The following is a 140,555-nucleotide window of genomic DNA, read 5'->3' as shown; positions in this document are numbered from 1 at the left end:
AGGACCCAGCTCTCGCCTTCCTCCCAGTCCCTTCTGCTGCTGGGCCCATGAGGGGCAGAGCACAGGGCCCGGGAAACCCCACTGAATGCTGGATGCCTTCCACCGCCCCGTCAGCTCTGAACTAACACTTGACGTTCGTTTGCTCTCACACCCATCCCACACACAGGCAGGATTTCCATTTTACAGATCTGAAAACCAAGGTTCAGACAGACTCAATAACCTGCCCCAGGACACGGAGTTGGCATAGCTTCCTCCAAGGCCTGGCTCCTAGAAACTTCCGGGCCTCGTCTGACTGAATGTCACACACGAGTGCAGTAAGAATTCCCACTACAGGCCCCTTCCCTAAGCCCGGTCACTAGCTTCTGCCTTGTGAGTTTCCACGTCCCAAAAGACAAGTCCCCGTGGGGGCCTGGCAGTCTCCAGTGCCCCGTCCCCTTCTTCGGCCTCACCCACACCCTCCGCCTTCCCGGTGGAGGTCCAGGTGGCCCAGGGCTACCCCGAGGCCCGGCTCCCAGCGGCTCACTTGAGTGCATCCAATGTCCCAAACACCTGCATGAAGCGCTCCCTGTCGAGCACGCGGCCGTAGCGCAGCGTGAGGTAGAAGGTCTGCTTCCCGCTGTACTGCTGGATACGCACGAACAGCTCCTGGGGCCGGTCCTGGGTTTCCGTTATGGGGACCACGTCGGCCACGGGGCAGTAGGTGTCCTGTCGCCAGCCCCAGAAGGTCAGGTGGGCCACCCGCAGCACGGTGCCGGACTCGTTCACGTACAGGATGCCCACCAGCCTCCGGAAGAAGTGGCTCATCCAGCACAGCATGGCCAGGGCAAAGCCAGCGATCCCGCCCACGAGGCACAGGGAGTCGAGGGTCATGAGGCCCTGCGAGTACCAGTAGAAGCCGGGCGGCAGGGCCACCACCGTCAGGGCCGTCTGCGCCACCTTCAGCTGCGACAAGTACCCGAAGGCTCTGATGGCATCAAATCGGTAGACCATCTGGAATTTCTCTGTCTCTGTGCCTGGCGGTTTCTCCTGGGAGGTGGGTGGCCTGCTCCCCAGCCATCTCCTAGGATCCTGCCCAGGGCAGCACCACAGCCGGGAGAGAGGCCCTCCCCGGGCGGCCGGCCCTGGCATCCGCGGCACAGCTCGGAGAAGGGCAGCCTGGAGGGGAGACAGGAGACCATTTCTCTCTGAGGGGACTCAACCACGCTAACCGCACAACCAACGTTGGCAAAGCATCTTACATGGGGTTCCCCCCCATCCTATGAGGTCGCCATTACTGCCAGAGACAGAGAGAAAGGTAAAGCCAGATGCCTTACCTCGTGGGGTCTTCACGCAAGATGCGCAAGACAGGGACCACTACTTCCACTTTACCACTGAGAAGCCCAGAGAAGGTAAGACATTCACCCAAAGACACACAGCCAGTGAGTGGGGCAGGGTCTGACTCAAACTGGTCCTCTTTCCTCCAGGAGGTTCAAGGAGGTGTAGGAAAGGAGGCACAGCCTTCATTCATTGAACAAGTACCCAGGGCGGGCCAACTCTGGGCTCGGCGCTGGACCCATAAGGCTGTGCGAACATCTCCCCGAACAGGACACCGAACAATCAACGTCCTAGTGGAGAACAAATCCGCGAGATCCGTCTAACACCTTTCCAAGTGGCCGCCAGGTTACCGCGTCACCTCGGGTGCTGAAGGGGAACACTGTGTTCTTAGCCTAGTCATGGGGAGGGGGCAGGGATGGAGGCGCCAACCCGCAGCCCAAGGATTTTATGAGCTGCACAGTTCTACACCTTGAGAAGTGCAGTGAAAGATGCCTTGGGGCCAGATCTGGGTTCCAATCCTGGCTCCTGCAGTCACTAGCTGTGGGTCCTCGGGCAAGTTACTCCACCTCTCTGCACCTCAGTTTCTCCATCTTTCAAAACGAGGACTCAGAACGCACCGACTGAGATAATGGCTCTAAAGCCCTCAAGGGCACTTGATGGCTTGCACGGTGAGCGCTCAGTGACACTTAGTTATCCCTGTTGATGGCCCACGTGAGCTGAGCGCAGACGAAGCTGGGCTACTGCAAATCGCGACCCACGCCGGAGGTCCCTCCCGCAGATTCTCCGAATCAGAACCCCAGGCGTCTGCCTGCCTGCCCCAGCCCTGACTCCCAAACCACGTCACCTCCCTCGGTACCCGTTACTCGCCTTCTTACCATGGCCCCGCTGCCTGCTGCCGGAAGTGAAACCCACCTGCCCCCGGAACCTCTAAGAGCGCATGCTCGATAGTAGGCCGGCGTAACGGCGCGTTGCATTCTGGGGTGTGTGGTCCAGAGAGACTAGCTGACACTCTTCCCGGGTATTATGAGAGCGGATGCTCCTCCTTCCGGCGTGCCTTGCGGACGGGGGCTGAACCCGGAAGTTCCGGGTCGAGTTCCGGGTGCCAACGAGTCGTGCCAGGTGTGCGAGAAAGCCAGGGACATGGCGGCGCCCGGCCCAGCGCTGTGCCTTTTCGACGTGGACGGGACCCTGACGCCCCCGCGGCAGGTAGGCGGCGCCCGGCGGGCTGGCGGCAGCCGGTGCAGAGCCCACTGCTGCTCTCAGGCGAGGCCCACGGCCGCCCGGGGTGGGCGTCGAGGGGCTGCCGAAGACCGCCTCCCTCCCCTGGCGGGGCTGAACTCTCTTCTGGGTGTCCGGGAGGGATGAGACGGAGCCCTCAGCGGCTCCTCGAGACCTCAGGGTGCTCGGAGAGATGGGACGGGGGCCGAAAAACTCTTGAGAGCAAGAGGCTCGTGTTGGGTTGGGAAGTGCCGCTCTGGACCCTCACCGCAAGCCTGGGTCAACTCTGGGCTGTGCCTTGTAGCCTGAGATGGAAAACACAGGTTTCCAAGTCAGACAGACCCAGTAGAGGCTCAGCTTTACCTCTTGACAGCTGTGTGACCTTGAGCAAGTCACTTAACCCCAGAGCCTCAGCATCTGCAGCTTTAAATGGGGACATTACGTGTTCCATACGGTGTTTGCAAAGATCGAATGTAGTCGAATGAGTTCATGAAAGTATCTTGCATACAGTAGGCTGTGTTCAGTGATATTAAATAAATGTCATCCGCCGCCACCACCCCCCTTCTCCGGTCCCCGCAGTGGACTGGTGACAGAGAAGACCTAGGTTGTTACAGGCTGCCTGCCGACCTTCCTCGGACTCCTGGAATCGTGCTTCCCACTTCCAGATTTTGCTGCTAGGGGCACAGATAGGTTTCAGTTAAGATCAACATTTGTGTTCAAGCTCGCTCTGGCCTGCCCCTTGCACAAGTTGGTCACTGAATGCCAGCCATTCGAACTTGAGACTGGGCCCAAATGCCCCCACTGTCTTCAGGTTCTATCCCCACCCCTCCTAGTTTTGGCTGGGTGGTGGCAGCGGTGGGCTCCAGAATTCCGCATCCACTGTACATGACCCTGGACGTGTCACTCACCTTTCTGAGCCACAGGGTTGATGTATCTAGTGATGATACTCAACTGTAAGTTCTCCAAAGGTCCTTTCTGACTCTGAGGTTCGGTGATCAACACACACTTGGGGCTTGTTAAAAGCCCATAGCGGTCTAGAGCCAAGGTCCGCAGCCGAGATCAGCGCTTCATTATTTGTAAAGAGCCAGATGGCAAATACGTTTGTCTTTGCTGACCGGGCGGTCTGTAGTAACTAGTGCAACTTTAATGCAAAAGTAGCCGGAGACCACATGTAGACGCAGCGGGCTGTGTTCCAGTAAAATTTAATTTTATTTATTTATTACCAAAACAAACGGCTGCTCGTATTGGCCTATTGGCCGTAATGGTCTAGGGTGTACAGTCCAAGCCTTTTTACATGATAGCATTGGACCCTCTCAGCCTTTCTCCCTCTTTCGTCCCTGGTAGGATGGTTGTTATTACCGTTTGAACATAAGGCAACTGAGACTCAGTGAAAGCATGATCTTATTGATTTCACACAGCAGATCTGGTGCAAGTCTCTTGGGCCTCCGGGCATTGTTATTTGCTAAGTTTGCCATTTTCTGCCACTTTTCTAAGGTGGGAGCTGTTCTGGTTGCTGGGTATGGCATTCAGGAAAGTGCTTCTGATTCCCAGAAGGAATCCGGGTATATAAGCATCAAGTATGAACTAGTAAAGAAACCAGGCAACCCATTAAACCCCATTATTCCCTTAAAACACTTGAAACAGTATTCTTTGCCCTGAACATAAATAATTTTTACGCTAAAAAATCTGTAGTTAAAAAGAGGATTGTTTCTGTGTGCTGGGTGCTCTAGATAAAAAATGAAAATATTTTAGCAACAGATCTATTCATTATACAACCTTTCCCTTCCTCAAAACATGCATTCTCCAACATTGATAAGCACAGTACAATCCAGAAGCGGGAGAGTAAGTTCTCTTTCCTTGCAGCTGCTGAAACAGGATGTGACCTAAACAGGTAAAATCTAATTAAAATCTTCGCACATTTCACTGGGTTAGTAGAATTTTGTTGTGCTGAGTACTTTCCTAAGAAACGCCATTCCTTCTAAAAGCACATGAGACTTTGAACAAAAGCCTGCAAAAAGAAGAGGGGCTTCCAGGTGACTGATTTCCCAGCTTTTTATCATGAAATATTTCAGACATACAGAATCACTGGAAAAACAGTACGGCCATATCCCCACCACTTAAATTCAGCAATGATTGGTGTTAACTTTCTCTCTCTTTTCTTTGGTCTTTGCTGTACCTCTTTCTAAGCTGCAGTCATCACAGTACTTCACCCCTGAATATTTGAGCCTGCATCTCTCGAGGACAAGGACATCTGTCGTAATCACAGTGTCGTCATCACACCTTAGAAAATTATCATCAATTCTCTAATTCTCTACCCTAGTCCAGGGATCGGCAAACTCTTTTCTGTAAAAGACGGGATAGTAACTGGGACCCGCCCCATGGCCGAGTGGTTGAGTTCGTGCGCTCCGCTTCTGCCACCCAGGGTTTCGCCAGTTCAAATCCTGGGTGCGGACATGGCACCGCTCATCAAGCCATGCTGAGCTGGCATCCCACATGCGACAACTAGGGCCCACGACTAAAAATACGTAACTATGTACTGCGGGGCTTTGGGGAGAAAAAGGAAAAAAAGCCGGATAGTAAATAGTTGAGGCTTCGCAGGCCATGTGGTCTCTGTCACAACTGCGCAACTCTGTTGTTGTAGCCACAGACGCTTCATAAATGAGTGGATGCGGCTGCGCTCCAGTTGTCCTTTACGGAAACAGGCAGGAGGCTGATCCTGGTGCACGGGCCCTACAGTGCTGACTCGTCCTCTGCTTCAGTCAATTCTTAACCGTCCCCAAAAAACCTGTTATATATATATTTTTTTTTTTTGGAAGGCGAATTTTTAACATTTTGTCACACTAATTTCAATCTTTGGGTCTTTCTCTGTGTTTTATTTTGTCTGGGTGATTTATAAAGAATTCCTTGTAATTATCAGCACAAGAGATATTTGGGAAATCACAACAGTTTTGCTATGTGGTTATTTTTATTTAATTTTTTTTTTTTGAGGAAGATTAGCCCTGAGCTAACTGCTGCCAATCCTCCTCTTTTTGCTGAGGAAGCCTGGCCCTGAGCTAACATCCATGCCCATCTTCCTCTGCTTTCTATGTGGGACACCTACCACAGCATGGCTTGCCAAGCAGTGCCATGTCCGCACCCAGGATCCGAACCGGCGAACCCTGGGCCGCCAAGAAGTGGAACGTGCGAACTTAACCGCTGTGCCACCGGGCCGGCCCCTATGTGGTTATTTGTAAAGCTCTCTCCTGCAGTGGGGTATAGTTCAGATGCTCTGTTGTGCTCACAAGCAGCTGGGTCTTATTTCCCGTCCAAAAGTATTTGCTGCCACTTGGAAGTGACAAGTTGTGTTCTGTAACCCATTCACATTGCAGAACAGGTCTGATGGCTGCCCACAATACCATCTAGCTCACCAGTGTGCACACGGGCTAATGTTACGCGTAGGCTTCTGTTTGAAGCTGGAGGTATTGCTTTTGTTGTTGTTATTGTTAGTATGGGATTTTTAATGTTTTGCAATCAAAGGAGTTTGCCCTACTTCCTCCCACTTTGACGTCAGGTCTGAGTCAACCACTTGGAGGACTCTGGGTCCCATTTTCACAGTCACTGACTCGTAGAGGCCGCTAATGCAGTTCCAGATTTTGTCTACTAGGTCGAGATCCCACTGGAAGACGTAGAAAAGATTGCACTCTCTTATAAGCCTTTCTGTCCAATTTTATTTAATTAATCACAAGTATATGTATTACTGTAAAAAAAATGTTTCTAAGAAAAAGAGAAGGTTGAACTCTAGATGTTTATTTATTGAAGTTAAGTGAGTTTTTTGGTTTTAATTTCTGGTAACTTTATTTGTAAAGTTACTCCATCTAAGTGTATAATTAAAATTGCTAAAAGTAATAAAATAAGGCTTTAAAGTTCATTGTGATTTGTCTTAATACAGGGGTATCTTTTCATCTTAGTTTATAATTTCTTTTGAATTAGCACACAGTTTGGAATTTAACTGGCATAAAATTATACCTTTGAGACCCTTGTTTATAGATAGGAACTTGCCTTTGGGGAGAGGCTGAAACATCTAGTGATCTTATTTTTGTACTTTTTTTTTGGTTTTGTATAATTATACTAAATCAGTTCTGAATTTGCTGTTTAATCTCATTATGTTAAATCTATAAATGGAGTACAGCGTAGCATTTGAAAGGAATGTGCTAGATCTGTGTGTCTGGGCCTGGAAAGATCACCACAACTTCGTACAGAAAAAGCAAGTTACTGCACAGGGCAAAGACTGAGTGTGTAAATGCATCGAAAAATACCTGGAACAGACACAACAGCTGTTAATATGTTACTGGCATGTTTTAAACTAAGTAAAATTCAGCAAGTTTTTTCCAGTAAAAAGTCAATGTCCCAAAATCACAACTAAAATATATGGACTTGTCTACAGACCTAGAAACTGAATTGGCGTGTATGAAAGCAAGGGTAGTGTCACTCTTGCAATTTTCATCTCCTGATTACTTTCTGGCTCATGACTTTTATTTTCCTTTTTGAAATGTAGAAAATTACCAAAGAAATGGATGACTTTCTACAAAAATTGAGGCAGAAGATCAAAATCGGAGTAGTAGGCGGGTCAGACTTCGAGAAAGTGCAGGAACAACTGGGAAATGATGGTAAACTATACATTGCTAATTACATTTTGGTAAAAGATTAACTCCTCTTCACCACCACCCCCCCACCCGAGGAAGATTAGCCCTGAGCTAACGTCAACCGCCAGTCCTCCTCTTTTTGCTGAGGAAGACTGGCCCTGAGCTAACATCTGTGCCCATCTTCCTCTGCTTTATATGTGGGACGCCTACCACAGCATGGCTTGATAAGTGGTGCACAGGTCTGTGCCTGGGAACCATCGAACCGGCGAACCCTGGGCCACCAAATCGGAGTGAGCAAATTTAACCGCTCGCCACCAGGTGGGCCCCAAAGATTAACTTTTATGAGCATATTGGGACCTGTAGCCATTAAGTATCATAGATAGCCTGAGCCCTCATCTCCATATGACAGACTTCCTGCTTCCTTGTTTGGGGAAACATTTTTTCTGCCTTTATTTTTTCTCTGTTTTTAATCCTCTAAATAAATTTCTGGAGTTGCTGATGGAGCACGAGGCACTCAGATCCATTGGTAGATTCACCTAGAAGGGTGAGTGTCTGTGTCTTTGCCTGGCATACTTCTCGTTGTCCTCGTCTGCTGCCCTTCTAGCCTCAGCTCAGGCTCCATCTCCTGGTCATCCTCCTCGGCCCGGGGCTGAGGTGCGCTCCAGGTCTCTGTGCCTAACACAGGTTTCCCAGAGTTCCCAGTCATGAGGCACCCTCCCCCACCTCCTGAACCTGAGTCCCTAGCACAGGACCCTGGGAAGGTGGGCTTCTTATTGGCCCCTTCGTTGGAGATTCTGACTCAACAGGTCTTCTCTAGGGCCTGGGAATTATATTTTAGCAACTCCCCTCAAGAAACTCTGACGCACAGCCTGCTAGCGTGGCGCTCTCAGATGGTTGGGAACTGTCTGCTTATGTGTTCGTCTTGAAGACTGGGACTATGGCTTATTCATCTCGTGGCCCAGGGCCTCCAGGGTGCCCAGCCTATAAGAAATAGTGGGTGGAGAAACATGAATTGATCATTCTCTTCAGCACTGTTGACACTTTGGACCAAATAATTTTCTGTTGTGGGGGACTGGCCCGTGCACCGTAGGACGTTCAGCAGCATCCCTGGCCTCTACCCACCAGATGCCGGTAGCCCCACTTGCAGTATGACAACCAAAAATGTCTCCAGACGTTGCCAGGTGTCCTCTAGGGGGCAGAATCACCCCGGCTGAGAACCGCTGTTGAAGATGTAACGTCTTAAAGTCCCATCTGTGTGGACTGTCCTTAGTGGGTCAGTTACTGAAAGAGTAGTCTGTGCTGCCCGTTGAAAACTCTGTTCTGCTTACGCTTAATCTTCCGTGTAGGTGCTCTGCCCAGACACGCTGTAAACAGCGTAATGGGCACAGTAGGGCCGGAAATCCTGTCACTGGTCCTGAGTCCCCTTTCTGTGTCTGCTCATGTCTTTAACCACAGGCTCCCCGAGGTTGTGTGTCAGGGTAGGACAGTGTCTGTACCTTTCAGAGAGTGTGAGTCAAAACGACAGAATCGAAACATTCACAAGCTAGAGGAAAGTTGAAGACCCACCTGTATCAGAATCACGTGGGGAGCTTGTTAAGATACAGATATGGGGGCCCCCCCGTCCAACACACGGTGCCTGGAGTCTGCAGTTTGACAAGCGCCTGAAGTTTGAGCATCCGTTAAGATTTATGTGGGTGGCCTCCAAATCTGCATGAATACAAGAATCACCTAAAGAGCTTTTTTTTAAAAAAATGTGATTTTTAGTCTGGCCCCTGCAGATTCTGATTCAGAAAGCCTGAGAGCAGAGCCTAGAAACCTGCATGTTTTTGTTGCTGCCCTGGCAATGCTGACTCACAGAGAGGCTTGGGAGCCGTCGGTGGTCCCTGTCTTTACAGATGGGCAGGCTGAAGGCAGAGGCGTGAAATGGCCCCTCCCAAGTCTCCGATCTCCAGCCCAGACATCAGATTTTAAACTAAGAATGAAGAGCCTTTTAAAAAAAATTTTAAGGAGCTTCTTTCCACTCTCCCGGTCTGTTAAGATGGGATAGCCTTTCATAGTCATTACTGGAGTTTAGCAGTCTTATTGGCGATAGGTGTTAATTAAGAAATAGAAACACAGGTTTCGATTCATCGCATTCTAAGTTTTCTTTTGTTTTGGTTGCAGTGGTTGAAAAATACGATTATGTGTTTCCAGAAAATGGCTTGGTAGCGTACAAGGACGGGAAACTCGTGTGTAAACAGGTAGGTTCTTGACTATCCAAACTGGTGTCTGCTTCTAGAAAAATGCTTTCTAAAAGGGTACTTGGCATTGAGTGCCTCTGGGAGGTATTTAGGGACCTGAGGAACATGGGTGGGAATGACTCTTCGCCCTGTATTTTCCATTTTGAGTGTTGAACCATGTGACTGTTACATATTCCAGACTGTTAACTCAATTTTTATAATTGTTTTTGAGGATACTAATCTAATATTTCTGTTATGATAGCAGCGACTAAGGCAGGCTGCCTCGCTACAGCTGTTTGAAGAGGTACCATGTAGCTCTTATGAGTAGTGCGATCATTCTGTTCAGACATAAGAGAAAGCCGAAGTGCACCGAATACATTTTCTATCAGTGTCTGTAGATGTTTTCATTGAATAAAAGCTGCATCAGTAAACTCTGGGCCTCCCGTGAAGCCTTTGGAAGAGAACGAATACAGAAATCCTAAGTAACGAGGCAGGAAATGGTTTTGACTAAAGCCCTTTCTGGTTTGCCTAATGTTTTCAACCAGAGAAAGAAGGGAAAGAGGGAGAAAGGCAGTGGGGCTTGTCGCCCTCCCCGCTGTGTCAGCCAAGTGACCCCTGACAGATAGTGGCCGGAGCCGTGGGTTTGCCGGAAGGCCGTTTTGAAAATGCCTCCCGCTGAATCAAGTAACCCCTTCATTTTCTTTATGCAGAGTATTCAAGGTCACCTGGGTGAGGCCCTCATCCAAGATTTAATCAACTACTGTCTGAGCTACATTTCGAAAATTAAACTCCCAAAGAAGAGGTGGGTTTGCTTTTAGTAAAGAGGCTTGGCTGGAATATGAAGTAATGTCTGGGGCGTGTGTTTCCACACTCCTCAGGAAGTGATGACTGCTCTTGAGGAGCTGGTAATCACTGTCATAGCTCTTTATGAACTATAACCTTCTCTGCCCAACGGAAATATAATGTGAGCCATGCATGCAATTTTAAGTTTTCTGTAGCCACGTTTAAAAAAAAAGCAGAAGGAACAGGTGAAATTAATTTTAATAGTATATTTTATTTAACCCATTATATCCAAGATAGAATCATTTCAACAGTCAATATAAAACCTTATCAATGATGATTATATTCCTTTTTCGTACTAATTCTTTGAAATCTAATCTCAGTTCAGATTAGCCACGTGTGGCTCGTGGCTACCATGTGGTCCCGCACAGCTCTGAGAAATGTTGATCACACCAGCCTCTGCTTTTGAGAACTGCCCAACTTTTTACCTGTTTACCCATCTATATTGTTACCCACATGAGTAACGTCTCTCTCCAACCTCTGTTGCCTTCTCCTCCCCAGGGGCACTTTCATTGAATTCCGAAACGGGATGTTAAATGTGTCCCCTATTGGGAGAAGCTGCAGCCAGGAAGAACGCATTGAGTTCCATGAACTGGATAAAGTGAGTCTTTCTGAAATACCCCGGGTTTATGAAGATAAGATGTGCCACTTTGTGGCCAGTAGTTAAAGTGTGCTTTCTGAACTGCAGTACAATAGACAATTGCTATCTTTTTGTTTTCCTCAGAAAGAAAATATAAGACAAAAATTTGTAGCGGATCTGCAGAGAGAGTTCGCAGGAAAAGGCCTCACGTTTTCCATAGGTATTGTATATTCAAATGCGTTTCAAGCTTTGCTGTCGGTTTGCCAGGAGGTTGCTGTGGGCCAGTGAGCTGAAAGTGGACTCTGCCCACTGTTCTGGGGGGAAGAGGATTTAACCAGCAGTCCGTCTGCAGGGCAAAACCACTCGCTTGCATAATCAGCCCCAGCAGAGGTTTGCCCGGTGAGGATATGACTTCCAGGCTGCCGGGGCTGCTTCGAAATTCCCACCCAGCAGGCTTCTTCCTGCCTGCACTTCTCCTGGTCAAAAATCAGAGTGTCTTGCTTAATGAAGAGTCAGAACTATCCTCACACCTTTGAGCAGAAGGCAAGCAGATGATGAACTGTACAGGGGAGAGATGGGATGGGAGCCCGTTGGATAAATTAGGCTGAAGGTGTCATACAGTGGTTGAACGGCAAGGGACCTTAGCAGTCCTTTGGGTTGGTTTTACAAATCAAGAAACCAAGGGCCAGAATGGAAAAGGGGCTGTCTGAGTTCACATGGCTTTTGTTTGCAATGGCAGACTGAGGCATGAACGTTTCTGCTGGCTGGTGCTGAGTTCTTCCTGCAGCGCTGACGTCTCAGGCTTGTTTTTGGTCGAATATGCCTGTCAAATGCTTTAAGCACACTGACTTCTCCTGTCAGTGCTGATGAGTGATTACTCAAAGCTGTCTCATTTTACAAGCCCTGATAAATGTACGGGCTGCAGGGAAACTGGGGTTGCAAAGAATTATGTATAATAGATGAATGGGTGGATCTTTAAGTATCTTGAACTGTGAGATGAACATCTTTCTGACAAAGCTTTGAAAGGGTCTTTGTTGCCGATGAAAGCTGCCTGTAAATCACCTTCGGTGTGATTTTCATTTTGCCTGCAAGATGAGCTGGATGCAGCCCGCTTCCAGACGTTTTCCACTGAGCGTGTTAAAACCCCCGGTGAGCACAGCTGACTGAGGCTGCTGTCAGATTGTTACCAGTGTGCATCGTTTAAACGCGCTCGCCTCACGGAGCGCTCCCGTGCAAAAGCATTCCTCACTCCCGGTTGGCACTCTAGGTCTCAGTTTTAGATTTTAAATTTTTAGATTTTAGGTGAAATAATGTTGGGAGAAAAACATAACGTAGAATTCATTTCTAGAACCTCCCAAAAGTAGTGTAAGGAGTAAACGAGGGCCTTGAAAACCAGCCGTGGCTGTTGAGCCGCTGGCAGGAGTGACCTGCTCCCTGGTTTCAGTGACTCAGAGCAGCCCCCTTTTCACCCCTGGCCTCTGTGCTTCCCCTCCCCGCCCGGCAGGAGGCCAGATCAGCTTCGATGTCTTTCCTGAGGGATGGGACAAGAGGTATTGCCTGCGACATGTGGAGAAGGACGGCTATAAGACCATTTATTTCTTTGGAGACAAAACTATGCCAGTAAGTATAGAAGAGGTTTTGCAGTTTCATTGCAAGTTGGGCCTGAAGGTGGGGAAGTGGACAGACGGACGTTTTTTGCCCTCACCCACCCTTTACCCATTGGCCCCGCTCAAACAGAGTGGTGGCTTCTGTTCCATGGCAGGGTGTGGATAAACCACCCTCCCCTCCGTGGACACCCGATGCCTCACTGGAGGCGAGAATCGAGCCTTTTCAGCTCGTCTTTTGAATTAAATATTGCCCACCTCCAGTGCCTTCTGGAACTCCAGTCCCAGGGTGTTGTCAGCTCCTCTTTCCATTTCAGAGCCCTTGCTGGTTTTATTTTATTATTCTGTATTTTCTTCCCCAGGGGAGTTCATTACAAGTGGGCACTAGGAGTTCTAAACGATAGGAGGACAGGGACTCTCACGGGTCTGAAACTCAGGAGAGGGCACCACGGACAGTTAAGAGCTAGGGGTCAGTCCCACGCGGGGTATGGAGAGCTGTCCCAGGGGCTCGGAAATCCCAAGTCTGGGACTAAATCTAAATCGGGAGCTGAGAGCTGAGCCCAGTGTTCAAAGCTAGCCCCAGCAGGAGGAGTAGGTAGAAGAAATGCCCCAGAGCCGCCATCGCAGCAGAGCGAGGCTGCCCCTGCACGGAGGGGCCCCAAGGAGGTCGGGGAGGTGTTGCTGCCGTTGAGGTTCCCAAGAGGAAACTCGGGCCCAGCTGCTTCCCACCCAGCCTTGGGCTCAACATCTCTGGGCTGTCTCCCTTGAAATTCTTCTTGCGCTCTGTGCCCTCTGTGCTTCTGTCTCATGTGCTGCCCCGTGGTGGTAGTTACCTTATGAGCAGGTGTCCCATTTCAGGCTTTGTGGCCATCCTGCACCCAGCAGGCACCTCATAAATGCTGCATGTATGGAGTTTTTATCCCTCTGATCTCTGATCCATTCCGAAATACTTGCTCCTCCGCTGAGGTCTATCCAGGATCGACCTGCCCTTCAGCAAGGTCTTCACATTGTAGTCTTCTGGCGTGAAAGGGACTTCTGGATAGTATAGTCTCACGTCCTCCTTTCAAAATGATAAGACTGGGACTCAGAAAGAGTAAGTGACTTGCCCAAGGTCACACAGCTGGTGACAGAGCTGGTGGCACCAGAACAAACTAGCGTGTGGAAAAGATTCTGTTCTCATTCCCAAATTGATGTGGACCTCTTCAGGAGGCGTACCCTTCAGCCTTATTCTTGATAACAGAGAAATGGTTTCTCACCACATCCTTTTGGTGAAATGCTTTAGATGCAGAGATGTCTTGAAGGCAGGCTTTGAAAAAAGTCACCATCTGTCTTGATGTCTTTAGAAAAAGTAAGCTCATGAAATGACACCCAAGATCACAGGAATGGCCAGAAGCTCCTTCGGTCCTTCCAACTTGGTGCCACTTCTTACAGGCTGAGAAGAGAGCTATTCAGACAGACCAAAACAGATTTTTCTGTAGTGATGACATTCTTGCTGTCTGTAAACAGCCATCTGAAGCCTCGATTGAGAGACTCAGAAAATGTCTTCCTTTGAGGAATTCTTGGTTTAGGAATTAGAGTTTTCTATGCTGTTTAGCCATTGCATTATCACACATCAGTTCTGTTTTTTTTTTTTTTTATCTTACCTACTTTTAAAAAATGGCTCCTATATAGTGGAGGCTTTTATCCCCCCTGATTCTTGAGTAATATTCCTTCATTGTGGAAAGTTAGAGAAAGTATGAAGTAGACAGTATCTGCCACTTGTGACCCCAGCTGCATCCTCCAGCCTTGCTCTCTGCATGGGTGTGACCTCAGCTGTGGGACCCCTGCGTGTTCATTGTTTTATTTTCTGCTTTTCTTCTCCGAACATATTTTAGTGCCCTCGAGTTAGTGAACGTCCTTTGAAACAAAGTTTTAACAGCTGTGTAACACCCTGTCATTTAGGCGTCCTTTACCCGTCTCCTGGTAGAGGCACTTTTGGATTGTGGGTTTCTGGTGTTGTAACTAACACTGTTATAAACATTCTTGCATCATTCTCTGCTCTCATCTCTGATCCCTTTTGTCAGTGGTTTCCTGGAAGTGAGAGTTAACAGCCCGGCCATCTAAACCTTTTAGCAGCCTATCAGTTCTTGAAACTCAGGCACAGAGCCGTCCAAACACTAGCTTTAGACTTCTTTTCATGTCCAGTGACAGGAATTTTGAAAGCTGTTTGCTTTCTTTGTATCAAGGTGAATGTTTTTGCTGGCTTCCAGGGAAATGGCACCTGAGCTAAGAGCTGTCGGTAGAAAGCCATTCCCCTGCCAGCACCACAGGCCTGGAAGCCTGCCTGACAGCCTGCCCTTGCCCGGCAGCACAGCCTCTATCTGACGGGGTCTGCTCCGACACAAGGGGCGCCCCCTGCCTGGAGCACCTCCAGAGAGCAGTGAAGAAATAGGACATCGGCTCCCCCTTTTCTAAAGCCTTATCCGCCCTGGAAGCCCCTCATCCTTCCTGTCAGCCACAACCACTGCTGTCTGTTAAAATCCAGCTCTGAGTTCAGCTTGGAGGCCCTGGGCCCAGCCTGGGGGACCTTGGTTTGCCCGGGGAAGGAGATGGCCGGGTACGGAAGGACACACCCCAACTGTTCTGCATGGCTTTGCAGGGGCTGTGCCAGCCGAAGCACCCTCAGCCTTTCTGAGTTCCCAGGCGAGAGAGCTGCTGCTTATTTGATGCTTTTTGTGGAAAACATCTTGGCTTTAAGGCAGTTGCAACATGAAACATCCTAACATTTCGTGAACATTAACTGCTGACGGCCTCTGACTCAGCAGCCCCACTTTGGGTAATGTAGCTCTTGGTTCCCTCCTGCCTGTGTGGGAGGGTGCACACAGAGGGGCGCGATGAGAGACAGCCCTGCCCTTCCGCAGGAGGACGCTGATTACATGAACAGCGGTCCAGCTCCACAGCCAAATGCCAGGGGGCTGCAAAAGCAGCTGATGCAGGCCGAGCTCTGGGGCGTTAACGTTAGCTGAGCGAAGCAAGGCGCAGAACAGTGTAAGTGACATGCTCCATTTTGTCTAAAGAGGGAGAAGCACTCTCTTGATGTTTGCTTGCAAATGCACAGAGGGACTCTGAAAGGATACCCAAAAACAATTACAGAGTTACTGTGGGGGTAGGGATGAGGACGGGAGAGACTGACCACTTCGACAGTATCCTGTTTTTAAATTTTGAACTAAGCAAATGTGCTATCTATTGAAAAGTAAGTTTTTTAAGTATCAGATTGGGAAAAGGAAGGAACGTGATATTTTCAAGCACTTACTCAGTGTCAGACCGTGAGCTGGACACTGACACGTTATCCCCTGCAGTCCTTCCCGCAGCCTCGGCGGCCGGCAGCAGCGGCGTCTGAGAAGGCGGGGGCCTCAGGGAGTCAGCGACTGAGCGCTGAGCGGGATCTGAAAGCTGCTGCTCGTCTTAATCTCCCACGTCACTTCCAAAATACCAAGGCTGCCCTCTCATTTCAAATTATGCAACATTTTTTCTCCACAAATGTTAAAAAGGAAACTCTGCCTTTAAAATAAGCTTAAAAGAGGTCCCTACCAGCATCATGGGAGGAGGCAGTGGGCTTTGAAACCAAGAGGACCCAAATCTGGCCCCACACTGCCCAGCATGGTGACCACACGCAAGTCTCTGTCTCTCCGTGAGCCTGGGTGTCCTGGTTAGTCCACTGGGGACACAGTTCCTCTTCTGAAGGAATGAGAATGCAGTGAGGTCTGACAAGGACGGTGGCTACCCCAGGGCCAGGCTCAGGGAAGGCAGTGGGACGAGCATCCTTCCCAGCAGGGGCCTGCCCTGCCAGCAGACTCTGCCACTTCTAAGGACATTGTGAAAAGAGTCACCTGTCCCTGAGATTGTTCTCAGAGATTGGGGGCCTGCAGGGTGGGTGGGGGGTTGCCCTTGCAAGTGCATGATCTAAGTGTTAACTAGCGAACCTCACGTTCCTGGTTAGGCTTCACACAGGAGTTGGCCAAAATCTGGACTTCCTCACCATGCCTGGCATCTCCAATGCTCTCAAGACTCCTGGGGGCTAATGAGGGCGCAGACTATGTCTTGTGGACAGGCCTGTCCTACTGCTCGTGGTTCTGTGGCAGAATCTGAGCCCCAGGTCTTGTGTGGCTAGTGGCAGGCTTAGGTTAGCATGGCTCAGGGAGTCCTTTGTCCCTGAAGGGACACTGAGTGAATTACTGCTCCCCAAGGTCTAAGCCTGCTGGAGGAGGTAGGACCAGATTAAAGGTTCTCAACCTGGCTGAGGAGACCCCACTGGGTCCCCTGTGGGAGTACGGGAAGCAGGCTCCCATGGAGGGGAACACAGGCTGCAGGTGTTTGCTGGAGTCCCTGATGGTGTGCCTGCCTTCTGGACACCAGCATCCATGGCCTCATTGGTTCTGAGAACAGGATGGTAGCTGCCTGGACAAGTCCTGAGGGAGGAGCATCCCCTGTTGTAACTCTTCTGTTCAGGTAGACACAGGCTTCAGGCCCCCTGGAGTGTGGCTGGCCTTCCAGAGTCCCCTGGTATGGTCACTTATGTGCACAGAAGCAGCATCTGGATGCTGTAGGGGAGGAAGACAGCTCCTCTATCCTCTCGGTCCTTCTGGCTGGTCTAAGAATGAAATTGACATGAGGCAGAATAGCAGGAGAAAATCAAGCAAAGCTTTATAACATATATACATGGAAGGAACTCAGGAAAACTGAGCAACTCGCCAGAATGGCCAAAGCTGCAACCTCAAATATCATCTTCCACTAAAAACAAAGGATGATGTTGGGGGTAGTGGTTTGGGGCTTCAGATGAAGGGGGCAATTTACATAGAGATGGAAATGAAAATTTTGTTAACAAGTGTTTTCTGGGCCATCTACAGACAATGTGACCCGAGAGACAAAACTTTGATAAAAACAGGCTTGTTGGTGCCTTTCTATCACAGCTATTTTACATTATACTATACTTATCTTATGGTGTTAGGTCCTTCCTGGAATAGGCCTTCTATCTTAAATTCTTTTAGGCAGTTAGTGGAAAGGTCAAAGTTCCTTTCAGAATCATTTGTTCTTAAAATAATCAAGCCAGGAGCCCGCCCAGTGGAGTAGTGGTTAAGTTCACATGCTCTGCTTTGGTGGTCCTGGGTTCATGGGTTCAGATCCTGGGTGTGGACCTGCACACTGCTCATCAAGCCACACTGTGGTGGCATCCCTCATGCAGAAGACAGGAAGATGGGCACAGATGTTAGCTCAGGGACAATCTTCCTCAAGCAAAGAGAGGGAGTTTGGCAACAGATGTTAGCTCAGGGCCGATCTTCCTCACAAGAAAAATAAAGCCAAAGAGATGCATTTTGGGGTGGCCAGTTCTGATCCCCCATTGTCCTGCCTTTGAAATTTGAAGAAGTTTCACAGCCCAGAAGCTGAGTTGGTAGATTGTTCCATCTCGCTAAACATGTCTCTTAGTCCTGATAATAGATCAGTCCAGTTAAATTCATTTCAGGAGGCAGTGATGCAAGTGAGCTCCCAAAGCTAGGCCTACATTGTATAAGCAAGCAGTCAGCTATTTAATAAGAAGCTCTTCTATGGAACAAAAAGAAAAACAAGATTAATGATTGGAGTAAATTATAAACCAGTTTCTCAGTCCAGGGGCGCAGCCAGTCAAGAAGATGTTTAAATGTCAGGGTCAAAGCATCTTTTGTAGGTATTCAGATATCTTTGTTCCTCAAAATCTGTTTGGCCACATCTGAGTCTATTTTTTTTCCCCAAATATGACATTCCAGTCAAAGCTTTGGTAAACACCAATGTTTCCAGTTGGGTCCTGTTATAAGAACAGATTCTTATTGAACTTATGCAGGTAACTATGTTGCCATGAAAATAAGAATATTCACTCACTCAGAATTTCCAAACTCTGAAGGGATCAGGTAAGGAGAAAAAGATAAATGTTTCGATTCTGCTTACAAAAGTATAATTTATCAAATTACTATAAGTTATAGTTAGCATAAGAGAAAAAGATTTCCTTAAATCTGAAAAAACAAAACGTTTGAAAGATCAGCAATATTTCAAATGAAAAGTCATAAAAATTATATCATCCTCATCAGTTTATTCAGTCCCAAATAATCAGCTCTTGGTCTTGATCTTTTGTTAGCGGTTTCGTGAAGTCATCAGTTTCTCTGTTAGAGTTCTGTAATTTTTACCCAGTTCAGTTATATGACCTAAAATTTATCAGAAACCTGTATTCTGGAGTGTCAGAGTCCTTTCCATGAATCTCTGAAGATGAAACATATTTGCAAAAGCAGAGTAAAAAATTAACTCTGTAAATGACAAAAGACTTAAAATGGCAATTGACAAAGAAACTTGTTTATTCCTGACATATAACACTTTAATAAACTAGAATTATGACTGATAACCAGGGCAGATTGGAATTTTAGGAATGTTGTATAATTTTTAAAACACTTATTACAATGGAATACTACTCAGCTGCAAAACAGAACAAAATCATTCCATTTGCAATAACATGGATGGACCTTGAGAGAATTATGTTAAGTGAAATAAGCCAGCAAGAGAAAGATAATCTGTGTATGACTCCACTCATATGAGGAATTTAAAACACTTATATCAGTAACGCTTACCAACATAATATTATAGGCCCTAATGAGACAATGCTTAGTTATCCATTTAACTATAGTGACAAAGATTTTTAGGTGAATGCAGAGAATTAAATAGCTGTAAGAAAAACCTTAGCACCTGTGACTAAAGATCTGATAAAAACAATACAGGGAATTAATTTTAATAAAACGTAAAATCCCTACCCTTCTGGTGGACTACTCAAAGGGAAAGCCTTTCATAATCTCTTTACCAAGAGCAGACTAAAAGTTCAAGAAAATTATCCTTTTAAGAGAGGGGAAAAAAACAGATTCTGATTTTGCACTAGCTTTCTTTTGATATTAAAACTCATTTACTTAATTAGATTTATTCCAGTCTTAGCCAATTTGACCATGTACAGAACTCTTCTCAGAGTTCTTTTTTACAAACCTTTTACAACTTTTTTAACCAAAACATACATCTTACTTTCCTTGTTTCCCTTATTAATTTTTAGTAGCTTTAATCATATATATTAATTTCTAACCCTTAATTTTTGGGTAAAAACTAAGCAATTATAAACAAAAAAATTTTTTTCATTAGCATTCGCTGGCTTGGCAAATTTATAAATACTTTTTATAATTTCTAGAAACATGTTACTTCATAATACAATCTTGTAATAAAACACAAGACACGTTTACTAATAGACAAAACACCTTTTAGTTTCTCTCTAATAGGAAGCCAAAAGTAGATAAACTTATATTTAGTAATTAATGTAATATTTTATCTTATTTGAAAATGATCTAGATATTCAGTGAATTTTTTACCATTTAATTTCACCCAGCAAAACTTAAAAGTTTCAAGTTACCAGAGAGATTTTGGAAGCTCTTTTAAGTATACATCATAAACTATAATTATTGCTGAAAGTTTATGAACTCTTATCTCACATCTAAATTATTTGCTCCCAACAGTTATGTCTAGATTATCCAGGAAAACTTCATGAGACATTAGACAAAATTAGCTATCATTTTAAGCGATTTTCCTGACAGATTTGTAACAGGGAGCATATTTGTAACATGAGCATATTTGAAAAGTAAACCCAGGCTCTGTGTCTGCATCATATCCAATGCTGATAAGTCTGAGGACATGCCTATTTTAATCAAACTAAGAAACTTAAGCTCTTGTTTACCAAAGATTATTTCATATCATGTTAACAAAGACCGGTTGCTTCCAGTTCCCCAAAGAACTGAATTGCAGTCTGAGTGTCGAAAGAGGTTGACCCATCCTTCCAGAAGCGTTTTTCCAATTGCTTCTTTATATCAGGGAAATTTTTTAACTTAAAAGGTGAATCAAAAGATTTTTATGTTCTAAAACTTCAGGACGGTGCGTCACACCTTTAAAAGTCTGCACAAAGCATTTAATAAAGGCCCCTTTCTAAGCGCACAATTTAACCCTAGACCACTTGACCCTGGTGGGGGCTTGTATTACTGTTTTCATTAGCACCTGATAACAGCCTCTAGTTTTATCCCATGGGATGAGGGCTCAGGCAACCTGTTGACTTCCCTTTAGTGCATTTAATTAGCATTGTCTGAAGGGCAAGTTTATATGCTGGCTTACAGTCAGGCAGGGGAAATGTTCCCCAGTGAGACACAACGTCTGTCCCCACGATACAACCTGTAATACAGTCAGGCAGAAAGATGCAGTCATTTCACATAAAGCCCATAAATATGTCAATTTTCCTACAAAGTTTTATCTGAATGAATCAACTCTTAGACCTCTAATCATAGCTTCCTTTAGGACTTTATCAGTTGGTCTCGGTCTTAGAATGTTGGATGGGGAAGCATTCCCACCACACATTTTGAAAACAGACTCAGGCAAGCTTGATATAACCTCTTTCTATAAAATTATTCAAACATTCCAACCTTTGTAATTTTATCAACACTTATACTTTGACATTTTCTCAATTGTAACCTGAGTCAGGGTCTTAAGGCCAGTCGACTGTTTTTTGGGGTTTTTTGGTATTTCTTTTTTAATTTGGCCTTTTCATCGGTACCAATAAAACAATTATGAGAGCTCCAAAAAAATTTTTTTTAACTTAAAAGTTTTGCCAATTTAAATGATCCATCATCTGGTCACGTTGACAAGTAGGATCTTAATAGCGACTCATACCAATAAGCCTTTTGCAGCTTTACCATGGACATAAGGGGCGTCCCCAAAAGAGAGTGTGAAAGAAGCAGCCCTCACAAGATCTGGAAAGTTCTCTCCCAAAAATAGTCTATGAAAGCAAAGGCCTGCATTGCACAGGCAGTACAAGCAATGACGGTTGAGATGACAAAGGCCCCTTATGAAAGCAACTGGGACCCTTATGACAAACTCCCCTGAGAGCTGACACAGCTGGACAGCTGGACAAAGAGAGTGTGTCTCAGAACCCCAGTCTATCCAACTGGCTACCAAGATGCACACCAGGATGTGCATCCGGACAACAGAGACCTAAAGGTCACAAAGCCAATCTCTCAAGACATAGAACAGGACAAAAGAAGAAAACCTCGTCTTATATGCACATTAACAGCTTAGCTAAGCTTCGGGTCTCTTGGAGCCAAACTAGTACTGAATTGGGAGGTGCTGCAGGGTTGGGGACTGTGTGTTTGTTTTACAGAGTACCTCCTTTCGGGGACATTTTCTTGACGTTGACCTGTCATTTTCCGCATTCTGTGACCAACATATCCTATCACAGCAGTCTTCTTGAGGTGGTGAGCACCCTAATGGCTCTGTACTGCTCAACCCAAGTCCACCAAATTTGCAGCCTTTTGCCCAGCCAGTTAAGTTTTATCCTATCCTCGTCGCCAAACTAAGGGGAGGAAGATCATTCCTCTACCCTCTAGGTCCTTCTGGCTGGTCTGAGAATTAAATTGACATGAGACAGAAGAACAGGAGAAAATCAAAGTTTGATAACACGTATACATGGGAGAAACCCAAGAAAACTGAGTAACTTGCTAAAATGGTCAAAGCTGCCACCTTAAATACCATCTTCAGCTAAAGACAAAGGAGGATGTTGGGGGTAGTGGTTTGGGGCTCAAACGGGTTGGGGGGCAATTTACATGGAGGTGGAAATGCAAATGTTTTATAAGCAAATGTTTGCTGGGAGATCTATAGACAGTGGGGGCCCAAAAGAGATCTTTGGATAAAATCGCCCTTGCTAGATGCCTTCCTGTCCACCACCCCTAGAATTCCCTGTGGTGACAGCTCCATCCTGGGACAGGCCTTCTGTCTTAAGTTCTTTTGGGCAGTTAGAGGCAAGGTCACAGTTTCTTTCGGAGTCTTTTGTTCTTAAAAATAGTCAAGGCAAAGAAATACATCTTGGGATGGCCAATTCTGATCCCCCACAACCCTCTTCACATCAGCTCAGTGACAGTGCGGGCGGGGGGCAGGGGAGGGGGGGTGAGGGTTCTCCTGAGCCCCTGTGTCTGCATGGCAAGCTCTCTGCCTCCTGTTGCACCTGTGGCCCTGGCCTGGTAGGGTTTCCATATTAATGGGCCTTTGCACTGAGCTCTGGCCTCTCCTGTGGGCCTGGCAGGCACACCCTAACAGGACTGTGATCCGTGTTTCATGCCTTCACCCTTCCTGCCCTGTATCTTCTCTCAGGAAGCAGGTTTGATTTTGGAGCTTGCGGGAGGCTGAGCTTGCCAGATCTGGAATCAAGAAACCTTTGGTGCATATGCAAATCCGGTGTTTGCAATGTCTGGTTCTCTGATGCCTCGTTATTCTAGAGGGTGGTCCCCTCCCTACCTCAGTGTTTCTGCCTCTCCTGACCTCACTCCCAGTCTGATCTGAAAGCCCCGGGCAGCCCCAGGAAGGAGCCTGTGCGCTTTGAGTCACAAAGGAGGAGGCTGGAGAGAAAGGATGGTCCGAGGTTGGTGGTGTCTGTGGTGCAGACGCTCCTGCCAGCTTTGCTGCTCTCTGGAAACAAGCAGAGCTGAGAAAGGACCCGGAGAGCCGGCCCGGCCGGGCTGGGGAGGTCCCGCCTTCCTGGGCGTGAGTTGATTCTCCGGACTGGCTTTGTTAAGTGTCAGCGAGTTGCACAGCAGCGGAGAAGACACATCTGATGAAGGAATGCATTTTCGCAGAGCTCAGAGGGCCCCTTGGATTCCACAGACAGCTCCCCACCGCAGCCCTAGCAGGACCATGGGAGGAGAGTCACGTCCAGTTAGGCATCTGTTGGGTGCACCTCTGCCCCGACACGTGACGTCACCTCCAGGGCAGGGCAGGCGTGGCAGCTGTAAACCCTCCCTTTGTGCCTCAGAGGTCGCCCTCTCCGGGCAATGGCCCTGTCCTTATAGCTTCCGCTTTTGCATTCTCATCCCCCATCCATTCTCCAGAAAGACCCTGTTGAAGGTACGTCTGATTGAGGGGAGCCTGGCCTGCGGCTTCCTTCCGGTGGCTCATAAAACCCCCAGCCCTGCTTGCTCCCTCCCCAGCAGCTTCTCGGCCAGGCCCACTGAGCTGCCCTCTCAGATAGCCAGTCATGTGGCTTGTCCCCTCACTTCCTCCAGGTCTCTGCTCAGAGGCCCCTCCCTTGTCACTCTGGGTCCCTTCCCCCTGCTGTTTGCAGACAGCCTTACAGAGTTGTTTGTTTACCGTCAGCCCCGCCCCCACGGCAGCTGGGAAGGCCGCCCTTGCCTTGATTGTTTGCCACTGTGTCTCCAGCTTCTAGAACCGTGCCTGGCGGGGAGGAGGTGCCCTCCGTGGTTTGTTGGGTTCACGCAGGAGTACTGACTCCCCTCCCGAGTCGGGAGTGCCCGGGGAGTGCCGGGTCCCTGATAGCTGGCCGCTTTTTGTGGAGAGTGTGATAGTTTGCTTCTCCTTTGTTCTGTTCTCTGTGGTGGATTTCACCTACCACGCCATTCCTAACAGAAAGCCGACTGGTTTTAATCATATGAATTATGAGGACTGGTTTCACGTCTACTTGCCCAGGTAGCAGCTGCTGGCCCTGAAGCTCAGGGCCCTCCGAGAGACCACAGCCCTTGACAGCAGGAGACTGTGAGGCCCCCGCAGGCTTCTGAGTCGGCGCCAGGGAGGGACATTGCCCGAAAGTGGCTCCAAGTTCATGCCTCCTAATGTGCGTCCTGCACCCCGAGTCCCGTGGGCCCTGGCAGCGGTCCCTCCTGAACGCAAGGACTTCCCCTCCACCTGGGGGCCGTCTGTTGGGGGTGGGTGACTCTTACAAATGAGACAGTAGTAATTGCAGTGGCAGGTAATCCTTTCAGAGGACGTCAGATTTTCCTACAGAATCCCTAGGAGAAAAATTCATTTTCTCAGCAGTTACTTTCGTTTTCTTATAAACTAAGTGGTTTTTTCAATTTTATGAGGAAAATATAGGAAATTTCATGAGAAGACCCAGGACTTTCCTGCAGCGCTTGGGATCTTGGGACGTTCCCCCGAGAGCAGTGGGGCTGGGGCTGCCTCACAGGCTGGGGGCCCACCGTCTTGGGACCCCCCAGCAGCACGGCCGGGTCCTCCCAGGCACAGGCCCTTACAGAAGCCTTGCCCCCGGCCCCAGGAGACACACCGTGCGAAACACTGAAAACTGGGAAGCCGAAGTAGGTGCTGGTGCTGGCCCGGCAGCTGCTTCCCGGGGGGCCTCACCTGGATGCCATCACCTCAGTGGCCAGTCCCTGCGGCGCTGTGGGCAGGGTCCCCCGTTGCCCCATCTTACAGGAGGGAAGTTGCGGCAGCACACCCCCAGCTGGTGGTGGAACCAGGGTCTCAACCAGGCCCCCGCCTCAGACACCAGCCGCGTGGGGCAGTTTAAATCTAGATGAATCAGAATGAAACTCGGGTCATGTCAGCACTAGCCACACAGCCCATGTGGCCAGCGGCTTCTGTCACCTCAGAGACAGACGTGTCCGTGGTCACAGGTCCAAGGGCGGTGCTGCAGTAGACTGCCTGCCCCACCACACTCTCCTGTGACTTGGAGAAGTTTGGGCACAGTTCAAACAAATTGATGGCAGAGAGAATGCTGTCGCCTGCTGTGCTTGCTTGCTTTGTATCATAAGCCTCAGATCTTCACAAGAACATCGTGATTTCTTTCCTAGGTGTAATTACATGTTCCAAGCTAAATTGCAGGTCAAGAGAAGGTGATAAACCCTTTCTTAGTGATGACTGTGCTTGTCTTTCCTCTCCTGGAAGCTAAGAAAAAGGGGGCTGAGAAATCCTCCCACCCAGTCAACTCGCGAGGTCCTCCTTTCTCCAGCAACCTCGGCTCAGGGCAGAAACGAGGTGGCCCCTACATCTGCTTCGTGTCTTTGCAGGGTGGGAATGACCATGAGATCTTCACAGACCCGAGGACCGTGGGCTACACGGTGACAGCGCCCGAGGACACGCGCAGGATCTGTGAGGAGCTCTTCTCCTGACGGTCCCTTCCCGGGGCAGCGGGGGAGGCCCGGCCAACAAGCCTGACAGGGTCATTCGGTGGCCAAAGCCAGGACCACCCTCTCCCCCCCGCATCCCGCTGCCCCCGGCCCACCCCAGGCTCTCGGCGTTCAGTCCAGTCCTCACACCGGGCTGAACAGCCATGTTGTCACTCGCCACTCAGCAGGGAATCACCCTCCACCCCCACTGCCAGAACAGCCCCAGGGAGCGGGCAGGACTAGTCAGGAATGGCTCAAAGGAATACCTCGGTGAAGGAACTTGTCCCCCACCCTGCATCTCACACCCCCGATACTGCAATCACAGGACACATGGTTTTCTGGGAAACTTCCCCAGCATTCTAGAATGATGCAGAAAGGACGAAGGTGCCTGGACCCTCCCTCTTCAAGGGTCTTGTGAAAAATGTAACAGGTGGTAATGTTTGGACTTCCCGCTTCAATGCGAGAGGGGATTTGGTGATGGGACTTGACAGCGATCGAGCCCCGGGACAGAAGCTCAGAAACCCCTCCTGGAAAGTGCCAGCTGGGGGGGCTTGATGGCGGCGCTGTGGTCGTGGTCGTGGGGCGGGTTGAGAGCGAAGTGACTGCGTGCACTCTGTTCTCCCACCTGCTTCCTGTTTGTGACACACAGACCTCAGCGGGGCCTGTGGCTGGACTGCTGGCCAAGCGCCAGCCGACCCCAAGGAGCTTGTGCCTTGGCTGGCCTCGGAAGCAGGTAGCTCTGCATTCACCACCCTGAAAAGCCCCTGCTGGTTCTGTAACCGTGGAGATGGGGAAACAGCCAACAGCCGTCTCAAGCACTGGCACACAGCCCTCCCCGGATTCCAGCTCTGCGCCCAGGTCCCGAGACACGAGGTTCGGTATGACGCTTCACCAAAAGACCCTTCCCCATCTGGGGCTGGACGGGGCTCCCCGAGGCCGCCTTCGCCTCTGGTTTCTCAGGGATCGTGTAAGAGCCCAGATGATTAACAGAATGGGAGCTGCTCCGTTTCTCTGCGGCTCTTTAATAACTGAGCGTGCCCACCCAGGCCTGGACCTGAGGGCTGGGGGCGGCTGTGGTTGGGCCGGCCACCCGCAAGTTCCTTGCGAAACTGGAAGGCAGCTCCAGGCCCTTGTCGAGAACATGCTGGAAGATCTTTCCAAGGAAATGTCACTTTTCAGCATCTGGAAATGTCAGGACCCACAGACCCTCCATAGACCGGTGCTGGGGCCGGCTTCCATCCACAGCGTGGCCTCTGCTGGGGGCCAGCTGGCCTGACCCCTGGCCCAGGGAGCCTGTGCTCTGTACCCTCGCCCCCGCCCCCAACCCCACCGGGCACTTTGGTCACAGAGGAACCTGGCTCCCTCCAAACCTGGCCCTGGGCTGTTCTGAGCTGGGGGCCAGGTTGGGTGCAGTCCGCCCCTCGCCCGCCCATTCACCACACACAGGATGGTCGTTTCTCCCTGGTCCCTAGGACACGCCATCCGGTGGCTTCTTTCCTTGTTGAATTTTGCAAATGGTACTGTAATGATCTTTCAAAGTGAAAAGTATCAAATTAAAGTGATTTTATTGTTTCCTACTCTTCGTTCTGAGTACTTTTTCCTCCTTGTTAAATGAGTGGTGAAGTGAAAGATTAGCTATGATATCGTCTCGCGTTCTGGAAGGAAATCCCAGCCCTTCTGATCTGCGAGCCACTCTCTGAGGCTCTGGGGTTTCTGTCCGGTTAGGGTGCCGCCCTTCCTGGCTGGCACAGACCCTGCCTCTTCGCTTTTCTGCCCACTGGGCAAGGATCCCCGATTCCCCAGAAGTCTCCGTATTGTGCTGAAGCGTCTCACTCCAGCTGGGCCTCATCTTTATACTAGGAGATAGAGGGCTGCCCCGGGCGGTGCCCTGAGGCTGGCAGGCCGGGCCTTCTGCTGATTCCCACAGTGGCTGCTGCTCTCTCCGTTCCGTTCCATCCCTCTGCATCCTCAGAGTGGCCTCAACCTGCTCTCCCCTCCAGACCACTTTGGACTTCCCCCCACCCCACCTTCCCCTGCTTCTGTCATCTTATCACCTCATCCCATCCCAGTCCCACCTTCCCCAGTCGTTGATTCCACCTGTCTCTAGCCATTCCATACCCACCTCCCTCCCCAACCAGGACCTCCCCAGGCTCAAGTAGTAACAGCTAAAAGACGTGTGACTGGCGGCAGCTGGAGTCGGCAGGTAAGAGCAGGGCTGCCAGGATTTAGATCCCCATTCTGCTGCTGGCCAGCTGTGTGGCAGGCCGAGCTCCTCCAGCACGTTATGTAACTTAGATGAGGGAATTCTGGCAAAGCACTTGGAACCAAGTGTGTGAGCCACTGCTGACTCAGGTGAGCCCCTGGGAGCCCCATCGCCGTGCTTTCCAGATGAGCAGGAGGGCAGTCCTGCGCCCAGCCTCCTGGAGGTCACCGGATGAAGACACGACCACAAAAGACTGAGACACAGCAGCTAAGTGTTGTGTAAGAGGGACGCCCAGATTGCCGCAGGCCAGCCTGGGGCTGTTAAGAAAGCCAAGTGAGCCCCCCGAACCCAGCACTACAGAAGCTGCCCAGGTATTTGGCCCTGGACTCAAGGTCACCCAGGGCTTCAGAAGCCTCAGGGGAAAGGCCCATGTGGATGGCACGTGGGTGGAGGGGACAGGGGACATGGGGCGGCAGCTGGAGGGAGAGGCCCCCAGGGAGGGGAGCCGGGGAGGCTCAGCTTCTGCGTGACACTTTGCAAAGTCTCTCCAGCCTGCGGGTGGGGAGTGACCGGAGGAGGGGCCGGGGAGGAGCGAGTTGGGCAGAGGTTGCGGTAATCAGGCAGAGGTTGCAGCAGTAGTCGAGTCGGGTGGGCGGGCGGGTGGGCCCGGGCGGCCTTGAATCACTTCCTCTCCAAGACCTGCTTCCTGTTCCTCCTCCTCCGACAGCTCCTTGATCTTGGCCCGGGCAGGCCACCTGGGCCAGGCAGGGCCTCCAGGCTCCCTTCCACCTCGGCCCCGCCCTCCGCAGCACCCAGAGGCACGTTGGGGAAGTCCTTCTAGCCCTACACTCAGCCTGTCTCCCCACAGCAGTCCTCCTGGCACACCTGCAGTTTCTGCCGAGCCCTCCCTCCCAGCCCGTGTCACACTCGCTCAGGGCACGTCGACAGCTCTCGCTGTTTTGAGCTAAACGCCTGCTGTGCCCCCTCCCTAAACAGGTCTGATGGGCTAGTTATAATTGTTCCTAAAACACTTTGAAAATCAGTATTTTATTAGAGTAGAAATGTTCATCTCAGCGCTACCAAAAGTCCCTTCCTCCCTCCCTTGGGAAACGCTGGCCCGGGAAGGCCTTCCCAGCCAGACAGTCCCTCCCAGAGCTGCCCTGCCTCGGTCCCAGCCTCTCCGCCCCCGCAGAACCAACAGGGGGCCTTCCCACCGCCCGCTCTGACCTCCCCTCTGCGTTGCCCCGACCCCGTGCTCCACCAGCACACCCGTCCTCCTCAGGGTGGGTTCAGACAGCCCTCCGGGAAGCCCTCTCCGCCCCAACTGGCCTGGTGGCTTCCTCTCAAGGCCCCTGTGGCACCTAGCACACCCCCACCTAATGCCAGATCGCATCAGCCTGGGGGCCCTGGCATCCTCGATGGCGGGGACGGCCGCGTTGATCTCCTGCCCCGACCTAGCACCCGGAGAGCAGCATGCGTTCCTCGGCCGTCTGTGGTGTGCACAAGGGACGGACTAAGAGCGAGCTCAGCGTTCGGGTTCAGTCCAGGCGGCACTGCGACCCCCGCCTCTCCCACAGGTGTGCCCTGGGACGAGGTCACTCACACTGACCCGATCAAAGTCTAAATGCACCGGCAGGGCCCGTGTCCACAACTGACCGAGTAAGTGGCGCTTTCTGTTGTCACGAAGCCACATTCTACGGCTCAGCTTTCTTATGCTTGAGTGATGATCCAGGAAAAAGGGACCATCCCATCATCTTATCCATCCCCCGAATAACCAGACTCGGAGCAGGATAACTGTGTCAGCCTGGTCGGACAGAGACGCCCTGACCTGCCAGCCTCCACATTGACAAGCCACACACAGCCTTGCAGAAAACAAACTTTATTGAGAGAATGGTGGCCGGCGGGAGGAAAGATGTGGAGTTAGGAATCCTGGATTCTGTTCCCAGCTCTGCCCCCAACACCATCCATCCTCCCAGAGCCTCGAGAAGTTTCTATAAATGGAGACTCTGCTTGAGTGAGGAGGGGGTGTCCCTTCCAGCTCTGACATCCTGCAGTTCTAGAATACCCATCGACTGGAGAAGACGTGGTCCCACCGACAGAGCAAGCCGCTGGGTTCTACCCAGCGAGACTCCAAAGGTCACCTCTGACAGCGGATCCGACTGCCAGGGCACTGTCGGGCAGGGCCTAGGGGGTCACACAAAGCCGAGACTGTGTCCGAAGGTGAGGACAAGGCCTAGGAGACACCTGGAGGGGGGCAGGAGTGAAGATGCAGGCTCTCGACTTCCAGGAGCCCACACGGGTCTTGGCAGAAGCAGCTTGGGAAGTGTGGTCTGCAGCCGACAGACAGAGGCCTCCAGGGGCCCCCTCGGCAACATCCGAGGCTGGAGGGGAAAAAGCCACCCTGGACCAGCAGATGGCGGAGGTGGGAAGCAGGGGACCCTTCAAGAGGCCTGAGAGGCCAGGACAGGCGGATCCACTTAACCGCGTTTCACTGTACACACATCCTCAAAACACTTTTTTGCCTGTTTGAAAACAGCTCCACCAGCATCAGTAAAATAGGTCTAGCCTTCCACCGCCTTTCAAATGAAGCAGGTCCTGGGATGAGACAAACCCGTCCACAGAAGGAAGACCCAATGAGGCCGCTACTGCCTCCCGCGCCATCATCGCCCTCTTCGTCTGGAACATCCTCATCTGCCCAAAAGCCCGCTTTGAAGAGTTCACTTTCCTGTGTTGACAAATGGATCCTCGGCTACAAACAGGCCACATATTTCCAAATATATTACCCAGCTATTTCTATTTTTAAGTCACAACTAAAGCCAAACCAAACCACAGCAAAGAAAATCCTAAGGATTGGTTTACTGGAAGTATCTAGAAAAGTTTGCAATGTCGCCCAAAGTACAAACAGGGCTGGCTCTGGGTGAGAGCTTTAGTTATTTTTTTTTAAGAAAAGAAAGAAATCCTGAGCATTTCTTCACACCAGTTTTAAAGGGACCCCTTCACCAAAGGTGTATTTCTCCTTCCACTTCTGACTTGGCCAGGTTCTCTGGAAACAAGCTACCCACTCTTTTCCGGATGGAGCGGGAGAAAGGTCTGTTTTTAAGCAGAGACCCTCCCCTCTCCACGCTCCCTTCTCCCACTGCCTCCCCACCCCGACCCCTCGCCTAGATGAAGGCAATGGGCACTCAGCTTGCAGACGGACAGAAAAGACCAGGCTCTGAAAGAGAGAATTCAGCTCTAAGCACAGCACTGCCAGGCGGAGGGCTCGGGGCTCCCCTGACACGCAGCTGTGACACCTCCCACGGCAAAGGCACCAAACACCCCCGTGTCCCCACCCCTGACCCCCTGAAATGCGCTCCCCTAGAGCCCACCAAGCCGAAGATCAGAACAAACTGCCCTACCCAGGGCCCAGGGCAGACTCAAGGGCGGGCGCTCGGTGGGAATTAATCGCAGGGAAACGCTCGGGGCCCATGTCACCCCCCAGTGGGCCGGATCTTGGACTTTGAGCCTCCAGGGAACAAAGGAACACCCCCTGACCCATCCCCTGGGCTGGACTTGGACCCTCCACTCAGCCACCAGCCGGCACCTCTCCTTTTGCAATGCTTTTAATGCTTTTCAGATGGTGAGAAGTCGTGATGGTCAGAGCCGTGCTGGTGGCCGAGAGCACCCGCGTGCCTGCCCCACACCCCTTCTTGCAGGAGAGACTTGAAAGGGCCCGTGCTCCCCCCTTTGAAGCCCCATCTCAAGCAGTGGAAAGTCCTCTCCAGGTTGGTCCTGCCGCCTCCTCCCCCCAGAGTCTCCAGCAAGCCGGGAGGAGGGGTGCTCCGGCCCCTCCTAGGAGCTGACGACGTGGCCCGACCAGGTCTCGTGCTTGGTGCCCGGCGCCAGGTGGGTGATGACCACCTCCACGGCCTGCAGCTTCTCGTTCTTGGGCGGGATGGAGCACATCTTATAGGTGACCTCGTCGCCTTCCACCGGCACGTACTCGCCTTCCACGCTGCGGGGTGGGGAGAGAGCACTGAGGGCCCAGCACTCAGAAAAGCCACACACAACGCCACGACCAGGACCCCAGGCCCCTGCTGGTGCAGAGAAGCGGCCCCCACCCCATCCTGCCACCAGGGGGGCCATCAGGCGTCAGTGGCGCCACGCCACCCCAGCCTCCGGTTGTGGCTGAGGAGCCCCTGACCCCATCGGCTCCTTCCCTGGGGCCTCTGGTACTGAGACAAGAGCACAGCCCCCTGGGGGAGCTCAGGCTGTAAGTTAGACGTGAATGCCATGGGCCTGTGGATGGAAGAGCAGGCAGGGCCGGTCTGAGCCAGAGAGAGAGAAGGAGAACCGCAGCTAGAGACGGCCCACAGGGTGTCCTGGGCCAGGAGCCCCGAACCCAGGCTGAACCTCGGCTCTTCCACCCCCAGAACCCAGTGAGCTTTCGAGAAAGTCCTTTTTGTGCTTAAACCTACTTCCAGGAAGGGTCCTCTCCCTTGTGACCACTCAGGAAGATCCTCTTACTTTCCGTAGGACACAAGTCACAGCTCACCCATGCTGGCCAGGTGCCCATCTCGATGCCCCCTGATGAGGCCCCAGGAGCAAAATCCCCTTCAGACTCTGAAGGCCAGGGCCAGCCAGCTCCCCGGGATCTGGTCTGTCTGGATTAAAGGATCGCACAGCAAATGGGGCTTCCCTCTTTGATTTGGCCACCAGGAAGCTCAGGGATAAATGTGCAGCCCACTTCTAGCTGTGGAACCAGACATCACAGTCTCTCCATCTTCCTTGTTTGCCCACCACCACCTTGTTTTCCTTACGAACTTATTTTCCATGTTGCACTGTGAATATCCTTGTAAACCACTAGAGGCTTTCTGGAAAGATGCAATATGGAAATACACTTAACCATCCCTGTATGCGTTCCTACAGACAGAAAACGCATTGTTAGGAACTTTCTCGTGTCCATGCAGATTAGGGACGTACGGACAGATTTGGGACAGATTATTTGAGATCTGATGCGTAAGAATGTTGGGGAGGGTGAGGAAGGGATAACTCGCGTCACAGCAGAGATGAGCAACAGGACCCTATTTTCTATATATTGCCAGGTCTGCTGTGCGGGGCAGGACTTTGCCGGCCACGGACGGAAATGAAAGACTGGAGGTGCTGAGGCCAAAGAATGGGGTAGGGGCGGGGGTGCCAGATGAGGTCCCCACCCATCTGACGGCGCCTAACAGATCAGGAGGGAAGCACAGGCTGCTGGATGCCTTCCAGGCCTGAGGCCTAGGATGGGGGGCCCGCCCTGGGCCCCCACGGGCTTCCAGACACTCAGGAAGGAAGGACGTCAGTGAGCAAGGAGAGGAGAAAGGGTCCCATTCGGAACTTCCTTCCTGGAGCAGAGGGGCACGGCAGCCCCCAGCCTCACCCACTGCTTCCCTCGGGGGAGGGCAGGAAATGGCCCCCAACCCAACACAGCTCCCCGACTCACAGGGACGCCCCTCCCACCCTCCAGATACACCCAGGCACTCAGGACCCCCAAACACACACATACAGGCAGACGGTCACTGCAGCCTCCGACACACCACCACCATGTACACAGTGTCACAACCCCATCCCCAGTCACACACGCCTGCCCTTAACACCTCATATCCAGAACCCACTATAGTCACACACTCTCCAGCCTCCAAGAGGCCGAGGCAGCGCCCGCCCCAGCCCCGACCCGCCCAGCCCGGCCGCCAACTCACTCTGAGATGTGCAGGAAGATGTCCGGGCCGCCGTCGGCCGGGGTGATGAAGCCGTGGCCCTTGGATCTACAGAAGCATTTACAGACTCCTTTGTAGACAGGGCCCTGCGAAGCCCGCACCGTCCTGACGGAGAGGGGGAAAGTGTGAGGGGCCCCCACCAGCCCTCCAGGACAGCCACCCACTCTCCTGGGGCACGCCCAGCTCATCGCGGTCCCCAGCCACAGCTGTGGCCCAGAGTGTCCTGGCCAGGGCCACCATGTACAGCCATGCAGGTTGTGCACTGCACAACTCTGGGAGCCATTCACACAGAGTGACTCTCTCTGGATGACCCTGGCAAATTTTCTCAGGCCTCAGTTTCCCCATCTAGAAAGAAGGGGTGAGACTAAAAGCTCTCAGCATCCCTCTGAAGACTAATTATTACTAAGAGCAGCCTCCACTCATTGGGCCTGAGGTCTGTACCTGCCAGGCACTGTGTGAGTCCTTCGCAGACAGGGACACTGAGGCACAGAGACGGCCAGAGACAGTGACTCCCTGGCCTCAGACAGGAGACCCATCTCCGGAAGCTTCCCTAGCCAGCCCAAGACCCAAGACTCACGCGGAGAAGGTCCTCGTCCGGCGAGTGGGCAGCGGACTGGGGACCACATGGCCCCGAAGAGGGGACGGGGAGCGATCTCGGGCCTGTTGGGTGTCCAGCAGCCCGACCGAAGCCTGGTGGGTGGGGGGCTGTGCTGGTGGAGGCGGCTCGGATGACATGGCTGACCTGGAGAGACACACAGGTCTCAGGGGCCTGCGTCCTGCACAGAGCCCCGGCTGCACCCCACCCCATCTGAGAGTCCTGCCTCCCGGCAGCCATGGAACGCAGGTTCCGGGCCCCGCAGCACAGAGGTCGCCTTCTCCAGACACAGCCCAGCTTGCCCCCGCTGGGTCAGGCGCCTGCCCTGGGCTCCCGCAGCAGCCGAGGGCCCCCTGCACAGAGATGCCAGCTCGCCCCATGACAAGGACACCCAGGTTCCCCTCCATGTCCCTAGCACCCAGCACAGACCCTGGCACCCTCGGGCCCCTGGCAAATACTTGTGAAGGGGGGGAGGACCAAGGAGCCGGGCAGGCCAGGATGCTTGATGCCAGCTGCCCACATCAGGACTCCAGCGCTCAGCAAACATTTCTGGAGCCCTGCTCAGTGCCAGACACGATGGAGAAGGGGGAGGCAGAAAAGGAAATGACACCCAGGTTGCCTCCAGGAAACCCCGGGACACAAGCCAAGGAGAGGCTCAGACCCCAGTCTGAGGCTGTCACAGGTCTGATGCAGGAGAGGGACCCAGAGTGGCAGGAGCATTCCACAGGCAGCATCTCCACCGGCCCGTACTCAGATCCAGGCGCTTCCAGTGAATTCCCCCCAGCTCAGGGACTGGCTTGCTGCCAGGACGTCAAACTCCCCCAGGGACCCCGGACACGCATCAGCCGGCGCGCCGAGGGCTGGAGGGGAGCAGACTCCACGGTGGCTGCATTGCTCCAGCAGTTTCACCAAGAGCAGGATGTGGCCGCGGTACCAACGAACCCAACGCTGTGACCAGGGGGCGCCCACCGGTCCCCTCTCGGGGATCACTGCCCCATCCCCAAAGCGGGGCCACTGGGTGCACGTCATCCGGCACCCACTGAGGGCTGCGGGTGGGGACCCAGGTGAGGCAGGGCCTAAACGCAGACTTGACCCACGTCTACACAGCAAGGTGGCCCAGAGCGGCCCCGATGGGCTTTACGTGGCTCACGCGAGGCTGTCAACTTAAAACGTGAGCCAGCTTTTCAGCATCCCAGGAGCTTGCCTCCGAATCCGGGTCCCAGCTCGTCTTAGAAACGCTGGGAGCTCTGCGGGCCCTGAAGCCCGCTCTCCAGCCTGCTGCCCCCCATTCACAGGAACCATGCGGGCCCCAGGGCCCCGCGTTCTCAGCCTGCAGCCCCGCAGTGCTCCCTCTGTCCCCAGCCCAAAGCAGCCCGGCCCCAGCCGAGCCCTCCCCTCCCCAGGCCCCCACACTCCCCTGTGGGGCCTCGGCTCCAGCAGACTGGGAGGGGAGGGGGCGGCCCGGCCTCCTGGAGGAAGTGGCATAGCTACCTCCCGACCTTTGTCTCACTGCAGCCGCGGCCAGGAGGACCGCGAGTCTGGGGAGCCCCCACCTCATAAAGGCCCCGGCCGCTAGGCTGGGGGTCAGGGCTCCATCCAGCATGACCCACCAGCACAGGTCATAGAGTCCCGGAATGTTCCAACGCCTGGGGTTCTGGAACGGGGCCAGCCCAGAGAAGGGAGGGCCCCGCCCAGGCCTCCCAGGACAGCAGGTGGGGCCGCAGTGGCCTGGTGACACCAGAGTGAGGCAGGGGTCTGCCCTCCCCACTTTTACCCACAGTCTCCCTGCTTGTCTGGAGTCAGGTGCATCACCTTCATATCCCACCACCTGCCAGCTGTGTGATCTTGAGCAAGCTACTGAACCTCTCTGGACCTCGGTTTTCCCCTCTGGAAAATGGAGATTTTAACAGTCCTGACTTGACACCATTATCATGAAGTTGAAATGAAATAACACATGCTAAGCGCTCAGCACATCAGCGGCCCAGAACAAGTGAGCAATAAATGTCAGCACTGATTGTTGTTATAATTGTCATCGTAAAGTCATTCAACAAACATGTGCACAGTGCCAGGCCTTAGGGACACAGGCCTGAATTTGGAGCCAGAGAATAAACAGGTAAATAAGTATATAAACAAGATCACTCCAGACTGCCAAAAGGGCTAGGAAGAAATATACACAGAGGGAGATAAAGAGTAACAGGGGAGAGGTGCTTCTCTAGCGAGGGTGCAAGCTGGGCCATGAACGATAAGAAAGAGTCAACTATTTGAAAGAGGGAGGCTCTTCCAGGTAGGGGAAGGGCCTGTGCAAAGGCCCTGAGTTTGGCAAGGGCCTTGGTGTGACTGAAGGCCAGCAAGGAGACTCTGGTGGGCACAGCAGATGGAGGGGTGAGGGGCAAGGTGGAGAGGGGGGCAGGGCCAGCCCAGGAACTCTGGGGCATCATCATCCTCACCACCATGTCCGTCTGCCTTCCTTCATGTCCATTCGTCTGTCTGTCCCCCGCCCTTACCATGCCCACCTCCCCCTGGTTAACGGAGCTGCCCAAGTTGGGGCCCTTTCTCTCTCCGCCTCAGCCCCCTCGACTCCCCAAACACACGCGGTCCCTCAGAGAGGCCAGCAGAGGCCCACAGCCTCGGTGGGTGAGGAACTGAGGGCCACATGGCCCCCTCTCCATCCCGAGGGCCAGCACTGGGGCTGGCATTGGGCAGGCTGTGGGGACAGTCCGGGAAGGACCAGACCCCTCCTCACCCAGCACTGGAAGCCAAAGCCCAGGGCTGCATTCACTGTGCACCTGCCGTCCACGGCTGCATGCAGGCTCACCCGGCAGCGGGAGAAACTGAGGCACGGAGAGCACCAGGGACTGGGGCGGGGAGGGCTGGCCTGGGAGCCCCAAGAGCTGTAGCCACCACCCCCCCCACATCTCCTGCCCATCTGGGCCAGACAACAGCTGGGGCAGCCGGCGGGGAGGTGGAGGAGGGTGACGGTCACAGCATGGGGAGGCTGGGTCCAAGTCCAGCGTAGGGACAACGGCTGGGGGCAGGGCAGCCAGCCCCTCGGGAGCCTGCTCTCAGCCCCCTGCGGCCCCCTCCACACGCGCGCGCACACACACACACACAAAGATGGCGGGCACGCGGCAGCCCCGGCCCCTCCCTTGGCACATCCTGGAGGGCCTCCCCAACCGCAGCGGCTCTCCCAGCACCGCCAGGGTGGCCTGGTCCCTGGAGGAGGCAGACCCGCCCTCCCCCCACCCCCTCCAGCTGGGGACAGTCCGCATGCAGGTGCCTGAAGCTCTGCGAGGAGGCTCCAGGCCAGCCAGACCTGGGAGGGGCCTCCGCCCGCAGCAAACTCAGACGGAGCGGCATGCCCAAGCACACGGGGCTGCTGTGCCGTGTGCGCCTGTCTCTGTGTGTCTGTACACACGTGTACAGGTGTGCGGCTGTGTGTGCACATGACTGTATGGGTGCGTTTGGCTCTGCACGTGTGTGGTGTGTTTGCACATGCATGTGTGAGCGCGCATGGCCTTCCGGAGCCACCTGTGCATCTGCACCCACGCACGCACGTGTACACATGCACGGGCTTGTCACTGCCTGATGTGCGCACCCGGGGACCCAGTGGGACGCGCCAGGCGTAGGCACGGGCACTGGAGGACCCTGGCGAACGCTGCCTCCGATTTGACCGGCAGTTCCCGGGCCACCCACTCTGTGCAGGACACGGAACCCAGGACGGCGAAACTCCTGCCCTCCGGGAGCCTGCGTCCAGGGAGGGGAGACCCCCAGGACAAGGATGACAAGAGCAGGCGCCTGGGGACCACCGTCTGTGCGGGTTCCGCACACCTCAGCTCATTTCATCTCCTTTGCACTGACGGGAAAACCCGGACAAAGTGTCAAGTGACTCGCCCGGTCCCGCAGCTAATAAATAAACTGGGGGAGCACACGGGATGTCAGGCAGTGGGAACGCCATGGAGGAGAAGGGGGGGGCTGCATTTTCAGAGCAGGTGGTCCTTCCGAGGTGAGCAGTGGGCCATGCTCCACCCCTCACCAGCCCCCCCCACCCTCCCCACCCCCGTCAGCCCCCCAGGTCCTGCAGAGTGCCCAGCTGGGGGAGGCGGACCCAGGGCCTGGAGGTGGGGAGCAGGAAGCCACTCCACCCCGACTGCCTCAGAGGGGAGTGTCCGTGGGGCCCTTATCCTGAGAAAGGGCGGAGAAGGGGGCCTCAGCCCAAAATAGCCTGGGAATTTTCCACAGCCCTGCAGGTCCTCCTGGAAGGTTCTGAGAGTTCAGCCGGGCAGCAGGCTGGGGCCTAACTGATCTCTCCTCTGCCCACCCACAAATCTGGGGATGAGAGAGCCAACCCTGCAGAGCCCCAGTTAACCCTCCTCTCTGCCTCAAAGCCCACCAACCACATCAAGGCAGAGTCTGTCTTGAGCCAAGTTGCCAGGTGCTTCCTCCAGGGAGGGGAACCTTGGCGGTACTATCAGTCAGTTACACTTTAGTAAGAGGGAGTTTGCAGTTCATCTCACAAGGCTCCATACTTGGTAGCTTTCAGACCCTTCCTTGAGGGCAGGAAGATGGGGGGACGGGGGAAGCTAGGCTCAAGTTGGGAGCTTCATTCTCTGCATGCTTCTCAGCAGAGCCAGACCTCTCCAAGCCGACTCTGAATAACAGGGATGTCCTGAACCTTCCACGGGTTTCTGGTTGGGGGAGGCCAGGGCTGGGCATCGTGTTCGAACACCTCCCAGCCCGAGGGCCAGGCCATTGCTGGCAGGTGGGAATGACTACTAGCCCAGAGGAAGAAAAGGAACAGGGCACTGGAGAACCAACCATGGCAGGGCACAGTGAGGGCGTGCTTTTATTTGCCAACGTCCCCTGCCCACCCCACTGCCCACCGCCTTCGGCGTCAGGCTCGGAGCTGGGCGTTTACATGCATTAAGTAGACTAATCCTCAGTCAGCCCAGCCGGGGAGACACTTATCATGCCCATCTTACAGAGGAGGAGACTAAGGCACAGACAGGTTGAAGCCAGCTCTCATCACACTGAGTGTGCCCAGGGTCCCCGGGGCGGTGATGAAATGAAACGCAGATGCTGATTCTGAAGGGCGGGCATTTCTAAGGGCTTGGCGGCAGATGCTGCCGGTCCACAGCACACAGCGGCAGCGGACGAGCTGCCCCGCCCTCAGCCGGTGTAAGAGGGTGGAAGGGAAGCGGGGCAGAGGCGAGGCTCCAGGCGAGCCACAGTCACCCTAGTGCACGCGGCCGCCTCGCCTGTCAACTGAGGCAGAGACACTGCGCCCCCTCCCGGCACCAGCCCGGCAGAGCCCAGCCCCCAGCGGAGCCCTGGCCACGGGGCAGGTCAGCCGAGGCCAGCCCGGGGGTCCCAGGGGGCCAGAGAGGCCCCAGGGAGCCAGGGCTGGACGGGGCTTCAAGGCGGGCCTCTGCCACATCCCCCTCCATTGTTCCTAGAGCCGGCTCCGGCGGGGGAGGGAGGGGAACAGGGAGGGGTAGGGGTAGGGGCCGGACCGGCGGGGAGCAGTGGGGAGGAGAAGGGAGGGGAGTCAGGGGAGAGGAGTCGAGGGGGAGGAGCAGGGAGAAGGGGAAGGGGGCGAGGAGCAGGGGAAGGGGGAGGAGAGTCAGGCGGAGGGAGCAGGGAGTAAGTGGGCGGGGGCGGGGGGTGGGGGAGGGGAGTCAAGGAGGAGGGGCGGGGAGTCAGGGGAGGCGGGGCAGCCAGCTCAAACACGCGCTCCGCCGGCCCTCGACCCCGCGCCGGCCGAGCCAGCTGCAGGGAGACAGACAGACAGACAGGTGGGGAGGGTGCAGCCGGCGGCGGCGCGGCGGGGGCGGGCGGGCAGAGACCCGGCGCGGAGCCCCCTCCCAGGCCCCCGGCCCCGGCGCGCAGGGCAGAGGCCGGAAACCAAGGCAAGAGAGGGTCCCCCAGCGCCCCCACCCAGCCCTCAGCCTGGACAGCCCGAGCCCAGCGCCATGCTCGTAACCAGAGGCGACCCTGCACCCCAGGGGCCGCCTCAAGCGCTCCTGCATTTCCTCCTCCCCACCACACACACCCCCTGCCTCCGTCTCCCGGGGCTTTGGCTGCAGACCTGAGGTTCAGGCCTGACTCCACTCTTCACTCCCTCTGTGACCCCTGGCAAGCGCGCTCACTGCTCCAGGCCTCAGTTTCTTCATCTGGCAAATGGGACAGTAGGTAATGGTGCAGCCTCCCAGGCCCGAGGACGCTGTGTAGACCGCGCCAGCTACAGTGGGCGCAGTCAACAACAGTTGAGCCATAAACGGTGGAACCGTCACGCATGGGGCCATCTAGAATAATCCCTCCCATTCCTGTCCTGCTGATGGGACACAAACCAAAGGCCCTGACTTTGCCACTCGCCAGGACAAAGAAAAACCATTCCCCTCCCAAGGGAACCCCCCCCAACCCCGCCCCAGCACCCGGGGCCCATCACTCGGCCTAGCTCAGCTCATTCCCATCCTCATCCCAGACATCCATCCCTGACCTATTCGTGCAGGGCTCTGCGATGCTACAGGACCCCGTTCTCGCTCTGGAGGGGCGCAGGGACAGCTGGGACTGAGGGGGGCAGGGGGACAGACAGGCCAGCACTGAGAACCCGCGGCCAGGAAGTCCGCCGGGGGAGCGGGAGCGCAGAGGGAGGTGGGGAGGCCCCTGGCCAGAGGAGGAAGCGGCTGCGTTGAGTCTGAAAGGACCACTTCAAGGGTGGGGAAGTCATTCCCGGCAGAGGGACCTGCAGGGGCAAAAGCCCGGGGGACGGAGGGCAGGGGGCAGAGAGGCTGGAGCAGGTCGCGGGGGGCGGGGTGGGGAGGTGGGGGGGGCCAACAGACAGCTTTGTTGAAAAGTTTGGGACTTAGACAATGCGGGCATCAGAGAACGATTTTAAGCCGGGGGTTGATTTGAATTGATTGTTTTTACAAATTCCCTCTGGCTCCGGAGTGGCGAACGGATGGGAGGGGCAAGACCGGGAGCGCAGAGACCAAGAAATACCAAAACAGCCAGTAAAAAATAGACCCGTAGCTCACGTTTCTCCCGGCACTGGGTTAACCGCCTCCTTTTATCCTTACCCGCCCTGTTACAATAGGAAAAGTTCCATCCCAGCCTACAGATGGGGACACTGAGGCTCCAAGAGGCCTCCTATTTTGCAGCTAGACACCCCGACCTATGAGAACCGAGGTCCAACCTGGAGCGGGCTGATCTCCCCCCGAGACACACATCCACTCAAAGCCCAGTAAAGCTGTGGGGGTCAAGGGCTTCCTTTTAAAAAATCAAAAAAGAACGTTGCACTTCCGGCCTGCAAACTTGGGCTGCCAGCGGGGCCGGCGGGGAGGGAGCCCGTGGGCGCGGGTGAAGTTTTTCGGCTCCGCCTAGGGGCCCCCCATCCGGGCACAGACACTCGGCGGGCGCCCCGCGGCTCCTCCTCCCCCAGATGCGGCCAATCGCGCGGCGCCGGGACGGCCCCCACCTCCCCGCCGGGCCTGGCCGCGCTCCCAGCACCCGGCCCACAGCTGGCGCGGCCCGGCCTGGCGAGGGGGCTGGCCCCACCTCCCCGAGCGGCGCCCCCCGCGCCTGGCCCGCCGCACCACGGTCACCCCATTCACGCTCCAGCCCCCAGGGAAGGCGTGGGGAGGGGGCCGAGGGGGACGAGGAGGAGAGGAGGCTGCGCCTGCATGCAGAAAACAGGTGGCCGGGCGGGAAGTGCCCGACGTCCGCCCCAAATCCCTCCCGCCGCGGCCACACCCACCCCTCCCCGGGGGATGAGTAACCCGCTCTCTCCAAACAGGCCACCGCGGCCCGCGCATCTCCTAGGGGCCTAGAGACCCAGCCCGCGAGCCGGAGGACCCTGCACGAGGGGATCGAAGGGGGACAGCGGCGGCAGAGGAGGCCGAGGTCCCATCGCAGCGGCGCCCGGGGCCTCGGGGCGGGCGCGCCCCACCCCAGCCCTCCCGGGGCCCCGGGGAAGCTCCCTACCTGGCGATCCGCTCCGCTCCGCCAGCTGCTCCGCTCCGACTGCCGGGGCCGAGGAACTGGGGAGGGGGCGTGGTCCTCGGGCGGGTCCGCTGAGGCCACGCCCCTTACCCGCCCCCAGGGGCTCCCAGCCAATGGGGCCGCGGCCGGAGCCCGGGGCGGCGGGGGCGGGGCGGGCGGAGGCGGTCCCGGTGGCGCTTTGTGTCCGCGCGGCTGGCGGGAGCGCGCGGCGCGCGCCCGGGGATGCCGGCCTGCGCTGCAGCCGGGCTCGCAAAACTCCCCGGAAAAGTGGGGGGACTCGGGGACCTCCGCCCCAGAATCCGGATGGGCCCGCGGCCCCTCCGTTTGAACGGAAAGAAGGAGAGAAAGGAATGAAGAGAGGCCCAAGGGAAACAAACAAGCACAGAACCGAGGGGAGGGGGAGGAAAACGGAAAAGCAAATGCAAAGAAGGGGAAAACAAAAAGACCGGGGCACGCTGTGGGTTTCGTCCTCTTTTTGTTTGTTGCTTTGTTTTGGCCTTGATTTCCACGCCCTCCTTGAGTCCTCCGTGTGTGCCGGTGGGTGCCAGTGCTCTCACTTCACAGGAGAGCGGAGAAGACCGCCTCCCTCCCCATCACAGCGAGGCCAGCCCTGCACCCGGGCTCAGGATGGTGTTTGAGGGGCGGGGAAGGGGGACGTATCCTGTGACTGTGCGGGGACCCCTGGACCCCTGGACCCCTGCTGGAGCCCACCAGCTCTGTCTTCTCGTCTTCTCTCTCTCTCCCTCTCTCTCTCCCTTGTTCCCTCCTCCACTCACACACAAAGAGACCATTGAGGACACAGCAAGGAGAGAGCCATCTACAAGCCAGGAAGAGAGTCCTCCACCCGGAACCGAAGTGGCCGGCACCTTTGGTCTTGGACTTCTCAGCTTCCAAAACGAGGAGAAATAAATTTCTGTCGTGTAAGCCACCCAGTCAATGGTAATTTGTGACGGCAGCCGGAACAGGCTAAAGGCGTCCCTTTTTCTTCCTTCTCTCCCCGAAGCCCGCCTCAGCTTCTCCACTAATTGACGCCTCTCAGAATTTCACACTCAAATTTGGTGCAGTTCGGGTCTACATCTTTCATTGGGTGTCGTCCGTGCCAGGCTCTGTGTTGAGCATCCACAAGTAATAAGTGCCACCCAGTCCCCACCCCAGAGGAGCTGCAGCCTGGTGGGTGAGGCAGAGACGGGTGGGTAACCGACCACCAGGATGGCAGGCGGTGGGCTTGGCTCAGTGAGTGCCCACCCTCGGGCCTGGCAGATAAGACGGGTCCCAGGGAGGAGCTCTCTGTCCAAAATTGCGGTGGCTTAAGCCTCCTGCAGCCGGTGACATCAGCCCACCAGCTTGGCCCCATCGGATGGCACTGACCTGGTGGCCAGACTTGGGCCAACAGCGGATGAGAGGATATGGCCAGAATTTTGTGCCCAATAAGGACCAATCATCCATGTAGGCAGCTGACAAGTATTTATTGCACATAAGCTCTGTTCCACGCCGTGGACTGAACAAAACTCACGGCGGCCTGCCCTCCTGGAGTGTTACACTCCAATGGGGAGGCAGATGTTAAGCCCATAATCACACAAATCCTGCTGGGACCCACAGCAGGGACAGGCTGGAGCCAGGAGAGGCTTCTGGAGAAAGTGCTGACTGACCTGAGATCTGGAAGATCCAGAATTCGACAAAGGAAAGGACATTCCTGAGACAGGTTGGAACATGTGCAAAGGCCCTGAGGGAGCACGGCAGGGCTAGGACAGAGAGCCAGAACAGAGAGTGTGCAGTGAGATGGTAGGAGCCAGAATGGGCTAAATTTATGGGTCTCAATTAGGGAGTGTCATCTTTAAGAGCCAAGGCAGCCAGGGAAGGGCGTAAGCAGGGCTGAAACAGAGACGCCTCTCTCCAAAGTGTAACTTGAGCCCACCCACCTGTCCCCATGGCTTCCCCCCTTGACATAGGCCTCTACTGTCTCACCAGGAGCAGCATCCCCCGCCACCCCCTCCACCCTCCCAATATCCGTGCCCACGCGCCAATCTTCTCTGCAGCAGTCAGGGTGATCTTTCAAAGGCACGAATCCCACCTCTGTTAAAAAATTACTCACGACACCTGTGAAAACAGTCAGGCAGAGTTTGTGCAGGCTCATCGTGATGGAATCCTAGCAAGATGGTTGCCGACGGCAGGCCAAGGCGATCAGACATCACCCGGGGGATGGCGGGGCTGAGGAATTCGGTCAGATATTGAGGGTGATCAGATATGGAGGGAGGGGGATTCTGGCTAAACCGACTAGACAGGAGTCTTGCTAAAACCGGACCCTACAAGGACAGAGATAGGAGCTCAATTTGTTCATAGTGGAACGGAGGGCTCAAAGGAGCCCTGATTCAAGTTGGTCAGGGAGAGAATCTTTGCCACCATGTCCCTCCCCCGCTCACTAACTCCTTATCCTCTTTAAATAAAATCCAAATTCTTCTCATGCTGTAACACTTCACAGCTGACTTAACCACATATAAGAAAACACCAATGAGTAACCTAGGCAAGTTGGAGGTTTATTTCTGCCAGGCAAAGGAAGACTGGGTCGATACGTCCAGGGTTGACATTTCATGTCTAGAGTCCTCAAGGACTTGAGTGTTTCCTATTTTCTTGCTCCACCATCCTTTAACATTTGGCTTCTAGCCTCAAGATTGCCTCACAACCCAAAATGGCTGCTGGAGCTCCAGCCATCACACATCAGCATGTGCATTTAGCAGGGAGAGGCAAAAGAGTGTCTTTTCAGTCTCAGACACCCTTGTCCAGAGGACAACGCCTCTCAGAGTTCTCCTCTAAACCTTTCATTATCTTGTCTACCAGTTAATCTTCTGTCTCCCCAGTAGACCATAACTGTGGAAACACAAAACATTGTCCACCTGGCTCAGCTCCTAGCTGCCCAGCCCTGCACAGAGGAGAGTCTCCATAAGGACGCTTATGGCAGTGACTGAATACATGAGTGGGTGAAGTGGCGTGTGCACGACCCATTTCTCCCACAGCCCCTTTTCTCATCTTCTCCAGACGCACAGAAACGCAGACCTGTGGGACTGGAGTGAATCTGTTCCTTCGGCCTGTCCCGGGGCTTCCGGAGGGGCTCCTGCAGGGGATGCGTGCACGGAGTCTGGACAGACGGGGAAGGGCATTCCAGACAGGGGACCAGCATAATCGACGGCCACTTCTTGTCCTCCCTCCGTCCCGCTCAGAGAGGAACCGCCGCCCCCGGGGTGCGTTGGGAGTGTGGCGGCGCACCGAGGGTCTGGAGAGGAGGGCCGTGGTTCCGGGGGTGCTGGAACACTGCGCGGTCCTCCACGGAGAATCACAGCTTCCGGCACCCCGCCCCACACGCGCGGCCCCGAATTGTCCCCTGTCCCCACGCGTGCATGGCCTCCCCCACGATGAGCATCCCCGCCAGACATCAGCATCCCCGCCAGACAGAGTGGTACCCGGGATACAGGCCGCATCACCGACGGCCCGGGCGGCCGCCCACCCCACCCCCTACGGCGCCCCATCCGGGTCCTTCCCCGCCTCCGCGACCTCCAGGTTCCGCCCGCTGCTCAGGTCAGTAGAACATTCTGCCGCATTCGCTGTGTCCTTCTCGTGCCATCATTTTGAGAAGCCCCCTTCCATCTTCTGGAACAGATCTGGGGAGTGGGGTGAGGAGGGTCCTCCAGCTGGGCTGAGCCGGGAGTGGCGCTCTGGGGACAGGCGGTGGGCCATCCGGACCCTGCCACCGGCTCCCTGTGCCTCAGTTTCTTCATCTGTAAGATGGGGACATGGGGACGGCCTCGTGTGGCGGAAGTGAGAGAGTGAGAGCGGCGCCCTTAGGCCGCAGCCTGGCACACGGTGAGGGGTCGGCGTCACTGTGATTTCCTGTTTACCTCGCTTCTTGCTTGAACCTGGGTGTGGCCCTGGGGACGGCAGTAGTCACCAGGTTCCCGGCCCCTACGATGCCAGACTCACTGTACACCCTCGGTTGAGTCACATTCGGAGATCGGCACAGCTTAACTTCTCAAAGGCTGGGCTCAACCCCGGAGAATCATCGTCCCACTCCACGGCTGGGGAAACGAGGCTCAGATCAGCGGTGCAACTTCCCCAAGATCACACAGCAATAACTGGTCAGGCTGGGATTTGAGTGTGGCCGGGTGACACGCCAAGGTGCTACCCCTCCAGGCCATTTGGACTGAAGTCCCTACACCAGGATGCATCACCCCACCTGGGGTCTCAGAGAGGGGCCTCCCTGGGCTGGAGCAGGGCTGGGACCCTGGGCTCTGACAACACCTCCTTCCCCTTAGCCAGTGCTCTTGGTCTCTGTTGGGCCACTACCTTCTGGACAGCCACCTCCCTGTCTTCAGTCCACCTCCAGCCACTGCCCCTCTGCCCAGCAGCCCGAGGAGTCTTCTCTGAATGTAAAGGGGTCTCGGCACTCCTTGTCCAACCTCACGTTCCTCTACTCACTCCAATCCAGCCCCACTGGGTACCACAGGGCCTTTGCACATGCCATCCCCTCATCCAGGAACTCTTTTCCCCGACATATTCCCAGGCTGCCTCTTTCTGGTCATTACACCTCAAATAAGGGGACCCTCAACCCAGCCTGAGCCCCACGCAGTGCCCCCCCAGTCTGTCCCATCACTTGTTGACCGGTTTTGTACGCCTGACACACAGTACGTGCTCCGTAAATGCATATTGAAGAACCAAGGGCAGCCACAGTGTTGTAGGATGTAGCAAGAGCCGTCGAGGATGAGAGGCCTGGCCAATGACTCAGTTTCCCCTTCTGGAAAGGGGCACTGGCAGAGCCCACAGTGGAGAGGAAGCTGCAGGCTGCACCCTTGGCGCTGAGGAGGCCCATGGCGGGGGTCCTGCCCTCTGCCCTGCGCCCCCCGGCCGCCTGACCCCTCCGGGCTGCTCTTGAGACTGGACCCTGCCCTCCTCCAGGCAGGCCTCGGGGCTGGGCGGAGAGGTCCCTGTCAGCCCCGTGGGGGCGCCACTCCTCCCTCTGACAGAGGCCTCCCTGGTGCCCGGGGACCAGCTCTCCCCCTTCCTTCCCCAGGGCAGCAGGGGGCTTGGGGGGCGTCCACAGCAGCTCACCCCAGGATGGGAGCTGGCAGGGCTGGCAAAGCAGCCCAGAGAGGGTAGGGAAGGGCCCAGTACGACCAGCAGGGCCCGCCCAGGGCTCCGGGCGCCTCTGCAGGCAGGAACGGGAGCTCCTGCAGCCCAGCCCCTCCGCACCCCCATCCCCTTGCACAATCACAGCAGTTACTCATTCGCCGGATTCCTTCCTCCTGTCGCATCGCCTCCCTGCTGGGCCGGCCCTTCTGGGAAGAGGGGATGAGCGGGAAGGGAAAAAAAAAGTCCCGTTTCCTTTTTCCCTTAAGCAACCCCAGCTGCAGAGTCTTTCTTAACGCTGGAGAGGCAAGCACAGCGCAGAGAGGGTGAGTGAGGTGCCCAGGGTCACACAGCAGGAGAGGACCAGGGGCGCCTCCCAGGGCCCTCAGCTGCCAAAACTGCAGGCTCCTTCCATTCCTGGACGGCCTGACCCCGTCCTGGCTTTTCTGACTCCGCTTGTTTCATTTCTGACCGTCACGGTGATTATCATTACTAATCGCTAACTCATCGCAAGGCGTCCGTGCGTCAGGCACAGAGCAGAGCGCCCGGCGTGGATTTCCTTCACTCGTTTTTCGTGCAGCAAATCTTTGTTGAGTGCCTGCTCTGTGCCAGGCATGGGGCCAGGCCCCCGGGAGACGGCGGTGAACAGAATCAACGTGGCCCCTGTCCTCACACTGTGACATTGTAGGAGCAACAGACCATGAGGGAAGACCTTAATCCATGAGTGGGCTAATTCCAGACAGAGGTAACTGTCGTCAAAATTGAACCGGGTGGGATGGTAGAGGGTGCCTGGCTCCTCTGGCCGAGGGGTCCACGGCGACCCTCCATAAGGAGTGGCACGTGAGCTGAGTTTGACCATGAGAATGAGTCCGGGGTCCCGGGAGAGCTCAGGAAAGTGCATTCCCAGTGGCAGGAAGTGCAAAGGCCCAGGGGTGGGTGAAGGAACAGAAAGTAGGCACAGGAGCAGGACGAGGCAAGAAGGCAAAACTCCCATCAAATTTCGTAACACTCTTGGCAGAAAGGATTATTATTATTAGAGTCATTTTGCTCAGAGAGGTGAAGACGCCTGCCGGGGGTCACACAGCTACGTAAAACTCCTCCTTCCCCATCCATGCCAGGCCTTATGTTGGGGACACAAAGGTTAAAAACAAATGAAACAGTCTCCGGGAGCCCCGAGCCTCGCAGAGAACTGATCGTCACAGAAGAGGCCCAGGAGGGGCCCAGCCAGGCCTCCTGGCTCCCGGTGGGGCCAGGCCCGCCCTAAAGAGGGGGTGGCAGGGTGGCCCTGCCCAGGATGGCCACCGCTCCGCCCCGCAGAGCCCAGAGCGAGGAAGCCAGGCTGGTGCTGCCCCCCGGTGGCGATGGCCAGGATGGCCGGCGCCCGAGCGCAGCGCCCGTCTGCTCGCTCCTTGGTTGTCCCCCAGCGCCCTGTTCAGACGCGGCCGCCGGGGTCTCAGTCCGGGTGTTAGAGGGACCGTGGTCCTCAAACTGCCCCCAGCGGAGGCAGTCCCCAACGCCATCCCAAGGTGCCTAATCTCAAGACCATGCGAAGACCCTGGGCAAATCGGGTGGGCTGCGATGACTGGAGCAGGCAGCTCATTCATTCGTTCGCTCCTTCATTCGTTCGCACATTCACCCTATGCTAATTGAGCATTTCCCCCGGGCCAGGTGCTGGGGACGCAGCAGGAAAGGCAGCAGGCACCCAATGTCCGACACCAATACACAGAGGGGTGTGGATGCGCTCGAAGGACAGGTGCCAAGGACAGAGTGAGAAGAGGAGAGGGTGACATGTCACCACGTGGGGACAAAAGAGACCCGCACCTGGGCAGGAACGCCCAGTGGGCTGTTTCAAGACTGGCGGGTGTGGACGCTCTGGGTGTTGGTGGCAGCTGGCAAGCGAGGAGGTCAGAGGCCGAGCTGGAGCGAGGCCAGACCCCTGAGGGCCACTGCCGTTTTCATGAGGACGAGGCCTTCGTGGGAATCAGGAAACAGCTTCCAAAAGATGCTTTCTCCCTCAGCTGAAAAACAGGTGTCATGATGCACGAATCGACCGAGCCCGTGGTCGTGCCACAGACCCCTGCCACCCGGCCAGACGCTCTCCCTCCGCTTCTACCACCTGACTGCTTGCCTGTTCTAGGACTTCAACTAAATACAATCCTAGGCCAGGTTTCTTTTGCTCAAAATCATTTTCTGAGACGTGTTCCTCTGGCTGCATACATCCGAGTGCCTCCCTCCCGTGCTGAACGGGCTCCCTCGTATGATATACACAATCTGTTTATCCACTCGCCTGTTAACACATTTTTTTGGTTGTTTCTCAATTTTGGCTATTCTGAATAAACCTACTACGAATTTTCTCTTATAGGTTTTTTGGACATACGTTTTCATTTGGGTAAAGACCTCACTGTGGAATTGCTGGTCACAGGTGGGTGGATGTATGTTTGGCTTTATAAGAAACGGCGAGTTTTACACTCACACCAGCAGTGTACGAGGCTTCTTGTTGTTCCCCATGCTTGTCAACACTTGGGATTGTCCGCTTTTTTTTATTTAATCAGTGGTACATACGGTTCTTAATTTGCATTTCCTAGATGGCTAGTGATGGTGAACACCTTTCCACTTGTAAATTGGCCATACTTCTCTTTCCTTTTGTGAAGTGTCTATTCCGGTGTTTTGTCCACTTTTTTTTTTTAACTTTATCTTTTTTTTCCCCCTGAGGAAGATTAGCCCTGAGCTAACATCTGTTACCAATCTTCTCCTTTTTGCTCAAGGAAAAATGTCACTGAGCTAACATCTGTGCCAGTCTTCCTCTATTTTATGTGGGATGCCACCACAGCGTGCGTGGCTTGATGAGCGGTGCCAGGTCTGCGCCCGGGATCTGAACCTGTGAACCCCGGGCCTCCAAAGTGGAGTGTGAGAACTTAACCACCATGCCACTGGGCTGGCTCCCTCTTGCCCACTTTTAATATTGCGTGTTTAAAATTATTATGATTGAGTTGAAGGAGTTCCTTTATATTCTGGATACCTGTCCTTTGTCACAAAGAAGTACTGCAAATATTTCCTTCTTGGCCTTTTTACTTTATCTCCCGTGTCTTCACAGAGCAGGTGTTTTCAGCTTTGACGAAGTCATTTTTCCAGTTTTTCTTTTATGGCTTGTGCTTTGCGTCCCGTGTAAGATCTTGATCAACGGTCACATTTGTTTGTTTTTGGTTGCTCTCCGCTTCTCGGTGTCGCTTTTTTCTTTTTTATATACTTCCTTTCAAATTAGTAAAAATAATTTTATGGTTCCAAAGTCACATCAATAAAGCAAGGTACCTTTGGAGAAAGGCTGCTTCCGGCCCTGACTCCCTCAACGCCAACGGCTCCCGTTTCTCATTAACCCTCCCTTTATTTCTGCTTGCGTATTATGCATCTCCCTCCCCATTTTCTTACCCCAAAAGTAACGCATTACATATATCTCTGTCTTCTTGTGTTTTTTTTTTAAAGATTTTATTTTTTCCTTCTTCTCCCAAACCCCCTGATACATAGTTGTGTATTTTTAGTTGTGGGTCCTTCCAGTTGTGTGCAGCATGTGGGATGCCATTTCAGCGTGGCTTGATGAGCGGTGCGATGTCCGTGCCCAAGATCCGCACCAGAGAAACCCTGGGCCGCCAGAGCAGAGTGCGCGAACTTAACCACTGGGCCACGGGGCCAGCCCGTCTTCTTGTTTTGTAACGATATATCCTGGAGAGAACACTGCATAACAGTCCATGGAGACTTTCCTCTTTTCTCTCTCTCTTTTCTTTTCCTTCCTTCCTCCTTCCCTCCCTTTATTTTTGGTAGCTGCAGAGTAGTTATATGGATGGACATTTGGGTTATTTCTAGCCTTTTCTGCAGAATTGAATAGCCTTGTGCCTACCTCATTGGATATTTTTGCTAGTCCATCTTTGGCGTGGATTTCTAGAAATAGTATTGCTGGGTCAAAGGGTCCCCCATCTGTAACTTTGCTAGATGGAACCAAATGCCCCCTCAGGGTGGGTGCATGGGAAGGCCACTGTCCCTTAGCCTCACCATAGCTCCTGGCTTCTGCCGGTCTGACAGCGGGCAGGGCTCTCTCGGACGTCCCCAGTATTTTGGAGCACGTGAGAAACCATATGGTTCGCTGGTCAAGCGTGCAGACGTCACTTTGCGCCTGTGTTCCACAAATGCCGGCTGTGCCCTTCCAGGCTGTGACCCCGGTAAAGCACTGAGCCAGCCCAGGTACATGTATGTATGCATATATCCGCGTGTGTGTGTACACAGGTGTCTGTATGCACTTATATATGAGTGTGCACATATGTACACACACCTGCCCACATTTCTAGAGAGGGGGACATGAACATCCTCACAGATCTGTGCACACATTGGGGGAAATTCCTCAAAGCAGAATTGCTGCCTCTGATCAGATTCCCATTTTTAAGGCTCAGGGTGATTCTCCCACCTGTCCTCGGAACCACAGCGCCAGTTTCCAGGCCGGTGCGGAAAGGCCATCTTCAAGGGGCCCTCAAGCTGGGCGGCTGGGAGGCCCCGCCCCTCTCCTGCAGAGAATGGGGACAAAGCCTACCGCTCTGGCCACCGTGAGGACACACATCGCAATGGCTGTTCCACCTGAGCCAGGCGCAGCAGGAGGCGCTGGGGGAGGCCTGCACTGCTGGCAGGATGGGGACCCCCCCCAAGACAAGCGCTCGGTGGCTCAGAGCTCGGAACCCGACGCTGCCCGGATACCGTTGCTGGCACAAAGGACCTCCAGTGTACCAAGATGGAACCATCCCCAGGGTGAGGGTCCCCCCTTTCAGGTGACCAGTTGACTGTGGGGCCCTCGGGAAGTTGGCGAGGACACTATGGGTCACCTTGCGGAACTGGGGCCTCAGCCCCCTCCCCAAGTCCTGCTGTCCCCCACCAACCCGGGGACCACGTGGCCCAATGGGGACAAAGTGGGGCCTCCCACATCCTGTGCCCTCTCTTAAAGCATCGAAAAGAAGTCTCGGATCAAGACTCATGACTCCCCCACATCAGGTACAACCTGCCCGCCTCCCCCCCAGCCCACCCCGGGGTGGCCAGAGACAACCTAGGCTGACTGGGGGGGGCCGGGTGGGTGGGGTCCTGGCTGTGCTCATGTGATCATGGGTAAGTCGCCGAATCTCTTTGGATCTGTTTTCTCACCTGGAAGACGGCTGAGAGGATTAGAAGAGATGAGGGCTGTTGGGTGGGCAGGGGCTAACTCACTGTGAGACCAGAATCACTTTCCGTTCACCAGCCCGGGGCCAGGTACTTAATTCCGACCTTCAGTTTCTTGACCTGTAAAATGGGTCCCCAGGCAGGGCTGCTGGGGGCGCTGGACGGACACGAGGCCTCTCCCTGTGCCACGGATTCCAGGCCATGGGGCGAGAAGCAGGGAGCAGCTGCCTGCTCTCTGCTGGCCCCACTCTGGGAGGAGACCCCAGGCACCCCCTCCAGCCTCGAGGTCCCTTTCCCAGGCGAAGCAGGTCCCCGTGCAAAGCACCCGTGTGGGCTCCAGTAGAAACACAGGGGAGCCCCCTCCATTGCCCACAACATCACTGAGATGATGGGGCCCCCGCTCTCCTCACCCAGACCACACTCTGGGTGTCCATATCCCAGAATTCCTTGTCCCAACAGCCTTATGCCTGCTTCCAGGGCCTGTGTGGGGCCTCTGCCCAAGGCCCAGGGGCTGCCTTCCTGAAGGTAGGGGACAGAGCTGGGTGTGCACACACCTTGTGGGTCAGGAGGGAGCAGAGGCTGGGAAGAATGGAGGGGGCCTGGGGCCCATGCGCCCTCCCCTTTTGGAGCCTCTGGACCAGAGGCAAGGGCCGTAACCATAGCAACACGTGCCCTGGCGGCAGGCGTGCTCAAGCTCCCTCCTTGGCCCTGACACCTACTTACTGGGTGACCTCAGACAGGTCACTTAACTTCTCTCAGCCTCGTCTCCACAACTGCAGAAGTGGAATAACGCCACACAGCTTCCTCGCTGGGGATTTGCCAAGACTCCACGGAGGTGTGCAAAGTGTTCAGCACAGAGCTGGGCATGTGCTGGATACTCAAAATAGAAGGGGTGAGGGGTCCCCCCACTACTTGTGCATCCTTGACTTCCCAGCACTGCCTCTAGAAAGATCTTCCATCCGACGACTAGAGGGCAGAACCGGAGTCAGAAACGCTGGGGTTCAAATCTCAGCTCCTCCACCTACGAGCTGTACACCGGCTGGGAACTGGATTCTGGGCTCCAGGCCTCAGCTCTCCCTCCTGTAAACGGAGCCTCCCTCCGGCGGGCCTCGCCTCGGCTCAGCGCTGTACACCCACAGGAGGCCTTCAGATCTGAGGGTGTCCTCTTTCCTCTCTCCCAGAGCCTCCTCCTCCTCCTCCTCCTTGCCCTCGGCCTCCAGAAACTCAGGCTTCTGTCCCAGAGTACCCCCAAGGACCCCACGTGGTTCACACCGGTGAGTGCTGCCCCCGGCCTCCCCTCCTGGCTTCTCGGTCTCGTCCTCGGGACTGCCCCGACCACTTGCCAAGACTCGGCCCACAAGGCACCTCCTCCAGCAAGTCCTCCTCCCCCGATGCCCACAGCTGGTCGGTGGCCACCTTGCCCGTGGCTGCGAGCTTTTCTGTCCAATGTGAAATCACTGAGGGAGGCAGCTGGACAAAGTAGGTGCTGGGGGAATGTTTATGGAGTGAAATCTTGTCGTCTCCTGGGCAAATGCACCACCCCCCAACCACAGAGGAAGAGAACGTAGACACCCCCGCCCCCAGAGTGGGGGCCTGGGCTTTGGGACTTTTAAACAAACTTGCCAAGGAATTCAGGAACACTCTAAAGGTGAGAGCTGCTGGGCTAGGCTCTCAGTTCCCAGTGGGCAGAAGGAGAATGATGACCTCCCCGTTAGAAGGCGCTGGTGAGAGCCCTTGGGTCACCCCCTACCAGCCACACCTGTTCCCTGCCAAACTGGGGAGGTCCAGGCCCCCACAATCGGGGCTCCGGCACTCCAAACCCCAGCAGCCCCTCACCCCGGGCCCCAGAGGAAGCCAAAGTGTGCACTGGCCGTAGGCCCCTCCTTATCGCTCGGGACAGTCCATCCCGGCTGACCTGGAGCCCTCGGTCCAGAACACCAAAGCTCAATGGAATTGTGTTTTCTTAACAAAGTCAGCCGGCACCCAGGCCCTCCTTCTTGGCACCCTCAAGGCTGTAGAAACGGCTGCAGTGTTTCAAATAGCTAAACACACACTCTTGGGTCCCCCTGTACCAATGCAAGAGAAAGAGACAAGAAGAATGCCAACAGGAAGGGTTTTGATCACTGTTTGGTTTTTTACAAAGCCAACTGCTTTCCCAAAGGTGTCAGCTAGGGCTTTTTAAGTGCAGGGATTAGAAACCGACTCTGGCTGAGTTAACTGAACAAACCCCAAAGGGAACTCACTGAATTGAAGGGACCCCGTGTAAACCCAGGGATGCTCCCAAATTCCCTGCGGACCTCGGCCAGGGCAGGCAGGTGTCTTGACCAGGGGGCCTCTGAGCCCTGAGAGCTGGTGGTGGTGGTGGGGCGGGGGATGGGACTGGAGGAGAAACTGGGGCCCATCTGGCCCGCCTGGGGGCTCAGAGGAGCACGGAGAGCCTGCAAGAAGGTCCAGCCCAGGGATGGACACTGGGGAGGTGGAGCAGAGGGGGCCGGGCTGAACTGTCCCCTCCGCCAGCACCCCCAGCCCTGTTCACCAACATGACCACGATGCAGTCGGCCATGCCCATCCAGTTCTCGTGTCCCTACTGCGGGAACTACATCATCACGGTGACCCGCCCGGTCCCGGGGGTCCTCACCTGGCTGCTGTGCACGGGGCTCTGCTTGTTTGGGTGAGTGGCACGCCCATGGCCTGCACAGGCACCCTGTGGGTTTGGGGGAGCTGGCGGAGGCAGAGGGCCCCGTGGGGGGCAGGGCAGGACCAAGGACAGAGGGGGGCCCCCCCTCCCCAGCTAGTCCCGCACAACCTTGGTGGGAGCCTCAGGCTGGCCCGCCCCCGCCCCCACCCCCACCCCGCCCGATGCTCCCGAGGCTGCAGGTGTTTCCTGGGCTGCTGCTTCTTCCCCTTCTGCGTGGACAGCTTGATGGACGTGATGCACACCTGCCCTGTGTGCCGGCACCAGCTGTTCCGCTACCAGCGCCTGTGACCCCTGCAAAATAAATGTTGACCAGCGACCTTCAACCGCCCACGTCTGTCCTGAAGGGTCCCTCCTCCCCGCGGTGGCGCAGGCCATGAGGCGTTGCCCACCTGCCCTTCCCTCTGCCCTCCTGTCCCCAGGGCAGGTCAGGGTGGCGCTTAGCCGCGTGCCGGGTGCACAGCGGGTGCGCAGTTAGCAGCGGCCGAATGGAGGCTGACAGGGTGGTGGCCCTTCCTTTGCGGGCTCCCTCTTCCGACCCCTTAGAAACCACAGTCCACTGATCAGTTCCCATCTCTTCTGGTTCCTTCCATCAGCTCGAGCTCCTGCATCTTTATGAAACCGGCTCCCCACGCACCTGCCCCTCCCTCCTCCACCTCATCCGGGCTCACGCCTGGCCCCCTGCCCTGCCTGGTTGACCAATGACGTCCCGTTGCGAAACCCAGCATCCACCTGCCTGGATTCTCTGCAGCCCCTGAGCCTCAGGCTGCGGTCTTCCCTGCAGTCCGCAGGGCGCCCCGTGCGCCCTCTCTGCAAGCCCTTCACTGATGCCCCCAGGGTGCTGTCTTGGGCCTCTTCTCGTTTGACATCACTCCTGAGGCTTCTGTCCTCACCTCTGGCATCCCACAGCCTCCACCCCCCGCCCCCCAACATTGGATGCCCCAAGGGCCCCGCAAACCCCACAGGTCTCAGAGTGATCCTTCTTCTTGCCGCCTCGTGTGGCCCTGCTGGCTGGGGATGGCACCGCCGCCTCCCTGCAGCTCCCCGTCTTATTCCAGAGCCCTCCAGGCCCTGCGCACGACCTTCCGTCCCGGGCTATTTGCCCCGCAATGATGCCTTCCTCTCCTCTATCCCACCTGGTCTTCCTTGAAGGAGGCAGCAGCCCCCGACGGGTCTCCCTGCCCCGGGTCTGGCCTGCTCCTTCCCATCTGCACCAGCAGCCAGTGGCTGGCACAGAAAAGCTTAGTTAACCCAAGTAAGAATTAGTAACTTCAGGAGGCCGGCCCGGTGGCACAGCGGTTAAGTTTACACATTCCGCTTTGGGGGCCCAGGGTTCGCCGGTTTGGATCCCAGGTGCAGACCTACACAGCACTTGTCAAGCCATGCTGTGGCAGGCGTCCCACATATAAAGTAGAGGAAGATGGGCACGGATGTTAGCTCAGGGCTAATCTTCCCCCGCAAAAAATAATAATTAGTAACTTCAGCTCTGACGACGCCAGACACCTGCTTGGAACCGGCCACCGTCAGGACCGAGTCCAGACTTTTGACCTGGGGTCAATGGAGGCCGTCTGTGGGCTGGCTTCTTCTTCCCTCCCCCGCTCTGCGCTCCGGCCAGCCAGAACCCAGAGCTGCCCATCCCCCGGGCGTCCAGACTTCCTCTCCCCTCTTCTGGAATGCCCTGCCTGCCCCCTTCTCTCTGCCTATTCCTTCCAGCCCCAGCTGGCCGGCAGTGTCACCAACCATTCTTGGGCCTTTGTCACTTTCCTCAGGCCCTGGTGCCCTCAGGGCCTGGCGGGGACAGCTGGGTTTACGGGAGCTGGGAATCTCAACCCCGTCCTTGCTCCCGTTTAATCCTTACAATTCCTCCAGGGACAAGCAGGCAGCCGCCCTGTATTGCACACGCAGCTGTGTGGGAGCATGGCGAATGCTTAGGATGCTCAAAGGCCCCAGGCTGGTTACGAAGGGGATCCCTTCTGGCCAAGTGGGGTCTGCCTGGGGATGAGGCCAGGACGGGGATGGGCCAAGGGAAAACCCAGGGGCACAACGAAGGGATTTTTTATTTAGCAAAATATGCAAAACATTGTTCACCCATCTTTTTAATTAAAATAACTTTCCTAGAGAAGGGAGCAGGGAAGTGATGGGAGAATTAGGGGCCAGGGGAGGAAGAGGTGTGACGTACATTTTCTTCACTAAAACGTGGCCCAGTGGTCCTCTGTGATGCTCACCAGCACGTCCTACAGATGCGGAAGCCGAGGCCCGAGGGATGGCCTGTCCAGGGAAGGGGGGGGAGGGGTGTGTGTGTGTGCTTGCGTGTGTGTGTGTGTGTGTGTGTGAAGTGAGAGCCACTCTGCCCGTGGCCTGCTGTCACAGCACTGGCAGGTCCTCATGCCACACCAGCCAGGAGGAAGGACGAGCTCCGGGGACAGAGGTCTCCAGATGTGAATGTCTGTCCCTCTGCCGTCTCCCCCGGCCCCTCGCCGAGATGCCCTGCAGAGCCGGGGAGAGCACTGACTTCTGAGTCAGCACCCGCTGCACGACAGGGGGCCTCAGTCTGCACATCCAAACAGGACCCATCTGAACAACATGTTTCGAGTTAGAAGGTGAAGCATCTGACACAGGCGAGGCGCCCAGTACCTGGGAACCGATCAGGATGGGGAGGGGCGTGCCAAGGGAACCCAAGGAGGCAGAAAGGGCCCAGGTCGACAAGACACGTGGCCCCCCATCTGGTCTCCGTGTCTACAGGAGAAACGGTGAGAGGGTCCATCACTGAAAGGGAGAGCGAGTCACGAAAGCGGGGGCGGGCAACCAGCCACCACTATCCGGGGGAAGAGTCCTGACCTGGGACCTGGCCAGTCTTTGGTTGGAGCAGGTCTGCAGCTCTGCAGAGGCTCCTGGGCCCTGCGGGTGACAGTCAGGGGTGTGCCCGATGGTCAGCCTCTGGCCGGGGCTGACACATCTGCAGAGCTCAGGCCCCTGTTCTGAGTCCATGCTCCAAGCAACTTGCTGGGTTTGACTTGGGTTCGCAGATAGGTGCACAGACCTGAGCGTTCGGTCCTGTTACAGTCACTTCCCAGGGCAAACGCCAAGCGGGATGCAGCCCGTGAGGGTGCTGCCCACCACGTGGGTGGCGGCCCGGGTCCTCCTGCACAAGCCTGGCTTGGCCACTACCGTGCCTTCAATGAGGTCCCGCCCAGTGCCAGCCAGCACCCTTCTGCCAGTCCACGGTCAGCCCCCAGGCCTTTCTCACTTACACTGTCCAGTGTTAAGAAAGAAAAAGTCATTAGTCAGCTTTTAAAAATTGGGATATTTATTCCCATGGAAAATCCAGACTTTTTGGCTTCTTGCAAAAAAACTCTGAAGGTCCAGCTGCATAGGACCCACATTCAGCAACCATCACGCTGAACAACGGCTGTCCCCCTGGCTGAGCCCCACCAGTCCCCATGTCCCCACCATCCCAGGACCTCCTCACTCACTGCCTTGAGTGACAACTGGGTTTAAGCCACTGTTCCCATTTCTTAGTCTTAATGTCTGAGGCCTCGGCCCCGGGCAACCTTGGTTCTCTTGTCACAAGAGTTGGGGTGGGGCGGGGCGTGGAGGGTGTGGCCTCACTCTCCCACACACCTTTCCCTCTGGTCCTCTGTGCTTGCGGTCTGCCTCCGCACCAGCTTCTGGGTCCTGCCAGGCATGGCCTGGAGGTGTGGCCAGGAGGGCCCAGTACTGGGAGGGCGACAGCGCCCTGCCCTGGGCTCCTGCAGCTCCTCATCTGAAAGTGGGGACGGCCCCCTCCCTCCTTCCCAGGGAGGCTGGGTGGGGGCACCTGGAAAGCAAGGTGGCAGTGAGTCTGGTCACGGCCAGCTCTGCACCTGGCCAGCCCCGAGAGCCCAGCCAGTTGCTCAGCCTCTCAGAGTCGGTGTCCGGGTCACTCAGGCTGCCCAGATGCCTCACTGGGAACTGCGGTGCGACGTGCTCAGGGTGACAACTGTTATGAGGACCACTGACAGGTGCTTAGCTCCATTCTCCCCAGAGAGCCAGAGCCAAGAGACAACAACCCCCATCACAGGGGCAGCCTGGAGGGCACAGCGCTGGCCCCCAGCAGGCCACTAACAGGACCAGTGCGCCTCCATCACAGGGGACACCTCGCACTCACCTCCAGCCCCGAGCTCTCGTGGAAGCTGGTAGCTGGCCGCCTCAGGTGGCTGTGGGCAGAGGCCTGCTGGGTGGCATCTCCTCGAGCCTGCCTGTGCTGTGCACAGAGGCCAGGAGGAAGCTGCAAGGCCCAGTGGGGTGGGGTGCACAGAGGGGCCACAGCTGACCCTCACCTCTTCCTGCGGCGCCGCCCAGCCTCTCCGACAGCTGGGCAGCAATGCGTCTGGATGGTGGAAGGACACCTGTCTTTACTGGTGGGGACGGGGGTGGGCCAGCACCGCTCTCACTACGGGAGTGGGCTCCATCCGTAGGGGGGTCTGACTTCGTGGGTTTTTCTCTCCTAACATTTCATTACGAAAAATTTGAACAGTGATCAAATGCGAAAAGATCTTGGTGTGAACGCCCTTCTGCCCACCCTTAGACCACCGGCTGACAGTTCCTGGCCACATGGGTCAGTGGCCCCTTGGAGCTCTGATGAGCAGGGACCCCTCCTCCGGAAGCTGCAGGCCCAATTTGGCTCAGACAGTCCCAGAGGCCCCTGCGGTCCAGTGTCAGGGCCTCACTCAAGGCTGAAGGCGTGAAGGCCAAGTCAGCACAAGCCTGACCAGCGGCTCAGCAGGCCGCAGCCAAGTGTTAGAGCCTGTGGCGGGTGGCGCCTGCACCGGGCCGTGCAGACAGAAAGTCACCAGGGCAGAAGGTTCTAGTGGACAGCACTAGGTTAGAGCAAAATGGCAAGACTGGCAGGAAACGCTGCAGCTACCCACAAAGACATGGGGCCGTGTGGTTGCAACTTGGCCACATGTGAAACCTATGTTTTCAGTCAGGGGCCCGGTCCGGCTCCAGGGCCACTGAGGCCCCTTCTTCCTCCTCTGCGGGCGGCCCTGCCAATCAGATGGCTCTGAAGCGCCCCAGGCTGCTCTCCCGGCTGATTTGGGGCTCGGAGAGCCAAGCCGACTTCTGCCTGTCCTCATTCACAACTGAGGCTTCACTGGAACGCAGCCTCACGCGTGCGCTGGAGCGCGGCCGTGGCTGCCTCCCTGCTCCGGCAGAGCTGCGTGGTCACCACGGGACTGCCCAGCGCTGCAGAGCCGAGACCCAGTATCGTACACTCTGATGTGAAGGCGGTTTCAAACTTGAGACCTCAGTCAACTACTCACGGATCTCAAGCCCACACGCCAACGCAGCACGAACACATGCGCGGGACAGGGAAGCGGGGAGAGCCACACACGAGGGCAGCCCTGGGGGTCCTTGCTGAGGGAGAGGGCCCTGCAACCAGCCCGTTTCCCCACGCCCAGAACCCCGGCCCAGGTCCCCCTCCGATGGACCCTCGTGTGTCACAGAGCGACTCTGCAGGAGGCTGCCTCACCCTCACCCTCTGTTATAGGCCAACACCACGCCTCCCAGAGGTACAGACTCCTTAAACGTGATCACGTATCTACTCATATAGCAGTGACACCAACGCAGCTGGGGATGCACACTCTCTTCTTGCTGGATGTGGTGGTCCCCATGACAGCTGACTCAGTCTTAGAGAATGCCAAGCAATTCGTTTGAAAGGCGGTCCCCAAGCGCAATGATCAGGGGACAGTGGGAAGGTGCTTAATGCTCCAAGGATGCTCGTGGGCACGTGAGAGTCTACTGTCAAAGATGAAGATGGCAGCCCTGTCCCCTCGGCTGCTCTCGATTTTACGAGGCCATTTCTCCCAGCACAAGGCCTCTGTGTACAAGTCACGGGGATGGCCCACAGTGACCATGAGCCCCTCATTAATGCGACACTGTGGTTCCCAGGGGTGCAGGGTTCTAGGGACTCAGATGGCAGACACATCTTAGAAGGGAGAACGGAACATCCTCAAGGGTCTGGAGGGAGGCCTCTGAAAGGCAGTGGTTTTCTCCCTTTAAAGTTTCATCTCTGGGGGCCGCCTGGTGGCACAGCGGTTAAGTTCACGGGCTCTGCTTTGGCAGCCCAGGGTTCACCAGTTCAGATCCTGGGCACGGACCTACGCACCACTCATCAAGCCATGCTGTGGCAGGCGTCCCACATACAAAGTAGAGGAAGATGGGCACAGATGTTAGCTCAGGGCCAGCCTTCCTCAGCAAAAACAGGAGGATTGGCAGCAGTTAGCTCAGAGCTAATCTTCCATAAAAAATAAGGGAGAATACCAAGTTTCAGTTACCTATGACTATCACCAACCCTCGGCCAAATCTAAAACTAAAAAACCCAACACTTGAACGTTCACTGAAAGACCCACACGTGGCGGGGGATCCTTGCCGGCCTGCCCACGGGAGCTGTCTACGCGCGGGTGGGAGGCAGGCCTCGGGCGCAAAGGCACACGCCACAGTGGAAACCTGGAAACCAAGTCGCTCCGAGGGACAGACCAGCCCAGAGACCAGGAACTGTGCACTTGGCGTGGGCACGAGCCCACGAGGCGAACCGCGGAGGGTCACGTCCCCCCGGGTGCAGCCCTGCCCTGGACTATGCCTTCGACGTCTCAATGTTTCCAGTCACACTTGTACACAGCTCCCTCCTAGAAAACCTTTTATTTCTCAAACACGACTATACGGGGCAAAGAAAACCCCCAAAATCCAAGACAACCCCCACCCCCAACAGAACTGTACATCAGCACTGAATCAGGGCAGACTCTCTCGGCAAAACCCTGTGAGGAAGGAAGGGGCTTCCCGGGCCGAGCCCCAGGGGGAGCGGAAACCCTCAACCTCCACATCACTCACTGAAGGATCATTTTATAGAAAATTTTATTCAACATACAACATTTTCCAGCAAAAAGGCAATATACAGGAAGAGTTGGTGTACACTGCTGCTACAGAAACAAAAAAATACTGGAAAAGGGTGAAAAATAAGTGTGATTTGCTGATTCTATTTTACTGCACTCAAAACTAGACACGCGGCTGGCATGAGCTCCAGAATCGAAGGCCGGGGCGGAAAGAAAACTACACACAATGAATATCCACATCCGTGAGGGCCACCTGCAGACCGCCCGACAGAAAGCCAACCTCCTCCCGGGGAAAGTGTACATGGTCGTTCATTAAATATACAATTTCATTTCTCCTTTTTTTTTCTCTTTTTTATTTTAACTTTTGTACAAAGTCAACAGCTTACTAACCACTAGTGAGCATGCCCTCTTTGCTAAAAGGCTCTCCTGTCTTGTGTCCCGTCTGTTCCACTGGAAGGAAACGCTATTTATAATGTTTTCACCTGCGCCTATGAACTGCTGAGCTCATCAGGTTTGCCGAGAGGCAGCACAGTACACCTTAATTGTATTTAACAGTGTTTGCAATTTAATAAAAAGACCCCAGAACGTCTGTCAGGACTGGATTCAGTGCATCCGCTCTGCAAAGGGGCTGCCGGAGCGGACGGGCTGAGACGGCAGCGGAGGAGAGGAGGACCGAGGAAGGGGCGACGGACGCGCGCTGGAGGACAGAGCTGTTTCTTAGGCCGTGAGTTTCTCTGTTTCGCCTTTACAGATGCACAAAAGGTCATGGGAAGTGTAACTGGAGGAAAGACGGCGGATGAGCCTAAACGTGAGAGCGACGGCTGCAAGGCTGGTGGCCGGGCCCAGGAGGCGGCGGGCAGCTCAGGCCCCTGGGCAGAGGCTGGCGCCCTCCTCTCCCGGATGCAGCCAGTCGCCTCGCATGGTGGTTACCATAAAATAACTCTCATTGGCATCCAAGCTTTATAAAAACACCTTCATTTTGCTCAAAAAGGGCAGTCAATAGATACAGAGAAGCCAAACTGAACAGCCTCGACAAAATAAAATTAACACCAGCAGCAAATCCTCTTGCTGAAGACTTGGGACACGGATCGAGTGCACTGGGCCAAAGTTCTCGGCTGTTAAAAAGGGGCACACACCCAGCTGGGCCTCGCCCTGCACACCGCAGCAGGAGGTCAGTTATGGATTTTAATGGCCTTTTCCAGGTAGGTGTAGCGACTCCTCTTGGGGGCTTTGTTGAAGTGGTCGAGCCCGAGCCAAGGCCGAGGGTGAGACATGTTTCCTGGGGGAGAGAAACAGTGAGACCAAGAGCGGGCCTGGACCCCCGGGCCGGGGGCCACTGCGGACGCCAACCCCGAGGTGTGGGTCCCGGTGAAGCCAGGACTTCTGAGCGCAGGACCACGCAGGGGGAAGGGAACCACAGCCACGGAGCCCCGCAGCGGCTCCCATGGGCGACACAGCCGGACAGCACGCCCGCCACCCAGGGCCACCAACATGGTGACACTGAAGCTCAGTCTGTTCAGCCCCTGACTAACGCATGCCGAGTGTTTCCATCTCTAAAGATCCGTCGGCCGCAGGCTGCAACCGCTCCCTGACAGCTAAGGGAGGCAGGCCTGGGACCCCCGGCTGCGCACACACACGAGCTGGCGCATGAACCCAGGGCCCAGCGCTGGCCTCCAGCCACTTACCACTTGCTCCCGAGACTTAGCTCCCGCTTACGAAACACCATGGGAGGGCTCTTACCAGGCTGAGGCTCGAAATCTTTCAAGTTTACTTCATACTCATCTTCATTTATGTACTGGTGTCGGCCCATCATCACAATGGCAAATTTAAACTGGAAGACAAAAATGAGACCTCCTCCATGAATCCTGGACGTGGGCACAACTCATTCCTCTGGCTAAACAAGTCAGGCTTCTTTATGGTCAAGACGGGAGTGCGCTGCCCGTTAATGACTCACGGCGGCCGAGAAGACCCACCTTTTCAAACTCCTTTTCCTGGATGTCTAGCAGACTCTGAATCCGCTTCATTACTTCTCGGAAATGCTCGCCCTGCGAAGGGTGAAGGACACGTGTGCTCATCTGTGCCACACTGGCAGCTCCCATGGCCAGGCAGATGCCACCAAAGCCCAGGACCAGTCCGGCAAGGCCGAAAACCAAATGCAGCAACGCTCATCTGAAGTGGTAGGAAGCTTCCAGTTTTGAGACGAGATGCTCAGCCTATCACCAAAGCAGCTCACCTGGTGTATCCTCAGCAAAAACGGGATTCCAAATGTCCCAAACACCTCCTTGTGGAAATGTGCCACTGTGACCAGCATCTCGTTCTCCTTATCTATGTCTACCTGGTCCAGAGGTATTTCCTGAGGACAAACAGTAGAAACACAAACAGTTAAGCATCACGCAGTGAATGCAGACAACACACCACATTTTAGGGCCAGCCCTGTGGCCGAGTGGTTAAGTTCACACGCTCCACTTTGGCTGCCCAGGCTTTTACTGGTTCGGATCCTGGGAGCGGACATGGCATCGCTCATCAGGCCACGCTGAGGCAGCGTCCCACGTGCCACAGCTAGAAGGACGCACAACTAAAATATGCAACTATGTACTGGGGGGATTTGGGGAGAAAAGGCAGAAAAAAAATTTATATATAAAACACCACATTTCAATTCTGACTTGCTATTCCAACAAGTTAGCTCGCTCATATTTTTGCCAAAATGCCGTGTTCAAGTCTTGTGAGAACGATAAGAACTCAGAGCCAGAAGATATCCAAGTTGTTAACACTGCGGGTTTTATGAGATCAAATAATGCGTTATTCCCATTACTGTGGAAATTTCAGCAACTCGAACATCAAGAGGGACCCACAGTCTTGATGAGATTTGCTTGGTGGTCTATATTTAACGTTAATTCCTGAAGACAAACACTGTGTAGCTCTACTCCTGTGAGGGATCTAGAGCCATCACATTCAGAGGAGGCAGAACAGAGGAGCGCTCCTGGGCGCGGAGTCTCGGGCAGGGAACGTGACGAGGCTGTGGCGAGGGATGGTGGTGATGCTCGTTAACAGTGTGACATACTGAACCCACCAAACGGTGCGCTTGAAGACGGCCAAAACGGTCAAGTTAATGTTATGTATATTTTACCACCATAAAACATTTACTGTTTTTCAAGATCTGGAAGAATAAAATTAACCTTGAGGATCACTTCAGTGACCGGTACACCAACCCAGGCAAAGCCACTCGGGCAGGTCGACACGATGCTTCACCAACCGGTGGGTGGACTGCCCCACCCACGAGGGCCCCCGGGGGCTCTGGGTGTCTGCAAGGGAGTTACCTCTATTCGAAACGTTCGACTTGTCGCAGGAGATAAACATTCTAACAGTTCATCTTCTTGGTGCACACCAATAATTTTGTAGCTTACAATTTCTAGCAGCCTGTACAAGACAAGGGGGGAGGTGAGCGATAGAAGCTCCTGTGAAAAAGATGACTGATGAACAGTTTTCTCAAAAGAACATTTTTATTATGAAATGCTTCCTGCAATGGTTCTGAACTAGGCGGGCTTGGGATGTTTTCTCGCGCTCTTTAGAGAACAAGATAAAGATCTCATTCTTTTAGTAACATTACGAAGAAGACATTCTGGGAACCAGACAGCCAAGGCTGTCTCGTCCTGCCAGCGGACTGACAGGCAACTGACACGCGAGCCGACTCCCATTACACCCGAGGCTTCTTCCCACGGCCTGGATGGTGGCTACGCTCATCAGGAGCGGCCCAATTTCTCAAATACAACTAGCTTTCCCCAGTTTTGGTTATCATTCTATTTCAACCATATCCTTCCTCTGCTTGGCTTAAACCACCCCTTTTTACTACAAGTGATTCGTATGGGCAGAGAAGGAGGAAGACATGGCCGACTGTGAAATATTCACAGACTGCTGCCAAGGACAGGCTGAAAGACGAGGCTGGCAACAGCGCGCGTGGTTCCGGCCGGGCCCAACTCCCAAGGACAAGCTGCACGCCAGGGCTGGTTCCACCCCCCGCCCCCCACCAGAAACACTTGCCTAAGTTTCCCTGACGCCTTCTCTCCGAGCTCTACAGCCTTTTTACATTCTTCTAGCAGGTCCCGGACACACCCGTGCTTGTCTGGATATAGTGTTATTTCCTAAAAAGGGACGAGACGAAACAAAGGCTTTAAAGAAGACATAGAGGGTTTGCTGCAATGAACCAACTCTGCTCGAGGAGATAAAAGCCTGCAGCCGAGTTTCCAAGGGTCTCCGGCTGGCCCAGCACCTGCCACTTTACCTGCACCCTGACCCCACCCCCGGTGTGAGTTCTCGTGGACCACCTCCCAACCTGAACTCGGGACCCACCCATACCGGCCGAGTTTAAAAGAAAGGCCACTTGGCAAAAGGCAATCACCTTGCCATTCACAGGCCAGCTTCTCCAGGAATCACCCCCCTGCGGGGTCATCTACGGCCTGTCCCAATTCTCGGCACAGTGAGACAGCAGGCTGAGCTAGACCACGGCCCGATGGGGCCTCTGTGCTTCAGCCAACCAGTTCCACCCTGGCGAGAACGTTCACGGCACGTGGCTCAACTCTCCCTCAAAACTGGGGGAGCTAGGAAGGTCCCAGGGGGCAGAGAACTCCTGGAGGAGCCACTCAAAGTGCGGCTGGACACGTCTTCCGGGTGGAACAAGCAAGAGACGCTGGAGTGGCCACGGCAGTTAAGCTCAGAAGCACGCGCCCAGTGGAGTAACAGGTGGCTCTGCTCGCAGGCCTGCACTCACTGAGGCCCAGCTGAGGCAGAAGGGCCTGAGAAAAAACTGCCCAGACCAGGCAGCAGGGCAGCAACGTCAAGATCTGCTGACCGGCAAGAAAGAGCTCCGGAGGGCGGGCAGCCCGATGTGGTCATCGGCCCCCAGGCCTCAGGGTGGCAGGAGCGGGAAGAGAGAGCCCCCCACCAGCCACCGGGCCCATGTTCTCAAACTCTGCGGCCAGACGGCCGTTAGCACACTGTCACTTATGAGGCTTTCTTTTGCTGTTTGACTTTTCAAGGTCTAGGGAGAGAGAAACAATAAACGGGCTCCCAGAAAAATAGAAATTCGTACCAGTTAAACAACTTACCTCTTCCCTAAATTGGCTGTTTAACCATATACACTTGAAACTCCGCCTGTTTTCAAAGTCTGTGATTTTCATCTTAAGCTGTGAAGAAAACAGAGATTCGTTTGAGATGCGCGTCCCCAAAGGCCGAGCCTTCTCTTTAGCACCCAGGTTACGTGAATTTGGACTCATACCTGCTGATAGTAAAGTTTCTTAGGTTGTCTAGGCTTGAAGAACTGGAGAAGATCTCGTAAAGTACCTTCATAATTATGTCTAAGAGGGTTCCCTGGGCCATCCCTATACCTAACGAGAAAACAGCACAGAAACACATGACCTGTTCATTGGCCGCCACAAGTCCCCGTGAGCGAGCACCCAAGCACACCCCTGGCCTCACGCCTACACTTGCACTGTGGACCTGGCACAGGGCTTCTCTCTAACGCTCCTGGTCCCCGAGTCCTAGGGCCCTCTGGCTGTCACACCCGAACGCTCGCTGCAATGGCGACACTGCACACAAAGCCTGGCAGGGACGGACCGAGCGGGACACATGGGAGACGCACTGATGATGTAACTAAAGTCAGTCTGGCTTTAGATGAGGCTGTCAGTTACTCCGACATCTTGGAGTAGCGTGGTCAAGATGTGAGTGGTGGCAAGTCTCTACTCAAACTAAGCAAGAAATGGCATGTCAGGTGAAGTGGCCGGCTACTCGTTACAATTAGTTTCAAGATGTCTGGATGAACCATGAAGAGCATGCAGTCAGACCAGACGCCAGGTGTCCACGCGCGAGGCTTACCCTTGAGATTTAAAAAACTGGAGCAACATGGGGTCGGTGTTGAGCCTCTGTGCGACGGTCTTCGCCACCTGGAAGGGAAAGGAGCAGGAGTCGGACATGCTGGGGAACAAACTGAAAACTGCAAATAAACTTCACCATCACTTATTCTCCTACGTTCTTAAAACAGTGCGACGTGAGCAGGTGAATTTCAACACCCTAGAAATGTACTAACAGGAATAAACTACACTCCTTAACACGTCACCACGGAAGCAGCACACCCGGTGACGGTAACATGTAAAGGGTCCTTCACTTTTAACGGTGAGGTCTCTAGATTTATTTTCTAATTTTTTTAGAAAAATTAAGTTTTTTAATGGTTCACACTTGACATGTTATAACTGAAGTGAAGAGCCGTCACAACCATCCCCTCTGAAACCAAACCGCGCCCAGGGGAGAGGACTTGGAGGGCTGAGAAGGTGCCACACGCTGGGGACGGGGCCGTGAAGGAGCAGCTCCTGACCCCGGGGCGACGTGAGTGCCAACCCCCTCCAACCCCTCCTCCTGACCCAAATCCACCACAGCCTCCCAAGCAGGCATTTTTAACAAGAACTCGGTCCTTGCGGCGTGGCATCTGAAGGGAGCAGAGCATTCGCGGATACCTGAAAATAGTTCATTCTATTGGACAGCGTGACCACGAATCCAGGGTCGTTTGGGATGGTTTTATCACAGAAGGTGACGTCCACACGGTGGTAGAGGTCCCTGAAGTACTCTTTTGCGGTGGGTAACTCACTGTTATCATTTTCGGGGTCATCCCTGGGGGAAAAAGAAGTCTTCAGACTGCAGCACTGTCCAGGCCGGGCTCACCGGCAGAAGACAGCATCACCTCTCAGGCCGCAGCAACGCAGACGGCGGGGTGTGGCGGCAGGCGCACGGCAGAGGCGGCCAGGAGCCCGCCCCAGCTACCCAACGCGCCGGACGAGAAGCCAAGAGAAGGGGCGCTCTGAGCCCCGCACAGCACTGCCTGCTTTCCATTCTTGATCGCGACACAGTAACAGAATGGTGCCCTCCCCTCCCCTGCACACAAGGGCAAGAGCTCAGGATGAAGAGCCGGGCCCACGCAGTCTGCACGTGGCAGAGCCCATTCTCTGCCCAGGAGTCGGCAGATGACCACACCCACACTAAGGCAGCAGGACTGAGAAGCCGCGAGTCTAAAATATTTACCGCCAGGCCCTGCTCTTGGCCACTGCACTGCGCAGCCTCCCATAACCCGTTTTCAGGACTGCCCTGGCCGGACGGCTTCAAGCAAGGGAAAAGCCGAGAGCAACGTCAGTCTGCCTTCTGAGACAGTGTCTGAGATCACAGACCTGCCGGCCTCGCATGCAGGCAGATTTCAGTGAAATGCCTAAGCAGGTGCTGTCTAAGAAATCTCATGTTTCAAGGGAAGGAAAACCACTTTGGTATTGCATAAAGACTTCTGCCACCCTGCTCACTGCAGACATTTTCAGGGAACAAGAGCATTAAGTGATGATAACGTTCACTGGCCCCAATTCCACCCCCAGCGCTGGCCACTTTGGTCAGCATCTTGAGACACAGCAAACGCAAGGCCACTCGGGCTCCAGACACAACTTTGTTTCCTGGTTCCAGGGCTTATGAAAAAAGCTCCTCATATTAGCACAAAGCGGTGAAAGCCTCCGGAAAGTACGTACTTCTGAAACACTATAATGTCACCATCCATTAGTTCATCGAGGGCTTTATCAAGAGACACGTCATAGTCCTGAATTCTCTCTGTTAAATTCGGTTTAACTTCCTGGAGTAAAAAACATGACATGGTTACAATGCAGCGTTTGTGGCTTAACATGGCCGTAACTGTATTTTCTCTACACCCAATTCTATCAGCCCTACGCTTTAAGTAAGTTAAAATGCCAATGGGAAACATTAGCATCCATAGATGTAATAATCGCTGATCCTAAATTGGTTAAAAAAAATCACAAATGTGGTTTTTTGTTACAAAATCTACCATTTTTAATGTAAAACAGTCTACTAACGTGATCCTCAACTCCAGAGTGCCCGAGGTCCCACCAGCTAAACGCTAACAAATCCAGGGCCTGCATACCAACGCCACCCTCCACACACCACCAGCACAGGGACCGTGGAAAGATAAACCCTCCAAACCTCATAGAGGATAAGGCTAGTATCTTGGAGAAATCCTGCTCTGTCACACATAACCGGGAGCAAGTCACCTGGACGAAAGAGAACAAGAACCCGCCGCTGTGAGACCCCCGAGACTGGAGCGCACGGGGCGAGAGGGCGAGTGTGGCCCGCACTTACGTATTTTACAGGATATGGGTGTATAGACGTGCCCACAGTAATTCAAGCTCCGTGTTTTGGGATCGTACATCTTCAGAAACAACATCACATCATCTACAAGGTTAATAAACAGATTTTGTTAGCATCTTACCACTCAGTACGCTGTTTAAAAACCTATCTGTAGGAAGCTTAGTCAGCAGTGGAAACGACAGCTTCCGGCACCTAAAAGCCACCAGGTCAGGTGGGGTCCATTCGAGAGGCTGGTCCTGTGTGCGGCCTCTTTCCAGACGTCAGCCCCGCGGCAAACTCTGCCTCTGAGGCAGCAGATCGGACCGAGTGCAGTGAACTAGGACTCCTAGCCTAAGACCTGGCACTAACTGGCCAGCCGCAGGCTCCCATGGGAACACTTTAACGGCAGTGTCTCTGCCAAACACGTGACCACTTGTAGCAACAAAATCTACCATTTTACAGCAGGCGTCGGCAAACTCCGACCCACGTGTTTGGTAAATTGGTGCTGGACTCCAGTCAGCCTGTCACTGACCCGTTCGCTGGGGCCACTTTCACACTGCAGGGGCAGGCAGGGGCAGGCAGAGGCCGTGGGGCCCACCAGCACGAAATGCGTACTATCTGCCCTTAACAGAAGCCCAGCAAAGCACGGGGGCCGAGACTCAGCATGGAACACGGGGCTCAAGAGAGCTCCCGCCTTCTCCTCACTCCCCGACACCAGAACCCAGCGGCTCCCACTCGGGTTCGTCAAGGAGCCCTGGACACGGCGGGGCTCAAGGAGCACTGGTGGAACTAACCAGGCTTCTCTGCAAGGGACGAACGCTTAACCCCGGGAGTCCAAAGCGACAGTCCACGAACGCACGTCCCCACTCTGAAGGGGTCTGCGTGTGCGGTGGGCACTTACGATCTTTATCAAACTTGGGTAGTGTGGCTCCGCTGGCGGCCAGCTCCGGGTCAACTGTTTCCAGGAATATCGTCCAGGGGTTTTCATTATCGCTGAGTTCAATCATCTAGTGCCAAAGAGACGCTGATGTTAGAGGACGCGAATGGCTGAGAGCGGAATGCTACATGCGAGGACTGAGAAAACGTTCACGTCTGTGCAACTGGGCCAGCAGCACGCACGTGAGGCAGGTCACCACCACTCACCGTTTTATTGCCATCTGCCTCGTTATCTAACATGGCCGGTCGTTTGGTTCCATTGCTCCTGGCTTGCATGGGCCATAATCGAATTTGATCTTGTGGAAATCCCTAGGGGTAAAAAAAAAATTAAATTAAGCCAAACAAAATCAGCCCATAATATAATTCTGAATCAATGTAATGATTCTATGATTCTAACAAAAAAATCATAATTAGAACTCCCCACTCATCTGGACAACAGTGTTCTGCCTTCAGGATCACTAGCATCATTTTAGGGCGCAAAAGTGCCCATTTTACAAAAAGAAAAAAAAACGTGGGGAGATGTGCCTGCAAAGGTGAAGACTCACGATCACATTCAACTTCCTTCACTGGAGATTCTATTGAAAGATGAGGTCAAAGGGCAAAAGCAGGCCCAGCCCAGAAGGAAATGAGCGCAGGTCACTCACCCGACCTGTCGGGCAGTGAGCGGACACAGTGCCGACCCCAGAGGTCAGAAAGAAGGAAGCTGGGACTCAGGAGTCACAATGAACCGTGAGCAGAACGAGCGGCACTCACCATGGTCTGCGAGAGGTTCTGGACAAACTCAGCCAGCGAGGAGTTTTTCAATACTTTGAATACAGTGTATTTCACCTTTTCTTCATCGTACATATCATTTCCTTGGTGGCCACAGAACTGGTCCTCTGCGACTATCTGAACACACGCACGAAAACACAGAACCGAGTTTACATCTGACAACTGACACATAAGATCAAACGCTGGTCAAGACTAAGTTCCAAGAGTGAAATGCTAACAACAGCTCGTCTTCTGCTCCGATGAGCCTCCCTGAGAGGATGCAAGGAGGGAAGTGCCAGAGTGACCTGGAACTACACCAGGGTTTGGAAGAGAGAGAACCTTCATATCCGCGTGGTCACTCCACTCAGCCAGAAGCGCCAGCTGGAAACCCCTGTGTGCGGGGACCCCCAAGAATTAGAAAGCCAGCCCGCACCATGGGCCTCTTTCCCAGGCAGGCAACTGGTTACAACAAATGCCTCTGTTTCCCAACATGGCAACTGAATCCTGCACCCCCAGCACCTGGAAGCTCGCCTCAAGGTGCGAGGCTCCTTCCTGCTCTGTCTGCCCCCGCCCCGCGCCCCGGGCTCTGCTCTCCGTGGCGGCAGCTCTCCTGCTGACGCATCCTCCACTGGGGCCTTTGCTCCTGAGCCCTCTCACTGCTCAACACTCCGACATGTCGGTGCTCTGTCTGAGGCCTAAGTCCTCCTCACTCCACCGCCTTACCCCACAACTGACATCCAGATATTCCATGCCATCGGGGAACAGGCCTGAGCAGTTGCTCAGTTAAAAATGCTCAAGGAGCTGCCCAGAGCGGCACAGGGCAGGACCCCCCCGCCTGTCCGTCAACAACCCCCGGGAAGGAGCCCAAGGTCCCCCAAGCCCCCAGAGCCACTCCCCTCAGCAGGGGCCCCACCGCCCGGGGACCAGAGGGTCACGTGACACTAAAAGGCTAACCTGCACTTGCATGTAGAGATGGGCTTCCTGCCGCTCCTTCCGCTTCTGGGCCTCGATCCTCTTCTCCTCCTGTAATCGTTCCACCAGCTGCTGAGGAATGTCATGGTCGGTGACAGCTTGTAAAACCTCACCTGCAGGACAGATGGCCTTTGTTCACCTTTGTGCAGGTTCTGCTCACCCCTCCTTAGAGGATCCCACTTTCACGTCAGAGTTAACAGAGGCATTCACTCAAGTGGAATTTCTTGGTGCCAGGACTCTAGATCAAAACCCACGAGCCCACCCCAGCCAGCCTCTCAACGTCGTGACTAAGGCAGAAGCGGCGGCGAAGGGGTGTGGACGGGTGACACAGCTGAGGTCCCCGGTAACGCGGCCTAAGCACCCAGCAGTGGAGAGCCGGGGCCGGCGGTGCAGCTCCGCGTGCCGTGGCAAGCGCCCTACTCACTCAGCCGCGACTCCCTGATGTACACCAGCATGTAGGCATTGGTGCAGTGCCGCACGGACAGGTCGTCGTCGTGGCCCCCGTAGTTGTGCTCGATGGCCTCCTCCTTCGTACACCTCGACACCACGTCGTCGTCAAACTTACACCACTGCAAAGGGCATGAGGGGCGTGAGCGGGAGACAGGTGCGTGGACAAGGCCACGACTACCGGGCACTTTGTCCTAAAGGGCGCAACCTGATGCAGCCCTCTTACACATCGTATCTCCCGCCTTCCTCACCCGACACTCGGGGGGACGGCTGATGCTCACCCAGTGGCAACTCTGTCATCTATTCAAACAGCCCGTTTCCACTGACGTTCAATCTACCAATGCCACAACTCTCCACAGAATCAAGAGCCATGGAGAGTGCAGCTAGCCCAGCCAGTGGAACTGAAAGGCTATGGTGGGTCCCAGCACTGACCGGGACATCTGACCTGCTCTCATGACGTGCTATGACAGCAAGTAAGGGCCCGCCTGAGCTGAGTCAGCAGAGCTGGCACCCAACAGTTAGCCGCCCATCTCGTCGTCGTGGACTGAGTCCTTTTAAATGGCACTCGATCCACGGGTAAAGGTTCACACGGGTCTGGTGCTGGGGTCTCTCCATCAGATGCCCTCAGCAAGAGCTAGGCGGGCTCAGCCTGTGCTGTTCCTCCCTGGCCCTGTGCGCTGGGACGCAGACCTGAGACCCGCCTCTGCTCCCTGAAAACCACGCAATGAGCGCCATGGGAACCAGGGAGAGACGGTGCATTATGCAGCACCGACAGCGGGACACACAAAGTAACACGCAACCCACGCCGCCACCCCTGCCCATGCCCAGGCCGTGGATCACTGTCCTCTTGGTATTCATAAGTGGAAAATAAAGTGCCTCGTAGCAGATATAAAGTCCGACTAAAGTCCAATCACTAATTTACTATGCACCTTTAAAGGATCAGTGACTTAATCTACGTGAGAACATACGGATCAATCACAGGCCAGGAAGGACTCGTCCGCCATCAAGGCCATCAGGGGGAAGAGGACAGGCCGCAGGCGCCCGCAGCCTGAGTTCCCTGTGCTGCCGCACTCACCTTGCCATCCCCTTTGGGGTTGAGATACACCACGTAGTGCCCGCCGTGGTTGTCTCCACTGTGAACCAGGACCGCGTGGAGAATGTAGTTGGCAGGGTCCTTAGGGTCTGTTTTTTGCAAAAATTCATCGAGCGGTAACTGTTCAGGGAATTCAAACCTATTGAAAAGCATTTTTAAAGAAATCGCAGTTTCACTTACACGTGAACTATTTCACCTTCAGGCCGTATTTACTGGCCCACACTCAGGTGGAAAGGGAGGGGTGGATCTGAGTGGGGGCTCCATGAGCTACTTCTGAGGTGGCTCCTGCTCATCAGAATGAGTTATTCACATGTCGATAGAAAACCTGACGCCAGACATGAGGAAAATGCCTACCAAGCAGAGACACCTAACAGGTTTTAAGTTCAAATTCAAAGATATTACACAAGTCAGTCTTTGTGGTAAACACAGCCTTTTCCAGGAAGTGGGTAATTCCGAATGTATTAATGAGTGACTGATGGTCCGGGACTCAGACCACTAAGGATATCCTGCAGGTTTGAGAAAGGTGGAAAAGATAAAGTTGGAGACGGAAAAAACGTAAAAAATAATCCCCACCCTGTGATTTCTAAAGACATCCTGAACTCGACTTGTTTTTACATTACTGGCTCCATAAACATTTTAATTACACGGTCAAATTCATCATCGGGAGTGCCCCGAGGCAGGAAGGGAGGGACAGGAGGTGAGGACGGAGCGGCAGAGCATGCGCACTGGGCACTGAGGGGCGGCCGCCACACAGCGCCAGCCACCCTGCCCTCGGGAAATCTGGCTCAGTGCTGCCAAATGTTCTGAATTCCTAAAAGATGCCAGAAATCTGGACTTTTATGGGAAATCTCATGATTTTTTTAAATATTGGCAACTAATTCCAATAAAAACAAAACTAAGGTGAGGACCTATAGAAACACACCAGCAGGCAGGACATGGTCTGCAGGCTGCCCACCGGCTGGCTTCTTATCTGCTCCACAGCGAAGGCCCGCAGGTGCTGGTCACCTGACTGGGGCCACCTTCTCCCTCGAGTCTACTCCACATGGCTGGTACTCAGCCCGATCAGGGGAAAAACTCTGCATTCTAAAACTCAGCACCGACTCAGACTAGAAAACACTGGAGAGGCCTATTTAACAAATCCACTGAAATCAACGTCTACCTCTGGGGGAAGGCAGAAAGTGCCCTCTCCTCACACGGACTCCCATTTGGCCCCGGGTGGAGGGGACAGGGTTTCTCGAGAGGGATACGGAGGGGGCACCTCGAAATCTCCTAGTGAAATGACCCCTTTAAAGAGAGTTTGTGGACACCGACCACAGCCCTGAGGCGAAGCCCCAGCAGGACGGCGACCACGTCTCCATCTCAAGCCCGCCCCAGATTACCTGTCGTTGATCTTGATGTTTTGGTCCGTCTGAGGGTCATACATGAACCTCATCAGCTGCAGATGTAACACTGGTGGCAACGTTAGGAATTTCACACCTTTCTCTGCTTCCTGAACACAGAAAAAGAAATGCACGTTTAGTTCGCCTCTGCTTGAGGCAATGAAAGCAATAGTGTTTCCGAGAGTGGGACACGCTGGGCCTTTGGTGGGGAGAGGTGGGGGTCTGGTTTCCACCCAGGATCCTCTCAAGTGTTCTGTCGGATCCGTGTCCGGCTGCTACTAAAATAATGCTGCCACACCTTGTGTGCGACAGCCCCTCTCAGTGTGGACTATGTTCTATCCTGAGGACCGGCAACAAGGGAAGAGTTAAGTAAAGTAAGGCTTAGTCACCTCCTGCCTTATTATTCTGTCATTAAACAATATGAGAAATATGCAAAAATCACGAAATGGAAAAGCAGAAGCCTCTGGTTCCAATTATGTCAGATTAGGTGTACTGACGGCGCCCGACCTTCTGAACAAGCACAGGTCAACAGTTCCGGGTGGGGAGGACCAGCAGGGACCAGGTGCCTCTCCCTGACGTGCTGACGCTCACGGAAGGAGGCTCGTGCTGTGGAGCAGACGCTCGGGGCGTACTGTTCGATCCCGCGTCTAGAGAACATTCTGTGTCACTATCGGCAAGGCCCTTCACTGCCATTCTCTGTGCTGCAGGACACCCCCGACTTCCAGACATGCCCTTCTCCGGAGGGACCCGGGGCTCCACGGCTCTCCCTCCTCACGCTCCATCTCTGCCGCACCTCAGCCCACTTTGTTTTCCTCACTAAGCCTCTGCCAAAGTCAACCCCTGCCAGGCGGCCAGGGGGGCTCCACACGCTGGATGTCCAGTTCAGACCTCCCTGCTGAGCTGCAGCCCTCATTCTCAACACCTGCTAGCGAGGTCCACCTGGAGGAACCGGTGGCTGTGACAGTGCACACCTATTTGGCCATGCTCTCGGATGTACATTAGCGTATTTAAGAGGACAGGGTTATCTCTGGAAAGAAAAACAAAAACCCAGGAACCTACTGCCACACAAAGCAATGGCGTGGTTTTAATACAACCTGAATAAAATAATTCTGTTCCTCCACCACTGTCACTGAGACTAGGAGTCTAACACACGTATTGTTCACCCAGACTCTAAAACATTCAGTGTGGATAAGGGCAATCCTTGTGAGCTGACTGAAAGTATTTCCTAATATCCAACTGCATGTTTGCAAAGTGACTTTCTGATCTACAACTTGGCGTCCTGAGCGGCCCGACCAAGGAGGAAAATAACAGATCTGTGGCCCATTGCAAAATGGGTACGTTGGCACCATGAATTATAAAGGCAGCCTTGGTAAATGGTCTGGAAGACGGTCTGGAAAACCGTAAATCAGTTAAGCCAGTGAGTCAAGGTTATGAGGCTGCCACACAGACCCTGGACGGCTGGATGCATGAGGACGCTGCAGATCCACCGACCACATCCCTCTACAGATCACGGACTGGCCGCTTCTTCCCAATGCTCACTGCTCTGCCAGAAGCCCAGAGTCCCCGTGGGGTCATGGGGTAAACAAGCAGGGACACCAAGTATTCATACAGCAAGTAACAGAACATTCTAGAGGTGGTGATCCTCAGAAAACTGGAACTCCATCACAAAAAAAGCAAAACAGAGTCCAAGTGACTGAAAAATTCTAGCGATGCCTGGGAGAACTGAGGAAAACGTCTTCAGACACAGGGACGGGCCTCCAACAAGCTGCACCTGAACTTCCTGCCGACCCTTCCCTCCCATCCCGTTCAACTCCATCGAGGCACGCTCAGGGCTCTCTAAAATATAAGGTCAGACTAAGAGAGAAAATCCTAGCAGCCCATGAAAAGGTGCAAGTGAGTTTTTAGTTCTCAATTACGCAAGAGGTTTGAAAACAAAGTGAAAAGTCACACGGGACACGAGTACAGAGTTTCCACGTTACCTGCAAGCCGTGCTCGCCAGCATCATACTTATTGTCACCATCGAGTTGTTCTACTGCCACGTAATCCACAAATGATTCAAATACTTCAAGAGAGAAAGAGAGCAAAGTGAGCCAAATCATCAGGAAAGCTTCGACTACAATAAGCCAACCCAGCGTGTTGGGGAACGCCCGGGAAGAGCAGGTGCAAGGGCCGCTCCGAGCAGTAACGTGCAGCCTCCATGGGAGGCGAGTTCCACGCGTATCCCCACCTTCCCGACCCAGCAGAGGGCGACACTCTAAGGACACTAACGTCGTTTCCTAAAGGTGTTACAAACGATAACATGGGGTCAATGTTTTAATAACAAAATCAACTAACTGTGAAGTACCAATTTTGACCAAAACACTTATTATAAAGCTAAAATTATTAAGACAATGAAGAAAGAGAGTAGGAATGTGGGGGCCAGGGATGGGGGAAATAAGGAGAGGCTGGTCAAAAGGCACAAACTTCCAGCTCTAAGATGCAAAAGGACTGAGGATCTATGTCTAATGCGGTGACTGGAGTTGACGACACTCCATCATATAAGTGAAATTTGCTAAGAGTAGAGTTTAAATGTTCTCACCAAAGAAAAAAAAAAGTGAGGTGATGGACATGTTCACTAACTCGATGGGAGCAATCCTTTCACAACGTAATATGTACCAAATAATCATGGCGTACACTTTAAATATCTTATAATATGTGTCTATTAAACCACAATAAGGCTGAAAATAAGAAAGAATGTAGAATTCACCCAAGGATAACAAGAAGAAAGAGTCTAGAAACATCTACACAAACACGAACGGCTGACAGCAGAGCAATGAGGCACACGTGGGTCTCCCCTCGCACCCCCCCACCGATGTCCACACGGGAGGGCAGGGGTGGGGATCAATGTCGACCCCCCATCACATGGGAAAAACACTATCCCAGGTGGATTGCTGATAAACAGAAAAGATAAAACAATAACAGATAAGAGTATCTTAGGACTTCAGGCCACATGTTCTTAGGACACAAAAGGAAAGACTGATAACACTGGGTTTCACTAAAATTATGAAATCCCATTAAACAAATGGCAACACTGAAAGAGTGCAAGGCAGGCCCACACTGGTGGAAGGTCTCGCTAATCCACCCAGAAGCAGTGTCCAGACACAAGGAGGACTGGACCACAGGAACCACACTCACTCTCCTGCAGTGAATGACAGGACACCGGACCACGGGGAAAACCACATACACTGGACAACAGGCAGTGCAGGACGGTGACCCGAGAGGGCCCCTCAACTGCCCGGTCACCGTGTGGCGTGGCCAGGCTGCAGCACAGGGACGAGAACCCCGACCAGGGCCAGAGTCTCCAGAGGGACTGAGAGGACAACCGTGAGAATCTGAGGACCCACGGCGGCTGGAATCTGTGGGAGGGAGGGCCCGCGAGGACAAAGCGGCACAGGAGGAGAGCTCAGCGACGGGCAGAGGGCTCTCCTGGAGCCGTCAGGGAGTACTGTCAGTGAGTAGAGAGGAAATTACCTAGGGCTGGGGAAGAACCACCAAAAAGATCGGGGGGATGGTCCCCAGAGCTCACACTGGCCTGGGACAGTCTACGTTCCCTCCAGCCACAGTGGACAACCTTGGACACGTGACTTCAGGCTGGAACTCAGAGAGCTGCCACCTCAGGTCTCAGGACAAATCAGCCCTAAACTAAGAGCTGCGGTGCTCCCACCTGACAAAGCCTGAAAACAGGCCTTCAGAGAACCGAGCTGCTCTCGAGTGACTTCACCGCGCCCCAGAACGACAGTTACCCACATCCGACACCCAGCAAGATACAGATCACAAAGCTGTGATCCGGGAAGAGGGCCAGACACGCGAAGGAGCGGAAAACACAGCCCATGATGAGGACAGAGACAGATCAGAAACCAGCGAGAGAATGAGGAGACGAGGACGTGACGTCATTACTAACTATACCCCATACGCTCACTAAGATGCCCAAACTGCCAGTAAGCGCTTGAAAAGATGGCCGTCTCAGTGATCTTCCGGGAAACACAGGTTCAAACCGAGGCGGCACCACACTGCCACCACAATGTTCACAGTCTGACAAGCGACAATTCTGGTGTGGACGTGGACAACTCGAGCTCTGGGGCGGGGGGGGCCAAAACCGATAAGCAGATTTGGGAACCTTGCTGAACACGTGCGTACCCTAGGAGCCAGCACTCCGCTCACCGTAACCGCAAACATACGTGCACTGGAGACAGTGAGCCTTATGCCTAACAGCCTCCCACGGAAAACACAAAGATCTATCAAGAGGAAAAACAGTTCCAAAAAGTTCTGATACACTCATATGAAGTGATGAAAATGATGACACCACTGCTCCTCCCAACACGGATGAATCGCACAGATAGAACGCTGAGCAGATGACATGAGAGACAACACCCTACGTGATTCCGTGTCCGTAAATATTTAAAAGACACAAAAATACTCCAGGATAGGTTTCCTCTGAGGAGGGGGAGGTGGCGACCGGCAAGGACCAACACCCGGGCCGGCAAACGTTCTGTTTCTCGTTCACTCCATGAGCTCGACACTCACGATTTGGGCAGTTTTCTCTATCTATGCCATATTTCAATGAAAATCGCTTGTGTAAATGAAGCATGAAACAAAAGAGAAAGCATCGAGAGGCCGTGCCATCGTGGACTGAGAACTTACTGTTTTTCTTTCCTTTTATACTTAGCTGGATATCATAATAGTCTTCTCTTCTATCAGACCGATAGTCTACTTCCTTACACTGGATATAGGACTACAAGTAAGGAAAAGAAGACGCCTTGAGTATTAATTGTCAAAATACTCGCATCGCAAAAATCTTCTAAAACCATTCTTTTAAACTGATAATCACGTACCACCATTTTGCCTCTGAATAATTTAGGTATGGTGCCTTCTACACACGTGCCTTTCATCTTATTTTCCACATTATCAAGCAACTGGAAAAGAAAGTTTTGGCTTTAAGAAAATTTTATACTTAATTAATATACAGTAATTTGAAACTCGACTATGGAAATTTCAATGGTCAAAGAAATTCTAGACTATAAATATTATGACCTTGGGCATGCAATTATCAAAAACATACAAGATCTTCTTCCTTGGTTGGATATTTACAAAAATATCTACATGCAACAGTTGAGATTAACCCTTTATACAGCCTTGGGATGAATTAGTAATCTGTAGTGCCTTTAGAAGCATTTTTTATATTCGTTTTACCTCCGTGGAAAAGCATGTAAATTGAGCACTAAACTTAACTCGTATTGGTCCACACCAAGAGATTAATGAGGTTGAGCCTGTCAACAGGATTGACTGGTTTGTCCATGGATATTTAATGAACTGGATTCAATCCAGCTAGTGCTGCAAAAAAGAAAACACACCTTGCCCAGCCAATCACCTTGAATAGCCATTTCCTGTGTGTGTGTGTGTGTGTGTGTGTGTGTGTGTGTGTGTAGGTATGTGTGTGGGTGTCTTTCTTTCATCACGACTGAAAGAATGGGAATTTGTTAGTGACAAGATGGTTTGGGGGAGGACCCCCCACACAGAGGTCTGCCTCAGTAAGAACCTCTGTGTGAAGGAGGGGCCTGAGGCTGCAGAGTAAGAACAGAGCCACTGTTCTAAAGTGTAGGAGGACAACCAGGACAGCCACGCAGGCCAACCTGCTGTTTCTGATTAACAACTCAGACGGACATCCCAACTGAACAAGCTAAAGGACACTTCCTACTATATTGAAATTTAATCCCCCTCACACTTCACCTTCAAAGAATCATCCTTTTTTTCCATTCTTTCTAGCTTTTAAACTAGATAGATGCTGCCTCTTCCTCCTAGCCTCGTTTTGGTCCTGAACAAGATGGGCGTGTCTGAGTGACAGTGACGTGAAGTAGGTTTGAGGTTTCACTTGGTAGCAACTTCTGACAGTGCCTCAGAATTACATGTAAGCAGGATACAATTATGGCTTAAAACTTACCACTCGACACAGCTCTTGAACATCATGTTGCATGAAGCTATCTAAAGTTTCCCACCTTAGAAAGACAAAACGAAACACTTATGATTAAAACTGCCAAATTTCAAGTGAGAGTAAATTATCAATCAATGTAGATTTAAAAACCTAAACTGCACAATTAGCCATTACTCTTAAATTCATTTTTTGAGAACATTATTTTTGGGGGTTATAATTCAAAGATAAACTGAATTTTATCAGGACACCGAGATGGTCAAAAGTTTATCTTGTTCTGACAATCTTACTACAACGGGAGGTCATGTTGGCAAGTAACTGTATATACGTTTGAAAACTCCGTGCGTCCTTTTCTTGAAAAGTAAAACTTCCAGTGAATTATTTCTCATGCAAAATTCTAAAACAAAATTTCTCTTTCCAAAGAGGTCAGACAAAGCGCGATGACGAAAACACTGCCCTAATTCAGTGCTTACGCTATGCTCTCAGTTCTTCCCCCCTCCGCTCATTCGCCCTAAAGCAGGCAGCCGACCAGGCGGGCGGGCCCCATACGCACCCGAAGGACTTGGTGAGCTTTTTTGTCCCTACGGGCTTATCGCTGTGCTGCAGCTCATAGAAGACCCTCTGTAACGCTAAAGGGACGCTTTTAGACGAGTCATCGCCCTCGGTCGGCATCATGTACACAGCCTAAAAGAATCGACGCAGAAATGAAAATGGAACTTCACGTGAAAGCATCACGTCTAATATCACAATGGGTACGCCAGCTGCTAGGGCTTTTAACTATCCCCCAAACAGGTCAGGAAGTTTTTTTAAAAATCATGAAAGTCTTTAGAGACAATCTAGAAAATACAAGAAAGTAAAAAAGAATATTAAAAATTACCTATAGCTCCCATCCAAAGAGAACCATTTATTTTGTACTTCTCGGAGCAACAGTTTTTAACTTAACATTACTTGGGAACAACAGATTTGACGAAACTTAAATGCCACTGAAATTACCCACACTCTGCTATTCCCACAATATAACCCTACCCTGCTAAGTGCTGCTGTCTAGAAACAGTGCCAGTATAATACGAAAGGCCAGCAGACCAGCCAGTGGTCCCCAGGACCAGGAGCACACGCTATCTGTGCCACTTCATACTGTGCAGATGACAAGCCTGAAGTACAAACACCACCCTCCATTAGATTCAAGGGACGTCTATTCTTTTCATTAATACTTATAAAAATAAGTTTTATCCACAATTGGTGAAAACCGGACTTTGAAGCCAGTAGTTTTTCAACTAATCAATTTTGATATAAAACTTTTCAAATGTTGCTGCTAATAACGTTCGTATCTAAAAACAGTTTATGTCTTGCATTATTTCTAGCACAATTAAAGTCAGGTCTATGAGCGGTAGTCAACTTTCGATCACCCAGCTTAGCTTTACAAGTGCCCTAACACCGAGGGGGAGAGCTCTGTACAAGCATAGAAGTGGGGTCCCTCTCAAGAGACAGCACCAGGGTTCGAGCAGGAGACACTGCCACGTTTGGTGAGGACTGTGCTGCTTCCTAACATTTGAGAGAAAAGGGTGGGCAGAAGGTTGAGGGAGAGAAATACCATCCATTTACCTTTCGTAGCTGATTTGTGAAAAATAAAGTCTGCAGCAGGCTGTTCATGTAACAAGTCGCTCCCTGATTCTTTAAACCGACATAGCCCGTGTGCTTCTTCGAGTCCCACCTACAAGATCAGTGTGAGGCTGAGGGTAAACGGCACAGGACGGCCCCTCGCTTCTGCAGGGTGTGGACAGCGATTCGGTGAGACGCCGGGTGGCAGCCCACACCTGAGTGCTGCACACCACTGTCTCCTTCCCACCACCCTGACCCGGGACGGGAGTCCGAGTGCCCCTCCAGGCTAGTAACTCATCGCCAGGCACCAACGACGCCAAGGCCAGGAGTTCTCATCACACGGCCCCTCTTCAATGGTCAATGTTGATGGTCACAAGTGCGTGGACAGGGGTAAATTCAAGGCCAGCACTCAAGAGGCAGCTGAAACGCGGTCTGCCAGCAGCAGCACTACCATCGTTTACCAAGATAGCACTCAGACACTAATTAAGTTCTGGGTGTTTCTATCAAACCGACCCCCAACGTAAAAGCAGTTCTGTTACACACACATTAGGTCACAGGTGTAGTCAGCAAGACATGGAAACAGCAGAAACCCCTCTCTTCCGCAGAGTCACAGATACAGGAAAAGACAGGCACGTACACTGGCAAATTTAGTTCAGACTTCTAAACTCCTCGAGCTTTGTCTCTTTGGTCTGCTATCTTGGTGGTCGGTTAGAAGAAAAGGCAGATTTTCTCAGTTAACAGTCCCCTCTGCCTTCCTTACCTCCCCCCAAGTACTAACAGGAAGCTAACGAGAACGCCACTTGAAAGCAGAACCACCCGCCCGCCTCCCTCTGTATATAATGCAAAGACAGGAACAAACGTGGCCTCCACCAAGCGTGACCAACACAGGGAACATGTGCCGTGCGGTCAGGGCAGCAGTACCCTGCGACTCCAGGCCTTACAGACGCGCTCAGCTCACCAATGGCCCTGGTCAAAATGCAGGTGTGGGCAAATAATCTCACAAACTGGCAAGAAAATGCAAGAATCCTGAGTTACAGACAGTTACTTTACAGTCACAGATTCAGGTGATAATGGCTGACCAGGTTTTGACAAGCGAGACTAAAGCAAGAAATCTGCTCTGACTGGTAAAGCTGAAAGACCCGAGCCACTTTTTTAGCCAAGAGACATGTATCATTAAATAGAGGGGAAGGTTTTTAAAATGGGGGGGGGAACCCACAAAAAATTTAACTAGAAAACCTCGTTTTTGCCCTGCACTCCTGGTATCGGAACACAACTCAAGCCTACGTTTTGAAAGGGCCACTTAAGAAAAGTCTGAGTCCTCCTGCATCAACCCGATTAATATAAAAGCTAATAAATCTTTGCTGTTTAAAAAATTCCCAGTTCCACCCCAGGCCACGCTGGCCAGGACCCGGCCTAGGAGACAGCTCCTCCTCGGCCGCCCTCCCACTCTCGGCCCCACTCCACCCAGCTCACCCAGGCACTCTCGCCAGAGGACAGGGCCACATGAGGAGGAAAAGGACATGAGCAAAAGGCTGGCGCCTGCCACTGCACACCTCCCCCAATCCCAGCGTCTTGTGGTTTCACCCTTAGGCCTTCAAAAGGTCGCTGGTCTTCTTACTAGCTGGTCCCAGCTTACCGTCAGCCCTCAGTCCGCTCTCCACACTGTCCTGAACACTGCCCGGTCCCAAACTTCACTGCTGGTGTCTTTAATGTTGCTCTACCGACCGCCAAATTCTGTTGTTATCCCTCCTTGTCAACAAGTGACCCAATCCCATACATTTTTTAAGGCCAAACCCTTCTCTTGTCCCAGACTTCCCTGGACTGAGTGACGGAAGCGTCCCCCGCAGGTCCTCCTCCAGGCCCCGTTACCTCACTCGCCACCTCAACCCATCAGCAGTGCTCAACCCGCCCCTGCTTCCCCAGCAGCGCACACTGAGGCCACTCTCAGATTTTCACATGCCCGCCATCTTCAAATAAGAACAGAGCATCTCCTGTTGTGGTTATTTACAGACTGGTCTTAACTCCTCCACTCAACCAGTCTGTACGTTCTTTGAGGACAGAAACCCATGGCTGTCTCGTCGACCAGAATTACACTCCTAGTGCACAGGACGGTCCGACATAGGGAAACTGCTCCATCACTCTGCTAAACAAAGGAACGAACGTGAAGCTGGCACACACATCTACGCATCCTGCACATGTGTGCCAAGGGGCAGGCGAGCGGAGGGGGCTCGTCTGCTGAACATATGCATCTGTTAATATGCTAACGCCTCTCTGACCACAGCACAAAAGACATTTCTTAATAGCACCCAATGAAGGGGAAACTTACGCAACTCCATGGGGAGCATCGGCCTGGACGAAGACTTCAAAAGTAACTTTGTCATCATCTATAAATCCTTTCTCAGGATCAGTCACTTCCTATAAAAGAGGAGAATATCCAACTTGTGTGAGAAGATTCAAATACTCATTTCATTCCAAAGACACAGTTACCCTGGACTTCACAGATTAAAATACTACTTTCTCAAACACCCAAATGGCGCTTCTAGTTCTGCAGTGTTGTGATTTGTCCTAAAAAGTGTCCTCTGAACAAAAACCGCAGAAGCTTGGCTCCTCAGGGGGCGGCCCGAGGCATCGGGGCTCCGCGCCAGAGCACGGATTGGAAGCATTGGTGCCTGCTCATCGGAGCAGGGCGTGGGGACGCTCCAGTGGCCGCCACCTCTGCAAGGAGCAGCCGAGATGACAGCCTCGGGAAGTAATGCCACTGTGTGAACACTCCACGCTACGCCTGGCTCAGGAAAGAGCCCCAGCCAGCATTTCTTTTGAAGGAAATCTGGCCTACGGGGAAAGCTACTGACTACCTTACAGCGCCTGACACAAGTCCTGCGGCTGCTAAAAACCTCAGCTAGCAAGGTGGAGGAAACATTTTCAGATGCCTGTCCAACTCTTTAAGCAAACGTTTTGATTCCAAAACGAAGAGAAGGATTTGAAGAATAAAAGAACTATAGCAACACGGACTAACGCTCAGGCTCTCCAGTCTGGATGCGCTGGTACTTACACTCCAGGCCATAAAATTGGAGAATCCCCAGTCGTTCTCTTTATGGAAGAACAGGTGACTAATGCGACGACTGAAGGACTTCTCGTCGTCCCTGTAGTTTATGATCTTCAGCACTGCCTGTGCGTGACAAGACCACGACCTGTCCAGAGAGAAGAATCTAAGCCTGAGTGCTGATATCTAACTGAGGTTTATGCCTTTTAAAAATACGCACAAAAACTCCCATACTGATTTTCCTTTTTCTCTAGTTTTTTTGGCGGGATGGGAGTTCGGGAGATATGTTTATCTTTAATGGAGAAAGAAGCTAACAGGGTTTGGGGTGCCCCGGAAGCAGCCTGTGGTGTAGTGATCCAACTCACAGTTTTATTTATTTTTTAACTTCTAAGAAGTTTTAAGCCAAGTTTTTTTGATTGATATCTATAAAATACAAGTTTCTGAACTTGGAATACTGGTCCTAGATTTTGTAAGAGACTACAGCTTTTTGGTTCTAGTATCTATTATGGATACGATTTGAAAAGAATAAAAAAGAAAAAACTGATAATTTTATTTTTTTTTTAGATGAACAGACTTAAGAAAGCCCTAGGATTTCCTAATAAAGGTGTCCCCTTGGGTGTCCCTCGTGCCCTTGAAGCTCGCAGGTTCTGTGGCTCTCCAGTCCCCCCAGAGCACCTGTCACACAGGCTGCCCGGCAGGCTTGTGCTGGGGGCTCCCGAAGAACCCCAAGCTGGGCCCCAAAGCACAAGCCGCAGAAGAAACGACTGTGGGTGCAGTCAAGTTCGGGGCCCCCGGACCAATGCTTAAAATGTTTAAAAACCAAAAAGATACACCACTTTCAAAGTCCACTCAAAGTTTACGACTATGGTGGAGCTTTATAGAGGAATGTCGCAGCGCACTCTGCCCTGGCTGCAGACTCGACGACAAGCGCAGGGCAGACGCTCGCTGCTTTTCCAAACTCCTGTTCGGGTACAGTTGTCTGCTGGACTAAAATCCAGCCGAACATCAGATGAGGTCATAAGGTGAACACAGAAAGAAAAAATCGTCACCCCTATACAGGCCCTGGCCGCACCACGAGATTGGCTTGGCACTTCTTAAACACTCAAGTCAAAAGAAAAACACAATGAACTGTGTTCCCTGAAGCTCTGACGAACAGCTGGAGCCGGTGCCTTGGGGACCAGTCTTCATGGAGGGTGCCCACCTGGAGGTGGCAGGGGGACTGGATGGACACGGCCCAAGCAAGCAGCTTTCCTGGACTCTCGGATGTGGAATGAGACAGGGGGCACAGTGATCCAGGATCCCTTCAAACACTGTCTGTCTTCAGACAATGGGCTTCTGATAAAGGCTGGACAGTGACAGTTTTTAGGGGAAAAGGCAAACTTTTGAGATGGAATCAAGAGGGAGAAAATGTGAAGCCTCTAATCTTTAGTTTCATCTGAACAGAGGGACCACCAAGACTTTTCTCAATTCTAAGACATTTTATATATGCCTCTTTTCAGAAATTACATGAATAAAAAAAAAGTTTTTCCAAAATAAGCCAGAAAGGCCCATGTTGTAAAACCCTGAAAGAATGTTTTAATTTGCACTTTCTGAGTAACCCACAGGGAACTGGTTAACACACCATGAAGAGGATGTCGGGCCTGAGGAATTTCCTCAACCAGAATTTTCCCCTCAGGCAGTTACTGGTAGACTAAGAATTCAGCCTGGTAATCCAGGAGTCAGCTGGTGCAGGTGGGCCGATTCCGCGTTCCATGGGCTAGCAGACTCTAACACGCAAACTTCAATTTTCATTTGCAAGAAAAACACACACCATTTCTAGTTTGGATATAATACCTACCAGTGGAGTTTTAAAGAGGGAAATGTATTTAATCTAATTTAAAATCAAAGGGCTATGTAGAGGCAGCAAGGAAATTCAAAAAGAAATTCAGAAAGAGTCAGGCTGATCAAATTTGGCTTCCGATAAGGTATTATAACTATTTGTGGATTTGTAATTGCATCATTTAAACCGTCTTACGTGGAATCAGATTCAGCATTGCACTGGAGAAAGAATCCTACGCTTTTTTGGTGTGGTCTGTCTGGATAAAAGCGTGGCATCACCATAATCTTCCATGGCAGATTTCGCACAAAACACGGAGGGCTAAGGACCGACTCACTCAGTCTGCTGAAGCGCTCGACAGTGAACTGAAAGGTTGCCTCGGAGCGCCAACTCGTGTCTGCAAGAAAACACTGCGTCAGTCTCAGAGCCCGGGCACGGGGAAACAACACTGAAAGCACCAAAACACTTGGGATGAACTAGTCTACACAACCACAACCTGACTGCTAAAGCCTAAGTCTTTGGCAAATTGAGAGTGTCGTTTCTAATTTATCAATAACCTACAACAGCAAGATAACATACAGCTTCTGTGTGAACGAAATCCACAACTCAGAGGGCTAACAACACACACTGCCTTCCCTCCCAGATTGCAGAGCTCAGCAGGACAAGAACATCTAGGCTGCTCTATCGGACTTTCCACGTGATCCTCAGTGAGTGGAGGGACTCAGGAGAAGCAATGAAATGGCTCGTGTGACACCTGTCCAAGGACAGGACCAGTGGAGGAGAAGAAAAAGGCTCGGACTTGGGTGAGTCGGGAGAAGGCGAGGGGCTGGAGCTTGCCGGCGCGCGGCCTTGGGAGGGAGCAGGCGACAGCCCCTCCCGCAGCAGCGCAGCGCTGGCGAGAGGCAGGACTGCTAAGAAGTTAGCCTAAAAATAAATGTCAACTTCATTAGTTCACGATTTTTGTGAAATACCAGCCTGGACTCCCTAAGGAGAATATTTTTTCAAAAAAGAAAGAAACTGGTATTCTCTTCAACCTGAACAGTATAAACCATGAAAGGTACACAACAAGGCCAAGGCCAATTCGAGGAACTGCAGTTTCCTCCAAAAAAAAGCCAAGTACTGATACAGTGCCTCCAGCAGACTCTCAGCTAGCAGTCACACTTCAGAATGCCACCTTCTACTGACGGTGACCATTTCCAAGCGACACGGCCGCCGAGGGCTTGGACAAAGCCAGCAGTGCCACATCGTGCTTCTCCAACTCCTTGCGTGAGGGGCAGTCCTCCCAAGGCCACCGTGCGCACCCCTTACTGGCCGGCACGTTCATACACGGCATCAAACAGCCGCAGCAGGTGGAACCGCTACAGGCGGCTCATACCGCTTTCTCAGCGCTCACTACCTATCTCGCTGCAGCCTGCGAACAGCTCACAGACCGGCAGGGGCCAAGGGCCACACTTGGAGGAGCCACAATTGGTCTATAGGACAGGAAGGGCCTGGAGGGTTTCTCTGGTTTAGAACCAGGTACTATTTTGACGCCCAGGCTCCTGAAGCACAAAGTGAGACTCGCGGGCTTGGGGAAGAGGAGCATGTCAAGAAGAACACGCTTCCCTCTTCCATCCGCCAGTCTCTAAGCCTCCCTAACAGCGCGAGTGCTCAGGACACAGCCTCCTCAGTGCCCAGAAACGGCTGACGCTCGTGACTAGCTGAGTTCGTTCTTAAGAAAACATGTCCATCAGTCCTCATGAGAGGGTAGTACTCTTTACCAAAGGAAAAAGCCGAAAGCCTACGTGACGGTTAGCGTTCTACCTCCTTTTCCACACTCTTCATCCCCAATTTTTTACTACACGCAGCCCATCTCAGGAGGTGACAGAGAGGGCCTCCGGAAGGAAGGGCAGCTGACGGGAGAGCCCCACCTGAGCGGGGTGTCAACAACTCGAGCCTCTTCAGGTGGCAGGGACAGCCCTAGCTGCTCTGAGGGACAGAAGTCCACCGAAAAGGCAAGAAACCTGCTCAGGAGAAGGACGTCTAGACTGGCTCAGGAAGAAAGTGGGCCACTTTTTCAGACAGACAGATCGTATCCGAGCAGCACGTAAATCCTGCAAGGGCAGGCAGGCCCAGATGTGAATTCTCACCTTCCAGAGGAGGAAACTGAGGCTCGCTAAGGTGAAGTGGCTTTATCTCATCCGCAGTGTTTCACAAAGTGACCACAGGGGGTTGCAACGCCCAAGATTCTGTGGACACTGAGCACAGGGACCCCGCCTCTGCTCTATAAAATGCCCTTCCAGAGCTGAACTTAATGCTCCACCTTCACAGACCCCACAAAACCAGCCTGCCTTACGGGGACCCCAGAACTGAAAACTAGGAATGAAAATCGCTGCAGGACACACACTCCCGGGACCTCACGAGTTCAACGTCACAAGGGCTCATCTCTGTGCTAACGCATCTATTTTCTTTTCAGATACAATTTAGCTCTTTGTAGAATTAGATTTTTAAACAGACAAAAATTGATATAATTATTATAAATGTTTTTGTACTTCCACCCCACATTTGAGTCAAATTTCTGAATTAATCTTTAAAAATCAGGTAGGATCCAACAACCAGCTTGGCGTGGCACCAAGTCCGCGGGGCGGCAGGCCCTTCGGCACCCCATGCCCGGGCACCACCCTGCTCCCGGGGCTCAGCTCACACTCGAACTACAAGCAAGATGCGAGACTCTGCCCCACGTTTAAGGCACGTTCTGAGAACAGATGTATCTTCTGAAATATGCTAATCAGGAAGCTTAACACGAGATTTCATGTGAATGAAAATGGCACCCTACGGTTCTAAACCTCATACTAATTGAACAATCGAAAAATTCTATTAAATACCAAAACGTCAAGACAGAAGGGTCTACAAAAAAGAGAAGCAGACTTGAAACCCATCTTGGGCAGACATGGCTGCCCTAACTACCCTCCTATGAGGAATTACTGACAGCTATAAATGTCTTTGCCCAAGAAAACAGGTGAAAGGTACTCAGGAACCTACCTACCATTTTTGCAACTTCCTCCGTGTCTCAAGTTACTTCAAAAGTAGAAAACTTTTTTAAAGGGGTACACTTGGGATTATGAAGGACAGTCCATATCCTGCAGAACTGCTTATTTCATCCCAACAGAGTGTGAGCTGCCCGGCTGGGGCAGAGCACCGATTTCACCACTCCTGCATCTTCCTACTGTGAACACCACGACGACGAGCTGTGCTGACGGCAGGCCTCACAGCCTCGGTCAGGAAACTGGACCACCCACTACCTTCCGATCCGGGCCCCGGAGGGCAGGGTCAGCTCTCACACAGCCCAAAGCTACCCGCGTGCCCGTTCCTACACCAATCTCCTCTTCCTGGGGAAAGGCTAACGGACCGGCCTGGGGTTCAGTTGTATGAAAAAGTACAGGAAGATTTAATACTTTGGGTGTTTCAACCAGAAAGGTTGGCCAGTAGTTTTCCCAAATGGCGCACCTGCAGTAATCTTATCAAACCCCAATTATTCACTCTAAAACGAGTCTTCGCAAGTCCTAGTTAATCCCCAGGAATTACGTTTGTTTTGTGGGTACCAAAAACCTAGATCTGGATCCATCTAGGTCTGCAGAGGCTGCATTTCCTCGAAAAACGTCTCCTGGTCATCGAAGGAAACACTGAGTCAGAAACTAAACTCAAGTAAGTAGGTACCACTAGAAGGTGATCCTGAGACTTGCCCAAAACTCTAAGTTAACAGGATTTTTAAATGCTCTCTACCTCAACTAAACATTTTTCCAGCCTGTGTTGTCAGCTCCTCAACTTTCGCATGAGAAACTTCCCTTACTAAGAAGGCCTCTGCACGGTCCAGGCACTGAGAATTCCAATCCAGTGTTTCCAGACTGTGCGCTCAACTTTAAGATGCGAAAAGGAGATTCAGGAAAAAGGCGTTCTACAGTTCAGAGTCTTGGGGAATCATTAAGAAGTCTTTTGGAGAAAGCTGTTAGGATACTGACAGCTTGGGAAGTACTGCAAATAAGAAACTCGGGTAACCTAGCAGTCCTCGGATTTCCTAGATTTCTGAACACGTCTCACAACACACTTACGTCCTGCAGGAGTGCCTCAAAATACCCAGCCCGGCTGGGAGAATGCTGCCGTAGACTAAGCCTTCTCCTCCCAGACCAGGGCCACCTCCTTCCCACCCCTCTGCCACCAAAGCGATGGGATCTTTCACTCTATCACCCCTGGGCCCTTCGAAGGCACCTAAATTCCAAACCAGGAGGCCAGGCTGCCACAGCCCACTCTCCTTTCTCCTGTAATACGCCTTCCTGTTTGGTAATTCACAACAGGGGCATTTGCACTCTTAGGTTCTATGGGTCAGCACCACTATTTACTGCTAATAACTTAGTAAAATTTGCCTCAAGAGGAAAGGGATTTTATTTATGTACATTACGATCTCAAAACAGTGGTTCTCAAATGAGGCACCTGGGCCCCCCGGAGACATCTGGCACTGTCTACATTTTTGGTTGTCACAACTAGGGGTCATATGGGTGGGATGCCACTGGCATTATAGAATGCACAGGACAGCCCCCTACTCCAAAGACTGATCCACCCAAACAGGCAACGGTGCCGAGGCCGAGAAACCTGCCCCTTCATCTACAATCGTGCCTCCTCCCAAGCCCTCCCGGATGAAAACACGTGCGGAAATGTGAGTCTGAAACCGCTCTGTGGAGACCAGACTGGAGTGTGAGTGACGGGCGGGCCAGCCACTGCCCCACACGTTCTAGAATCGATCCCTAACGCACCCCTGGCTCACGAGACCTGGCCATGCCTTCCCAACTGTGCTCTCTGAACCACTTCCGGCATCTCCGGTGTCTGAAATAAAACCAAGAGCCCAGCCACCACAGAGACCACACCCACACCGCTGCCCTCGTCTACAGTGGAAAGCGCACTCCACGGGACAAAGCAGCGGGTTTAGACCACGCCTCGTTACCTTCCTCAGATATTGCCTCAGCCAGCTGCCAGGGGTAAACCGCACTGTGAGAGAACTCTCAACTACGGCTGCAGTTTCTCATGGAGGCTGAACTTTTGGCAGGAGGTCTGAACAGGAGTCCTTCTGGTGGTGCAGCCCGTGACTGATGGTTTCTTTCAACTGCCCCGTTACACCCCTGGGAAGGACACAACCCTCATGAGGATTGATGGACATGCTTTTGACAGAACATGGTTTCATATTACACTGCAAGATTCCAGGGGCTGCCTAAAGTGATTACTGGCTGCTACCTTCTCACGATCTTGACCTTGCAAATGTACAGGTCACATAGACTGACAAATTATAAAGAAGAAATAGCCTCAAAAGACAGTGATTTCCTAGGCACAAAATGTCCACGCTTGTACATATGCATACGCTTTCTGCATGGAAGATACAGCCCAAAAGTTAGCGTGGGAGAGTGAAGGCCAATTCTGATTTCACCCCTAACGGGAACAGGGAGGGACTATGAGCTACAGACAACTGACGCACACACTACAGTAAGAATGCCAAGGAAAGCCAAGTTCCAATGTCTAGAAGTATCTTGCTGCAAACAAAAAGAAAAGGATTGTAAGATATACTTGTCCTGAATACTAGCTGTGGCTGGAAAACTGTAGGCCTGAGTAAATACCCATCAAATACAAACTTCTGTATTTAAGCCTTCTTGCCTAGGCTGGGTAGAATCAACTTACCTTGAAATTGGTAGGCAATCTTGAAACTCAAAAACAAAACAGGCTCCTAAATTTTCCTCAGATACAATCTCTTAAAAACTAGCTACTCCTAAGCAACTGAGAAGTACTCAAGGAAGAAATACGCATCGCCTCTGTCTGTGCCTCTGACCGTGCTCTGCCAATGCGAGGAAGCAAGCGCATGCACTTACCATCCTCCATGTCTTCCTCGGTGGTGTTGTGTCCATCACTCATGGCCACATTCCCGTTGATAACAGGGTTCTGAGTAATTCTTGGTGGGTCATCTGTATCTCCAGCTTTAAAGAAAACAAAGAAATTCCACGGTTTTTACCTTCATGGCTTGGATTAAATAAAAACATATTTGTACTTTTGACAATTTTCAGTCACTAATAAGTTCCAACTGTGCCATAACAAACGCATTCTAGCCCAAAAGGTGTTCACTAAATATGAGCTTTTGTTGCTTTCAAAACGCTAAATGGGATTTGAACACACACCATACCACAAAATAATCTGCTCCATTTGCAATGACATCTATTTTGAAATAAGCTTCCTATTCACTAAAGCTCAATCCTAGAGAAAATACTGAGAGTTTACCTAATACACACAAAACGGTATACATTAGAACTTCCTACCACGGGTACTTAAAACATCAAACTGTCATTCTCAAAGTGTCTCTGGTCAATCACTATATAATTAAAGTACAAACCCATGCAAAAACCAGGACTGGAGTTTTGGGGACAAAGGGAACGAGGAAAGGAGGTCCCTGGGAGGATGGGCACATATAAAGAAGATGGAAAGGATTGAGAAACTCATAAAATGGTTTTGCCATTCTAAATGCCTGCTGAAATCTGGCTTGAAAAATATTTACATATAATCAGAAGCGTGGCTTCAAAACTTTTAAGCACGATGGCAAACACAGGGTGTAAACTCCAACTGTCGCATTCTCATCACTATTTTCATTCATTAATTTCAAAACAATCCCTTTACTGACATAGGTCCATGATTTAAAAGGAAAAACCATGGCAAGACTTAGGATTTAAACAGCCTCTACTGGCCAAAAGGACCATGCCTCACATTTAAATCCTCTCGTTCCACACGTCAGGACAGCACACTGCATCTCATTAACGTCGGCCCCCATGTGCTGCCCGTCCAGTCAGCTTTCCCTGGTACGTCAGACACTCCAACAGAAACTAAGAGTCTCAGCTACAAAGAGGACAAGAGGTTTCTGAAATGGCTACATAGGTGTGTCCTTGGTCTCCAGCATTTGAGCCTTTCCACCATCCAGACGAGCAGTCGGTCTGATTCAGCACCACGGAGAGCACCCTCTGCCCCCTCCAGACTCTCTCCAAACCCCCGATCCATCAGGTTACACCTCTCAAACAATTTCTGAATCTAAACCGCACTTTTTCCCATCTTAATGACCTCAAAATACACCTTATAAATCCTCGGAAGCCCAAGAAAATAGGTATTACGACCCAATCTTAGACCACTTCCAAGCTTGATACCCTTGTTTTATTAAATATCAATATACACACTCAATTAACAATTGTGTTAAAAGATATTTTTTAAAACAAACGTACATACATTTTTAAACTGATCCCTCAACCACCACCCCCTGAGAGAAAAACTAGTGGCGGGGGGGGGGGGGGGGGGGAGTGGGGGGGAGTAGCAAAAGAAGAAATTCCTTTTGCTGATGCTTAACTGGCTCAAACTCTAAACTCGAAAACACACGTGCTTAAAAAGCAAGATGAGGGCCAGTCCCAGGGCAGAGTGGCTGGACTTCCACATGCTCTGCTTCAGTGGCCCGGAGTTCACAGGTTCGGACCCCAGGTGTGGATCTGCTCCACTCAGCCATGCTGTGGAGGCGTCGCACGCACACACAAAGTAGAGGAAGACTGGCACAGGTGTTAGCTCAGGGCTAATCTTCCTCAAGCAAAAAAAGAGGAGGATTGGCAAGAGGTGTCAGCTCAGAGCAAAGCTTCTTCAAACACAGACAAAAAAAGCAAAATAAAAAATTGGGTACTTTGACTGAAATGTGCTTTCATGCACATCTATCCTCCTAAATTAACTACATCAAACCGTCATAAAAATATTTTATGAGGAAAAACTACGAAGGCCTACAAAATAATTGGCACATTCCACCAATGGAACATTACGCAGTAATTTTTCTTGAAAAGGTTTCTCAATATACCTATAGGGAAAGTTCTCTAAGTTAAGTTAAAAAAAAATAAGACACCAAGGAACGAAGATCATCACATGTAACCTTTGTTATAAAAGAGAGCGTATATGGTGGAATAGGAACATATGAATTCTTATTTCCCTTTACATGAATAAGCCAACAGGGCAGACTACATCAGAAACTATTCAGAGGTTCTACAGAAGCGGTGGCAGGGTGATTCTTTGCTGTATACACGCACATACTCACATCACAGGAGTGTTCTGTAAATCTTAATTTCCTTGATGTAGGCCTGGTACTTTAATTTAGCTGCTCGGTTCAAATCTGTACTACAATTGCTTTAAAATATGGTTTATACTGCACAAATGCAAAAATGACATAATTCTCTGTACACAAAACAAAGCATTGCTCTTAAAACTAGGATGATATGTCAGTGTAAGCAGTCTAAACTGTGGCAAGTCAGAGAATTCTACAACTGACCCTTGATTCTGAAGATGCTGAGATCCAGGTGAATTCAGATTGTAGGTGAAAGGAGGTTTTTTTGGGAGGAAGAGCTAACATCTGCTGCCAATCCTCGTCTTTTTGCTGAGGAAAACTGGCCCTGAGCTCAGATCCGTGCCCATCTTCCTCTACTTTATACGCGGGACGCCTACCACAGCATGGCTTGCCAAGCGGTGCCATGTCTGCACCCGGGATCCGAACCGGTGAACCCTGGGCGCCAAAGCAGAACGTGTGCACTTAACCACTGCGCCAGCGGGCGGCCCCAAGAAGGTGTCTTTAAGGGCTTGTTTTGGTGACTTGAGATGGGAGCACTTTTTCACCACAAGTTAAGGTAATAATAAAAATCAAGATCGATTCAAGAGATGTAGGGATCATCACCCACAACACCTGACTCTCTGAGCGTGTATGTGGCGGGGGGGGGGGTGCGCGACTGAATAAACTACACCACAGTGTGTCGGCACTGGGATTAGCTGCAGTGTGGTGACTGAAGAAAGCCTAATATCTTCTAAAACGAGGGATCCCGCTCTAGTGGAAGACAGGGTCTCTCTGCAGTCGCCCCAAAAAGGCAAAGAGGCAGAGCTGCACAGGTGGACTGGGTTCTCTGGAGCAAGAGCCCCCTTCAACACACTCCTGCTGGACGGACCCATTTGCTCTTCTCCACCCTTCATGAGCACGCAGATGGTGGTCAAGACCAGTGGCTGTGAAATGGCAAAAAGTCCCTGGGTGGTCCACCACGTACATGAGGAAGCTGGCCAATGACAGGCCTCACGAAGAGCCCAGCCAACTGCCATGGAACCTTTGTAGGAAAAGCTGGCAACTCAAGCCTAGCTCCCGAGGGACTGAATATCCAGTTTTAAAAAGCTCCTCAGAAATGAGTTAGTTCAACAAGAGGATTAAAAATTTAATTAAGACATGGTAAATCCCCGGACCAGAATTAAATGATGAAAGCACCTGATATCCACAAAAAGTCTGTACCAGACTTCCAGAACTATCCTAAGTGATGAAGACTTCACCGTCGGAGGAGGTGCAAGGCTGGCACGCACGTGCACTATCACTTCATGTAAAGTCCCCCCGGCTCCTGGATTCACGTCCCGCCTAGCTGGAATTTCCCCAGACGTGTCAACTCTTATTCAGCCAAAGATGAACGACAACACTTATTTTCTGACACACAACGATCTCAAATGGTAAGACTGGGGATACGTTTGACAAACACCAATGACAACATGGAATGCCTCAAAAAGTCCTCGATATGCCAAATGTTTGTGGGGGAAAAAGTAACTATCCAAAACAGACACGTGACGCCCCAAAATGCAGCAGCAGGTCGTTTCCATTACTGTGACAGGTAACCTTTGACAACAAGCCTTGTGGAAGTATCAGAGGCATCATTTTAACACATATAAAAAGGCACAAAATATCTTTTTAAAGAGTGAGTTTAGAAACACACAGAAGGCTCCCTGGCTACCTGCGAAGCCTTTATTTCCCGCTCTCACCAAGGATGCCCGTGTTTATACTCAGCTTTCTCTCCCACTGATTTCCATCTATGACGTCATAACACAGAGGACTGCTTACCCCAAGAACACCTGCCAGTTGCTATGGAAATGACAGAGCCCTAACGCCTGCATCTCACTCCTGGATGAGGTGACAGATGAACAGGATTCCAATTTGATGGCTTTGGTATTTTCCGTCACTTCACAAAGATTTCTTGAACCTCTCCCCAAAGGGCCAGGGTGTGGGATCAAACACCACAGTGAAACCTCACAGCCTCCCAACTCAGAGTCCACACACTGCTCGCCAGGTGGTGCCTGGGCCACAAAGATCCAGCCGCACCTCCAGCTCACTCTCCACTCAGCCCCCAGGTTCCCTCCTTGAGTTTTCCAACTAGTTACACGACCCAGTGAGCAAAACCAGGGCTCGGTTAAAGGGCAGAAGGCATGGAGCACCACACGGAGCGACCGGGCCACGGCTTAGGCCTCAGACTGGTCAGGCAGAGCCCCACAGCACACCATGATCCCAACTCGACCAGTTCACCTTCAACTCAAAGGCAAAACCCCCCAGGCTTCTGCTTGGTCCTCCTCCTCCTCCTCTCCTCTCTCCTGGCACTGAACCCATTTTAAAGAATATTACATGAAGCAGAGGTTATCAAGGTAAATCAAGACACTGGTATCTTTCTGCATATTCTTTTTTTTTTTTTTTTAAAGATTGGCACCTGAGCTAACAACTGTTACCAATCTTTTTTTTTTTTTTTTCTGTTTTATCTCCCCCAAACCCCCAGTACATAGTTGTATATTTAAGTTGTGGGTACTTGAGTTGTGGCATGTGGGACGCCGCCTCAACGTGGCCTGACGAGTGGTGTCATGTCCGCGCCCACGATCCAACCCAGCAAAACCCTGGGCCGCCGAAGCGGAGCATGCAAACTTCACCTCTCGGCCACAGGGCCGGCCCCTGCATGTTCATTTCTTAATTGGCAATCCCAAATATATTTCAGAAGGACAGTTTAGAAATGTCAGTACTGGTTCTGGAAATCCATCAGCCTTAAGGACCCCAATCTGAAGTCCTGAGTCACCTTCTGGTCCCAGCCTGTGGTTCCCCGCCATGTCCGCATGGCTCTGCGGCAGAATGTGCTGGGGCTGGAGAGGGGTTCTTCCGGAAGCCCACCTCAGAGTGACTGCATAGAATCTCCAGGAGTGCCATCCCAGAATTCTTTTTTTTTTAAAGCTCCCCACAAAATTAGGACCAGAAACATTCCACCCACCTCATGGATTTCAAGAATCACCTTCAAAAGGCAAAGTGGTCCAGAAACAGAAAAACGATGTTAATGGGGGAAAAAAATAAAGTAGTCATCTAGAGTTTGGTCCCTGGCTCCTCAGTTGTTGGTATCTGCACCTGACACTGGGGAAACCGGGCAAAAGGCACATGGGAGCACGCGGCACTCACTGCCATTTTCCTGCACACCTAAAATCGATCCCAAATGCAAAGTTCATTCAAAAAAGACAACGTGGAAAACCCTCAAGCCTAAGAAGGAAGGGATATAACTAACACTAAACTTACGAAAACTTTCAACACGAAGCATCCACAGAAGCAGGCCTGCAATTCTCAGGTCATGACAGGCAGCAAGAGAATGCAGCTTGAGAGCTGAGCTGGGAGCAGCTCCCCGGGGCAGGAGCAGCAGAGAAACATCCCGGGCACGAGGAGGACCCACAGAGTGCCGCAGTATCTCATGAACTGGAACTCCGTCTCCCGGCCCTGGCTCCATGCAAACACCCTACACAAACCCCCTCGGGTGACGGCCGCAGCCCCGGGGGAGGGAGGGTCTCCTTGCCTACAGACGGACCCGAAGGCTTAGAGCGGTTCCGCCACCAGAGCAGGGTCACAGCTGGACAGTGTGGGGCATGGCCACAGGAGGGCCCAGGGCTGTCAGGCCACGGAGCAGCTGCTCTCTCCACCTCTTCTACTTTGCCTCCGTAAGACAGCTACCCGCCCATCCGGCCCTTTCCTCAGGGAGGAACGCTCAGTCCTGAGGTAAAGGACAAGGGGACGGGGCTCCCCACTGAATCCGGAGGCTCTGGTCGGGAAGAAACTAAGAGAAAAGTCCCAAGTAAAAAGGCACAACGGTGTGAGAAGGCTGAAAGTCCCTAACTGGAAACAATCTTCTTCAATGCCTACCCTCAACACAACCTGTACCCCGGCATGATTCCTACCAGATCGCCCCAACTCCACTTTTTTATTAAACTCATCGTGTGACAACTGCACACTGACAATTATTACAGAAATAACAGAGATCGCTTTCCTTACCCGATCGGCCCCACCAGCATCATCTTGCAAACTCCTAGTACAAGACCACAGCCAGGGCTCTGACGCTGCTACAGCACACTCATACTGCGCCGTCTACTCACACTGGCTTGACGCTGTGAGCGGTCTGTGTGCCCACCACAGTAGAGATAGGGGCAGTTCTGACCCAAGGCCCTGGGGCTGCCCTTTTCAGGCCACACCCACCTCCTCCCTTGTGCATGTGCCCTCCCAAAACCCCTGGCAACAACTCATCCTCTCCAAACGGCATTTCAAGACTGTTATGCAAATGCACACATGGGAGGGATGCAGCCTTCTGAAGTGCCTTGACCACAGCGTGATTCCCTTGAGACTCAGTCAACAACTGGGTTCTTCACGTTGCTGGGGAGGTTCCACGGTAGGGACACCTTCCATCGACCATTCATCTGCTAACACTGGACTATTTCCCGTTTCGGGATATCATGAAAAAAGGTGCTAGAAACATTTCTGTGCAGGTACTGGCTTCACACTTACTTCCACGTTTGTATTTTAAAGAATTAAATGCTCACAGTAACAAAGGGCTGCAGAGGTGAACAGGGGAAATGATGACCTTCCCCACTCGGAGCCTAATGTGAAGGAAGCCACTGATGGCTGTGTCACCTTCCAGGCTTTCTCAGTGTTTGTATATATACACACAGGCACAATGTGCACGCACTTTTTCTCATCAACAAGAAATGATACACTCTTCACCTTACCTGGGTAAATCACAGCTATCCCAACTCAGCATGCATATACACATGCACAAATATGTACGTGGATTTAATTCTGCAGGGCACCTGAACAGGGAGTCATGATTTACTCAAACATTCCCCTACAGATGGCCATTTCCAGCTCTTTTGCTGTTTTTTGCCACTTGAATGATGCTACAGCAAATAACTGGACTATGATTTTTGTCCTGCTGCACATTTTATAACCAGGTCATCTTTCTTAAAAATCTGCCACCACCCCCTGCTCCCCCCGACCCAAGGACTTAGCCATTCTCTTCCCACTGGCAATTGTCAACGATGCATCCAAGAACCAGAAGACACCACCAATGGCTCTGGACAGCTAGATCACGTGACCCACCTCCTGCACAAAATCCACACTCCGTTCAGGAGAACTCTTCCAGATCGTACGCAGAGCCCTGTTACTTTTATTTGGGAGGATTCAAATACAACTGATTTCCAGAAGTTCTGGTCCACAACAAATTCTCAATGATGGAAGTCGGCTCTAAGCTCACCGAGAGGAGCAAACGCAGCTGCCGAGCCAACAGTGAGAGACAGAAGGTGTACTCGGCACGACTGAGAAGCGGAGTGCAACAATCGGGGCTGGTTATGAAGGGAGGGGTCCAGAAGCCAGGGCTGCAGTGACCTCTGGGACCGAGTGACCCAGGGTGGAGGCGGGGCAGTTATGTCCCGGCCCCTGCATCGGGGAGCAGGTGGGGAACTCTGCAGGCATCCACAGAATCAGGGCCCCGCAGGCTGCGAGCTGCCTCACTCCCTAAGAAACCACGCCTCCTGAGAGCTGGGAATCGACTTCTGGACTCTCCCAGAAAACACAGGACTCTGGGAAAACTCCAGTCTCCTTTAGCGCTCTCTTCCAAGGCAGAGCTGGGCTGCAGATGGGACGGTGGGACATACCCAGTGCTGCGCAGAGCCTGGAGGTAACCAAGGGGAGAAGTTCCTCAAGGGGCATAAGACGGTGAGGAATCTCAAGTCTCCATCACCTCTGCTCACCCCAGGCCCACAGGTGGCCTCTTCTCCCTTCCAGGGCTCAGTGGCTCCAAACTTTACCACCCTCAAGGCCACTGGGCGGAAAGGAGGTGCTGACAAGGCACCGTGGCCCGTCGGCCAACAAGCTTGCCCTCCCAGTCAAAAGACAACACTAAACGGCCAATGCCTTCCAGCCCCCACGCCCTGGGCCTGACTGGAAAGGGAACCCTCTCGGAAGCAGTCAATTTCTGAACGTGGGCCTAAGTGGAAAATGTCAACTGTGCTTCAAAAAGATCATTTCTAATCCATTATCATCACATTCCCCAGGATTTCACACATCCCCCTAAAAGGAGGCATGCCCTATTTGCCTGCAATTAGGGTACCAACTCTAGTAACAAAGACAACATTCTGATTATCTCTTTCCCAACACACATCTTCTCCAGGCGGGAATAACTTGGGAGGTGTAAAAGGCACGCACTTCCGGCCACAGCTGGGCAGGACCCAGGGGAGCCCACGCCTCCAGTGACTTCTCTCAGAAGTTAGTCGACCTACTTATCAAGCGTCTGGTCTGTGCCAAGAGCTGGGCTTGGCCCTGAGGTTCGCGAGGGAACAGCCAGATAAGCACCCTGGTCTCCAGGCGCTACTTGCTTGTGGGAGGAGACAAGAGGGAATAATTTCAGTAGAGGGGACATCGTGCTGTGACAGAGCCAGAGGGCCTGGACACACACCACTAGCCATGAAGGAAGAGGCGACATCTGGGCCGAGCCCACACGATGAAAACCAGCCGGGCAGAGATCCTGGAGAAGCACCTTCTAGACAGAGTGAACAGCAACAAGGGCGGTGCGCAAGGGAGAAGGCGGGCAGGGCCTGGAAGCCATGATAAGGACTCTGAATGGCATCCCCCCCAAGTGTTCCCGCCGGCACATGCCCGACCAAATGAAGAGGAAGCCACCCAAGCTCGAAAGCTCCGTGACAGTGAAAGAACAGTGTTCCCGTCTCTGAGCTGACACGTCCCAACGTTCAGACCTTGGCTGCCACCGCCAGCTCCATCTGGTCAAGTGTGTCCTGATCATCAGATAGGTGAGAGGTCCCTCTGCAGAAGCCCCCGTGCTGCCCTGTGGAGGACGTGGGGGAGGCGCAGTTCAGTGGGCTCTTGCCCCCGGGCCAGCCTGCCAAGGACGGCAGCACAGCTTCCAGTGACTATCAACTCTGTTCACGTTACATGAGGCTGACTGGGAGCCCGCTTCCAGGGGGCAGTCCTGTCCTACGAAACCGGGACTTCTCTGGTCCTCTGCCCTTGGTGGGCCACCGCAGGGCCTGAAGTCAGAGCCCGCCAGCTCCTAAGTGGTGGAGCCTGAAGGTTCAAAGTAGAGCCACCATACTGAAAGCTGACAGTTAGCTCTGCAGTCTGAAATAATCCTGATTTAAATCAGTCACAGGAAAATAAGGCCCCAAAGAAGGCCAGAGATCAACCGGTGTTCCTTAAATAAAATGATTTGTGTGGGCCTTTCAGTTTGGCCTGATTATGTAAAAATCACCTGTTCCCTGGAGGATTGTCCTGTCCCACCAGCCCTGACTGCTGACGGGCGTGAACGCAGCGGGGCGCGGAGGGGCCTGCACCCCTGCACAATGGAAAGGCTCGTAATCACGTCTGTGCTGCTTTCTTACACACAGTCCTGTTCCAGAGAAAGAGAACAGCATCACCTGCTACACTGTGTAGCAGGGCCCACCTGTGGGAATGAAAGGAAGCCCCGGCATGCCCAGCAGAGACAGAGCTCCATGGAAGCTGCAGGAGGAGGGCAGAAAGTATCTGCAATGAGCAACAGCCAAAGGGTAACATCCAGAATACAGGGGCCAGCTCCATGGCTGAGTGGTTAAGTTCTTGCACTCCACTACAGCGGCCCAGGGTTCAAGTCCTGGGCGCGGACATGGCACCACTTATCAGGCCACGTTGAGGCAGCGTCCCACATCCCACAACTAGAAGAACCTGCAACTAAGATATACAACTATGTACGGGGCGGGAGGGGGGAGTTTGGGGAGATAAAGCAGAAAAAAAAGATTGGCAACAGTTGTTAGCCCAGGTGCCAATCTTTAAAAAAAAAAAAAAATCCAGAATACAGAGTTCCTAAAAATCAAGAAAAAGCAACCCAACTACAAAGGAGAAATCCTAAGAAATACAAATGACTAACGAATATGCTCCACTCCCCTAATTAACATGATACTATTTCTCACCTCTCAGATTAACAGTGAAAAACACACCCATTGATACCGAGGGTCTTGCAAAGCGAGTGGGGTCAGATGGCTGGCCAGAGCCAGATTATTCTCCCCAAAGGCAGTACTCAAACCAAAAAGTCAAATATCCTTCCACTCGACATGCCATTTCCAGGAATCCATTCCAAAGAAACCTAGCATATGTGCCCAAGGATACACACAAGCATATTTCTTACACTGAAGCATCATTTTTTGCAGAGAAAAATTAACAAGAAAAATGTCCTTTAATACCAGGGGCCCCTGTATGGTTCCATTTATGTGAAGTGTCCAGAACAGGCAGATCTACAGACAGACCAGTGCAGGTCAGTGGTCACCTGGAGCCGGGGAGGCCTAGGGGTAACGGCTGAGGAGTGCAGGTGTGTCTGTGTGGCGAGATAATCTTCCAAAATTGACTGTGGTGGTGGTTGCACAACTTTGTGAATACACTAAAAGCCACTGAGTTGTACACTTTAAATGAGTGAACTGCAAGATATGGGAATTATCTCTCAATAAAGCTATATTTAAAACGAGGGTGGGGACAAAACTTTAATAGAAACAGGGCCCATTTTGCATAGGGACAAATAATTCCACAAGTCACAGTTGTTGCTAAAGGCTGTGCAAAGTAAACAAGTGCACCCTTAACAACTGAGCCACGTATAAACGCTCCATTTTCTGCAGTATTTCTTTAAAGTATTAAACGGGCCGGCCCAGTGGCACAGTGGCTAATTTCATACACTCGGCTTCAGCGGCCTGGGGTTCACAGGTTCAGATCCCTGGAGCAGACCTACACACCGCTCATCAAGCCACACTGCGGCAGCATCCCACATACAAAATAGACAAGGATTGGCACAGTTGTTAGCTCAGCGACAATCTTCCTCAAACAAAAAGAGGAAGATTGGTAACAGATGTTAGCTCAGGGCTGATCTTCCTCACCAAAAATAAATAAATAAAAAAAAATTCAACGTTTTGGTGTTTTACAAACTTCATTATCTATAAAACCTACTTACGTGTCTAAGTTCACTCTACATTCATGTAAGTTTTAAAGAAAGCAAAGCTATAATAAGGGGGAATGTCCACCAATGGAGCGATCACTGAATAAACTACCAGGCTGCCCTCACAGAATGAGGGAAGCCACGTGTATGGACCTGGGACAACACCCGCAATACCTTAGGTACACAGTGTTTACTTCCGAGGAACGGAGCCCTTCTTCCTTGTGTCCTTGCTTCCATCCCGTCTCAATGTTTCCATGAACACGTATTACCTTTATGCCAAAAGGAAACGCGTGCACAGAAAGCAAGGGAAATCACAGAGCAAAAAGGCAACACGCAAACACGGCCTGAGGCCAGACCCCTCCTGAGCAGTCCTTAGAAGTGGAACCTGAGAGGGGGAAGGAGGGTCCCCCATCTGCCCACGTGCAGTCAGGGGGCAGAGGGAACCCTCCAACGGCCCCAGAACAAAAGGACCACCTCAGCTATTCGTGGCCTGGAAGCTCTCTTTACACCGTGGCCCATGGCAGAACCTCTCTTAAATGCCTGGATCTTCCTTAACAAACAGTTAAAAAGACAAGGCAGTCTGGGGGCAGGGAGTGAGGTCAGAGGTAGAGGAGAGATTTTAAACACACTCTTGACTGTGCTAATTAAAACTTTTAAATCTAGTCAAACACAACCAATTTCAAATGGGTTCCTTTATTTGAATAAAACCACAAACAGAGGGGCCGGCCCAGTGACACAGTGGTTAAGTTCTCACACCCTGCTTCAGGGGCCGGGGGTTTGCGCGTTTAGATCCCAGGCGCAAACCCACACATCGCTCATCAAGCCATGCTACAGCAGCATCCCACATACAAAAGAGAGGAAGACTGGCACAGATGTTAGCTCAGGGCCAATCTTCCTTAGCAAAACAAAAAACAAAAAAAGCCCCACAAACAGAACAACCTAGGACAGAAGACTAAGTTGTTTCTGTTCAATTCACATGTTGGTGCAGGCGGACCACCACTCAGGTTTTACCCTCCATTTGAGGGGACCCACCTGGGCTACCAAGGAACATCCAGATTCAAGACTTTTTGAAAAACTAGCGGTCAAATAAATTGTTTAAAAGTTCATGGGAAGGGGGCCGGCCCGTGGCTGAGTGGTTGAGTTTGCACGCTCTGCTGCGGTGGCCCAGGGTTTCGCCGGTTCAAATCCTGGGCGCGGACATGGCACCGCTCATGGAGCCATGCTGAGGTCGTGTCCCACACAGCACAACTAGAAGGACCCACAACTAAAAAATACACAACTATGCACCGGGGGGCTTTGGGGAGAAAAAGGACAAATAAAATCTTGAAAAAAGTTCCTAGGAGGAAGACTAGTTTCCCAAGGAGTAGCAAAGAAAATCTCGTTTTACTTTAAAAGAAAAAAAAGGGGAGTGGTGGGGGGGACAGTTCAGTTTACAAATCAGCGGAGACCTTGGCCATCTGCTCTGCACTAGCAATGTCCCCTGGGGAAACCGGACATTCACGAGGTAAGGTCGCTGCAACAGGAGACATGAACCATGTTCGTGGACCGGACGACAACCTAGTAAAGACGTGAGCTCCCCCACGTGAATCCGCATGTTTGAACACAGTTCCAATCAAAATCCCAACTGGATTTGTTTATATCTGTAGATAAGCTGACTCTAAAGTTGACATGGAAATGTACAGGAAATAAAGTAAAACAATTTTGAGAAGAACACAGTTTGAGGTATTACACTGCCTGACTTTAAGACTCGCTATAAAGCTTCAGTAATCAAGACAGTGTTGTGTTAGCAAAGGGACAGGCACAGATTGATGGAAGAGTCCAGAAACAGACCCACATCAACACTACTACTTGACTTGACAAGGGTATGAGCAATTCAGTGGAAAAAGGTTAGTCCTAAAGGCACAAGTGGACGGCTACAGGTCAGAAACAGAACCCCACCTCACACGTTACACAAAAATTCACTCAGAACGCATCAGAGGTGTAAATAGAAATTTTAAAACCATAAGACTTTCAGAAGAAAACGTGGGGCAGGACAAAGAATTCTTGGACATAACACCAAAAGACCCAGAAAAAAATTTTTTTTTTCATAAACCAGACTTCATTAGAACTAAAGTTTTGCTCCAGGAAGACAAAAGAGAAGAAACAGTCTACAGACTGGGAGAAAATATCTGCAAATCACATACCTGACAAAGGGCTTGTATCCCAAATATAAAGAGCTCTCAAAACTTGAGAGTTAATGAAAACAACCCAATATTTGAACAGATACCTCAAAAGAGGATACAGGCATTGCAAATAAAAACATGAAAAGATGTTTGACCATCAGCTAATAGATACACGCACATTAAAGCTACAATAAGTTACCACCACCCACTTATTAGACTAAAATAAAAAATACTGACAGTATCAGGTGCTGACAAAGTGGATCAACCCTCATACACTGACGGTGGCAATGCAAGATGGCACAGCCGCCTGGAAACTAGTTTGGTGGCTTCTCATTAAAGTTAAGCATGGCTTACAATAGGACCCAACAATTCTACACCTTATTCTGGAGAAATGAAAACTCGTGTTCACACAAAAACCTTACATGAATATTTACAGCAGCTTTATTCATAACTGTCAAAAACTGGAGACAACCCAGACGTTCTTCAGTGGGAGAATGGATAAATAAACAGTGACAGGTCCATACAACGGAATACAGTTATCCCTCGGTATCCGTGGGGGATACCAAAACCGGCGAGGATGCTCAAGCCCCCGGGTGGGCCCTCTAAGGCTCTAAGCTCCAACCCGCGGGTGGCTGAGTCCACGGATGCGGAACCCACGGTTACAGAGGGCTGAGTGCACTGCTCAGCAACAAGGGCATAAACTACTGACACACCCAGCTCAGATGACCCTCAAAGGCACTATCCTGAATGGAGAAAGCCAGCCTGAAAAGGTCGCATGCAGTATTACAACGCTACATGGCATGTGCAAAATGACAAAATGGTAAGGGATGGAGAGCACCTGAGGGGTTGCCACAGGTTGCGAATGTCAGGTGGAAGACGTGACTACACAAGGACAGCGTGAGGGAGTTTTTTGGGCGAGCGAACAGTTGTGTATCCTGATTGTGGTAGCGGTCACACAAACCGATGCATGTGTCAAAATTCATAGAGCCATAATCCTCCCGAAGTCAATTTTACTGTATAGTAACATAAACAACAAAAGGAAAAGACCAGCGAGGAGAGTAAGAAAGGATCTGCTGACTCTTTCGATAAACTCTCCTTTGGCACATGGTTTCAGATCTTTTAGCTATTTGGGAAAAGAGAACTGAAAGATTATAAAAGATGCAGGGTCTGAATCTTTTTGCCCCAAGACCTTCAGGTGGTCTCATACAAAGGAGTACACAAATGTTTGCATCAAAACAAGTTTTCTTTTGGGGAGAGGGAGCTGCAAATCTTACAGAGCCAGGAAAATGGGAGGTCAGAACGGAACAGAAAGAAAAGATCCACAGAAACACTGGTTTAACAACACACACATCCAATAAACTCACGTACGTAAACGACGTGCGCTGTTTTATAAGTCATGTGTAAATTCAGACCGATGCCCCAAAGAGTCTCAACTGTTCCACACAAGCTACTGGAAAATGAGGAAACAGGGATGAACACAATAAATATTAGTAAGCGGAATGTGTGATGGGTATTATGAAGGATTAGAAAGCAATGTAATCAAAATTGCAAATTACTTCTGGTTTAAGCGCTCTCTCCTTGAATTCTCACAAAACACCTGTTATTCATCTTAACAGGACCATGTTATAGACACCTTTAAGTAAAGAACAAACCAAACCAAACCACAGGAGAGTTCTGGTGTCCACTTCCCAATCCATGGCACTTCCCCACTGCAGGGGACCGTCCAGCACAGCCTGCTCCCCATCCCCGTGGCACTGGGGACACAGAAGTGGCCACCGAGCTGCTGCGGGCGATGGGCTGCCGCTAATCACCATCCAACCGTCTTCACCCACTCTGCCAAGAAAGTGGTAAGACTCTTAGAGATGGAACTCACTGCTCCCTTGGTCCCAATGAGCTTTCTGCAGTTCAAACTACACCCGTGTCCCCAGTGAGGTAACCGCACGAGGCTGCTCACACACGATTGCGAGGTTTTAGTAGGTACTCGCAAGTGACTTTTTAAATGCAACTGTATGATGAAATAGGGCAACATTCACAAGATCTGAATAACTCAATGAATCAATAGTTTTCAAATGACCAACGATGGTATTGGAAAAGCTCCATTCAAAGTGCAAGACAGACCAATGAATTTTAATGCAATGGAGCATGAAAAGTTAATTCATAGGGCTTCAAACTGCACATTGCGATTAACCTTAAGAAGCTGCCAAATTTTGGTATAGTATCAAAGAATTGCTACAATTATCTGAAAAGGCTTTTCTAACTGTACTCCTCTGTAAGGCCGGGTTTTCTTTATATTTCCACTAAAATTACATTGCAACTGACAGCAGAAGCAGATATGAGAATTCAGCTGTCTCCTATTAAGACAAACAATAAGAAATCTGCAAAAATGTAAAAGCAATGTCATTTCTAATTAAATTTTTTGTTTTGGAAAAAAATCATTTCCTATATAAAGTATGTTATTTGTGTTACCATGTACTGGCGGCGGCTTCTTCTTTTTTCTGCCTTTTCTCCCCAAAATCCCCCAGTACACAGTTGTATATTTTAGTTGTGGGTCCTTCTAGCTGTGGCATGTGGGACGCCGCCTCAGCATGGCCTGATGAGCGGTGCCATGTCCACGCCCAGGATCCGAACCAGCGAAACCCTGTGCTGCCAAAGCAGAGCGTGTGAACCTAACCACTTGGCCACGGGGCTGGCCCCTCAATTTTTAATATGGCAAATAATGACAGATATACCCCACCTCCCAAAAGTTCTTTGGGGTTCTCAATTTTAAAACTGTTAACAGGATGCTAACAAGAAAAAGTGTGACAGGCCAGAGACCAGTCTGATGGTGGCTCGGTGCCGCCCTGCAGAGTCCCTACCTAGGAGACACCAGGCCAGTCATTTGGAGGGCAGGAGTAAAGGAGCCCAGATTCCTTTACGCCTGGGGGTTTCTCCGCCTTCTGAGCCCATGGGCCTCTGGAAGCGCCCCGAGAGGCCGCTATGGAAGCAGGTCCAGCTCAGCCTCATCCACCTCCCACCCAACTTCCCTGCAGATTGCATGCCCGGACGTCAGCTCCAGCCCCACACGCAGAAGCAAGGGACTGTGAGAGGCGGTGCACGGTAACAATCTAACAAATCCCTTTGTGTCTCCCGCTACTCTGCTGCTGAGGGCACCCTCAGTGACAGGGCCAGCCCCACCCCACGCCACCTAGCTCATCCAATGTAGCAGCGAAGCGCATTCCTAACCACAAAGGTGGTCCAACTCCTTTTAAAAAATACTGAATAAAACCTATTACAGATGCCACAATCATGAGGACCCGCACATCTTTTTGATCCAATATAAATCACGATGAGGTCCCGTACGATGGAATACTATTCCGCAACAGAATGAACAATGCACTGACACCTGCTCCGACGTGGATAAACCTGGAGGACGTCACACCAGAAGCCAGACACGAAAGGCCACCGATTGTATGATCCCATTTATGAGTGACCTCATGAACACAGAGTTTCTTTTTAGGGTAAGGAAAACGTTCAATTTTGATTGTGTTGATGGTCACACAACTGAATAAAGTTAAACCCACGGACCTGTACACTTTCAGTGGGTGAACTGTGACGTATGTGAATTATATCTCAACATAAATTGCTATTTTAAAAATCATGGTGATTACTAATACATTTTAAATCAAAAAGACTTAGAGAAGGGCAGATGCAAATCTAACGCTTTATAATTGTTAGCAAAACAGGTAAAATCAAAGGTTAATTGGTATTTAATATTGCGGCATGTTCCAGTCTGATTGAAACTAAAATACAAAAATGCGATGCATTGATTATTTGGCACTCTGTGGGCAGAAACTACTGTTGAAGGTGCAGAAAATTACCTGGGCTCGTCCCTGCTCCTCCGACCTCAAAGGCCAACGGGGGGAAAAGCAAAGAAACACAACACGGTGTTAATGACAACACAATGGACATGCCTAGGCAACACAAGGACGGAGCCTCTATCTTCACCTGCCCAGAAGCCTTGCCTCTGCTACTCTCACCTCACACCGCCCTGAAGTCAAACCCTACCCCTACCCGCCCTGACGGCCCGCCTCCACAGGCCCCGCCTCCCCAAGCCCTCTGCTTCCCGGATGCCATCTCTCTCCCCTCCACTTCCACAGCCCCCTTTCCACCTCTGGTGGCGGCCATCACTTTCTATCCTGCATTAATTACCTGTTCCCACGACCTGTCCATACCCTGCTGACTTTCCTTAAGCAAAGACATCTTATCACTTCTCCCTCGTTTTAAACCCCCAGCCCCCAGGGCCTGAAGCAGCGATTGCAGGATGACCAGCAAGTTCGCACAACGCTCAGTCCATGTGGGCAGTCTTCTTCCTAGGTTATTACAGAAGAAAATTCCATCCAATATGGAATCGACAAGCCACACGGCACTATGGAGCCCCCGGACTGTGGCTAGCGAGACTGAGGAACTGAGTAATTAATCGATATCTAATCAGCCACGAGTGCCTAGCGGCTACAAGGCTGGACAGTGCGGGTCTAGAAATCGCTTCATCCCTGGGAGCTTGGTTCCTTCACCTGCAGAGGAGGGGCATAACAGACACTTTCTTCTCTAAAACAAAATTACATGACCCAGCGCCCTCTGATATCAACACACCCGAAATGAAAACAGTCTTTTAAGAAAAATAAGAGGTCTTAAAAAAATTATAGGACTTAACTTCATCAAAATAGAAAGTCAATTTTAAATAATAGCCTCTGATTTCCAAGGAAATACTGGCCACAGAGGAAACATTCAGATTTCTAGTACTAATTCTTCCTCTCGCCAGGTTCCCCGCAAGGCAATTAACAACCGACTTTAGAATAATCCCCAAGACTTTAAACAGCTCACAGGGACCACGCTTTGAACATCACAATTCCCAGGAACTGAGTGCCGAGGGAGACTACAACCGAGCAGAAGATCACCACCGCCTCCCCGCCCACCCGGCATTAACTGGCACTACTGTGTCTGAGACACGGAAGACGTGTGTGACTGGCGCCGTGCAACCTGAAGCTGAACTAGTCACCTCAAGGATAATTTGCATCTCCCCCAAAAGGTCACCTCACGTGTTTGCATCTTCTCCAGACACCCCCAAATCAACTCGCTTAAAGGTCTCAATTTTGCCAAGCCCCTGCTCAACGCATTAGCAGTTATCTGCGCACGGCTGCGCGTCACCATTCGTGCTGTGGACGTCTTCAGTCCTGACCAACTTCCTTGAGGCCAAAACTTGCATCTCCCATCTTCCCATTTTTCACCTGCAGAAACTCAAGCACAACTGATGACCAATAACTACCCTAAAAATCTACCTGCGCAGTCACTGAAATCACCCCTCAGATGCCAGGTCCAAAAGGTGCGCTTTCAGAGGAAATCCCAGACCCGGTGCGCGCGAGCCGCGTCTCGAGTTGCACTGTGCAAGCAGAGGGGAATTGGGAAAAATCGCTAAGACCAAAAAGCCACCCTTACTCAAGCTTTCTTCAGAATCAGAGACTTAAGAGGCACAGACTGATGTCAAACCGACTAAGGGTTCCTGTCTGTGCACCTGTTTTGCTGTAGCTGTTACAGGTTGGGACAGCTACAATCGCTTCACAAGCTGAACGTGCTCCCCAAAGTTGCCTACGACAATACAGACTGCATTTTAAAATTCACTGTCAGGGAAGAGACCCAAAAGGAAAATACTGGAAATATGCCACACAGACACCACCACACAGCTCACCGGAAGCTCCTGAAGCAGGGAGGCCGGCCTCCAGGCCACCTGGGTTCTTTCCACCCCTGCCCAGTTAAGGGATCCCGGGGCTCAGGACCTCTGACCCAGTCTTCCTTCCACCTTGTGAAAGCGGCTGTCTTAGGAAGGAAACTAGGTGATTTACGCGACAGGGAGGACACAAACACAGCTGGTCAGGGCTTCACAACAGGACACGGCCCGGGGAGCAGCGGGGGGCCGCCAAGTTCGGGCCATCCTCATGGAGGTGCTCGGAGGAGCCCCAGTCTGCTCCTCCGTAGGGCAGTGTCGGGGGGCCAGGATGCCGGCGGGCCTGAGCGGCCGAGGTCTGCACTTCGGTTCAAGGTGCCTTAGCAGCTAACCCTGCAGGCTGCAGAACTGGGTATTCTGAAATGCAGCCCACTGTGCCCGGAGCCCCAGCTGACAAGCCTTCTCAAATTTAAATCTCTCCATATCCCCCGAGCCCCAAATGGTGTGCGTTAGGGATGATTCATTTCAGCTCAGGATCTTATTATAACATGTTACTGAAGGCCTGATTCAGTCACTGGGCTTCTCGAAGGAGGGGGGGGCATCTACTTTTAAAAATATATACTAGTTGGCTTCTCATGCCCCCATATTCCACTAGCTGAACTGTCCAGGTGGCCCCAGCTGACGCGGGCAGTGAGTTACATTCTATATTCAAAGTACGCGGTGAACCACATCAAAACGTTCAGACTTGGAAGCCCCACTGCAGCTTACACTGTGGGGCGGTGAGCTAAGAAACGTGGGAGAAGGCAGCAGGGGTGTTTAAATTACAAAGCAGTCACCACTACTTTTATGACCAATGGTGCCTACTGGCTACGATGGATCGCAAATGGCTGTGAGGCCGCACTGCATGGGTTCAAAGCCCGTCGCTGACCTGAGGAAGTTAGTGAACTCGCTCAGAGTCTCGTTTTGCTCTGCTCTAACGTGGGGATGAGGACACGGCGCTTTCAGGGTTGCAGTAAGGAGCAAGTGAGTTAACACAGGGACAGCCTCACACCACAGGGCCTGGCACACAGTAAGGAGTCCTCAGTGAGGGTGAGTGGCCACACTCGTCAAGCCTCTTCGCAGCTCTCTAGGGTTCAAGGCCAGCTCCATTTACTGGGCACCCAAGTGCTGCTTCTTACCCCCACTCCTTGGAGCCTGTATTAGTTTCCAAGTGCTGAACAAATCACCACAAACTTAGTGGCTTAAACAACACATTTATTCTTTACAGTTTTGGAGGTCAGAAGTCTGAAAACAGGTCTCACTGGGCTAAAATCGAGGTGTCAGAAAGGTTGTGTTCCTTTCAGACCCTGGAGGGGAGAATCTTCTTGCCTTTTCCAGCTTCTAGATCCCGCCCACTTTCCTTGGCTCCCTTTCCATGTTCAAAGGCAGCAATGTCCTTCTCACACCACGCCACTCTGACACTCCCACCTCCATCCTTTCAGGCGGAAGGAGCCCACCGGGATCACGCTGTACAATCTCCCCATCTAGGGGTCCTTAACTTCATCGCATCTGTGAGGGCCCTCTGTCACATTTGGTCACACAGTCCCAGGCTCCGAGGACTGGGACACAGACATCTTTGGGGGCCGTTATTCTGCCTAGATCTGAAAGCCCTCAGGACAGAGATGTGCAGACCCGATCCCATCGTGCTATTCCACACCTCCTGCCTCTCACCACTCCAGACCCTCCCTCCTTCCAAACTCAGCGGTGTCCCCTCCCCATGAAACCTCAGCTGCCCAGCCCTTCCCCATCGCAGGCCAGCCCTGTCTTTCCTTTGTGGCACAGCCACGTCCCCCTCACCATTTCATCAGAGAGCTTCACCGAGGCCCTCCCCTGCACGTGTGCCAGGCACCCTCACCCCATGAGGATGTCCAGTCCAGCAGGGCGGCCAGCACCGTTCCTGCCACGTTGGGAGGGGTTTCATAAATGTCCGTCTGTCAACAGAAGCCCCGCAGCAGGCTCTGCGAGCGCACAGCAAGGACAGCTCTGCACCACCGGGGTGCAACAGAGCCAGGAGCAGACCATGATCCCCGGGCCACGTGGAAATCAAGAGAAGCACACAAAAGGGCGGAGCCGAGAGCAAAGATGCCCCGTGCGGAATCTGCCAACAGGTGCCCCTCCGTGGAACTAACCAAGATGAAGAACAAGTGTGGAGACTTCCCAGCAACCAGACTTTCCTGCAACACCCAAGCAGGGGCTCATGCAGGTGCTGGCGAGCTGGCGTGGTGTGCCACACGTCACAGAGGACCACGTGACAGCTTGGCAGATTTTAGGGTTAGAGTGTTAACTGCAACCCAAAAGCAGATACAACCCAGAATCCACTTCCTTTAATAAAAGATAATTTAGCTGTAAGTTTATGGGATATAGTTGAAGCTTTCTACAGATAAGCTCTGGAAAACTGCTTTAAAAACCTCTTGTCATCGGTACACCTCTGGGGCACTGGATCCTCAGGAGTACTGATAACAGAGGAACGGGTGGGATAAACACCATCCTCTCCGGGCAGCAGGAATGCCATCCGTCCTAGGAGAGGGCAAGATTGTTCTTTCAAAAGCTATTCACATATGCCGACTCAGCCAAAGGGTTGCATACAGGCTCTTCACACAGGAACTGCTATTACACACAAAATTCTGTTTAGTTACCAAGGTGGACTGACAACGTTACAGTGTAATAGCGTTTCTTTACACTAACAGCCCACATACACACTTTCAATGCACACTCTGGTTTCCGCAGTTTTTCCCCATGTGTGTTCATTCTAAGTGCTAAGTGGTAACTTTACATTTGTTGACTCTAATAATAAACTGGGGCTTTATTTTGTACATCTATTTGATTTCACTTAAATAATTTGTTTGCAATGTATTTCTCTAAGATATAGTTTAGCAACTGTCCACGATGGACTGGAAATTTTTTAAAAAACTGGTTCTTCACCACAAATTAACTGGAGAAGCCCTGCTCTTTAGGGTTTGCCCAAGAGTTATTTATCCACAAGTTTCTAATGGTTTTACTCATTTTAATTTGGCTTTTCCAGTACACACTGTATCTTTCCAACGTTCAATGTGACACTAACACTACCAGAAACACATTCCAGCCAAGGATCCAACTGTTTAGGCCAGCGCTGGCCACTGACACTTACTGCGTTGATGGAAGTGTTCTGCACTACCCAATGGGGCGGCCACCAGCATGTGTGGCTACCGAACGCTTGAAATGTGGCTCGTTAGTTGAGGAACAGGGTTTTTCATTGTCAAGCTGAAATCACCACCACGTGGCGAATGGCTACCACACTGCACAGCACAGGGCTAAACCCTGAGTCAGCTTACCCCCCACGTCATCTCCCCGTGCCCTAAGACGGGTCTCAGCAGGAAAACCGCCCCTTTGTTCTCATCAGTACCAACAGGTGACCTGGAGAGCTTCAGAGAAATAAGGGCTCCTTCTGGCCAGGGCAGGGGGGATACCACACCAGGCAGGAGCAGCAGCAGCCCCTCGGCCACGAGCGTGCCACAGACTTGAGGGAGGGACAGCCCCAAGGCTGGGGCGCACTCCCAAAGAGGCCGCAGCGACCCTCACTGCCCCAGCTGCCTCTGAGGGCACTCTGCAGGGCAGGGCAAGCATTCCAGCCCCTATCTGTTCACCCCCTTAGTCCTTACAAGCTAAAGATAGAAGAGAAAAGGCTGAGAATATTTGGGGAGAATTCTATGATGGTTATAAAAGAAGAAGGTGGAATGTTTTTAACCACACACGATTTACTTGATTGAATTAATTTCTCCTCCAAGATGATATACATTATCAACTGGAAGAAGCAAGCACTTCAAAAATTACCCACCCTACCCTATGCAAAAAGAAGAGCTGGACTGTGTGAGCGTGTAAACACGTTCAGGAGTGTTACATGTGCTTGTTTTAAAACAGGACTTGCACAGTCAATTAAGAGCCTTGAAACATAATTTATTCCCCAAAGTCACATTGATGAAATGCACTTGCAACTCGAGGTGAATGGCCCGTCAGCCTTTCTGGAAAGGGCCAAGAGTGGGAGGCTGCGCAGCCTACACGGTGAAGCACCACCACGTGGTCTCCCTTGGGAAGGCCCCCCCTCAGCTCTTTCCGAAGGTACGAAGGACCGGGTGGTGGGGCGAGCCAAGAGAAGTCAGATGACCCCCGGACACCTGTGGCTACTCCCTAGGTATGACCCCACTCTGCAATGCAGGTCACCCTCACACACTCACTGAAGCGCCTTCCACACCAGAGCCCAGTTTAACAAGCTATTGCGAGAGCCAGACCTTCCCCTGGTCGATATTCCGGGGCTGGTACCTAGCGCAGGACACTGCCCTCCCAGCATCAGGATGCCAGGAATACCAGGGCAGTCACCGGCACGGAATCGAAACGGAGGGCAGGCCGGGGTTTTGAATATTCTACGCCAGGCCGGAACATCACGTCGGACTGCTGTGGTCACACACAGGAACCTCCTCTCTGTACTGCAGGAGATTCTCAATGACCCAAAAAGAAGGGAGGGCCACCACCCAGGGACGCAGACAACACTCACAGTTGAGCCATTTAGTGAGATAAAGCTCCTGTCAATCAGATCACGGGAGCTCCTTGACAGGACACCTGGGCACCCCTGTGAATATTAACAGCTGTGACCTCACAACGGCGGTCTCCACACCTCAAGTGTTGACCTGAGAACCGAACTGGCTACCAGGCAGCACACGCACCGCCCGGGAGGGCTCGGCCTGCACCAGGCAAGGAGCCGTCCCGTCCTGCAAGCCCGTGTGGCCTCCGCTTCCCAGCTCGTGTCAACCCCACAACGTGGACAAGGGCACATCTTCTCAGGGTGTGTCCTCCCATCCCAGAGGCCCCTCTCCCCTCTCCATTCTGCAGTTCCTGCTAGTCTCACACTCAGCAGTGTCTTCACCAATTCCAGAAGCATTCGGGTCGGTGTCTTTCCCCACAGAAGAAACTTTCTAATCGCCTCCACCCCCAGCCTCCAAGGTTAAGTTGGCAGCCTTCAAAAGCGGGCTCGCACCTCTTCAGGAGCATTTCAACACGCCTCACTTCTCATTAGCCAAGGCATGTGTTAACTTACTAGAAGAATGGCATAACTGACTTTCTTGCCTACGCATGACACTTAAAATCCTGCTTCCTCCAACTTTCCTAAGTCCAAATTAGTTCAGAACAAGAAGTTTATGAAGCAGGTGACATTTCACATTTAACTCTGTCACAGTGCACGTCAAGAAATACCTTGTTACTACTCTCGGGCTCCAGAGTACAATTTCTTTGCCTTGGAAATCAAGCAGAAGCAGCCAGGTACACAGAGCTCATCCAAAAACCCAGAAACAATAACAAAAACTCTCAACTACTCAAAAGAAACCCTCAGTAATTTATGAAGGCCCATCAAGCTTTTCCTTCCAAGAGGATCAAGAATGCCACTTCAAGCAACTTACGTTAAAAACAATAAAACTGAATTAGCAGCTGTGAGAGCAGCATGGGTTTATGGCTTCAGCAGCCTTTCACACGCCACCTTGCCAGCCAGCCATCTCCGGGCCTACCGTTCAGCCTTCGAACTGCTGTTTCCTGAAGGAGGCTCTCCCGCAAGTACACCGAACAAAAAAGGAACTGAAGATGGTGACCTTCAGCACAAACGATCCAACAGCGAGGAAGACGGGCACACAAGCGGAGGCCCCACAGGGAGGACGAGGACACAGGTTTACTCGGCGCTTAGGCAAGGCCAAGTAGCTGTGGCCACCAGAAAGGAGGAGGGAAAGGGTGGCATCTGAAGGGGCTCTGAACACTTCCTGGGGTATCTGTCCTGTCTGCATTCCAGAAGGAGAAGCCGCTGCCACCTGTACAAGTGTGGACAGCAAGCCGGAGTCAGAGCCCATGCGGCAGGGCACGTGTGTTCCAGGAGCTGGCCACACACAGGACACTGAGGCCATCCTGAGGACCCCAGTGGCCGAGACTGGGCTGCAGACTTCCCACACAGAGGGAAGGCAGCACACTCGAGTCCTTTCCTGCAGGGCGGTGACACGACAGAGCCGTCCTGTGGGCAGTCTGTTTTCGTAGCTGTGTGGGGTTCAGGAAGGATGGAAGCAGAGACCAGTAGGAAGGCCATTGCACAGTCCCAGCATGAGGCAACAGGGGCCTCCTTCGGGGTGGCGGCTGGAAAAGCAAAGGGGCTTGCGAACAGGATGTGGGGATCAGAGAGAAGAATTCAAGGCCAACTCCCAAAGTCTGGAGGCTTGGTGACCTGGCTGCACTGCCACCACCTGACTCCCAACCTCATCAAATTAATCGTTAGATGCTCAAACACCAGCGCAAGCACAAGAACACTCTTAGCAGAGAAGGCTACCAATCGGACCCAGCTTCACTACCAGTGTCACAACGCACCAAGTCCACGCATGCGCCCTGCTTTCCATTAGGCTCTTCTTAAAACACTATACCATTAACCTAAACACTATTTAGGTACATCGAGCCCAGGAGTTCATAAATAGTGTTGCTTGGATGGAGGCTGGTTATGCTTTCTTCCCCATTCACATTAGGGTATAGTTGCCACAGGACATTTTTGCATACCACTGACAATGAACTCACCCCACCTGTGGTGTCTGCCTTGCTTTACTCCTAACCCAAGTATAGCCCTTCCACAGGTGCAAAGGTGTGACCATCACAGCAACACCACTGAGTGAACCTCTCTGTGCTCCCAACTCTGGGCCTGGCCCTTTACACGGGCCTCATGCTTCCACCCTCACAACAACCTGGCTGGCAAGACGTGACTGACCTCCTTTTCTAGGATGCAGAAACCGAGGCACCAAGAGCTTAAGCAACGTGCATGAGGTCACACAACAATTAAATGGCAAAGTCCACATTCAAGCTCAGGCCTGGCCCTGGGCCCGTTCTCAGTCACCGCACTGCCCCAGCGTGAGTTTTAACCCAACCGCCTCTTTCCCCCTTTCCACAACACTGATTCCAAAAAACAAAATCAAAGGTACAAGTATACACTTTCTCCCCATATATGCTGTTATCCATCTTTTACTTGTTTACAGATAATCAGGATCAGCAGCCTGAAAGGATCAGGAGGGCTGAGGCCTGGGCAGAGTGACTTCCGGTCCTCCTGAGCCCTGACAGGCTCAGAAGTTCCCAAGTTGGGCCTACTTTCTTCTATCCTTCCGGGTGCTCCGAGTTAATATTCGCTTTGTAGCTTCACAAAGAGTTCTTTTATCAACCAAAGCTAATGTGAGAGGAAAATCAATATTCTCCCATTACTTGATTTTTATCTTGTAACAGCCCACTATGTGACAAGGAAACTTATGCTTTAGATACAACAAAATGCGCAAGTTTGGTTTACCTGGTGCCTGTGTGCAAGAGAACTCGCTGTCCACTCCCGAACCTGCTTCAGCAGAAAAGTAACCGGACGCTCCACGGACCCACACAAGTTCGGAAGAAAAAGAAATCGACCACTGCTGCCCCCCAAACCAAAAACGCAGAAGTCAGTGATCAATTCTTTTCAGAAACTACAGATGACTCATTGATTTGCTCCCAGCTTGGTGTCCTGATGGCAGCGGTCTGAGCGTTGTACAAAAGTCTAACAAGACCGTCCGTCCCATGAGTCCCAGAGATTACACTCTGAAACAGACTACTCACCCGGGCAGAGGAACCACACCAGGGAACAAACAGCAGGGTATTTACATTTGTGCTAGCCAGCCTGCAGCTTGCAGAAGCAAGGCCTTGGGAAAACTTCCTGTTGATTCGCCAGGGCATAACACAGACCAGATTCTCACCTCTCCAAGCACTCCCAGGGCAGAGGCCTGTGCAAGTCACTCCTTCAGCCCCACGGCCTGCACTGCCTCTGCGTTACAGCGAATAAATAAACTGCCAAGCAAATTCATTCCTCGCTGGACCGAACAATGCCCCCCCACCCACAGTTTTTTCTGCCTCCCAACGCGAAATGCACGATCGGCTGCAGTCAGGCTTTACAAGCAGCATGTGGCCCCGACCCCAAGGCACTGCCAAGATGCCCTCATCTTTTCCCTCTCTGCCCTCTACCCTTCATAACCTTCCTAATGCTCAGAAGATGACATTTTAAAAATAACTAATCCTGAGCATTACCATTCTCCAGGGGATGGATATGCAATGCAAGGACTCTGCAGAGTTCAGTCAAAAGCAAATGCAACTTGAATCCTAAGTGGAGCAGGAGGAGCGCAAACTAACATTGACCTATTGATAGGAAAAGCCAACCAACCAAACCAGTCTCCCAGGCTCCTTCGAAACCACCCTGCCCAGGAGGGTGGGCAGGATGCTCCTCACTGACAAAGCCATCTCTTGCCCAAACTGCTCAGAACTCCTGACAGTTTCCAGCTGCTGATTCTATTGGAATCGGGGCAAAGACACCAAACAGGTGCATGTCACTATCACAGCCTGGCATTCGAAGCCAACCAGAGTTGCTACTCACCAAGTCCCACGCTTCTGGCTTTTTAATAGGAAGAATTCCTTCACTTTTCCTGATCCTAAACTACAATGTCTAAACCTAGCACCACATTTTAGGAGTGGAAAAGCTCAGGGAGGCTGAAACAGACTGCCTAAGACACGGCCAGTTTTCTAAACCACACACCTGTGGGTGTTCACAGGGTGTCCAAAACCATAAGCCTTCAAAGGTACTTCTGGATAATGAATCTGGGTCAGAGTCCCACTCGAAAGACACAAGTGTGTTAAGTTTAAGAATCAGCATTAAGAACTGCAACCTTTGCCACCCAGTTTGAGATTCTAGCAAATTTTCAGATTAATGATTTTAGGGGCGACCCTTCCAAGGCAAACTCTGATACGAAAATAAAACTCCATGAGGAAAGAGCAGTCTTGAAAGCATGCAGGGATTTCTGAAAATTCTTCCACTGCTCTTCAATACTCTCTGGTCTTACAGAAAAGTCCTTAGAACTTGTGGACATGAGTATTTCCCCAAGGACACAATTCTGTACCAGAAATATATGCTCTTCACTGAGATCCGTGTTTATTAATGCACACTAGTGTTCAAAAACACTTGAAAAGTGGGAAGACAGGGTACGTGGGAAATCTATATGCTAGCACTATTTGGATTTTTAACTTGACCGGGTGACAGTTGAAAAAGAAACTGGAAAGCAGCCCTTTCTAGTTGTGTGGCATAAAAGGCAGATATAAAATTCTCTCAGCAACGCAGTCCTTCAGCTGGCTGGTTTAATCACACAAGCTCTGGGAAGTTACTGCCTTGCTGGGGCCAAGGGAAATAGCCGGCCAGGCCCATGGCTGGACCCACTCTCCTGTCCCCCATTACTGCTTTCCCAAGTACCACTGGGAAGCACTTCCTGCAGGCATCTCCGCCACTTTGCCTTCTGCAATCTGGCAAGCCCTTTTTTCAGCAAACATCCAATTATTGGCAGTCAGTCATTCACGGTGGTTATGGTAAGTGTTCCCACCAACGAGTGTGCAGGGCCCCACCTGTGCGGCCACCCACAGGACCGACGCTGCTTCACCTGAGCTTCCTTAGCGCCTCCATTCATTTACGCGACCCAAGATCTCTTGCTAAAAGCAAAACAAGAACATTCAACGCCCGGTTCATTGAGGTGGCCCCCTATGGATGCCTGCCAGGCCGACCGCTGAACCTAAGTAAGGAAACTATCCTTTAAGACTACTGCGACCTTGCCCCTTTAAGTACTTTAGGCCGTGGGAAATAAAAGATGCCTGCCAACCACCAACTCTGCTTGAGCTGCCTGAATCAAAGACCCTTTCCGTTCCGGTGCCTTTACAGCAAACCTTTGTAACCGGGACTCGATTATCTCAAAGCGCAGCGCCTGGGAAAACTGCCGCCACCTGGGCAGAAAACCAAGTTACCTTTGGAGTCAGGTTTGATTCGGATGGAGGAAGCCATGGGTGGCGGGGCTTTCGCGGAGTTTCAAAGACACACCTGGCCGGATGCTGACCGGCCCGCACACAGCCAGGTACCAAACTCCCCGAAAACCAGGTAACTGAGAGGCGAGGAGCGCCTGGCTCGGAACTCAGGGCCGCCGCAAGGGAGGAGCGCATCGGCGGGCCCTGCAGGGGCTGCAGAACGAAGCCGGCGCTGGAAGCGCGGCCACCCAGCGCTCGGGGGGACGCGGCAGGCCCGGGTGGGCTCTCCGGGGGAGCGCACCGGAGCAGGTGTGCGCGACCCCCGCGGCCAAGGGGGCCTCGAGCTCCCCGGGCGTACCGGCCGGCCGCGGGCCCGTCGAGGCAGGCCCCGGAGACGCCCGCGAAGGGGGACGGTCCCCGGAGCCCGCTCCCCACCCGGGCGGCGGGGTGGCCGCCCGCCGCGAGCAAACGCCTGCGGCCCGAGCGCCCCCACGGACCCCTCGGGGCGCTCTGTGCCGCGGGGGCGCGGTCCCCCGAGCCCGGCCGGGGGCCGCCGGCCGCCCCCCGCCCGCGGGCGCGGCATGACGGTGCAGCCTCGCCCGGCGGTCCGCGGCGGCCAGGCCAGGCCCGCGGCCCGGGCCTGCTTAAAGATGGCGAGCCCCTCGCGTGCGCCCGCGGCTCCGCGGCCACAATGGGAGCGCCCCCGGCCCCGCCGCGCCGGCCGCGGGCCTCACCTTCCATCTCCATGTCCTCGGGCTCGCTCAGCTGCTGCTCGCCCGCCTTCTGCTGCTGCTGCTGCTGCTGCTGGTGGTTCATGTCGGCCGCGGCCTGGGCCTCGCCTGCGGCCGGGGGCCGGGGCTGCGGGCCCGGAGGGCGGGCGGCGGCGAGCCGGGGCGGCGGCGGCGGCGGCGGCGGCGGGGCGGCCTCCTCCTCCTCCTCCCGCGCGTCGTCGGCGGCGGCGGCGGCCCCGGGGCGGCCCGCGGCGGGCGGCGGCGGCGGCGGCGGCGGCAGGGAGACGCGCACGTACTTGCTCGCGATTCGCCCAATCGCGGCGCCGAGACGGGCGGGCGGCCGGCGGGCCGGGCCGGGCGGCCTCCTCGCTCGCCGCGGCCGCCGCCGCCGCCGCAGCCGCCGCCGCGGGGCCCGCCTCCCGCCGCCGGGGCCGGGGCCGGGGCCGCGGGGCCGCGGGCCGGCCGGGGGCGGAGGGCGGCCGGGCGGGGGCCGCGGCGTCAGCCCCGCCTCGGGCCGGGCGCGGCGGCGGGCGGGCGGCCTGGCCGGGCGCGGCGGGCCTGCGGGGCCGGGGCCGGCGGGCGCGGCGGCGGCTGCGGCGCGGGCGGGCGGGCGGCTAGCCGGCCGCGCTCGGGCCTCCTCGGCGGCGGCGGCGGCGGCGGGGCTCGGGCGGCGGACGCGGCGCCCGGCAGCTCGGCTCGGCTCGCTCTCAAAATGGCGGCGGCGTGAAATGTCACATCCGCATGGGGGGCCGAGAGCGAGCGAGCGAGCGGCGCGGAGAGCGGGCGGGCGGGCGCCGAGCCGGAGGGCGGAGCGGCGGCGGGAGGCGGGGCGGGGGCGGAGCGGGAGGCGGGGCGGGGGCGGAGCGGGAGGCGGGGCCGGGGCGGCTGGCTCTCTGGCCCGCGCGGCCCTGGCGGCCTGTCGCCGACCTCCGTGCCTGCCCCTGCCCCTGCCTCACGTCCGGCCCGCCGCAGGCCCCCTCGGTCCCCACCCCTCGGGGCGCAGTGCCCCGGAATCGCCGCCTCCCGGCGATCGGCTCCCCCAGAAAGACCCCGTGGCGGCCGGGGCTAGGGGCTAAAACCTGCCCCCAGCCTGTGACCTCGGGCAAGTCGCCCGTAGTGCCCGGAGACCGCCTAGAAGGGGGCCCGGACCGAGCAGTTGCTGCTTTTAGTATTATTCCCACCCCCCCTTAAGCGGTGTATAATTGATCCACGCAGGACCTAACGCGGGAGAGCTTGTTTTCTCACCAGAGTCCAAAGCAGAAAAGTTTAGTCCCCCAAAACCAACCCGAAAAGCTTTCCCTTTGGCATTAATTGACTCCCTCGCAGCCCAGGCTGCCTAAGATCCTTCACCCGGGGCCTCTCTCATTTCTGCAAGTGTTCAGCGACTACTACCTGTCCCGTTCTGTGTCCTCCCATCCTTGAGAGGCTGGTGATTAGGGTCGCAACTTTTCCATGGTCACCAAGACAGTTCGGGGGAATAAGAATTGAGGAAAAGGATGTACGTCTCTACACAGCTCTGCATCTAAGTGACTGTCTCAAGGGAGAATATAAGTTGCCCTAAAATGGCCAGGAGATTGTGATTCTTGTCCCATCTCCTTATCTCCTTCCCGGCGTTTTTCTCCAGTTTGTTTACTGTCCATCTCCCCACCCACAAAAGAATGTTTTGTTCGCTGTGGTATCCCAAATGCCTGAGACACAGCCAGTACTCAATAAATATTTGCTGGGTGAATGTATGATTGAAATGTCACTGGATCCCCCCCAATCATTGCATCCATTGAAGGTTTCCTTCCAGTGAATTTCCTGCTAGACCAAAGAAGCAAGCAGCAGGCAAAAGGGGTGGAGTTACTTAATCAGGAATTGATCCCTGCCGCTGGGTCATCCCAGATTCTGAAGAGGTGTTGTTATTCACACAAATTCTCACAAATGCTAATGAACAGTTCTCAGATGCAAAGGAATCCTTCTCTCCAGCTCTCTAGAGACTTGGGGGAGGGCAGAAAGACGGTTCTGGCCAAGGCGGGAGTGCCGGGGAGTGATATCCGTGCCTATCAGTCCCACACGGGCCAGCCTTATCTTCATGGCTGGGTTCAAAACTAGCCAGGCAATCATCAGGAGTAAAAAGAATACCTTGCATGATGGATAAATTAAGTGTGGTATACCCATACAATGAAGCACTATTTGGCAATAAAAAAGAATGAGGCACTGGTACACGCTACAACATGGATGAGCCTTGAAAACATTGTGCCCAGTGAAAGAAGCCAGACACAAAAGACCACACGGTATATGATTCCAGTTACATGAAATGTGCAGAGCAGGCGAATCAAGCTATAGGAACTAATTCAAGGTTTGGGGAGTGACGGCTACTAGGTACAGGAATTCTTTGGGGGATGATGAAAATATCCTAAAATTTGATTCTGGTTATGGTTGTACAACTCTGCAAATATACTAAAAACTGTTGAATGGTACATGAGTCATATCTCAATAAATAAAATTTTTAAAAAGAGTGTCTTGCAAAGGACAGGAATGAGCGAGGAAGACCATAGTGGACAGTGTTCATAGTCTAAAGTTCATAGGCAAGAGATGGGATGGATTGGACCAGGGTGGTGGTAGAGATGGAGAAAAGAAGACAGGTTTAGGCATGTTGGCAGGTCGAATTGGCTGGACTTGCTGATGGACTGGAGTTGGGTGGGAGGGAAAGAGAAAAATCAAGCATCAATTGGGCCGGCCCCATGGCTGAGTGGTTAAGTTCTCATGTTCCTCTTCAGTGGCCCAGGGTTCACTGGTTTGGATCCCGGGTGTGGGCCTGTGCACCATTTGTCAAGCTATGCTGTGGCAGGCATCCCACATATAAGGTAGAGGAAGATGGGCACAGATGTTAGCTCAGGGCCAGTCTTCCTCAGCAAAAAAGAGGAGGATTGGTGGCAGATGTTAGCTCAGGACTAATCTTCCTCCAAAAAAAAAAAGAATCAAGAATCGCTCTCAGATTTTTGGCTTTAGCAACTGGGGGGATGATGTTGCCAATTGCTAACACGAGGAAGAAGACTCGGGAAGGCCCAGCTTTGGAAGGAAAATTAAGAGTGAATATTTTTCGCTTTGTTTTTGGGGTATTTTATTGTTCCTCTTTGTTTGTTTGCTTCCTCATTTTTTTTTTTTTTTTTGGCTGTATTACGTTTGAGATGCCTGTTACACATCCATAGGGAGGTGGCCAGGAGTTAGTTCAACAGGAGTCTGAGCTGAAGGTAGAGGTGTGTGGAGACAGGCTGGGAACCTGGAGGCCACCTAGGGAGATGGTGAGAGAGCAGATATGGGCCATATTGAGAGACTGATAAAAGGAGGGACCGGCAAAGTAGACTATCTCAAGTCGGCCCCTCACCCATCCACCTAGTCACTCCATCCCAGTGCCTGGTTTATTTTTTCATCCTTTGTACCAGTATGTACAATGACTGCAATTATTTGTCTGCATAGCGTGCTGTGTAGAGTTCTAAAACGGCCCCTATGCCTCTCCACCAATGTATTACTTCTGTGACTGTGTTATATTACCTAGCTAAACGATTTTGCAGATGTAATTAAGGTTGCTAATCAGTTGAGTTCAAGTGAGATCAACCAATTGAGTCCAACTTAATCATATGGGCCCTTTAAAAGCAGAGTTTCCTGGGGCCAGTTTTGTGGCCTAGAGGTTAAGTTTGGCACCCTCTGCTTCAGGTGGCCTGGGTTTGGTTCCCCGACGTGGACGTATACCACTCGTCAGCGACCCACATACAAATTAGAGGAAGGAAGATTGGCACAAATGTTAGCTCGGAGCTAATCTTCCTCAGAAAAGAAAAAAAAAAAAAAGCAGAGTTTCCTCTGGCTGGTGGCAGAGCAGGCAGTCAGAGGTGACTAAGATGAGAGGAATTCAACATAAAGGAGGGTCTCCATTAGTGAGATGGAGGGGGCCGCATGGAAGGACCTAAGAGTGGCCTCTGCAGGCTCAGGGACAGGCCCGGGCCACCAGCCTGAAAACGGGGACCTCGGAACTGAATTCTGCTAACAGCCTGAATGAGATGGTCCTTCGCGAGGGCTGTCAGAGGAGAGCCCAGCCCTTGGCTTCCTCCTTGTGAAACCCTAAGAGGAAAACCCACTTGAGCCGGCCTGGACTTCCCACCCACAGGCCGATGAGCTCATACGTGGGTGTCGTTTATGCCTCTAAGCTTGTGGTAACTTATTTCGCAGCAATAAAAACCGAAAACACGTAAATAATTTGCCTCCCGTCCTAGGAGCATCTTGACTGGAGACATACTGTCTTTTTCACAGCGCTATCCTCAGCACCCAGCACAGTGCCTAGTACAGAGTAGATGCTCACTAAAGGCTGAATGAACGATGTCACCTCAACTAATGTGTGCTGACTGCTTGCTAGGAGCTGAGGGCTGGCTGGGACACAAAGGCGGGAAAGACAGTACTTGCATGTTTTTTCTTTGTTAGTTTAGGTTTCACATGGCTGGCACTGCCAAACTCATTGTCCTGCCATTAAGATGTATTAACCTCGTTTGAGATTTTATTTTATTGAGGTAGCCTTGGTTTAGAACATCATACAAATTTCAGGTGTACATCATTATATGTTGATTTCTGCATCGAGTACATCCTGTTCACCACCCAAAGACTAATTACTAATTACCATCCGTCACCACACACGTGTGCCCTGTCACCCCTTTCGCTCTCCCCGCTTCTCCCTTGGTAATCACCAATCTAATCTTTGTATCTGTGTGTGTTTGTTGCTTTGGTTGTTTCAATCTTCCACTTGTGAGTGAAATCATATGGTATTTGACTTTCTCGCTCTGACCCATTTCACGCACAGTACCCTCAAGGTCCGTCCATGTTGTCACAAATGCGACAAAGAAAAAGTCCAAACTCTTTGCTCTTTCCTGCTTTGACCATATCTTTCATGGAGGAGCAGATGGTCAGTGGACAGCTCATTTCTAGGCCACCATAGGCGGTAGGAAAGCAGAACCAGTGTCCTTTGAAGAGGACCTCAATTATTCCAGAGGGCTCTGTTAGCCTGCTGTCTTCTTCCCTGGGCAGAATTATGTCTGCATTAGCTGGAAAGCCCATTTGCACGCAGAAGGAGTGTGTGTGGAAGGACTCTGCAGAGAAAGCCAATCAGCTGAGTAATGCCTGCATCTTGGGACGTTTAATGCCAAGATGCCACAAAGGACCTGGAGGGCTCCAAAGGTCGACAGGACTCAGGGCACCATTTCTCGTCATTGCTAAGTTTTTAGAATTTCATAACTCCTCTCCTGGTTCAGACACTGGGGACCTCAGGAAGAGCTGCAAAACCGGGGCGACAGGAACGGCTAGAGAGCCAGACTTGGCATTAGGGAGAGCCAGCCGAGCGTAGGGAGGAGCCACCCTCTCATTACTCTTGGAGCAAAACATATTTTGCTGCTCCCGGGGTTCGTGCCATGACTTGGCATAAACAGCCGGTTGGTTTTTCTTCTTGAGAAACAAAATATTTATCTACCTGGAAACTATGTCAGTCAGGGTCTAAAGTAACTTAGAAGTGTCAGAGAAGAAATGGGAATGACAGGTGCTATGTTTTCTTCCAGTATGACTAAGTTAGAATCCATACCTGGAATGGTGACCTAACGCCCCCAACCACAAGGTGAGTGAGGACGACTTGGGCTTAGACATGAGGCATTTGGCCAGAGTCGTGCAGCTGGAAGGGGTTTGGGAGAGTAAGGGGCTTCAGGATCTAGGTTCCATAGAGGGTTCTGGAAACTTGAACTTGGGAAGCTGACTTAACCTCTTTGAACTCAAGGCTCTTATCAGGGAAATGAGGAGGACTGTTGTGGAAACCAAACGAAAAGATAAGACTTCACTGAATGCTTCACTGTGCAGACACTGTGAAGAGACGTTATGGAAAGAGCAGGAGGCAAGGAGGTGAGACCCCAGCCGTCAGTTCCTGAGCCACCGTCCTTTCACTCAAAACTGCTCATAGGTTGAGCACCTACTATGTGCCAGGGACTGGGCTCCCTGAGGTTAGGTAAATGGCCAAAACGACCACGGGCTGGCCCATTAAAGTCACGTGACCAGCATTCTTCTGGGCTGTGCAATGACAAAATGTTAATGCTGTTAATGCAACAAGCTCTTGGCTGGAACGACTGCTCATGGCTGGCCAGGTGTGTGTGTCAATGTTGGGGTCTTGTTTATTTCTTTAAAAAAAAACAGCTGCAAAAGATGCCTTGCTAGTGTGACCTGTTGACTCAAAGTTTAAAAACAAAGTTGCAATAATAAGAGCCAGTGAGCGCACAGGCAGCCCAGGCTGCTGTCTTTTCCGCCTGTTTTTCTTCTTCATTTTTTTAGGAGAATGAATCCAAGTATTGCCACATCTCTCAGTCAGACCCTCTTAACAGGGTTAGAGTATGGAACAATGCGATATTTTCAGTTACGTGATTCTGAAAGAAACAATTGAAGTGCGCGGTTCAGTAGCGCTCACTGTGAGCTTTTTAAAGCTCTTTTTAAAGTACTCCACGTGGGTTATTAACTCATTCAATTCTCACAACAAACCCATGAGGCAGGCCCTGGTGTCCCCATTTTACGCATGAGGTCACTGAGGCAGTGTCCAGGTTAAGTCACCGGCTCGAGGTCACACAGCCAGTAAAAGAGAAGAAGCCCAAGTTTGAACCCAGCCAATCTGGGTCCATATACCGCAATAGAAAAATAGAAATAAGAGACATACCCCAAATGTGAACTGCCCCTCCCCCACCCAAAGCATGAGTCAGGAATCCCATAAATTCCCGACTGTGTTTACACTATTTTCTCATCCACGTTGGCTGGAGGACAGACACAGGCCATCTTTCAGCAGTGCTGCATTTGAATCAAAAGCACACATCTTCAGGAACCATCCTTCGCTTGAAAGGCAATCATTCTGTATTTTGATCTGGCCAAGCTTAGCCTAGAAGTTTGTCACGTTAAGTACATTCTTGACAGAATTTTCTCAGCACGAACTGTAACCCAAATAGTAAGTAACTGCTCACAGAGCAGGTAACATGCTTTACGTGGTATCTTACTTGATCCTCACAACCAGGTAAGAGCAATAATAATTCCTTGTGTTTATTGAGTGCTTCCCCACGCCTGGCACCATTCCAAGGACTTGAAGTCAACTCATTCATTTAATCCTCTCAACCACCCTGTGAAATAAAACTGTCATCCATCCCTCTTTACAGGGGAGGAAGCCAAGGCACAGGGAAGGACGGTCCTCAGGGTCTCAGAGGTAATAAATAGCAGGAGAAAGGTTTCTTAATATAAGTTAAACATAGAATAATTAGAAAAGAGTGACCCAGCTATGCCACTCCTGAGTATATAGCCAACAAAATTCAAAAGGCAATCTCCAACAAAAACTTGTACCCAAGTGTTCGTAGCTGCTTTATTCACAATCCCCAAAAGCTGGAGACAACTCAAGTGTCCATGGACAGATGAATGGATGAATAAATGTGGTATATCCATACAGCGGAATATTATTTAGCCGTTAAAAAAAATGAAGGGCCGAAACAGGCGACAACACGGATGAACCTTGAAAACATTCTGGTAAATGAAAGAAGCCAGACACAAAAGGCCACATGTTGTATGATTCCATTTACATGAAATATCCAGAGTGGACAGATCCGTAGAGGCAGAAATCTGATTAGTGATGGCCAGGGACTGGGGGGAGGGGAGGAGGGGAAGTGACTGCTAATGGGTACCGGATGTTAGGGGAGGAAAGAAAACGTTCAAAATTGAGTGTGATGATGGTTGTGCAACTCTCTGAAAACACTACAAACCACTAAATTAATTATATATTTGAAATAGGTGAATTGTGTAGCATGTGAATTATATCTTGATAAAGCTGTTATTTAAACAAACAAACAAATTCAACTCTGGCAGCCTGAGTGTCCCTCCACGGGAGCTCTAACGGTCACACCCAGGTTGCCTTCACCTGGGCTGGCCTGTAAGATTTCAAAACCCACATCCAAGGAGTTCCTAAATTAACACCTTGCCACTGAATTAATACAAAATAGCCATTGTTTTGCATTTGTTTGGTTCACTCTGTGCCTGCCACTTTTCTTATATTAACTCCATTTTTCACACCAGCCAGACAGGTGGGGTTCCAGGCTCCCATGTTTTCTGGGAGGGTTATGTTCCTGAAGATCTGGCAACATTTAAAGCTAGTCATTTAAGACTAACCTTGACAATGGAGGGTGGATGTTTCTATTTACCAGCTCAGTGGGGCTGCCCTCGTGGTGAGAGTGTAGACACAGGATGCTGTGGGACTCTTGGTCCTACCCACCTTGAGGTTACTGGATCCATCAATTAATGTGGGGTGTAAAGAATTTGCATGATCTCACTTTAAGACAAAAAGTGAGACTTCCCCTTTTGTTTATGGCATTGATTCAAATTTACACTGAAAGGAACAATCTGCTATGGTTATCTTTCTTTTAGGGAGAACTTAGCAACTTGTCCGAAGTCACACGGCAAATAAGGGATGGAACCAGGATGCTAAGTCAGTCAGTCCACCCCTGAAGCTGGGGCTCACATGTTCCAACCTCCGAGAGCTCCCCCTCCCTCCAGTTACCCTGGTCCTTTGAAACTCTTATCGTCTCTGAGTTTAAAGTGGGTACCATTGATCGGATTCAGTTGGGCAAGCAAAGTATTGAGATAGCTACTCTCAAAGGGATAAAGTATTCTTTTTTAAAAGTATTTGGGGGACAGCCCGGTGGCGCAGTGGTTAAGTGCACACAGTCCGCTTCGGCGGCCCAGGGTTCACCGGTTCGGATCCCAGGTGCAGACATGGTGCTGCTTGGCAGCCATGCTGTAGTAGGCATCCCATGTATAAACTAGAGGAAGATGGGCACGGATGTTAGCTCAGGGCCAGTCTTCCTCGGCAAAAAAAGGAGGATTGGCAGCAGATGTTAGCTCAGGGCTAATCTTCCTCAAAAAAAAAAAAAAGTATTAGGTCTATGAACACACACACGTATTTTCCCTAAGGTGGAATCGTTAAAACCTTAGATTCGTTAAAAACGGTTTGGATTTGAATAGAAGCTCTTGGCTTCCATCCAATCCTTAGCTCTCATTTGTTGTTCCTTTGAGCATCTGTGTGAGACGGACAGCTGGACCGAGCCAGACCAGCGAGCCCCACGCCCTCACCTCTCTGAATGGGCTTCTGCACGTGTGGAAAGTGGGGAATCGTGCCTCCCCGTCCACCTCGCCAAGATATAGTCAAGTTCAAATAAGATAAAGCAGGTTGGTAAACTACAGCTCGTGGGCCACAATTGTCTGGCTCACTTCCTGTTTTGGTATAGCCCAGGGGCTCAGAATGGTTTTTAAATTTTTTCAATGGTTAAAAAAAAAAAATCGAAGAATAATATTTCGTGACATGAAAATTATATAAATTTCACATTTCAGTGTCCGCTAATAAGGTTCTATTAATTCATTTGCTTATTATCTACTGCTGTTATAGTGACAGGGTGGAGTAGTTTTGACAGACTGTATGGCCCCAAAAGTCCAAACTATCTACTGTGTGGACCTTTATAGAAAAAGACTACTGGCCCCCAGGATAAAGGATGCTCTTGGTACAATAGCACATGCCATATAAATTTCAGCTATTACTTATTTTTCCTTATTAACAGTGTTCCTAATATACACAAACTTTTTTTAACCTCCTGTATTTTTGAACTATTAGGTTTATTTGTGAGCATGCATCGTCTTCTATATTTTTCAAAACGTTAACCCAACAAATGACAAATAGGAAAAAAATACTCATGACATAGACAAAGGATGGAGATCCTTGGTGTGGAAAGAATACTTTTAGGTAAAGACAAACCAGGGGCCAGTCCGGTGGCCAAGTGGTTAAGTTCCTGTGCTCCACTTTGGCGGGCCAGGGTGCGCCAGTTCAAATCCTGGGCGCAGACCCATACACCACTCATCAAGGCATGCTGAAGTGGGGTCCCACATAGAAGAGCTAGAAGGACCAACAACTAGGACATACAACTATGTACTGGGGCTTTAGGGAGGGGAAAAAAAAAAAGAGGCAGATTGGCAACAGATGTTCGCTCAAGGCCAATCTTCCTCACCTAAAAAAAAAAAAAAGACAAACTAAGCTTATAATCACTAATTTGGTCATAAAACCAATTAACAAATATTGAGCAAACAAAAGATGCTCAACCTAGTTAGTAGCAAAGAAACCCAAATTAAATACAAGACACTTTTTCACCCAGTGGATTGGCCATGGTTAAAAATTGAAAAGAATACCCAGTGATAGAGAAGATGCAGGAAAATGCACATACATTGTACGTGGAATGTTTCCCCGAATAATCATTTAAAGTGTTTTACCTTTTTTTCTTTTTAAAGATTGGCACCTGAGCTAACATCTGTTGCCAATCTTTTCTTCTTCTTCTTCTCCCCAAAGCCCTCCAGGACATAGTTGTATATTCTAGTTCTGGATCCTTCTGGTTGTGCTATGTGGACGCCACCTCAGCGTGGCCTCATGAGCGGTTCCATGTCCACACCCAGGATCCAAACCGGTGAAACCCCGGGCCACCGAAGCAGAGCGTGTGAACCTAACCACTCGGCCAGGGGAATGGCCCCATGGTTTACATTTTTAAATTTAAAATGTCTTTAAGTTTAAAATATATATGGGTTTGGAACAAAAAGACAAAATATTTTCCATTATTTATTCAACAAATATTTCATGAGCATCAGGGTGCCAGGCCATGGGAAAGAATTTACATTTGAGGTGATTGCAATGGGAAACCATTGAAGAGATTTAAGCAGGGAAAGCCATGATCAGATTTACACTTTTAAAAATATCTCTTGGGCTGCCGGGTGCAGTTTGAAACCCTGGAGCTGGGAGAACAATTAACAGGCTTTGGCAATTGTGAACAAGAGAGAGACTTTTATTTATGTTAAGTGAAAAAAGCCAGTTACAAAGGACCACATATTGTATATTTCCATTTATACGAAATATCCAGAATAGGCAAATCCACACACAGAAGGTAGATTAGTGGTTGCCAGGGACCAGGGAGTGGGGAATGGGAGGCGACTGCTAACGAGCACGGGTTTATTTTGGGGGCAGTGAAAGTATTCTGAGATTAGAATTGTGGTGATGATTGCACAACTTTGTAAATGTACTAAAATCTACAGAATTATACACCTTAAAAGGGTGAATATTGGGTGAGCTATCTCTCAATTAAAAATATGTATAAAAATGAAAAGGAAACTGGTGATAGTAATTTTAATAATATATTTTATTTAACCCTATTATATTCAAAATATGATCACTTCAATAGGTAATGGACATAAGTTATTTTTTTTTAAAGGTGGGCACCTGAGCTAACAACTGTTGCCAATCTTTTTTTTTTTCCTGCTTTTTCTCCCCAAATCCCCCCAGTACACAGTTGTATATTTTAGGTGTGGGTCCTTCTAGTTGTGGCCTCAACGTGGCCTGATGAGCGGTGCCATGTCCGTGCCCCGGATCCGAACCAGCGAAACCCTGGGCCGCCGAAGCAGAGCACACGAACTTAACCACTCGGCCACGGGGCCGGCCCCTGACATAAGTTATTAATGAGACATATTACATTCTATTTTTTTCTAAGTCTTCTAAATCTAGTATATATTTCTGCTAAAATTTCATTGGAAATAGTTGATCTGCATTTAGATGTCATAACATTTACCTTTAAAAAAGGTAGAGTCAAAATGTGATCAGGAGCTGTTTAAATGGTATTTTACAGAATTTTTCAAATTTCCTTTGAAGATAACATATTAATTAAGAAAGAAAAAAGTAGGGGCCGGCCCCGTGGCCCAGTGGTTAAGTTCACGCGCTCGGCTTCAGGGGCCCAGGGTTTTGCTGGTTCGGATCCTGGGTGCAGACATGGCACCGCTCGTCAGGCCATGCTGAGGCGGCGTCCCACATAGCACAACCAGAGGCACTCACAACTAGAATATACAACTATGTCCTGGGGGACTTTGGGGAGAAGAATTAAAACAAAGAAGAAGATTGGCAACAGTTGTTAGCTCAGGTGCCAATCTTTTAAAAAAAAAAAAAAAAAAGTAGAACCACAGATCCAAGTTATTCCAAACACACTTAAAAGTTTTCCAGTAGCAGAATCAAGCATCAGTTTTTAAACTTAAATTAATTAAAATTAAATTCAATTAGAAGTTCAGCTCCTTGGTGGCACTTGTCATATTTCAAAAGGCTCCATTGCCACGTGGGGCTGGTGGCTCCCACACAGAACAGCCCAGATATAGAGCCTTCCCATCATGACAGAAAGTTCCGTTGGCAACACTGTCTTAGCTGGTGATTGTGAGGATTAACTGAACTGATGGACATCCGTGCTTAGCACTGTGCCGGTCCAGTTCTTAAGATAGTCCTCGAGTCCATGTAGTTCTTTCATCGCTGCATCCTCCGGGTCGCTCAGACTTCCTGGCTGGGCAAGTCCCAAGCCCGTCCATTATGTCTGTCCCTCTCGCTTCCCATCCGTAACTCTATTCTGCCTCCTAATCTCTTTAATGAGTCGCCCGTCTCCACCCATCTCTGCCTGCCTCAGCTCAGGCCACCATCCCTTCTCACCCTCCTATCCTCTTGCTGTCGTTCCCCCTCCGCCCTCCGTGGGCCAAGTGCAATTTCCTAAGGGTGTTCCCAAGCCTGTCTAGGCGTTCTCCACCTCTAAGCCATTCCTCCACACAGCAGCCAGTCATCCTTTCAAAATGCAATTTGACGGAGTAACTCCCTTTCTGAAAAAACCTCCTAGATCTGGCCTTGCTTGATCTGGCCTCTCCCTGCCTGCCTTTCTGCCCCACCTTGAATCTGGAAGTGCCTCTGGCCTCAGGACCTTTCCCAAGATGCCTGAGCCCCTTGCCTCCAGCAACCTGTGCCCTGGGTGACTCCAGTCACTTTCTTAGGGTCACCTGTCGCACCCCATCACTATTCTTTATACCTCTCCCTTCACAGCAGCTGGTGCCATTGGTAGCCATCTGCGAGTGACTGATAAGAAGCATTGATGAGTTTACACAAGTTAATAAGTCTTTATTGCCTTTCTCCTGCTAGATGGGAGCTGCTTCTACTGATTTTTTTTTTTTTTTGAGGAAGATTAGACCTGAGGTAACATCTGCTGCCAATTCTCCTCTTTTTTGCTGAGGAAGACTGGCCCTGAGCTAACATCGGGGCCCATCTTCCTCTACTTTATATGTGGGATGCCTGCCACAGCGTGCTTTGTGAGTGGTGTAAATGTCCACACCCAGGATTCCAAACCAGCAAACCCCGGGCAGTGGAAAGCAGAATGTGCCAACTTAATCGCTGCGCCACCAGGCGGCCCCAAGGTGGGAGTTTCTTGAATTAAGCAGGGCCGCATCTGCCTCATTTATCCCCTGTCCCCAGGGCTATGCACACATAAGTGCTCAAAAATGTGAGTTGAAATTTTTTTGATGTAGATTTCAAAAAAAAAAAAAAAAGTTTCTCTTTCATTGGAATGTAGCCTCCATGAGGCTTATCTCGTTCGAGGTAGAATCCACAGGAAAGACTCAAATATCGCCCGAAGGAACAAACAGATTCATTTGTAGGTTTCTGGGAGCCAGAATGTCTGAGGCAGCTGTGGGAAGGAGCCAGAGCTTGGTAGCTGCCCCATGGATAGCGGTGAAGCCACGCACCCTCCTCCAACGCTCCCGCTCCAACCCCACGCCTGGCACACAACCCTCTCCCTGTCTCTGGGGTTCTGGAGGCTGAATTCTCTGAGTAGGCAAAATAAGGAGGGCCGGCCTGGTGGCGCAGCGGTTAAGTTCTAACGTTCTGCTTCGGCGACCTGGGGTTCGCCAGTTCGGATCCCGGGTGTGGACATGGCACTGCTTGGCAAGCCATGCTGTGGTAGGTGTCCCACATATAAAGTAGAGGAAAATGGGCACGGATGTTAGCTCAGGGCCAGGCTTCCTCAGCAAAAAGAGGAGGATCGGTGGCAGATGTTAGCTCAGGGCTGATCTTCCTCCAAAAAAAAGAAAGAAAGAAAAAGAAAAAGGAAGGGCATCCTGTGCACAGGGAACCACAAGAAAATGTGCAGGAGGAAATGAGGATGGTGGTCGGCCAGGCTGTCAATTACAGAGCAATGGGACTAAGGGCCCCCAAGCTTCAGATGACAGCGGGGAGGGAAAGCGTCTTGCGAGTTTGTGGAGCTAGAACAGATGTTCAGGATTTTAATGTTAACTTAATGTGATTTCTGCTCTGGACTGGTATGATTCTCGGATTTAAAGAAAACACTTTTTTTTTGGAGGCGGGATGAAATGACCCTTCCAAATACAGTAGTCAATTCAGAGGTACTCAATACGATGGTCTGTTTTGAGGGAATCTGTTTCTACCTTGGAAGAGAATTGGATTAAAAGACATTACAAAGGTGATTTAAGGGATTTTCAAGGGGAATCGTGACCACACTGGCATCTGTACCATCTCGGAGCCTGAGTGCTGTGTAGGAGCCCGTTAACCATTATTTGGTTAGACCTGATAACAGCTCACCCTTCTCTGCTCTCCACTCTGCCTCTCACCTCTGTCCCCACATCCATCCTTCCACTAGTTACGGAAAGACCCAACTCCATTTTGGTCAATCCAGTCAATTTCCAAAGGACCAACGCCAAAGGCAAGAGATTGAGACACAAGTTCCACTGCAGAGAAAGAGGCCAAACGCTTATTTGCAAATCACACGCTTGCACACCGGAAACCCTCCAGAGAAGAAACAAAGCACCTATCGAAGACAATGCAAGACTTCCATAAGGCGCCAATGACGAAATCTACTCCGCATTCCTGAAACCAACAGCTATCTCATGAACCAGCGATCGAGTTGGAAAATATGATTCTAAAAAACATACCTTGTTTTTTGTGGCTGTCCCTCCAGGAAAAGCTAGCCAGTGAACACCTGGATTGGAGGCTGGTGGCTGGGACCCCAGGGGCAAGCTCCATCAGGATTTTGGGGAGAGGCCGCCCTTTGCGCCTGTGGCTACGCTTCGATGTAGGCACTGACATTTGTCTCTGAGGCGGCCTTGACTGCTTGGTCAATCTCATGAAATCAAGTTCTCTGGGGCCTCACAGAGCGTCCTGTGCCCACTCAGAGCCGCCCAGAAGAGAAGGTTAAGAGATCTGGTCCTCGCCTTATATAGGCCCCCTGCCACCCACCCACCCAATCCACAGGCAGGTCCAAAGGCAGGGTCTGGATCCTTGTTTCATTTGCATAACTTAAAGGTTTACTCAGGGGGCGGTTCCAGCACAAAAGAACTGGCTACTCAAAAGGAATCTTGACGCCTCCACCTTTTTATCAAGTAAGCTGCAAAACCCCTCGTATTAGGACTTTCACTCCAAATATTCGCTATGACACTTTGCTAGATAGACAGATAGATAAAGAATAAATTTAGCAATGATGCAAATAAGTGTCTGCCATTTCAACATTGTGTGTTTCACCTTACCCATTCTTCCCTAAAGACTTAGCTCTTAATGGGTCTCAGTGTTGGCTTCTGCCGGGTACCTTGGGGGCTACCGAATCAAGCCCACTCTCGATAATATCCGTATAATGCTTAACAAATTATTTCATTAATTATGTTGCAGTACAGGTTCTCTGCATGGTTAAAGGAAACATAATTTCAAATAAAAGGATGGTGTGCCATACGATACAATATTGATGCCTACTTCATTTTGCTCCCACTAATGAGTTCACTAGTGGGAAATAATCAGGTAATTTTATTTTATTTATTTATTTATTTATTTTTTCCCTTAAAGATTGGCACCTAGGCTAACAACTGTTGCCAATCTTCCTTTTTTTTTTCTTAAGGATTGGCACCTGGGCTAACAACTGTTGCCAATCTCTTTGTTCTTTTTTTTTTTCTGCTTTATTTCCCAAACCTGCCCCCCCGCCCACAACATAGTTGTATATCTTAGTTGTAGGTCTAGTTGTGGGATGTGGGACACCGCCTCAACATGGCCTGACGAAAGGTGCCATGTCCGTGCCCAGGATCCGAACCCTGGGCCACCGCAACAGAGCGCGTGAACTTAACCACTCGGCCACGGAGCCAGCCCCCTAATCGGGTAATTTTAAATGCTTTACATTTTGCAGAAGTCCTTAGCAGTAGTTATAAGGGTGTTTAGGAATGTTTTAATAATATGTTTTAGGAACATATTGTGAGCTGGGAGCACATTATTCTTTTTTAATTTTTATTTATTTTTTTAGTGAGGAAGATTGGCCCTGAGCTAACATCTATGCCAGTCTTCCTCTATTTTTTGTATATATGGGACATCACCACAGCGTGGCTTGACAAGCAGTGTGTAGGTTCACACCTGGGATCTGACCCTACAAACCACAGGCTGCCGAAGCAGAGTGTGCGAACTTAACCGCTATGCCACGGGGTCAGCCCCTACTCCTTTTTTAAATAATAGGATATACTAATAACTAAAACAAAAACCTAGAAACAGCCCAAGTGGCCATCAGCAGGAGAATGGCTAAATTATTTTTAGGATAATCATATAAGGGAATACAGCACTCCACAGCAATAAAAAAGAACAAATTATGGAGACGTAACAACATGAGTGACTCTCACAAACGTGTTTGATTCTATTTATATGAAATATAAGAGCAGACAAAATTAATTGATGGTGCTAGAACTTGGCATCACGGTTATCATTGGATGGGGCGTGGGTGCTGCCTGGGAAGGGGCTGGAGGCAACCTGTGGGGTGCTGGAAATGGTCTATTAGTTTTACAGAGTGGTTGTGGGATGTGTATATATGTACAAAGTCATCAGGCAGGACACTTAAGATGAGCGCACTGCACTGTGTGTAAGCTGATTCTGGTTCGCGGTAGCTGTGTTCCACAAAGTTGCCTCAAATGCTGAATTAGCGATGGCTGCGCCATTGATCCTAGGGTAGGTGTAGGGCGAGGTTCCTGTGAGCCTCTGGTCACAGTTTCAACCAATCAATACATAACATTGTTTAATGTGTGTTTCTATTTAAAGACACCTTGTTTCATCGATACTGTTGA

At 51.9% G+C, this 140,555-nt stretch overlaps 5 protein-coding genes across 10 annotated transcripts in view; 2 read left to right on the top strand and 3 right to left on the bottom strand.

Annotated features, from left to right (window-relative positions):
- The window catches only part of TMEM186 (transmembrane protein 186), a 3,688-nt gene extending 1,345 nt beyond the window's left edge, over positions 1-2,343 (bottom strand). The window contains exons 1-2 of one of the 3 annotated variants that reach the window (XM_014849951.3): positions 2,190-2,343; positions 1-1,155 (exon numbers count right to left, since the gene is read on the bottom strand). The exon at positions 1-1,155 is cut by the window's left edge and continues 1,345 nt beyond it. In XM_014849951.3, coding sequence (XP_014705437.2) covers positions 520-1,155; positions 2,190-2,288 — 735 coding nt within the window. In that variant the 5' untranslated portion in view covers positions 2,289-2,343 and the 3' untranslated portion in view covers positions 1-519. Of the gene's footprint in view, positions 1,156-1,313 lie in introns of all 3 variants that reach the window. The other 2 variants (XM_014849952.3, XM_070484950.1) reach the window with 2 other exon arrangements.
- PMM2 (phosphomannomutase 2) lies at positions 2,301-26,960 on the top strand. 2 transcript variants are annotated; one of them, XM_014849950.3, is made up of 8 exons: positions 2,301-2,520; positions 7,067-7,178; positions 9,318-9,394; positions 10,084-10,175; positions 10,715-10,814; positions 10,938-11,013; positions 12,298-12,413; positions 25,285-26,960. In XM_014849950.3, the coding sequence occupies exons 1-8, from the start codon at positions 2,338-2,340 to the stop codon at positions 25,384-25,386; spliced, it is 858 nt and encodes a 285-aa protein (XP_014705436.2). In that variant the 5' UTR covers positions 2,301-2,337; the 3' UTR covers positions 25,387-26,960. The 2 variants fall into 2 exon arrangements, with proteins under 2 accessions (XP_014705436.2, XP_044603605.1); XM_044747670.2 differs by lacking the exon at positions 25,285-26,960 and adding an exon at positions 15,736-18,798 and having other exon boundaries at positions 2,363-2,520.
- Positions 26,961-29,449: 2,489 nt separating this feature from the next.
- Positions 29,450-42,034, bottom strand: CARHSP1 (calcium regulated heat stable protein 1). Of its 2 annotated transcripts, none has more exons than XM_044747676.2 (4): positions 41,900-42,034; positions 33,902-34,066; positions 33,307-33,429; positions 29,450-31,580 (listed from the first exon to the last, which is right to left on the bottom strand). In XM_044747676.2, exons 2-4 carry the CDS (start codon positions 34,057-34,059, stop codon positions 31,418-31,420), a joined length of 444 nt encoding a protein of 147 aa, XP_044603611.1. In that variant the 5' UTR covers positions 34,060-34,066; positions 41,900-42,034; the 3' UTR covers positions 29,450-31,417. The 2 variants fall into 2 exon arrangements, with proteins under 2 accessions (XP_044603611.1, XP_070341052.1); XM_070484951.1 differs by lacking the exon at positions 41,900-42,034 and adding an exon at positions 40,005-40,276.
- Positions 42,035-54,724: 12,690 nt separating this feature from the next.
- Positions 54,725-55,208, top strand: LITAFD (LITAF domain containing). The gene is made up of 2 exons (XM_044747026.2): positions 54,725-54,893; positions 55,100-55,208. Exons 1-2 carry the CDS (start codon positions 54,763-54,765, stop codon positions 55,206-55,208), a joined length of 240 nt encoding a protein of 79 aa, XP_044602961.1. The 5' UTR covers positions 54,725-54,762.
- A 6,586-nt stretch (positions 55,209-61,794) lies between these two features.
- Positions 61,795-123,782, bottom strand: USP7 (ubiquitin specific peptidase 7). 2 transcript variants are annotated; one of them, XM_014849947.3, is made up of 32 exons: positions 123,549-123,673; positions 93,838-93,942; positions 92,925-93,099; positions 88,148-88,346; positions 86,143-86,281; positions 85,417-85,505; positions 83,094-83,202; positions 82,045-82,175; positions 81,504-81,558; positions 80,398-80,478; positions 80,207-80,297; positions 77,506-77,588; positions 75,527-75,636; positions 74,130-74,286; positions 73,032-73,176; positions 72,590-72,720; positions 71,639-71,773; positions 71,093-71,194; positions 70,851-70,956; positions 69,962-70,054; positions 69,806-69,873; positions 69,340-69,440; positions 68,293-68,446; positions 67,658-67,725; positions 67,062-67,170; positions 66,892-66,969; positions 65,828-65,928; positions 65,107-65,206; positions 64,023-64,142; positions 63,763-63,834; positions 63,530-63,620; positions 61,795-63,068 (listed from the first exon to the last, which is right to left on the bottom strand). In XM_014849947.3, the coding sequence occupies exons 4-32, from the start codon at positions 88,231-88,233 to the stop codon at positions 62,962-62,964; spliced, it is 3,012 nt and encodes a 1,003-aa protein (XP_014705433.1). In that variant the 5' UTR covers positions 88,234-88,346; positions 92,925-93,099; positions 93,838-93,942; positions 123,549-123,673; the 3' UTR covers positions 61,795-62,961. The 2 variants fall into 2 exon arrangements, with proteins under 2 accessions (XP_014705433.1, XP_044602381.1); XM_044746446.2 differs by lacking the exon at positions 92,925-93,099 and having other exon boundaries at positions 123,549-123,782.
- Positions 123,783-140,555: the final 16,773 nt, after the last annotated feature.

The sequence above is a fragment of the Equus asinus genome, chromosome 14 (genome assembly GCF_041296235.1).
Source record: "Equus asinus isolate D_3611 breed Donkey chromosome 14, EquAss-T2T_v2, whole genome shotgun sequence".
In the NCBI taxonomy this organism is placed as follows: domain Eukaryota; kingdom Metazoa; phylum Chordata; class Mammalia; order Perissodactyla; family Equidae; genus Equus; species Equus asinus.
This window is presented reverse-complemented; position numbering and strand designations above follow the sequence as displayed.

Coding starts and splice junctions, on each gene's coding strand:
- PMM2 (XM_014849950.3), top strand. CDS start 2,338: ATGAGAGCGGATGCTCCTCCTTCCGGCGTGCCTTGCGGACGGGGGCTG. Junction 9,395..10,083: donor GGAAACTCGTGTGTAAACAG/GTAGGTTCTTGA, acceptor TTCTTTATGCAG/AGTATTCAAGGTCACCTGGG. Junction 10,176..10,714: donor ATTAAACTCCCAAAGAAGAG/GTGGGTTTGCTT, acceptor TCTCCTCCCCAG/GGGCACTTTCATTGAATTCC.
- USP7 (XM_044746446.2), bottom strand. CDS start 123,630: ATGAACCACCAGCAGCAGCAGCAGCAGCAGCAGAAGGCGGGCGAGCAG. Junction 80,298..80,397: donor TATTCAGAGGCAAAATGGTG/GTACGTGATTAT, acceptor CCTTACTTGTAG/TCCTATATCCAGTGTAAGGA. Junction 69,441..69,805: donor CTAGCCTTATCCTCTATGAG/GTTTGGAGGGTT, acceptor TTTTTACTCCAG/GAAGTTAAACCGAATTTAAC.
- LITAFD (XM_044747026.2), top strand. CDS start 54,763: ATGACCACGATGCAGTCGGCCATGCCCATCCAGTTCTCGTGTCCCTAC. Junction 54,894..55,099: donor ACGGGGCTCTGCTTGTTTGG/GTGAGTGGCACG, acceptor CCGAGGCTGCAG/GTGTTTCCTGGGCTGCTGCT.
- CARHSP1 (XM_044747676.2), bottom strand. CDS start 34,059: ATGTCATCCGAGCCGCCTCCACCAGCACAGCCCCCCACCCACCAGGCT. Junction 33,430..33,901: donor CGGACGAGGACCTTCTCCGC/GTGAGTCTTGGG, acceptor CCTCTCCGTCAG/GACGGTGCGGGCTTCGCAGG. Junction 31,581..33,306: donor ATCTTCCTGCACATCTCAGA/GTGAGTTGGCGG, acceptor CCCACCCCGCAG/CGTGGAAGGCGAGTACGTGC.